This window comes from Phocoena phocoena, chromosome 7, assembly GCF_963924675.1.
Source record: "Phocoena phocoena chromosome 7, mPhoPho1.1, whole genome shotgun sequence".
NCBI classification, from domain to species: Eukaryota; Metazoa; Chordata; class Mammalia; order Artiodactyla; family Phocoenidae; genus Phocoena; species Phocoena phocoena.
Genome location: NC_089225.1, coordinates 100,080,768 through 100,224,946, shown reverse-complemented (window position 1 = coordinate 100,224,946; position 144,179 = coordinate 100,080,768). Strand labels below are relative to the sequence as shown.

At 40.1% G+C, this 144,179-nt stretch overlaps 1 protein-coding gene and 1 pseudogene across 2 annotated transcripts; one reads left to right on the top strand and one right to left on the bottom strand.

Moving 5' to 3' along the window:
* Positions 1-43,959: 43,959 nt before the first annotated feature.
* Positions 43,960-124,235, bottom strand: ACSL3 (acyl-CoA synthetase long chain family member 3). Of its 2 annotated transcripts, none has more exons than XM_065881225.1 (15): positions 123,981-124,235; positions 73,995-74,411; positions 64,605-64,782; positions 63,233-63,342; positions 62,230-62,368; positions 60,112-60,262; positions 58,542-58,665; positions 58,233-58,304; positions 56,813-56,952; positions 55,052-55,224; positions 53,071-53,145; positions 51,835-52,026; positions 50,252-50,366; positions 48,705-48,862; positions 43,960-44,293 (listed from the first exon to the last, which is right to left on the bottom strand). In XM_065881225.1, the coding sequence occupies exons 2-15, from the start codon at positions 74,370-74,372 to the stop codon at positions 44,136-44,138; spliced, it is 2,163 nt and encodes a 720-aa protein (XP_065737297.1). In that variant the 5' UTR covers positions 74,373-74,411; positions 123,981-124,235; the 3' UTR covers positions 43,960-44,135. The 2 variants fall into 2 exon arrangements, with proteins under 2 accessions (XP_065737297.1, XP_065737296.1); XM_065881224.1 differs by lacking the exon at positions 123,981-124,235 and adding an exon at positions 102,749-102,805.
* A 13,877-nt stretch (positions 124,236-138,112) lies between these two features.
* LOC136125440 (dihydrolipoyl dehydrogenase, mitochondrial pseudogene) lies at positions 138,113-139,445 on the top strand (annotated as a pseudogene).
* Positions 139,446-144,179: the final 4,734 nt, after the last annotated feature.

The window sequence follows — 144,179 nt, the reverse complement described above, 5'->3', positions numbered from 1 at the left end:
AAAGGAAATAGTTAATCAAGTCCAGGAAGCACAGAGAGTCCCATAGAGGAAAACTCCAAGGAGAAATACGCCAAGACACATATTAATCAAACTGTCAAAAATTAAGTACAAAGAAAACATATTAAAAGCAGCAAGGGATAAACAACAAATAACACACAAGGGAATCCCCATAAGGTTAACAGCTGATCTTTCAGCAGAAACTCTGCAAGCCAGAAGGGACTGGCAGGACATATTTAAAGTGATGAAGGAGAAAAACCTGCAACCAAGATTACCCAGCAAGGATCTCATTCAGATTTGATGGAGAAATTAAAACCTTTACAAACAAGCAAAAGCTGAGAGAGTTCAGCACCACCAAACCAGCTTTACAACAACTGCTAAGGAACTTCTGTAGGCAAGAAACACAAGAGAAGGAAAAGACCTACAATAATGATCCCAAAACAATTAAGAAAATGGGAATAGGAACATACATATCGATAATTACCTTAAATGTAAGTGGACTAAATGCTCCCACCAAAAGACACAGATTGGCTGAATGGATACAAAAACAAAACCCATATATTTGCTGTCTGCAAGAGACCCACTTCAGACCTAGAGACACATACAGACTGAAAGTAAGGGGATGGAAAAAGATATTTCATGCCAATGGAAATCAAAAGAAAGCTGGAGTAGCAATTCTCATATCAGACAAAACAGACTTTAAAATAAAGACTACTAGAAGAAACAAAGAAGGACACTACATAATGATCAAGGGATCGATCCAAGAAGATATGACAATTGTAAATATTTATGCACCCAACATAGGAGCACCTCAATACATAAGGCAAATACTAACAGCCATAAAAGGGGAAATCGACAGTAACACATTCATAGTAGGGGACTTTAACACCCCACTTTCACCCATGGACAGATCATCCAAAATGAAAATAAATAAGGAAACACAAACTTTAAATGATACATTAAACAAGATGGAATTAATTGATATTTATAGGACATTCCATCCAAAAATACCAGAATACACATTTTTCTCAAGTGCTCATGGAACATTCTCCAGGATAGATCATATCTGGGTCACAAGTCAAGCCTTGGTAAATTTAAGAAAATTGAAATTGTTTCAAGTATCTTTTCTGACCACAACGCTATGTGATTAGATATCAATTACAGGAAAAAAATCTGTAAAAAATACAAACACGTGGAAGTTAAACAATACACTACTTAATAACGAAGTGATCACTGAAGAAATCAATTAGGAAATTAAAAAACACCTAGAAACAAATGACAATGGAGACACGACGACCCACAACCTATGGGATGCAGCAAAAGGAGTTCTAAGAGGGAAGCTTATAGCAATACAATCCTACCTAAAGAAACAGGAAACATCTCGAATAAACAACCTAACCTTGCAACTAAAGCAATTAGAGAAAGAAGAACAAAAAAACCCCAAAGATAGCAGGAGGAAAGAAACCATAAAAATCAGATCAGAAATAAATGAAAAAGAAATGAAGGAAATGACAGCAAAGATCAATAAAACTAAAAGCTGGTTCTTTGAGAAGATAAACAAAATTGATAAACCATTAGCCAGACTCATCAAGAAAAAAAGTGAGAAGACTCAAATCAATAGAATTAGAAATGAAAAAAGAGAAGTAACAACTGACACTGAAGAAATACAGAAGATCATGAGAGATTACTACAAGCAACTCTATGCCAATAAAATGGACAACCTGGAAGAAATGGACAAATTCTTAGAAATGCACAACCTGCCAAGACTGAATTAGGAAGAAATAGAAAATATGAACAGACCAATCACAAGCACTGAAATTGAAACTGTGATTAAAAATCTTCCAACAAACAAAAGCCAAGGACTAGATGGCTTCACAGGCGAATTCTATAAAACATTTACATAAGAGCTAACACCTATCCTTCTCAAACTCTTCCAAAATATAGCAGAGGGAGGAACACTCCCAAACTCATTCTACGAGGCCACCATCACCTTGATACCAAAACGAGACAAGGATGTCACAAAGAAAGAAAACTACAGGCCAATATCACTGATGAACATAGATGCAAAAATCCTCAGCAAAATACTAGCAAACAGAATCCAATAGCACATTAAAAGAATCATGCACCATGATCAAGTGGGGTTTATTCCAGGAATGCAAGGATTCTTCAATATATGCAAAACAATCAATGTGATAAACCATATGATCATCTCAATAGATGCAGAGAAATCTTTCGACAAAATTCAACGCCCATTTATGATAAAAAAACCCTGCAGAAAGTAGGCATAGAGGGAACTTTCCTCAACTTAATAAAGGCCATATATGACAAACTCACAGCCAACATCGTCCTCAATGCTGAAAAACTGAAAGCAATTCCACTACGATTAGGAACAAGACAAGGTTGCCCACTCTCACCACTCTTATTCAACTTAGTTTTGGAAGTTTTAGCCACAGCAATCAGAGAAGAAAAGGAATCCAAATCGGAAAACAAGAAGTAAAGCTGTCACTGTTTGCAGATGACATGATACTATACATAGAGAATCCTAAAGATGCTACCAGAAAACTACTAGAGCTAATCAATGAATTTGGTAAAGTAGCAGGGTACAAAATTAATGCACATGAATCTCTGGCGTTCCTATACACTAATGATGAAAAATCTGAAAGTGAAATCAAGAAAACACTCCCATTTACCATTGCAACAAAGAGAATAAAATATCTAGAAATAAACCTACCTAAGGAGACAAAAGACCTGTATGCAGAAAATTATAAGACACTGATGAAAGAAATTAAAGATGATACAAATAGATGGAGAGATATACCATGTTCTTGGATTGGAAGAATCAACATTGTGAAAATGACTCTACTACCCAAAGCAATCTACAGATTCAATGCAATCCCTATCAAACTACCACTGGTATTTTTCACAGAACTAGAACAAAAAATTTCACAATTTGTATGGAAACACAAAAGACCCCGAATAGCCAAAGCAATCTTGAGAATGAAAAACGGAGCTGGAGGAATCAGGCTTCCTGACTTCAGACTATACTACAAAGCTACAGTAATCAAGACAGTATGATACTGGCACAAAAACAGAAAGATAGATCAATGGAACAGGATAGAAAGCCCAGAGATAAACCCACACACATATGGTCACCTTATCTTTGATAAAGGAGGCAGGAATGTACAGTGGAGAAAGGACAGCCTCTTCAATAAGTGGTGCTGGGAAATCTGGACAGGTCCATGTAAAAGTATGAGATTAGATCACTCCCTAACACCATACACAATAATAAGCTCAAAATGGATTAAAGAACTAAATGTAAGGCCAGAAACTATCAAACTCTTAGAGGAAAACATAGGCAGAACACTCTATGACATAAATCACAGCAAGATCCTTTCTGACCCACCTCCTAGAGAAATGGAAATAAAAACAAAAATAAACAAATGGGACCTAATGAAACTTCAAAGCTTTTGCACAGCAAAGGAAACCATAAACAAGACCAAAAGACAACCCTCAGAATGGGAGAAAATATTTGCAAATGAAACAACTGCCAAAGGATTAATCTCCAAAGTTTATAAGCAGCTCAATAACAAAAAACAAACAACCCAATCCAAAAATGAGCAGAAGACCTAAATAGACATTTCTCCAAAGAAGATATACAGACTGCCAACAAACACATGAAAGAATATTCAACTTCATTAATCATTAGAGAAATGCAAATCAAAACTACAATGAGATATCATCTCACACCAGTCAGAATGGCCATCATCAAAAAATTTAGAAATAATAAATGCTGGAGAGGGTGTGGAGAAAAGGGAACACTCTTGCACTGTTGGTGGGAATATAAATTGATACAGTCACTGTGGAGAACAGTATGGAGGTTCCTTAAAAAACTACAAATAGAACTACCATATGACCCAGCAATCCCACTACTGAGCATATACTCTGAGAAAACCATAATTCAGAAAGAGTCATGTACCAAAATGTTCATTGCAGCTCTATTTACAATAGCCCAGCGATGGATGCAACCTAAGTGTCCATTATCAGATGAATGGATAAAGAAGATGTGGCACATATATACAGTGGAATATTACTCAGCCATAAAAAGACGAAATTGAGCTATTTGTAATGAGGTGGATAGACCTAGAGTCTGTCATACAGATTGAAGTAAGTCAGAAAGAGAAAGACAGATACCATATGCTAACACATATATATGGAATTTAAGGGATAAAATGTCATGAAGAACCTAGGGGTAAGACAGGAATAAAGACACAGACCTACTAGAGAATGGACTTGGGGATATGGGGAGGGGGAAGGGTAAGCTGTGACAAAGCGAGAGGGAGGCATGGACATATATACACTACCAAACGTAAGGTAGATAGCTAGTGGGAAGCAGCTGCATAGCACAGGGAGATCAGCTCGGTGCTTTGTGACCGCCTGGAGGGTTGGGATAGGGAGGGTAGGAAGGAGGGAGACGCAAGAGGGAAGAGATATGGGAACATATGTATATGTATAACTGATTCACTTTGTTATAAAGCAGGAAAAAAAAAAGAAAAAAAGCAAAGGCTGAGAAAAAGCTTTTGGGCTGGCCAAAATAGTGTATTGCTATTTAGAATTTTCTCTGGGATGCTTTCTCTCTAAATATTGCAAGAAAAAACTTAGCTGTTTAACACATGGAGATGTCTAAAACCATTGGCTCAAATTTCACACACAGAAACATTGACAAGCTCCTTCTCTCTGAAAAGAGAAAGGCAGACCAGACTGATGCTTCCCCATTTGCATTTCCCTCTCTGAGCTGCCTTTGTGAGTAAATGCCATGATTTTAAAATGAAGTCTGTTTTTTTTCCGCATCCGAAATATCTTTATTTGCACTCTGGAAATGCTGACGTCAATTGCCTTACAAATCCAGGGGGAAAAAAATACCAGTTAATTGTAGTTGAGAAGACTGTCGAATCTCTAATAATGGTAGGCACAGAGCTTGTCAGCAGAGCATCCGTTGCCATAGTTACCTGTGAGGGATGACAACATCTGCATATCACTTAGCTAAATGATCCCACATGGCACCTTAGTGATTATTAGAGAGGGATCCGATATTCCCCCGGTGAATATGTGAATCAAGTGAAATGACCCCTGTGAGCAGGGTTTTCTCAGGGGGGTTTTCCCTTCCAGATACCAACAGAATGATCGCTTGATAACTCTTAAAAACAACTTTCAACCTTTGCTTTTGGAACAGTTTAGAAATGCAATGTCACAATAATTGACCCGTTGAATCACTTTGGACTATATAATACCAGCTGTGCCCACGGCCAAAGAGGGAAAAGCGTGTTAACGTGCGTTGTTCTATCTTACACGATAGCAGCAACCAACCAAATTGATCTTTTCCCTTAAATGGCTGGTTTCATTCCAAAACAGTTGTGGAGAGAATGAATCCAAGTGTGTAATTTAATAAGTGTATATTTTTCTAACTTAAACGAATGAAACACACTGATGCATTTATTTAAACTGTTTATACATGTAGATGTGCCCACAACTTAAAGATCCTTGGCAGCATTTACTGAGACCCATGCCCCTTCCATCGAAGGAGAGAGCTGAGAATCAGAAATAATCTGCTCAAGGTTGACCCCGCTTGTTCCAGAAGTTTGATGCAGAGCCATTCTCAGCTCCTTAGAGGCTCTTATAAGGGAAACAGGCACGAGAGTCCAATCTCTTTAAATAATGTTAAATTTATTATTTAGCAAGGAGAGAAGGATTTAAAGTTTTGATAAGAAAAATAATGCTTCCGGCATATAAGACTAGATTGCGTTGTTAAATACACCCATACATGCACACACTTTCTGTGGTGAAATATACTAGAAGGCAACAAAATGCACTAGGAGCTTGAGGTATAGTGCCTCAACTAAAATGTTCAGCACTAGACTCTCTACATTTTCCAAGAGGAAGGGTCCCCACAAGTAGCTAGAATATAGGAATAATTTTTTAAAAAGATGGAAAACCTAGATTGCCACAAAACCCTGCTCCAAAAATGTACAGAAGAGAAACTCTTTTTGGCCAAGGGCTGCATGGTGTTTTTGCTTTTCAACCTAAAAAACAAAGATAGTGCAAAGGGGGTATTATTCTTTCTCATTTGTTACAAATTTGGGGGGGAGAAAAATGTGCATACACAAACATGTCTGCAAATCTACAAAGGCATAATGTATTCATAAGCGTTAGTATACTACTGTGATTTGAGTCCTAGGATTTAGTGAGTCTAATATTTTTGTTCCTGTGAATATTTCTCAGCTGCCTGGGATAACCTGAAAGTTACTAGCCTCCTTTTCTTAGTGGCTCCGTGTCAGAGAAAATAATGGAAAATGAAATCAAAAGCCCTTACTTCATCAGCTGACACAGGCAGGACAGCGGAGGGATCACAGGCTAAGGCTGGCAACCAGCCCTTTTTCTCTCAGAGGAAAATTACCAGAACTCTTTGCAGAGCGGACGCAGAGCAGCCAGCAGTGCTGCCTGGTGTTCTCCTCTCAGAGCTCTGAGACTGAGCAGACGGAGATTTATAAACAAGACGGCAGAGAGAAGCCAGGGTTCCACCCCAAAGCAGAGCAGGCCACCTCCGACCAAGTGGTCCTCGCACCACGTATGTGGACATTGAACAGACAGCATGAAACACTAATGGCAAAAGCACCGCCTAGAACAGCCAGCTATTCCTAGCATAGCTGTGACACTGGAAGCCAGCAGAATGGCCCTTGTGGCAAGGGTGGGTACTGGATTTTTCATAATACGGTTGTAGAAATGGAAGCCCCCAAGAAACCCTCTGGCTTATCCAGTCACCCGGTGGACATGAGTCAGTGTCACGGTGCACTCCCCTGACTCTGCCCTCCGTGCATCTGCTCTGGGATTGCAGAGGTGCTGGGGCCCACGGGACTCCCAGGACAGAGAACAGAGAGGAAGAAAGTCAACTGAATATTACATTGTATTGTAGAGATAATAGAGACGTCAATCTATTGCCTGAGGTCATATTAGTTATGAGCCTTATAAGGGTAAAGACTTCTGACTATACCCTGCTATACTCCAGCTCCTAGTAGGAGAACTAGCTCAAAAAGGTGCTCAGAGTATATGACATGAATGAATGAATGAATGAACGAATGAAACATTACCTACTTTTCCTCCATAACCAACCCTAATCATAGAAAAAGCTACATGCATGTGGGGTGTGTGTGTGTGTGTGTGTGTGTGTGTGTGTGTGTATTTCCATTGATTTCCAGCTTCTGAAGTACAGTTGGCCTTCTGTATCCACAGTTCTGTATTTGCAGATTCAACCAACTGGAGATCAAAAATATTCAGGAAAAAATGTTCCAGAAAATTCCAAAAATCAAAACTTGAATTTGCTGCATGGCTGGCAACTATTTACATAGCATAGCATTGTATTAAGTATTATAAGTAACATAGAGATGATTTAAAGTATACAGGAAGGTGGGCATAGATTATATGCAAATACTATGCCATTTTATACAAAGCGACTTGAGCATCCTCGGACCTCAGTGCTCACAGGAATCCTGCAATCAATCCCCTATGGATACTGAAGCAACTGTACTAAAGCCCAGAGGAAAGATATTTTACTAAAGGAAGATACTATACTAAAGCCCAGAGGAAAATATGATCTTTGTCTATGCATATAGTTAGACCATGAAAGTAAAATGTGGTTTGGTGAAAATGTCCTACTAGTTGGAGATTTTGAGTCTAACCACCCCATGGATAAACCATATATATGAATATTTCAGTATTCAACTCTTATCTTCCCTTTGTGTGTAGGAACGTGAACCATCACTAGGAAAGGGCATATGGGGAAAACTGTACCAAGATCAACACTCTGGGGAAAGGACTCTTAAGGCACCACTGGGAGAAGAAAAGCAGGCAGCTAGCTATCATCTGGCAGCTGCAATAGAACTGCTATCTGTTGGTCCCTGAAATGCAACCACAGGTATCCTACCACCATCATCATCCACTGTCTCCTGGTAAACCCCTCAAGTTACTTGTTACCCTCTCTGGTACCTCTTCTCAGAAACACTTCTTCCCACCAGCTACACTTCCTCGTATGAATGCTCTCATTCCACGGATCACATCTACTCTGGACATTCTCTTTAACTAGATTTTGCCCATATTTCAATTTCAGGTGAGGGGTGCACCCCTTCTCTCACCTCTGGCACTTTGGAGCTACTACCCCAAAAGGAGGGCAATTGGTCTGGAAGAGGAACCACTGTAAGCCATTAGCCCATTTCCAAGCAGACTCTACTGAGTGAGGGAGTTTCCACTTTCAGAGCTACCATAGCAGGACAATCTCCTGGGACGATCATTGTCAATGACACTGGCAGCCAGGTTCCACGTGCTCTTGCCTCCACCATGATCTTCTCTTCTTTAGGCTAGAGCATATTTCAAGAGTACCTTTGCCAGGCTGTATTCACATAAAGGGTAAAAAGACACAGCACTAAAGACTCTTCACCTATACTTGCTTTCCCAGTTTAGGTAGGTCAACAGTGCTACTGCCCACTCACCCACATGGAAAAGCCAGCATATTTCCATACATCTACCAGGCACAGCCAAGTACTGTGCTTAGTTCTCTGGAAAAATCTAGCTTTTGGATTTTAATAATGGATGTCTGAATGGGTTCCAAAGGCCCTTTGGGGTTGCCAAGGTTATGTTTTCTTGAAGTCTTCAGCTGAACAGGCTGAAAGGGAAGGTTCCTAAGAGCTGGGAGAGAGTATGAAAAGGAAAATAAACAGAATGGAGAGACAGCTGGAGTGTGGATGCCCGAATTCCTTCTGAACTTTGTACAGGGAGACCTCACATGTTCTCTTCTCTTCCTTTGGAAGCAGGGACAGATGGACATGGCCCTACCTCATGGGCAGACGGGAACCCCAGCTTGCTTTTTGAAAATCCATGGGCATTTTTCTCTCTGGTCCTGAAACTGATACACTAATATCAAGAAGGATAGCCTTCTTTTCACTTCCTTTCTGTCTTGATTATCACTCTCTATGCTTTAATCTCTTCTAATTTCCTTCTTCTCTCTGTTTTTCATAGCTCTGTTCTTAGCCCTCCATCCCATTCTCACCAAAGTAAATGGGAAAAGAATTCGCAGGAGGGGAAAGAAAGTATAACTTCCTCATCACAAAAATAAACTTTGGGTGTTTATCCTTAGAGATTATCTTAAATAACATATGTGTTTTCACTCATTCAATAACTGTCAAACTCAGAGCAACAGTCAGCTCTACCGACCACCAGTCCCTCCCATCAGGAACTTTACACAGGCCTCTTAGATAGCCTCATCCACCAGAGGGCAGACAGCAGAAGCAACAAGAACTACAGTCCTGCAGCCTGTGGAACAAAAACCACATTCACAGAAAGATAGACAAGATGAAAAGGCAGAGTGCTATGTACCAGATGAAGGAACAATATAAAACCCCAGAAAAACAACTAAATGAAGTGGAGATAGGCAATCTTCCAGAAAAAGAATTCAGAATAATGATAGTGAAGATGATCCAGGACCTCAGAAAAAGAATGGAGGCAAAGATCAACGAGATGCAAGAAATGTTTAACAAAGACCTAGAAGAATTAAAGAACAAACAAACAAACAAATTAATGAACAAAGACCTAGAAGAATTAAAGACCTAGAGATGAACCATGCAATAACTGAAATGAAAACTACACTAGAAGGAATCAATAGCAGAATGACTAAGGCAGAAGAACAGATAAGTGACCTGGAAGACAGAATGGTGGAATTCACTGCTGTGGAACAGAATAAAGAAAAAAGAATGAAAAGAAATGAAGACAGCCTAAGGGACCTCTGGGACAACATTAAATGCAACAACATTCACATTATGGGGTCCCAGAAGGAGAAGAGAGAGAGAAAGAACCAGAGAAAATATTTGAAGGGATTATAGTCAAAAACTTCCCTAACATGGGAAAGGAAATAGCCACCCAAGTCCAGGAAGTGCAGCGAGTCTCATACAGGATAAACCCAAGGAGAAACGCGCCAAGACACATAGTAATCAAATTGGCAAAAATTAAAGACAAACAAAAATTATTGAAAGCAGCAAGGAAAAAACGACAAATAACATACAAGGGAACTCCCATAAGCTTAACAGCTGATTTCTCAGCAGAAACTCTATGAGCCAGAGGGAGTGGCATGATATACTTAAAGTGATGAAAGGGAAGAACCTACAACCAAGATTACTCTACCTGGCAAAGATCTCATTCAGATTCGATGGAGAAATCAAAAGCTTTACAGACAAGCAAAAGCTAAGAGAATTCAGCACCACCAAACCAGCTCTACAACAAATGCCAAAGGAACCTCTCTAAGTGGGAGACACAAGACAAGAAAAAGACCTACAAAAACAAACCAAAACAATTCAGAAAATGGTCATAGGAACATACATATCGATAATTACCTTAAATGTGAATGGATTAAATGCTCCACCCAAAAGACACAGGCTTGCTGAATGGATACAAAAACAAGACCCATATATATGCTCTCTACAAGAGACCCACTTCAGACCTCGGGACACATAAAGACTGAAAGTGAGGGGATGGAAAAAGATATTCCATGCAAATGGAAATCAAAAAGCTGGAGTAGCAATACTCATATCAGATAAAATAGATTTTAAAATAAAGAATGTTACATGAGAAAAGGAAGGACCCTACATAATGATCAAGGGATCAATCCAAGAAGAAGATATAAAAATTTTAAATATATATGCACCCAACATAGGAGCACCTCAATACATAAGGCAAATGCTAACATATATAAAAGAGGAAATCGACAGGAACACAATAATAATGGGGGACTTTAACAACTCACTTACACCAATGGACAGATCATCCAAAATGAAAATAAGTAAGGAAAGAGAATCTTTAAATGACACAATAGACCAGATAGATTTAATTGATATTTATAGGACATTCCATCCAAAAACAGCAGATTACACTTTCTTCTCAAGTGCACACAGAACATTCTCCAGGATAGATCACTTCTTGGGTCACAAATCAAGCCTCAGTAAATTTAAGAAAACTGAAATCATAACAAGCATCTTTTCTGACCACAATGCTATGAGATGAGAAATGAATTACAGGGAAAAAAACCATAAAAAACACAAACACATGGAGGCTAAACAATACATTACCAAATAACCAAGAGTTCACTGAAGAAATCAAAGAGGAAATCAAAAAATACCTAGCGACAAATGACAATGAAAACACGACGATCCAAAACCTATGGGATGCAGCAAAAGCAGTTCTAAGAGGGAAGTGTATAGCTATAAAAGCCTACCTCAAAAAACAAGAAAAATCTCAAATAAACCATCTAACCTTACACCTAAAGGAACTAGAGAAAGAAGAACAAACAAAACCCAAAGTTAGCAGAAGGAAAGAAATCATAAAGATCAGAGCAGAAATAAATGAAATAGAAACAAAGAGAACAATAGCAAAGCTCAATAAAACTAAAAGCTGGTTCTTTGAGAAGATAAACAATATTGATAAACCATTAGCCAGACTCATCAAGAAAAAGAGGGAGAGGACTCAAATCAATAAAATTAGAAATGAAAAAGGAGAAATTACAACACACACTGCAGAAATACAAAGCATCCTAAGAGACTACTACAGGCAACTCTATGCCAATAAAATGGACAACCTGGAAGAAATGGACAAATCCTCAGAAAGGTATAACCTTCCAAGACTGAACCAGGAAGAACTAGAACATATGAACAGACCAATCACAAGTAATGAAATTGAGAGTGTTATTAAAAATCTTCCAACAGGGCCTTCCCTGGTGGCGCAGTGGTTGAGAGTCTGCCTGCCGATGCAGGGGACACGGGTTCATGCCCTGGTCTGGGAGGATCCCACATGCTGCGGAGTGGCAGGGCCTGTGAGCCATGGCCACTGAGCCTGCATGTCCAGAGCATGTGTTCTGCAATGGGAGAGGCCACAACACTGAGAGGCCCACATACGGGAAAAAAAAAAAAAATTCTTCCAACAAACAAAAGTCCAGGACCAGATGGCTTCACAGGTGAATTCTAGCAAACATTTAGAGAATAGCTAACACCCATCCTTCTCAAACTCTTCCAAAAATTTGCAGAGGAAGGAACACTCCCAAACTCATTCTATGAGGTCACCATCACCCTGACACCAAAACCAGACAAAGATACTACAAAAAAAGAAAATTACAGACCAATATCACTGATGAATATAGATGCAAAAATCCTCAACAAAATACTAGCAAACAGAATCCAACAACACATTAAAAGGATCATACACCATGATCAAGTGGGATTTATCCCAGGGATGCAAGGATTCTCCAATATACGCAAATCAATCAATGTGGTACACCATATTAACAAACTGAAGAAGAAAAATCATATGATTATCTCAATAGATGCAGAAAAAGCTTTTGAGAAAATTCAACACCCATTTATGATAAAAACTCTCCAGAAAGTGGGCAGAGAGGGAACCTACCTCAACATAATAAAGGCTATATACGACAAACCCACAGCAAACATCATTATCAATGGTGAAAAACTGAAAGCATTTCCTCTAAGATCAGGAACAAGACAAGGTTGTCCGCTCTCACCACTATTATTCAACATAGTTTTGGAAGTCCTAGCCATGGCAATCAGAAAAGAAAGAGAAATAAAAGGAATACAAATTGAAAATGAAGAAGCAAAACTATCACTGTTTGCAGATGACATGCTACTATACATAGAGAATCCTAAAGATGCCACCAGAAAACTACTAGAGCTAATCAATGAATTTGGTAAAGTTGCAGGATACAAAATTAATGCAGAGAAATCTCTTGCATTCCTATACACTAATGATGAAATATCTGAAAGAGAAATTGAGGAAACACTCCCATTTACCACTGCAACAAAAAGAATAAAATGCCTAGGAATAAACCTACCTAGGGAGACAAAAGACCTGTATGCAGAAAACTATAAGACACTGATGAAAGAAATTAAAGATGATACCAACAGATGGAGAGATATACCATGTTCTTGGATTGGAAGAATCAATATTGTGAAAATGACTCTGCTACCCAAAGCAATCTACAGATTCAATGCAATCCCTATCAAATTACCAGTGGCATTTTTTACGGAACTAGAACAAAAAATCTTAAAATTTGTATGGAGACACAAAAGACCCCGAATAGCCAGAGCAGTCTTGAGTGAAAAAACCGAAGCTGGAGGAATCAGACTCCCTGAGTTCAGACTATACTACACAAAGCTACAGTCATCAATACAATATGGTACTGGCACAAAAACAGACACATAGATCAATGGAACAAGATAGAAAGCCCAGAGATAAACCCACACACCTATCTACACAACTAATCTGCAACAAAGGAGGCAAGGATATACAATGGAGAAAAGACAGTTTCTTCAATAAGTGGTGCTGGGAAAACTGGACAGCTACATGTAAAAGAATGAACTTAGAACACTCCCTAACACCATACACAAAAATAAACTCAAAATGGATTAAATGTAAGACCAGACACTATAAAACTCTTACAGGAAAACATAGGAGGAACACTCTTTGACATAAATCACAGCAAGATCTTTTTTGATCCACCTCCTAGAGTAATGGAAATAAAAACAAAAATAAACAAATGGGACCTAATGAAACTTAAAAGCTTTTGCACAGCAAAGGAAACCATAAACAAGACGAAAAGACAACCCTCAGAATGGGAGAAAATATTTGCAAACGAAACAACAGACAAAGGATTGATCTCCAAAATATATAAACAGCTCATGCAGCTCAATATTAAAGAAACAAACAACCCAATCCAAAAATGGGCATAAGACCTAAATAGACATTTCTCCAAAGAAGACATACAGATGGCTAAGAAGCACATGAAAAGCTGCTCAAAATCACTAATTATTAGAGAAATACAAATCAAAACTACAGTGAGGTATCACCTCACACCAGTTAGAATGGGCACCATCAGAAAATCTACAAACAACAAATGCTGGAGAGGGTGTGGAAAAAAGGGAACCCTCTTGCACTGTTGGTGGGAATGTAAATTGATACAGCCACTATGGAGAACAGTATGGAGGTTCCTTAAAAAACTAAAAATAGAATTACGATATGATCCAGCAATCCCACTCTTGGGCATATACCCAGAGAAAACCATAATTCAAAAAGACACATGCACCCCAATGTTCATTGCAGCACTATTTACAATAGTCATGTCATGGAAGCAACCTAAATGCCCATCAACAGATGAATGGATAAAGAAGATGTGGTACATATATACAATGGAATATTACTCAGCCATAAAAAGGAACTAAATTGAGTCATTTGTTGAGACATGGATGGATCTAGAGACTGTCATACAGAGTGAAGTAAGTCAGAAAGGGAAAAACAAATACCACATATTAACGCATGTATGTGGAACCTAGAAAAATGGTATAGATGAAGCGGTTTTCAGGGCAGAAGTTGAGACACAGATGTAGAGAACAAACGTATGGACACCAAGTGGGGAAAGCTGCGGGGGGGTGGGGATGGTGGTGGGATGAATTGGGCAATTGGGATTGACGTATACACTGATGTGTATAAAACTGATGACTAATAAGAACCTGCTGTATAAAAAAATAAAATAAAATAACTGTCAAACTCTCTACCGAGCCCTGTGCAGAGGACATCAAGGGAAACAGAATAAAAATCCTGCTATCCTAGGAATCCCAGTGTTAGAATAATTTTTTTGTGTGCCTTAAGGTTTTCATACCGATAGAAGCAAGGCATTGTTGGGATACAGTGCAATAAAGTCTTAATTGTCTCCAGCAATATAGAGGAAGCTTCTTAGAAGGTGAGACATTTGAGTTTAAAGGATGAATAGTAATTGTCTATGCAGTCAGAAAAAGGAAAGAGCTTATGAGACTAAAGGAAAATCATCTTGAAATATTAGAAGATGAAAAACAACTTGTGTATTCAGGAGACTGCATTCAACATCAGTATTTAGAGATGAGACTATACAAGTAGGTAGTGGCCAGGGCAAGAGGGTCTTACGCTCTGCATTTAAACGTTTAGAGGTTGTCTCATGCAAGTAGGGAAAACTGAAGTGTTTAAGTCACAAAGCATCATGATGAAGTTTGCATATTAAAAAAATCCCTCTGCTATGGTGCTGGAGATAATGCAGCCAGGACAAGATCGAAGGCAGGGAAACTAGTGAAGAGGTACTGAGAAGTCCAAGCCAGAGATGGTGAGGATATGAAGTAAAGCAGTGGCATGGATTTTCACATTTTTTGTCATTCAGTTACCAAGGTAACAGTTTTTTCCTGCCTCATATTGTGATGTGGAATCAGACAAGACAATATCTGCATTCTAAGGCAAGATCGTGTGTTTTTCTTTGCTTATATTTACTAAAAATTATCTTGGCCTAAGCTCTCCCAACATAAGTGAGTGGCAGTGGCGGTGGGTTGTCATTGTTGGTGATGAAGATGTTGATAATGATGATGACATAGATCCACATAGAATGTGAGATCAAGCTTCAAACTCCCCTGAATTAAAATTGAATACCAATTATTCCTTCAAAAGGTTTAAGGTTGTTTCTTCAGAGACAAGAATACCATGATTGAAAGCCATTCTCGCCTTCAACTAGGTCTCCCCCAGACACTGCTGAACATCCAAACCAAAGAACAGAAAGATCTGCTGATTTTATGATGCTGGAACTTAAATATAGAGCTAGAGGCTTCCTTATGTGCATTCTGGTTGATGTCTTCTCTTTACTGCTCCAACAACACCTCCAGGCTCATCTACCACCCTGCTCCTTCTTCTCGAACTTTCACCCAAATTTTCCACACCTCCTGCCCTTGTACATGCAGTTTCATCTGACTAGGACTCTTTCCCCCAATCCATTCTGCCTGAGAGACTTCAGCTCATCTCTCAGTCTTTAGTTCCAAGGACATCACTACCTCTTTGCAACCTTCTCTGATCCCAGAATGGAGTTGGATGATCAATACTTAATGTGCCCATATCATCGTACTCAAGACTGTGTTATAGTACTTAGATATTGCACTGAAAGAAAGAAAACCTGTTTGAATGAACAAATTAATGAGGAAATATAATCATAGGAAGACAGCAATATAACAGTGAAGTACAGACTAGAAAGTTAATACAATCCAGTAATGACCAGTGATTACGAACCAGGACAAAATGGCACGTGTACGTGTATTTTTCTGGAGAGTCAATAGTTTATCAGATTCTCAAGGGGGTCTACAAAACAGTATTTAGAAAAATATTTTTTCTTAAAAAGTGAGAAAAAGTTAACATAAAACATTCTAAAAGAAAATGAAGTATTCTAATGTATTTCTGTTGTCTTGTTATCCAATCACCTTTATGGAATTGATTCATTAAATGTATCAACCAGGAACAGAAATAGCAAATGTAAACACATCAATTAAAAACCATATTTTAACTCAAGCAGGAATAATAATAGAATGATCCAATGAGTTCTGCTCTCAAGTCAGAGAAAGCCACATAAACTATCCAAAATCCAGTAGAATGTAACTTTAGATATCTTTAGGTGTTGTATGGGCCTAAGAATATAAGAGGTTAAAAAGATTCTAAAGTATATAAACTTCCATTTCTTAAAACCCCATCAAATTCAAAGATTTAGACAAAGAAGGGGAAAGATACGTACACATCGTAAGAGCTTATCGGCTTAGCAGGAGCCGTGAGCTTCTCCCAGTACACAGAAAACTTAAAGTAAAATTACGTTAAAGTAAAATTAAATTAAAGTGCATAACTCGCATTCATGAAAGTAGACTAAGTGATCGTTCCCCTCATAAAGTCAAGGAATCTTTGACATTATAACATAAACAAACTTAGCACATACCCTTAAGATTACAAACAAGAATCCAGATATATTCCTGGCCTAAATCTCTGCTGGTAATAATATAAATTGCAAAACAAGGAGCTTCCAGGGCCCAAGGTCCTTCCATTTGTCCTGACGTGGTCTGCAGGATCAAGGACTGTGGGGGCCATCTAAAGGAGGAGTCGATTCTTTTTTTTTTTTTGGCTGTGTTGGGTCTTTGTTTCCGTGAGCGTGCTTTTATCTAGTTGCGGCGAGCGGGGGCTACTGTTTGTTGCAGTGCACGGGCTTCTCATTGAGGTGGCTTCTCGTTGCGGAGCGTGGGCTCTAGGTGTGCGGGCTTCAGTAGTTGCGGCACGTGGGCTCAGTAGTTGTGGCTTGCGGGCTCTAGAGTGCAGTCTCAGTAGTTGTGGCACACGGGCTTTGTTGCTCCACGGCATGTGGGATCTTCCCAGACCAGGGCTCGAACCTGTGTCCCCTGCACTGGCAGGCGGATTCTTAACCACTGTGCCACCAGGGAAGCCCAGGAGTCGATTCTTTTCCAGCTATTTCCTCCAACAGAACGTATCAGAAGACACATTGCTGCCGTTGTCCTTTTACAGCATGAGTGCTGGCTGCCAAGCCAACAGCAAACTTCACATCAGTACATCCAGTCCATCAGGAGAATGTGCCCACCGAGGAGAAATCTGAAGGAAGAGCTGTCTGGCACTCAGACAGACCGGGCCCTGTGAAACTCCCCTGGCCACCCTCACGGGCAGAGTCTCCCGTTTACGTCAATCGTGCGCTATGATCAGAGACCCAGGGACCATAAAATCTACCCACGTGAAAAGTGCCATCAAAGAATGATAAGCTTGACTCTTCTGCAAATCACAGATACCACAAAAATCTAGAAGGGAATGCCTAGGTGTCTTCTCCCTGTAGCAGCTTTAACCTAGAATACAAAGGTGGTGCTCTAAGGCATCCTGATTGATCAAAATTAAACCTCAAAGAGCTGTGAGGAGACACAGAACAAGAAACATCAGATCTGCTAGTATGTTCTGGAAAACCCCTAGGCATAGTGAGTAATGATACTCACTATGAAATAAGAAAGTCTTGACCCTTTCTCCAGTTGTGGTTTGCTTCTGCCCACCAGGAAGGGCCTCCTTCCCATCCTCACCTTGTCCACCTCCCTCAAATCTCTCTTAGGGCCTCCTTCCCATCCTCACCTTGTCCACCTCCCTCAAATCTCGCTTACAGTAACAGTGAAGAATTATAGTCCCTAGAAAGTTATAATATCAGCTAAATTAGAATATCGGTATGAACGTGTGATTCATATATACACAGAATGGGGAATAATGAAGAAAGTTAGCCCCCCGAGTCAAAAGAACTTTATATCATTTTTCCTAAAACTTAGAAATGCTGAAAAAATCTGTGACTTTGGAAGTGTGTATCTGAATCATTTTTCGGAAATATATTTTACCTGTACTTAATGTGCCTTTGCTTTCAAAAATGCATATTTGTGTCCCGTTTTAAATGTTTACTATGACTCCCTTGTTATTATTTTTTTTTTTTCTAAAGAGAGAGAAAGAGACACTGAGATGAAAACAAGATGACCTTGGCCACAGGAATGACTTAATGGCCATTCCAGGACCTTTTTGGCAATAGTCCATCTCTCCATTTCTAGAGTGTGAAAATGCAGGAGCCTGAAACACTGTGCCAAGCCAGAGCAGTTGATCTCCTGGCACCCTTTTTCCAACCAATATTCATCCAGAATAAGCTCCCTCCTGCCGATTGGATTATCGTATAGATACTCGCTACTCAAAATGTGGTCCCCAGACCAGAAGAAGCAATATCACTTGGAAACTCATGAATAAGAGAAATTCAGAAGCTCAGGTCCTCGCCCCAGAGCTACCTGACCATAATCTGTATTTTCCCAAGATTCCCAAGCGATTAATATGTACATTAACATTTGAGACGTCCTGGTGTACAATATACTATCTATCCTGCCATTGGCACCTGGAGGACAAGAAAGGGAGGAAGGCATTCACATGTCTACTTCAACTGATGGAGGAAGGGAGGACGAGCTATGGGCCCTGACGTGTTCTTACTTGGTACAGGAAGAAGGATACTTGGATCACGATGACGGTGTGGCTCTCTTAGACGGACTGGGAGCTTGCAGACTCGAATGATTTCTATAAATGTAATTCAATCTCACTTGACTTCTATTCTGACTACTAGCTAATATTTTTTGACCATTTACTGTATGCCACAAACTATGTTACGGTCTTAATATGTACGATCTCACGTAATCCTTTTAATAATATATCAGTAGGTTCTGTTACCTACCTCCATTTGCAGAGATAAGAGGCCAGCACAGAGTCATTCATTAACTTGCTCAAGGTCACACAGCTAGTTCTCTGTGATTCCCTCCAGGTGTGTCGAACCCAAAGCTCACACTCTTATCCTTAGTGCCAACCTCACTGCTCCTATGTGGGACAAATGTATATGGCATGGTGACGAGCAGAACCTTTATGCACATCCACATTCAGATGACTGCGCTGCAGACGGTCAGCCAAAGAAGATAACGATGAAAGTTCAAGGTTGCAGAGAGTCAGAAGCCCTGAGCGAGGGGCAATCAAAGCTGATGTCCCCCTTGAATGAAGCATTCAGAGCTACTAAGAGTCCCATAAAAGCATGACTGAGATGAGTATTTCTCCACCTCTGCTCTTCCCCTTTAAGAGGACAGTGGGCAAGGTCAAGTTATGAAGGGAGCAGGTAGAGGGAGGGGTGATCAGTGGGGACAATGAATAATGGTGGGAGTATTGTAAGAGGGCAGCTGGGAAGACTGTAACAAGCAGGGGACAGGGGGCAGACATCCAGAGGAAGTGGTTTTCCTGAAGGCTTGCTAAGAGCAACAAAGGTTCTGGGAAAACTGAGGACGCCATGGGAAGGTGAGTGACCCAGAACTTACAATATGTCCTTCTTGGGATCAGAAGATGTCTACTGACTGTCCCATTTTTTAAATTGGAGCCCCAGTGGATAAACAAGGTTTCCAAATCTGAAAAATCTTCATTTTAGTCAAACTACAGCCTGATTTCCCTTGAAGGTCATCCCGTCATGTCTTCAGGACGCCTAGGCTCTCCTGAACTTCGGAGCACAGATGTTAGGTTTCCAAACAGGTGAGTCTACCTTTGAGGATTAGGGAAAAAAAGCAAAAGCAGGAGCAGTTGGTCTGTCGCTAAGGGAAGTTGTTTGTGTGAGACATGGGCTGGGCTCAGTTCTGCCAGATCAGATGTGAAAATCAAAGTGATTATACCCAGTGCAAGAGTTCAAAGTGGCCCCCACTGGCCAAACAGGTGGCCTCTGGATTCCCCACAGCCTTTAGCCTCCCTGAAGAAACAGGACTTGAAAAGATGAGAGTTTTCAGTAGTTGTTCTATCTGAGATCCTGGGGTTCAAAGGCGTCGATGGTGTAGCCAATGAGAGAAAGCTGGCTAGCAATGTTGCTTTCTTTAATCTGAGTTTTTAATTTTATTTTATATGGGAAATTCTCTTTAATCTTACAACAAAGAGATTTATTTTAAGTCTTTAAAAAAAATCCCTTAAATTAATGTTTGAGCCACAGGACCAGAAATAGAAACATGCTACGTCAAGAAATGATCGTAGATTAGTCTTGTATTGTCTTGTTTTCTTTCGTTTGTTTTGTTTTCTCATCCCCCCTTTAAGAATCTCTTTTCTTTTATTTGTAGTCTACTTAATAAAAGAATAAAGCAGACTGAAATGCACCTTCTTGAGCCTGAGGCATTGCCGCTTCTCTGAGAGAAGTGAAAATAAATTGTTTAAATTCAAGAAGATATTTTAGTGAAACAGAGACCAGGTGAAGACAGCCCTCGTGGCAATATAAATAACAGACAACGAAGGATGGAGATGGCGTTTTGAAGGAGAAAGACAAGGTCACCATGCCCTCAGGGCTCATTAGTGGAAATAACACTTCCAGGAAAATAACATCCTTTAAAGATGTTCAGAAGTTTCCTGGGTGATCATGAAATTTCTGGTAGCTGCATGAAGTTTCCAGAATATAGAGAGAATGCCATGTGAGAGCAACTTGATTGGCAATTAGGACAACACAGAATCTTGGGGCTGGTCTCCCCTTCTTCAGCCGATAGTTAAAAAAATCAGTGACATGGCAGGGGCTTGATGTTATCTAATGGGCTAAAGCCCTTGATGGCGATAACTAATAATATTGGTGTATGCAGGATTTAATCTTTAACTTGATTTCCTGTGGTGACTAGATGATGAGCAGGGAGACTGGGCATTTATTCTTTGATAGATCCTTTCTGTGGGTATATGAACAATGCAGTAAAGCAGAAGGAATCACAGATTCTACCCTCTTGTGTTCTCCCTCCACCACCACCCCAACAGCAGCCGTGGTGAGGCCAGCAGCCTTCACGTACAGGTGGTGCTCTTGGTGAGACATGCAGGGAACTGTGTTGGCCAACTGCCTCTGTACCTTTACTGTGCAGAGATTATGTCCAAAGCCCACAAAGCATGGCAAAGACATTCAAAAAACATGAAGTCAAGAGTCAAGCAGACCTGGTTTGATGCCTTCCCCTTACTCCCCTTAGCTCTTTCCCTTCCCAGCCTCGTGCAAGTTTCTTAACCTTTCTGAGCCTCAGTCTTACTTATCTGTAAAATGGCAATAATGCTAATAACTCCCTCATGATTGTTGTAAAAATTAAATGAGATTAGGCTTGGTGGAGTGTCTAGCTGCTGATGAGTACTGACAGAAACAATATTAACATTATGTTTATTAATCTCTGAAAAGGCCTTGTAAGTGAACCACCTTTCTTCACAGAGGATGAGCCATTTTGCAGTCATCACTCCAGCCAGGGAAAGAAGGAGCGGCCCTTACTGATGGTGGAAAACCACAGATCAGCTGGGCACAGGCGCAGATTTCTACCTTCAAGCTTAGAAGAAGACAACTCTTTGATCAAGGCTAGTTAGCACTTTGCAGGGAGCCTTTAAGCTTAGAAGACAACAACTCTGATCAAGGCTAGTTAGCACTTTGCAGGGACCCTTTAAGATCCTACAGAGGAGACACTCCTTAAACATTTCACGTCATTGTATGTTTATGGTTCCAGAGTAAGCAAGATCTTTGAAGACTGGTCTTCCATCAGTCATGTTCTTTCCACTGCTCATGGAGAAAGATCTCTTGGTTTGGTTCTGGGATGTGACCATAAAAATAGGGATGGCAGACACAAAGCAGTGAAGTAACACCCTGCAAGCTGAGTGGGAGTTACAAACTTTGCATCATTATTAATGAAAAAGGGGTGGAGTGACAGTGGCCATCATTAGGAAACTCTTGGCTTTTTCCGTCCCTGATGAATGGAGTTATACAGCCGAGATTGCCAAGGATGTCCTGAAGAGGACAACATGAGGGATGGGCATTTTTTGAGGCTGATAGACCGCAAAAGAGGGAAGGCGTGAAGTTAGTCACTTCGGGTGATTGACAGATGCACATCAGCATGTATAAACTAGCTTGGCCAGCAGAGTCTCAGTGCCTGGGCCTGACCTAGGCACCAGCCTCATTTGACAGGGCATCATGGACCAAAGTACAATAGTGCTAGATGATAGGGGTCATGACCAAGAGGAAGTGGAAGAATTTTTTTTTTTAAAGAGGAGTGAGGGCTTCCCTGGTGGCGCAGTGGTTGAGAGTCCGCCTGCCGATGCAGGGGACACGGGTTCGTGCCCCGGTCCGGGAAGATCCCACATGCCGCGGAGAGGCTGGGCCCGTGAGCCATGGCCACTGAGCCTGCGCGTCCGGAGCCTGTGCTCCGCAACGGGAGAGGCCACAGCAGTGAGAGGCCCGCGTACCGCAAAAAAAAAAAAAAAAAAAAAAAAGAGGAGTGAAAAAGTTTGCCAGATGGTCAACAGGAATCTCCCTAAAACAAAAAGTCAAAAAATCATTTTTCTCAGCTATGTATCTGCTATGATCTTACCATCTTCATTTAGATACCAATTGGTTGACTTTTTTAAAAAATGGAGATATCAGAGTCACAAAGTTATAGAACCCCTTCCTGTGTACGACCTGCCTTCATTTCTCTTAAAATTGGGCAAATAATTGCCAAATGTCAATGTGGAGTCCAGGGCTGGTCAGAACCACCTGGAGAACATTTATAAATTACAGGTGCTGTGAGCTTACCCCACAGAGACCGACCTAGGACTCCAGGGGTGGGCCCCCATTGCTTTAAGCATTCCTGATGATTGTGATGGGTAACCAACTTTGGGAACTGCTGGAATAGGCCATTTCCTGGCCCAGCTTTACAGAGCCTGCACCAGAACGTCACCTCCTCATTATTGGCTGTCCTTGGAACTCGCCATCAGGAAGTTGTCCAGCAAGTTCCAAGAAGATAGCGTGATGCCAGTAGCCCATTCCTTCTACTTATCCAGGGGTTTTCCTGCTCCTCTGCTGCAAAAAGTCCCTCCTGCCAAAGCGCTAACGCTTTCCGCTTAAATTGGTCTTTACCTTGAGCTGTATCTGAACCTCCCTGCTCTCAAAGTGGAATCCAACTTACCCCTTCTCACGCTGAAGACTTTACCTGCTGAGAGTCTTGTAAATGCGACACGAGTTTGTCCTTGAAACATAGTGGCTAAAATGTGACAGTCCAGCAAAAAAATCATGGAAAAATAATCACTCTGACAGGCGCCCAGTAAAAGTCCTAATGTACCCATGGATTTTTTGCTTAAAGAAATAAAAAAAGATTGTTTTATTTCAGTTCAGTGTGCCTGTGTGTGTGTGTGTTTGTGTGTATATGTGTGTGTGTGTGTGCGTTGTAGGGGTGGAGAGATTTTGAGTCAGATTTAAGCAAAGCAATAAATTAGTCATGTATTCCAAAGGGGAAAAACAATCTGACCCGGTACTTGGAAACTGGGGGAAAGACAAGTTTCTCTTTTATCACTTAGGAAAGATGCCAGGGGTGGGGAGGCAGCAGAGGTGAGGAGGGTGGGAGAGTAGTTTTTCTTTTTTAATCACGGTTTGTAAATGGTATAACATGTATTGCCATGACTAAATCTCCCTAAATCATATTTTAGAGAAAAAAAATCCTTTAACCTCCAGTATTCCTTTGTGAGGAAGAAAGATGTCATGGAAACCACGCTTGTGCCGAAAGCAAGAGATGGTGAAAATGATAGGACTGTTTCCATGACTCCAAAAGGAGATGTTGATCTCCATACAGAGACAGTTATCAAGCCTCAGGAACGGTCCCTTGGCTGAGGTGCCCTCGACCACTCTGTCCCAGTTACTCTCTGTCAATATTCTACCCAACCTTTAAAGTCAAATTCAAATTTGCCAGCTTTGGGACTTCCCTGGTGGCGCAGTGGATAAGACTCCATGCTCCCAAGGCAGGGGGCCCGGCTTCAATCCCTGGTCAGGGAACTAGATCCTACATGCATACCACAACGAAGAGTTCACATGCCACAACTAAGGAGCCCAGGAGCCACAACTAAGGAGCCCATATGCTACAACTAAGGAGTCTGCCTGCCGCAACTAAGACCCAGCACAATCAAATAAAAATAAATATTTTTTTAAAATTTTAAAAAAATTACCAGCTTCCCCGGAAGCATCCTCCCCCTTCAGTTAGAGGAGGTCTTCCTTCCCCTGAATGTTAGTTCTTCAGACCTTCAGTTGGAGCAATGGTTCTCAACGGGGGGCGGGGGGGTGACTTTGTGTCTCAGGGGACTTGTGACAATGTCTGTATTCATTTTTTAATTCAAGTATAGTTAATTTACAATGTTGTGTTAGTTTCTAGTGTACAGCAAAGTGATTCAGTTATACATATATGGAGTCTTTTTCATATTCTCTTCCATTATAGGTTATTACAAGATGGTGATAATAGTTCCCTGTGCTCTACAGTAGGTCCTTGTTGGTTATCTAGTTTATATATAGTAGTGTGTATCTGTTAATCCCAAACTCCTAATTTATCCTTCCCCCCACCTTTCCCCTTTGGTAACCATAAGTTTGTTTTCTATGTCTGTGAGTCTGTTTCTGTTTTGCAAATAAGATCATTTGTATCATATTTTAGTTTCCTCATATAAGTGATATCATATGATATTCGTCTTTCTCTGTCTGACTTACTTCATTTATTATGAAAACGTCTAGGTCCATCCATGTTGCTGCAAATGGCATTATTTCATTCTTCTCACGGCTGAGTAGTATTCCACTATATATATGTACCACATCTTCTTTATCCATTCATCTGTCGACGGACATTTAGGTTGCTTTCATGTCATGGCTATTGTAAACAGTGCTTCTGTGTGAAAACCCTAATTCAAAAAGACACATGCACCCCAACGGACATATTTTTGATGGTCACGGCCAGGAGGGAGATGCTACTGGCAACTAGTGGGGGAGAGGCCAGGGGGCTGTGAAACATCCTACAATGCACAGGACAGCCCCACAGCAAACGACTTTCAGCCCCAAACATCAGTAGCGCTGAGGCCGGGAAAGCCTCCCTGATTGAGGGTGACGTGTGCTGGCCCAGCAGCGGCATCTGACACAGCTGAGCTCTCCTTCCTCTTGCCCTTTCTCCTACTTGGCTTCGAGGACATCACACTTTTTGGGTTTCCTCCAACCTCGCTGGTCCCTCCTTAACTCCCCAACTTCTAAACATTGGTGCCAGGCTCGGTTCTTGGACTTCATCCCTCCACCATTCTCACTTCAGTCTATGCCTTTAAATATCTTCAGACCTACCGAGACCTGACTTTGACTCTCAGTCCAGACTCCCCTCTGAATTCCAGGTTCATGGATGTTAAACATCTCCATGTGGACGTCTCCGGGGCATCTCAAACTCAGCACATCCAAAAGTGAGCTCCTGATCTTTCCCCCAAAAAACCTGCTCCTCTGGGCTTCCCTGGTGGCGCAGTGGTTGAGAGTCCGCCTGCCAATGCAGGGGACACGGGTTCGTGCCCCGGTCCGGGAAGATCCCACATGCCGCGGAGCGGCTGGGCCTGTGAGCCATGGCCGCTGAGCCTGTGCGTCTGGAGCCTGTGCTCCGCAACGGGAGAGGCCACGACAGTGAGAGGCCCGTGTACCCCCAGCAGAAAAAAAAAAAAAAACCTGCTCCTCCAACTAACCTCAGTTCATGGAAATTTCACCTGCTCAGTTGCTCAGGAAAATAACCTCACAGTCATCTCCGAGTCCTCTCTTTCTCTCAAACACTCCTTCAATCTACCATCAAATCCTACTGACTCAAAATATATCCAAAATCAATTATCACCCTGGCCCAAGCCACCATCATGTTTCAACCTAGAGCATCACACTCGTCTCCTAAGTGGTCTCCCTGCTCCTGCCTCTGTCCCCTTCTCAATTTGCGAGCCAGGGTGATCCTTTTAAAATATGAATCAGATCATGTCACTTCTATATTCAGAATCTTCAGTGGCTCCAGTCCATGCCAAGATAAAAGCCAAAGTTCGTATAACTCTTACATGTTTTCACATGATCCATCTGCTACAAAATCCCCTATCTACCCCCAGCAGTATCTCTCCGACCCGTATCCTACTGCTTTTCCTCCTTCCCTCTGCAACCCCACTGGCCAGCCTAACACATTCCCACTTCAGGACCTTTGCCTTTGCTGTGCCCTCTGCCTAGAATGCTCTTCCCCTAAAATCCCCACGGCTTGCCCCATCAATCTTTCAGGTCTTATCGAAATGTCACCGTCTCAGAGAGGTCACATGATTTAAAATCGTAGCCCTCCACCTCCCCTCGTCGGTTTTAATACTTTTCCCATAGTGCATATCATATTTTTCTTATCTAACTTGTCTAATCCTCCCAATAGGATGCAAGCTCTCTACAGGCTGGGGATAGTTTTTACTGCTGTCTGCACAGCACCCAGAGTAGTGCTGTCTGCAGTAAATGCCCAGTGTGACAAAGGAACAAATCCCCAGTAAGACTTCAAGATTCTCTGGGAACGTGAGATGCTTTGCATCACCCCACCCAGCATCTTGCCCATGTCTCCTTTTGCTTCTTCCTGACATTGATCCCTCGTATAGGCAGGCACTGTACAAGGAGCTCTTGTACACATTCGTAATTTCATTTACTTTATTAGGAACTCGATCCATTTCTAATTGAATATTCAGTCTGAATGCTTAAAACGTCAAAAGGTATCTTCGCCACAGTGAAGGCTTCATCGTGCCTTCTAACCATTTTATCAATCTACCGGGAATCTGGCTGAGACTACGGATCATGCCTCAGAGGAGAGGCTGAGAGCGGAGTTCCTGCACCATCTTGTTGACAGACTCGGAACTACACCTCCTGAACCGGTCTTCCTGTGTCCCAGCGTGTGTGAAATGCTACTTCTGTTTACCGCTCTCCTGTCCACCCCCAAAGCAATAAAACGCCTCCTCTCCTCACCTTCCTGACGTCCCAAACTCCTCCATGACTGGGAGTGTTTTAGATTGGTGATCTCACTCTTTCAAGAAAAAATCAATTTCCTCCTGGCCCAAAAAGGAGAGAACTGAGGGTGCTTGAGGTTTGGACTTCTCCCAAACTGTTCTTCCACTTAGCAGCTTCACCCAACTCTAGTCCTTAAGTCAGGAAATACTGCAGGTAATGTCAGTGTTTCATATCCAAAGCTGCTCTCCTACGAGGCACGCTTCCCTTGTCATCGTGGAAGACCATCTCAGCCCCAGTTTCCAAAATTCAGCACCCACCAGCCTGTTGGGAGTTCTATAATACGCTTTTATTTCACTATCAGAACTCAGGCTTTAGATGTAAATCGTCCTGGGAGAAGTGCAGCTTGACTTCCAATCACACCAACTTAAATGTCCGATAGACAACCTACAGGCAGGTATTAAAGAGTGAGGACAGAGAAGGAAGGTCACTTGTCACCCAGAAGACAAAGTCTAAAGGTAGACACCAAGAGGCAGAGCCTGTGACAAAGGAAGGTCAGCAGGGCCCCCAAATTCAACTTCACACGCCCTACTCTTTGCTTCATGTTCAGCCTACCTACACACAGAGTGAGCTCACTACTTCCAACCTTTGTGTTTGGGACTAGACAGGGGAAAGGGGCAGATCAATCTGCATTTCTGAAAACTCGACATTGAAATAATTTATAAAGCAATTCTATTACTCTCAAGAACCACAAACTACAAATTAACTACAGTCACCAAAGTCTGAGAAAAGGCTAGGGACACTGATGGGTGGTTTGTAATTAGCACATGAGTTGCTTGAAAGGAGCTGGCACTTCTGAAACATGAGAAGCTTCTTCGAATCACTTTAGCCAAGAGGCAGGCAGGGGTTTGTTTGTTTCTGTGAGATCTGTAAAGAACACGAAAGAGTGTGGAGTCTTAAGTAAATGCAAACGCTAAGGAGAAGGCAAGAGAATATACATTTATGGACAGCCTATTTATGGCAAGTTCTATACATATTACACACTTATTTATCTAAATTATTAACTCTCTTTAGAGGCCAGCTATGTGACCTTGGGCTAGTAAGGCAACCTCTCCAAGCCTCATTTTCCTCATCTGTAAAATGGTGCTGATGCTGTGGAAAACTGCTGATTCCTTAAAGCCTTAAGCACAGAATTACCCTATGGTCCCACAATGCTACTTCTGGGGGTACACCCCAAAGAAATGAAAGCAGGAACTCAGATATTTCTACACCAATATTCAAAGCACCATTAGCCACCATAAACAAAAGGTGGGAACGACCCAAATACCCATAAACAGATGAATGAATAAACAAAATGTGGTCTCTACGTACAGTGGATCCAGCTTTTTAAAGGAATGAAATTCTGACACGTTACATACAACATGGATGAACCTTGAAAGCACTACACTGAGCGAAAAGAGACAAACACTAAAGGACGAATATTGTCAAAGTATTTGTAATTTACTGATTTGTAAATCAGTCTATTTAAATGAGGTGCCTAGAATAGGCAAATTCAATTCATAGAGACAAAAACTTGAACAGTGTTTCCTAGGAGGGGAGGAGGGAGAAATGGGGAATTAGTATTAATGGGCACAGTCTCAGTTTGGGATAATGAAAAACTTCTGTAAATGGAAGGCGGTGATAGTTGCAAAACACTGTGAATGTGTGAACACTTACAAATGGTCAAAATGGTAAATTTAATATGTATTTTACCACAATAGTAAATAAGTAGAAAGATAGAAAGCAAGAAGATGGTGCTGAGTTACTATTCAAAGTCATGTCTTTCTTAGTCCCCAAAAATCAGTGTTCTTTCTTATATTGTCTATTTCCAAATGGGTTGGATTATGGATTTGTTAAATTTTATTCTGTGCAAATAAAATTTTATTCTGTGTTGAATACATGTTGTGAATAAATTGGGGTGGTTTTATTAATTACTGAAGCACAAAAAGAAAAAACATCCCAATGAATTTTTCCAAGTACACAATACATGAATCTCCCAGCTTTCCTCCTGAGCTGGACCAGCCATCTCCCCTGGGAGACCCCAGCAGGGCACCAATTTCTCTTCTATAGTTTGATGAGAAAAGTCTCCATGATGTATATATATATACATTTTTTTTTTAATTTGGCTGTGTTGGGTCTTCGTTGTAGTGCGCGGGCTCCTCATTGCGGTGGCTTCTCTTTCTGCAGAGCAGGGGCTCTAGGCGCGCGGGCTTCAGTGGTTGCAGCACACAGGCTCAGGAGTTGCGGTGAGTAGCTCAGTAATTGTGGCTTGTGGGCTTAGTTGCTCCGCGGCATGTGGGATCTTCCTGGACCAGGGCTCGAACCCGTGTCCCCTGCATTGGCAGGCAGATTCTTCTTGTCCACTGCGCCACCAGGGAAACCCCCATGATGTACTTTTTTTCCATGTACAATGTAGAAGAATGACTTTTTTTCCTCCAATATTAATTGAGATGGAACATTCCAAGATCAAGAAAATGTCATGCATTCGATGATGAGTAAGCTGGACATTATGGGAATGACAGTTACAGTACACAGCTATTTGCCAAAAATATGACCTATGGGATTTAAGGACCATGTCATGCTGCTCCGCTTGATGATTTATACTTGGATGAGAGAGCACCGATTTGGTTTTCTTTTGAGGGGAAAAATGTCCAGCGCGTACTAGGGTATGGGGGGTGGGGGCATGGAAGTGTGCACACCCACGTGTTCAGAGCCGTGGGGAAGGAGGGAAAGGCGCCCCCCAACTCAGAGAACTCTGGCACTTACAAGAGGAAATAACCTACTCTTCCTAGTGAGCCAAAACAAGCAAGCGATAAGGGATAAAATGCCCAGGTTATGCTTTTCCCTGGAAGGAAAGTAAGCCAAGAGGACTATCACTTTGAAGACGAGTTATAGAGTATGAAGCTCTCCACCAAGGGTACTCACCATATTTTCTCATCTCTTTCAAATCCTGCAGAAGTGCACAGTCAGGACAGAAAATAGAAAAGGCCATAAGACGGAGATGCAAATGGCTCTCCAGATGTGAGTCCGTCTTAGGAGAAATTGCACTTGTGAGGACAGATAAAAACGTGAAACAGGAAGTAAAGCGGTGGACCTTACATGTGAAAGCTCAATTGAGAGACATCAGTTGAGCACCCACATAGAAGAAATGGAGCTAGACTTCATGAAGTAAAGAATAAGCATGATCCCTAACAATCCAGTCTCATAAGCAGAAATTTATCTTGATTTGAATAAATAAGTAGTATAGAAAGTTCTAGATGGAAAGTTGAATATGTTTAACTCCTTCCCACTCCTGAGTTCATATTAAAATGGTAGCCAGAAAATTTAAGTGGACATAAACCCAACAACGGTAAAGAAAATTAAAGAGAGGAGGCAGTTAATGGAAATTCAACACATGTCTGGAAGATAGAGGATGGCTGAAGGCAGGTTAAAATGAAAATAACAGGAAATCACAGCCTGGAGTCTGTGTGGAAGGGAATACCTTCCAGAAAAAAAAGCTCGTCTATTCTGCCAAACCCTGGTGAGTTTCAGAACTCAGAAACAACAGGAATGATGAATACAGTGAAATGGAGTTGTGAACAAGAAACAGCTGCATTGCCCCACTGCACTCACTTTAAACACCTGGAAGCCAGACAGCATCCACACCCACCCATTTCTCCAGTCTAATCATCAGAGAGTTCTCCTCAAAACAAATCAAACGGCCCCACTGGAAACATCTCTGCATTCTGGCGTTCAGGATGCTCTCAAACTCCAAAGCCCTCCAGTTAACAGGTCCTGCCCACATACAGGACATTTTTATTGCCTCACACTTTAATTTGAATGAACGCAAGTATGACCAGCCATTCAGCATAGAGACCTTTATTTTTTTAATGACTCCAACAAATTTAAAGAAAAATGAGTTATAGATGAGAACTCAAAAAAAGAAAACTCTAATCAGTAATTGCACCATAAAATAAAAATAGGATGCTAAAGTAAGGAAAATTGTGACAAAAATAAGAACTATTGAAAAATTTTAAATGACTACAAACAGAAAAATTCATCACAAGAATTGGAAAATAAAACTAAGATGACGTCCCAAAAATAAGGTCCAAAACACGAGATAAAAAAAAGATGATAGAAAAGATAACAGAAGACCAATCCATGGATCCAATATCAGACTAACAAGACTTCTAGAAAAAGAGAAACAGAGAACACAGGAGAAGAAGAAATTATCAAAGAAATGATACAAGACAGTGAGAAGTCAGAGGTGGAACTGATCACTATGGGTTCAGCTAGTAAGGAGAGAGGTCACAAAGGAGGGGAGTTTTCAGGTCAACCTAGAAGGATGTGAAGGGTTCTGACTAACGGAGAAGTAGAGATTGCCAGTTACAAAGCCCTGCGAGTAAGAGTTTAGACCAGGAAAGAGGATGGTTTGTGCCCATGGAAACTGCACAGATTCAGATTCAACCACCATTTCTCTAGCATCAGCATCTCCAGGTACTAGTCTAAGCCCATTATACTGTAGCCAGTGGAATCATCACACCCAGTTCACAGCTTTCATTTATGCATCAGAACACTTAGCCTGGGAGAGAGAAGTGATGTACAGTCAGCTCTTTGTATCCATGGGTCCCACATCCACAGATTCAACCAACTACTAATGGAAAATATTCAAAAAAAAATTCCAGAAAGCTCCAAAGGTGAAAACTTGAATCTGCTATGTGCCAGCAACTGTATTAGGTATTATAATTAATTGAGAGATGACGAAGTATACAGGAGGATGTGCATAGGTTATATGAAAATTCCACGCCATTTTATACAAGGGACTTGAACGTCCGTGGATTTTGGTATCTGAGGGGCTCTTGGAACCAATCCCCAAAGATACTGAGGGACAACTGTATCACACACCTGGTTGGTGTTAGAGTAGAATTCACCCACGATATCCTCGGGCCCCAAGTCCATCATTCCTTCATTCAACTGGGGCTGACACATGCTACAACATGGATGAACCTTGAAAACATTACGCTAAGTAAAAGAAGCCAGTCCCAGAACACCACATACTGTATGATTATATTTATAGAAAATGTCCAGAATAGGGAAATCCAGAGAGACAGAAAGTACGGTACTAGTGTTTGCCTAGACCTGGGAATATACGGTAATGGAAGGTCACTGCTAATGGATATGTAGTTTCTTTTTGGGGTGACGGAAATATTCTTAAAACTAGATTGTGGCAATGTTTGCACTACTCTGTGAATATATTAAAAAGCATGAATTTTATACTTGAGATAGGCAAATTGTATGGTATGTGAATTATATCTCAATAAGACTTTCTTTTTAAGGCATGATTAGATTTATGTTTTGGAAAGATCAACCTGGTAGCAGCATGGGAAAAATCAGGAATATAGACAATGAACACAGAAAGACCAGTGAGTAGGCTATTTTCACAATCGAGGTGGGTGTTGATGACAGACTGCACTACAGTGGTGGTGGTAGAGGTGGAGACACGGATCATTCAAGAGAGATTTAGAAGGCATGATACACAGGAGTCGGTGCCTGGTTGGCTACTGGAAATAAGTGCAAGGGAGGAGTCCAAGATGGCACCCAGGTCGTAGCTAGATGGATAAATGATTGCATTCACTAAGACAGAGCATGCTGAAAGGACCAAGCTTGCTTTTACGGACAGGATTATTATGCATTTAATTTAGAGGTGCTTTGGGACATCTAAGGAGAGATGTTCGGCAAACAGAGACACTGGATTGGCACTCAGAGAAGACAGAGCTGGAGACAGCAATGTGTGAGTTACCAGCGTGTTTTGGCTATGAAGCTTTGGGCTTGGACGAGATCACCTGGGGAGAGAAGAGGGCTTGGGGCTGAGCCTGATGAACCTTTCTGTTCAAAGGGCTGGCTAGAGGAGGATACACCCACACAGGAGAAGCCAAAGAAAGACCTAGAAATGTAAGGGGAATGGTGCCCGAGAGGTGTTGTGCTTCACGGAGTCTATATTATGCTTGTCAACAGTACCTTTTTTATTCATTTGCTTTACCCGCATTCTCCTTTTTGTTTGCTTGTGCTCTTATAATGTGCGTCGCTTCGTGGAGTCAGCATGTTACACATCTCACGCTGGGCTTTTCACTCTGCATATTCACAAGCTCCATTTTGTCCATAGCTTGTAACAGCCTCCGTTGCTCGATTAAATATTTTTAAATAGAGGAATTTAAATAACTGCATAATAGTCCATCATAGGACTGTTCCTTCATTTTCATCTATGTCCCTGGTGTTGGGTACAAGATTTCTTCCTTGCACCTTGTTACTCCTCAGTCTGCAGACAGACCTAGTTTGTGTGTATCTCTGCTGTGTGACCATGTCCAGTTTACTTAATGTCTCTGAGCCTCAATTTTTCTCAACCTAAGGATTGTATGTTACATGGAACACTGGTGTGTGAAATACCCAAACGAAAGGTGAAGGGATTGCTGTGGACAAAGCTCCCAGTGACTGCAAAGATTCTATATTCTACGTAGCTCTGCACTTCCTGGTGTGAGGATCTCAGTCCACAGTTCATATGAGGCACATCTCCTTGGCAACTTTTGCAAACAAACAAATACATAAAGTGGGACAGAGGGGAGAGGTCTAGGGTTGCATAGGAGCACAGCACACTGTCACATGGTGAGGTGTGAGATGCAATTACATCTCACCAGCGCTCTGCTCAACGGCAGGACTGGCAAACCACTCCAGCACTGCCGAAACCTGAAGAAGAGCCATGGGAAGATGACGTTGCAACCACATGAGTCAGGAAAAGCGACGGAAACAAACTCACCCACCGCCACCACCGTTTCCCCAAGCAGAGGTGGGTATAGTGGGGAGGTCTGTGCTGACCATGCACCCAGAGAAGGCTGCCCTTAGTACCCAAGGACATGCCAGCTCTCTTTCGTCCCACAGAATCTCCTCATCAAGGTGAAAGAGCCCCATGGAAAGTCTGGGTGGAGGTGGGAGGGATCCTGCTGGGGCTACAGCAGGTGTCTGTGTCCCCATATCGAAAAGCTCTGGGTGAAGTCGCCAGGGGAGAGGCTGCAGATATCTGAGGTCCCCCTGAGGGAGCCAGCATCTGAAGCCACCAGGATTTAGAGAACCAACTAGACTTTTAGCACTGATGCCAGACACCACAGCTCGTGCTAACAGAGAAGGAAATCCCAGAAGGTCCACAGTGCAAGTTCTGACCCCCCTCCTTGAGAAAGTATTTTAAAGTCCAGGATGGGGGCAGGAGGGAGCAAAAGAAGCCCCCAGAGTGGCTGCAAACAGGTGACGCATCTTTATGAGGTTAGAGAAATACTCTATAACTGGATTGTGGTGATGGTTGCCCAACTCTATAAATTGACTAAATATCACTGAATTACATACTTCAAGTGGGTAAATTTTATGGTATATAAAGTATACCTCAATAAAGTTTAAAAAAAAAAAGGAAACCAATGGATGGAAAATTTAAATGGAAAATGTGGCTACAATTATCAAATTCAAACCAAAATAGAAATTACTAGAATGACTTGCGTGTCAGGAACAGGATAACTAGGATGTCCACTCTAAACCGAAGTTAACAAAACTCCATTCTAAGGATATAGCAGTCTTCCTGTTTTCATATAGTCCATGTGTTCATTTATACCTCGTCTACATAAAGCGTCTGGCGCCGTGTGGGGCACACAGCAAGCCATCAGCTGAGTGGTTGTCATTTCACTGACTACTCAGGAAAGATGTCAGTGCCACTCCTGGACACCGGGGCAGGCCTGGAGAAGCAAGGGTGGGAGACTACGTGGGCAGAATATGGTTAGCATCTTGGGTCAACAAGGCTGGGATGAGAGGGTTTGGAGCTATTACAGCCAGTCAACAGGTCAGGACCAGCAGGACAGCTCGGAAAGGTCTGGCAGCATTAACCAAGAGAGTCTGGAGTCTAGGAGACTGGGGTCCACCAAACTAGTTTGCAATGTGTGTCAGACGGACTCAGTGCCTACCCAGCTCTGTCACTTACTCATTTAACTGCTTTAAGTCTCAGCTTCCTCATGTAAAGCAAGATGAATAAGGACACCCATTTTTGTGGCTCTGTCGTGGGGATTAACACACATCAAATACTTGGCTAATTCTCAGTGTTAACTATAATAATTTTCATTCCATTATTATTATTATTCCAGAACCCACAAGCATGAGAATTGTTAGCGTCTCACGGAGCATGGCTGTTCAAGAGGTTTTTCCGATAAAACCGAAATTATTTTTTCCGTATCTTTCAAAGCAAAAAAAAAAAGACAGGACTTGGGGGGAAATAGAGGGACCGATCATAAAGTTCAAAAAGTAATTCTTGTTACCAACACTGCAATCCCAGAACCATCCTTTTCTTCACGTATCCATAATCAGTTTCAACATCAAGGGCATGGAGATGACCAGTGGTCGTGGGTGTCTTGCTATGGTGAGTCTGCATCCATCATCCTCTCTACCTCTGGATATAGCCTTTCCTGCTGCCCAGAGTGCCCTGAGTCTGAGAGAGAGGGGCTCTGTGTCTACGCCACTTTGGGAAGACGGGAAGTGGCAGCTGGTGAACACTCAGCATGTGTGCTGGACAGTGTCACGGGGCTGCTGATTCACGGTACAACAGGTGGTAGACGGTGGCAGACAGCAACATCAGTTACCCCCACGCAGCCCGTGCTGCTTCCCGTAAACGCTGCGGAGGAGGCAAGGCAAGATACACGACAGCAAGGCTGCCTACATTCTACAGAAAATACCTGCATGAGCCTCTGCTTGATTTATGGAACTGGATTCAGTTTTATGTTGCTCATTACTAGTGTGTTCCTGGGAAACAGCAGAACAAAACAATTCCACAAAGGACTCAAAAGGCATATGAAAGTATGCTTTGTAATCAGGGAAAAAAGAAGGAAGAGAGAGAGAGAGGGAGGGAGGAAATATATGACCAAAAAAACCTAACCTGACATGGTGTCCATGGCGGCTCACAGGGATGGGCCTGCCAGGGTCACAGTTGCTCACCATCTTTCACCTTGTTCCCTGCCTTTTAGACTGAATTAAAGGCTAACTGATGAAAGCAAAACTGTAGCACTTATTCAGAATCTTTTAGGAGAAAGTCATATTACACTAGACTAGGAGGATACCAAGAATCACTGAAGGACTGGCATCTTCTGGAATTGAAATTCACCGGAGGAGTTAGGATATATACATTCAAAACGAAATACCAACTGGATAGCTTGCAAAAGGTTTGATCTAGCCAGTCTATCAGGGAGCTATCCTATAGCTGAGTTTCCACTCAGGCACAAAAATGTTAGTAAGGGCTGTCTGTTGTCACACTGATCCTAGTAGTAAGATCTGCAACAACCTAAATGCCCAGCAATAAAATGATCAAATACATTCTACAATACATCCATGCTATGGAATACTATGAGGCCATTAAAAAGATCGCATTATTAATTAATTAGGGAAACCTATGCATACTGACCTGGGAAGATGCCCAGTGTACCCTCAATGAAAAAAAGGCAAGTTCCAGAATATACACCATGGTCCATTTATGTTCTGTACTAGTTTGCTAGGGCTGCTAAAACAAACACCACAGACTGGGGGGCTTGAACAACTAAAATCTTTCTCACAATTCCAGAGGCTGGACATCTGAGGTCAAGGTGTTGGCAGGGTTGTTTCTTCTAAAGCCGCTCTCCTTGGCTTGTCTCAAGTTCTTCCCTCTGTGCGTGTCTGTGTCCTCATCTCTCCTTATAAGGACACCAACCATATTGGATTAAGGCCCACGCTAAAGGCCTCATTTTAATTTAATTACCTCATTAAAGGCCCAGTCTCCAGTCGCATTCTGAGGTACTGGGCGTTAGGGCTTCAACACATGAACTGACGGGAGGGATATAATTCAGCCTTTAATATGCTGTTTAAAAACTCTGTGTGTAGATGGAGAATTTTTATTTTCAGTTTATATTTCTGAATTGCTAGAAATTTTATAATGAGCATAAAGTCATCTATTATGTTAAATCAGCAATTCTTTAAAAACTATTATGATATTTTTGCAATGTTTTATGTCTGGAATTACTTTCAAATGAAACTTTTTAAAAAAGTGTATCACAGTAGGGATGGAGCCACAGGCCTGGTCTTTAAAGGACTGGCAATAACCATCCCACAGGGGTGGCCGCTGGCCTGGGGGCAGAGAGGAAACAAGCCAAGAATACACCAGTGCCATAAAACAGAATCAGCATATCAGCGAAAGACAAAACCAAAAAGCAGAGGAGAACTTTTGCCTTTCAGGAAAAACATAGGAGGAAAGTACCACCTCTCTGATCTTCCATTTCTTGTGGGAGCTGCTTTTAAAGATGAGCAAATTACCTACACTTATTTAAGTGGATGATCTGAAAAACAACATACCACCTGAACTGATACTGATAAAGCTCTACATTAGAGGGGAAGGAGAAGAATGTAACAAATCTACTGGATATACATGAAGGGTTTAGAAAACGTCTGCTTGGAGGACAAAAGTTCCACAGTATTTGGTTATGGTAAAATTCAAATAAAGTAATGAAACAGTAAATAAGGGGAAAAAATCAAACTAAGTATATGAAAATAAAGATATTCAGAACAGGGAAGGAATTACCAAGGGAAAAAATGTTTAATGTAAGAGTAGAAGACTGGGGCAGGTACTCATATATCACATTATACAGGCAGAACAAACAGAACAAGGCTGATAAGCAAGAGTAAAATTGAAGGGCTTCCCAGGGCTTCCCTGGTGGCGCAGTGGTTGAGAGTCCGCCTGCCGATGCGGGGGACGCAGGTTCGTGCCCCGGTCCAGGAAGATTCCACATGCCGCGGAGCGGCTGGGCCCGTGAGCCATGGCCGCTGAGCCTGTGCGTCCGGAGCCTGTGCTCCGCAACGGGAGAGGCCACAGCAGTGAGAGGCCCGTGTACCGCAAAAAAAAAAAAAAAAGTAAAATTGAAGAAAGTTTTCAAAAAATATACAAATTCAGCTATGGGCTGAATTGTGTCTCCCCCCGCTCCAAAAAAAAGAGGTATGTTGTAGTCCTAGCTCCTAAAACTCAGAATGGGACCTTATTTGGAGATACTCATTGCAGATGGTCCAGTTAAAATGAGGTCATTAGGGTGGGCCTTAACCCAATCATGATCAAGTCCTTATAAAAAGGGGAAATTTGGATACAGGGATATTTGCAAAGGGAAGATGAAGACATGGAGAGAATGCCATGTGAAGACAAAGAATTGGAGACATGCATTCTACCCACCAAGGAATACCAAAGATCACGCAAACCTCCAAAAGCAACGAAGAGGCAAGGAAGGATTCTCCTAGAGGTCTCAGAGGGAGCCCGGCCCAGCCGATACCTCGATTTCAGGCTTCTAGCCCACAGAAATGTGAGAGAATAGATTCCTCTTGTTTAAATCACCCAATCTGTGGTACTATTTTATGAAAGCCCTAGGAAACTAATATAAATAAGAGATTAGAAAATATAAGGGTTTCTGGTTATTTCTTTACCAAAACATGAGACAATTTCAAGACTTTTTTTCTCTTAAAAATTATTAATTTTGCCAGAATAAGATATTAATTATTATTATTTTTTTCTCTTAAAAATTATTAATTTTGCCAGAATAAGATAAATAAGAAAAATAAAAAAGGTTTAAACTAGTTGTTCTTATAAGCTTGGATTTTTATGACAAGAGTAAGAAATGCCACTGTAAAAAGCTTTTAATAAAGTATGAAGAGAAAAATAAGTCAGCCACACTTCCTAAACCAACACCATGTTAGCACATTTTCTTCCAGGCTCTTCTCTATGCAGTACACACCGCGCACACACACACACACACACACACACACACACACAGATTTATGACTGGAAGAGCCTGCTGCATTTTTATTCCCACTTTCTTCCCCCCAAAATGATGCATAATATGAAATAATCTTCATGATAAAAGAAGTTGCAGTGACACTTTTCTTGCCTACATAACCAATCAAATGAATCAAATGAATGTTATACAATATCACCTGTTTGGGTATTACTGTAAACAATGTCACAATGAAGGTCGTTGTGCAGGAACTCTCAATCCACATCTCGGTATTTTCTTAGACTCCTAGAAGTGGAATTAATGGGTAAAAAACATAAGAACATTTTCAGCCTCTGCTGCATCTTGCTTTCCAAAGATGAGCTACTGATCAAGTGAACAGATTTAAATCAGATTCCGGTGGCTACTTGTGACGGTGGCTGTAGAACAGCTGTCTTTCCTCCATTTGTGGGCACTTTTTTCTTTTTACTCCCTGAGGTTTTGCCACACTCCTCTTGAGGCAGAAATCATTGGAACCCAGACAGGTAGGTAAGCGATACTGTTGTCAGCACTGCAGCTGAGCAGAGGGCTATTTTGCAGGGCAGGCCAAGCACGTAGCAGAGGAGGGGAACGTGCCCCGGGCTCGCCTGTGGGGGGGGGGGGGGGGGGAGAGGGAGGGGGGAGGCCCGAGTGGGGGCTGGGCAGCTCAGGACCAAGAGGCCCAGCTCTCAGCACCCACACAGGGGGCTTCCAGGGCACACACTGCTGGGCTGTTAGGGCTGGTATTTTATACATCAGCACCTTCTTGCCCTTCTTCCTTTCCAGCCCAACCTGAACCACCACCAAATGGGAGAAGTTGCCCCTGAATGAATCCCACCAAAGTGAACAGTATTCAAAGGCATCAGTAAAGAAAGGCACTGATGCGGAAGGGTTTGCTGAAGAGTGTTTTGAGAAGTCTGAACTGACTAGAAAAATGCACGTAACATTAAATGCGGACACACATATCCCTCGTTATAATTTTAACACTTTAATCCGCTCAGAAAAGTTAAGCAACAGCTACTCAGTCCCATGTCAAGACCCTGGGGTGAAAGGTGGTTTCTAAACAGACGTGCCCTTGTAGCCTGCGTGCCTGCATGTGGGCCAATGAGAAGGGAATCTGAGACAGGAGTGCTGGAGGGGAATCAGATTGAAGGTTAACGTATTTTCATTACTTAAAATCAGGCAACACAGGTACACAGCCTGCTGTTTTTACACGGATATGTCCGAAGAATCTTTCCATGACAACAGAGACCTACCTACCTCATCCTAAAATTACAGGTGTATTTGATATGGCAGAAATCTTAAGCTACCTATGTTTAATAATCTGAGCGACGTTAATGACAGAAATTAGGCACAATAATCTTTTTAAACTGATTCAAACCAAACGCTGAAGCTGCCATATGTTTTGTTACAGTTACAAGACTACACACAAAGACCTACGTTTATAGAAGTTCACGTTAGTATAAAGGTACCCGGTCTTGTCAGAAACCAACATGAACAGCAGCGGAAGGCAGGGAGGGGTCGGTTTCAGAGACAGGAAGCTTCCTCCCGTGACACCAGGACTCCGTGCAGGCACGAAATTTGGATGTTTCATTGCTGCCACCTTGCCTTTGCCCCACAAATTTTAATGCCAAATTCTGATTTATCATCTCTATGCAAGCCTTCAAGCTATGTGAATGTTCTACGCGCAGAAAACCTCTGATCACCACTGACTTGGCGGACAGTGTGGCTCCTGTGCCGTCAAAGCCCAAGGGAGGGAGGGACTCAGGGGGCTCAGGGCAAGTGAGGACAGAATGCTAGCAAAGCAGGCACATCAAGAACAGAGCTTCTCGGGCTTCCCTGGTGGCGCAGTGGTTGAGAGTCCGCCTGCCGATGCGGGGGACGCGGGTTCGTGCCCCGGTCCGGGGAGATCCCACATGCCGCGGAGCGGCTGGGTCCGTGAGCCATGGCCGCTGAGCCTGCGTGTTCAAACAGAGCTCCAGTAAAGTCTCCCTTCAAGTGAATTGCTAGGCCGAGAAATACAATTCTCCTAACTCCTTTTCAGTGAGTATTTCAGGAATGTCAAATCAAGTTTGACTTTTATGGAGAGAGCTTTTCTTTCTTTGGAAAAACAAAATACTGAGTTTTTTTTTATTTATTTATTTTTATTTTTGGTGTGTTGGGTCTTCGTTTCTGTGCGAGGGCTTTCTCCAGTTGCGGCAAGCGGGGACAACTCTTTATCGCGGTGCGCGGGCCTTTCACTATCGCGGCCTCTCTTGTTGCGGGGCACAGGCTCCAGAGGCGCAGGCTCAGTAGTTGTGGCTCATGGGCCCAGTTGCTCCACGGCATGTGGGATCCTCCCAGACCAGGGCTCGAACCCGTATCCCCTGCATTGGCAGGCAAATTCTCAACCACTGTGCCACCAGGGAAGCCCAAAATACTGAGTTTTAATATCAGAAACTTTAGAGGTCATAGATATCAAATCCATTACTTAAAAACAAAGTAGTATTAAAAAGTACCTAACGCTTACAGTTTTGTTCTGTTGTCAGTAAGAACTTTCTAATGAAGTTTAAGCTAAGAAATACCAGCAGGGGGAGTGGGGATGTGGGGCGGGGCGGGGTGGGGGGGAACGACGGGACAGAGGTGGCCACCAATCTACCTGATGTAAACTGCTAGACTTACAGGAGAGATTCAAGAACTCTTCATGTAGCTTACTTCTGGGAAACAACGGTTCTCAGAAGACATCCTTTTAGAATCTATAGTCCTCTTTTCAGACGTGTGTATTAATTAGACTTAGCCATTTACTGTGAAATTCCTGAAAGTTTCCCTCCAAGTATCTTCTGGTTAAACCAGTATTTTTCTTATAATCAAATTACAGTTGTTGGGTGTTTTTTTCCCCCCCCAAATCAACCAACTTTTCCTTTTTTGAAAGGATAACATTAAAACGTACTATTTTTCAAGTCACTAAAGATGGTTTGGATTAGAAAGTAATTGGAAAGGGGATTCTACTTATTTAATTTCATATTCTGCTGTGGCATCTGACACCTGGCATCTGGTATTTTAGGAATGAAAGGAATTATAAAAAAAAAAGAGAGACAGAGAGAAAAATGGGACTATGTACAGATTAAGCCAGTCTTATTAGATGTTTCTGAAAAGAAACAACTTTTATTCTGAATCAGTGATAAGCTACATATTCATATGCCACTATTTCAAGTCACAGTTATACTGACATCTCTCCTTTGAAGCGCTGAATGGTTTTTTCTAAATACTTTCCAAAAGTCATTTGAAAGCAAGTAATAATTCTAAACATAAAGCATCAGAAACAAATTCTGTCCACCCAAGCTAACTTTAATGTTTAGATCACAACATTTTAGAGAGGCTCCATTTAATTTTTCCCTATTTTTACTTCTTCTTGGCAGTTTTTCAAAACTCTGTGAAAACTTAAACTATGACAAGAAAAGCATTCAAAACATAATACAAATATATACATGAATACAAGAAAAGTTTAAAACAAAAAACACCATATTACAGTATCTCCAAATACGATGTGTTCATGATATGGCCAAAAACTACAGGGTTACAGGTCCTCAACACTCCCACTACCCTACGCAGACCTCCATTCACACCTTTTCACATATGTGTATTTTTGTTTTGTTTTGCCTTCTTGGTGCCTAAAGTAACTGAGAATCAAGAAAATGACTAATATGACATGAAGAACATGGTACCTGTGATTTTTTTATATCCTAGTCTAAACACATCTTAATTGGTGGAACATCACTCTTAGTAATAGCCAAACAACAACGGACAAGCAATACATATGAAAAGACGTACTATATATAATACAGTATTTTTAGAATCACAAATAATTTCCACACTGACATTAAAAACCTGCAAATTAAATTTTAACTCACCTCATTATAAAGTTAAATTCTCATGTATCATAGTAAGAATGCTATTCCTAGAAGCATTCTCAATTATTTCATTTTCTAGTGTAGAAAGGTTATGGTAGAAAAGATAAGGTGCTTTTTCAATAAGCTGCCAACAGACACTGACAGTGGCTGACAGACATACCCAGTGCAAACTATCCAAGAAAATAATCCTAATTTGGAAATGAGATATATCACTAAACAGCTAGACTAAAAGTAGAGTGGGATAGAATAATTATCCGTGACTAATATGTCATAAACACAGACAACTCAATGTACATGTAGTCAATGAAATAAAGAATAACGTTCCATCCTCTTTTTTTTTTAATTCTACCTTAACTTTTCAAATTGTGCCCAATTCTAAAACTTTAGTTTCCTAGTTTCCAGAGCTGACTAGAAGACTCTGATATTCTGATGGTAAACTACCAGAGATTAATGATCCACTGGTGCTACCCCTGCTGTGTTTTCTTCTTTACTATGAAACCATAACCCTCTATTGCTATTTTGTTTCATGCAGGACCAACCAAACTTAATTTTTTTTCTAAGATAAAATAAATATATAAAGAAGACACTGTCAGGCATATATTCACAAGGTCTCAATTTCTTAAAACATAAGTACGGGTATATTTATTTCTCTCAAATGCATACAAGACAATAATTACACAGCAACAAATCTTTTGTTCAACAATTTGATTCATAAGCATTTGAATGAAATTTACATAATTTCACATCCATACCCTTGCATGTTTAAATACTGTAAGTAAAAAAGCCCCCCAAATAACCAATTCTTGTATTTCCTATTTATCCCTCTATACATCCAAACTTTAAAAAGTTACAAACTGAACACTATACAGAACATACAAATCATGTTTAAAAACTTGAGGTTTTAAAATCACTGTTCCCCCAAGATGATTCAAAAAAGTCCTCATGCTGACAAGTACAGTCCTAGGTGGTAAAGTAACTTGGAGGAGGGGAAGAAAGAAGAGACAGACACAAGTTTGCTGTCTTAATATTTTACTAATCCTGTTAGTTAAAAATGGTGATGTCATGAGAAATAACAGTTTGGGTTTAATATGAGGAATGGAGTCTGCCTCACAGTTTGAGACATGCATTTCAAGTATTTTCCTATTTGATCTGAGCTCCCTGCAGCAAACTGATGCTGAAAGAGAATAATTATTTTCTTCCATACATTCGCTCAATGTCCGCCTGGTAATGTGTTTTAAGCTCTTTGCGTTTCAGCTTGAAGGCATCTGTCACCAGACCAGTTTCAGGGGTCCACGGTTCAGGGCTCAAACGAATTTTTACTGGAATTTCAAACTTTTCCAGACTTGCTGAGACGGTGAAAAGAAATGTAAATGCAAGGTCATGAAAAATATACAATTAAAATTCTTGGCAAATAATTTAACTTCCTCAGTCTTTGAGCACTCATCAAAATGCAAAGCCAACAGCTCATAAATCTCACTTCTAAACAATCTATCCCTCAGAAATACAAGAAGAAACAGATTATGTATGAGAATTACAACAGCAAAAAACTGCTGAGAAAATCTACATGTCCATCAATAGAAGGAGTTGGATAAATTATGATACAGGCATAAAACGTACAACATTCAGTCACTAAAAATGAGTTAGATCTATCTGGCATGGGTATATTAAGATACCTGCAATATATTGTTAGGTTTAAAAGAAGTTTTGTTTTGTTTTCTAACACTAGATAAACTTATATGCAACTAGATGTGTACGACAAGGGTACACACCAAAATAAACCGCATACTTCTAGGGGGCTAGGATCCAGGATTAAGGAAAAGGAAATGTCACTTTTTACCTTACACCTATTTGTTTTCTTTGAATTTATTTTTAAAAATCACCTTAGAAACTAAGAAATAATAAAGTTTAAACAGAATCTTGTCACTGAGCCACGATATTCGCCATGAGCTCTGAGGAAGAATGTCTCCTCACTACCGTGCTTCTCCCACACTGCTTGATACCAAGTAGGTCCTCAACAGTGGAAAACTGAAAGGGGGCGGTGGGGGGGGGGGGGGGGAAGACAGGGAAAAGAGATGTAGTTTTGAAGAAACACCTTCCCTTAAGAAGACTGATTTACTTTTCCAGCATTCATTTAACAAATATTTACCAGGAAAAAAATACTGTATAAAGTGCTTTACTAAACATTCTTTTAAAATACAAAAATGAATAGTTTCTGCTCTCAACTGGTATACTATCGGAAAACAGGTAAACACCTAGCCATAATAATGTATATACCTTAAAAGAACTGAATTGAAAGGTATAAGTGCCTTGGGAACAAAAATGATATATTAACTCTAGCCTATAAAAAGAAACAGAAATAACAAACTTTTATTCTTCAAAGATGAAAAATATGTCAGGAGTGGTTTCTAAGAGGAAAAACCACTATGAGAAAAAGCAGTAAGGCAGGGACACAGTTCTTAAGGGACAGGAGTCTGACACTACGGAGATGTGGCGAGACTCACAGGCAAGCACTGGAAGCCCACATTCAGCTGTTAAGTGCCCAGTCGGCACCGCACTCTATGCCCTGACTCAACATGACGTTAGTTAAGTACAGTGATATCATCTAGACCAGGTTTTAGAAAAATGAACACAGCTACAACCAAATGAGCAGGTGAAGAAATGGGGACTCTAAGTATAATTATGAGTATTTCTTCCCTATTTTGTTGTGAATATGCTTGTTATATATGTTAAGCAAATATTTTTCTTTTCTTCCCTCCTGTTCTCTTATCACAATATATTAATAAGTTCACTTTATATCACAGTATTTAAGTTACAGGATATCAAAGGAGAAGAGTAAGAAAAAAATCAGTCAAGGGGTCTTCATCCACTTCTGGGGAAAAGGTTAATGTATCTTCAGTTGCACTCAGAACAGGTGTATAATGTTAGGTGTTACTGTCTTTACTTGGAAATTAACTATGGTGTAAGGAAATGTATCTGGGTGCCAAGCTGACAAAGGGTGGGCTGTGACAGTTTTATGCATCATCTGGGGCTAGGCTAGAGTTCCCAGTTATTCAGTTAAACACTAATCTAGGTGTTGCTTTGAAAGTGGTTTTGTAGATATGACTAAGTCAGTTGAAAGGCCTTGAGAGCAGAGCTGAGGCACCCCCAAACAAGAAGCAATTCTGCCTGTGGACAGGGGCTGGCTTGTGCCTAGGAGTTCCAATCCACCTTTTTCTTTTTTTTTTTTAAACAGTCTGCCCTACAGATTTCCAAGTTTGTCTTAGCCAGCCCCCAATAATCATGTAAACCAATTCCCTACAATAAGTTTCTTACTATATTTAACTTACTGATTCTGTTTCTCTGGTGTAAACCTAATATTGATTTTGCTTAAAAATGAAGTTGGATCCCTTCTTTACATCATATATAAAAATTAACCCAAAATGGATTAAGGACCCAAATATAAGGGCTAAAACTATAAAACTCTTAGAAGAAAACAAAGCGCTATTTCTTTGTAACTTGGATTAGGCAACGGTGTCTCAGATGTGATACCAAAAGCACAAGCAACAAAAGAAACAAATAAACTGTATCTTATAAAAATTAAAACTGGGCTTCCCTGGTGGTGCAGTGATTGAGAGTTTGCCTGCCAATGCAGGGGACGTGGGTTCAAGCCCTGGTCTGGGAGGATTCCACATGCCACGGAGCGACCAGGCCCGTGAGCCACAACTACTGAGCCTGCGCGTCTGAAGCCTGTGCTCCGCAAGAAGAGGCCACGACAGTGAGAGGCCCGCGCACTGCGATGAAGAGTGGCCCCCGCTTGCCACAACTAGAGAAAGCCCTCGCACAGAAACGAAGACCCAACATAGCCAAAAATAAATTAAAAGAAGGCTCAACATTAAAAAAAAAAAAAAAAATTAAAACTCTTGTGTTTCAAAAGATACCATCAAGAAAAGTAAAAACACAACCCACAGGATGGGAGAAAATATATCTGATAATGGATTTGCATCTAGAATATATAAAGATCATACAACTCAATAATAAAAAGACAACCTCACTTAAAAAATGGGCAAAGAATCTGAACAGCCACTTCTCCAGAGAAGACATACAATGGCCATTAAGTACATGAAAATATGCTCAACATCATAAACCACCATCTGAAATACAAATCAGAGCCACAAGGAGAGGCCACTTCACACTAACCAGGATGGCTAAAATTGAAAGGATGAACAATAATGAGTGCTGGGAAGGATGTGGGGAAACTGGAACCCTCATACAACATTCGTGGCAATGTAAAATGGTGCCACCATTTTTAAAAACAGTCTGGAAAATATTTAGAAAAATATGTTCTGGAAAATAGCCTGGCAGTTCCTCAAAAGGTTCAACATAAAGTTAGCAGAGGCCCAGCAATTCTCCTCCTAGTTATCTACACAACAGAAATAAATAAGTATATCCACGCAAAAGCTTGCGTACAAATGTTCACAGCAACATTATTCATTAACAGCCAAAACTGGAAACAACCCAGGTGTCAACTGATGAATGGATAACCAAATGTTACTTGACAATAAAAGGGAATGAAGTGTTGATACATGCTACGACAAGAAAACATGGATGAACACTACATGCTAAGTGAAAGAAACCAGTCACAAAACCCTATATATTATATGGTTCTACTTATACAAAATCTTCAGAACAGGCAAATCTATAGAAACAGAAAGATTAGTGGTCCCCAAGGACTAGGAGGTTCGAGGTATGGTGGGGAGTGGCTGCTAACAGACATGCTATTTCTTTCTGAGGTGATGACAGTGTTCTGAAACTGATTATGGTAATTGTACAACTCTGTGGATATACTAAAAAACTATGTAATTGTATATACTAAACGGGCAAGTTGTTTGGTATGTGAATTATAATATATCTCAGAGCTGTTAACATATACATAAAATTTAAAAATAAAGCAAGAAGGCATATAAATTCTGTTATGCTTAATTATTGTTTCAGTATTCTACCTTACTTAGAAATTATGTAGCTTTCTAATTTCATATCCATTAATTAACTCAATTTAGCATCAGACCAAGGATTTCAAGTTACCTAAAAAAGTTGGAAACTATTTTCAAGCTGACATACTACAAAACACAATTACTGTTGAAATAAAGGGTCAGAATGATTTCGTCTGATTAACTATAAATGCAATTTACATTTTTCATAATCTTGAATAACATATCTAAGGAGAATAAAAATGCATACTTGTATTACCCATGACTCAGAAGGTACAGCTGTTTTTATGAAACCAACAACATTAAACGAAGTCTCTCTGCACTCACCCCTCAAACACACACACACACACACACACACACACACACACACACACACACATATATGCACAAGGGGTGGAGGACACATGAGTTCAACCAACTACCAGCACACTAACTGTGTAGCAAAGAGTCCTGGACGGTTCACTACGGGCTGGGGTGTCCAGGAAGCTAAGCAGGGCCTTGGAAACAGCTGAGAAGAGTGGAGAAAGGGCCAACCCAGAAAACAGAAGCTGCTGAGAAGAGGACATTCTGAGACATGTCCATCAGTGGTGGGCGTGGATGATTTGTGTGTCCCTAAAGGGGCTATAGTGGGGGATTGATAAGTACGTTCTTCTCCGTACTAATGGTGGGAAAATATGATTAGTTTCTAAGCAGGAAATGTAACCTAAGCCCTTGTAGCAAAAACAGGATAAGCAAGCTTAAGTAGCCTCTTCCCATCTCAGTTCTCAGAATCAGCTGAACACTCTCTCACCTGAAACAGCAGCTTCAGAGAGCACTTTGAGCACCTCATTCTCCATTTCGCAGCTGTTACACAGCTCCTCCCAGGTCCCTCGAAGTCCCCTCTTTCGTGCTAGTTCCGTTAGCTCCTTTTGATTCGGCACAACAAATCCAATGACATAAGAATGATAACTGAAATAAAGGGCAACTTGGTTAAGGCACCACACGGCGTACACCGCGTTAACTGCGGTTAACTGGCTACGCTGACGTTTAGCGATCAGCTCTTCACCATCCCAAGCGACACGCATGAGGGCGTATCTGGTACCGCCACGCTTGCTGTCTGATTCATAACGCGCTGTGGTGCTCTGGCAGAATTCACTGCTAAAGAAACCTGAACCTGACATTTCATGATAAATTTCAACTATGTATATAACTGCTATGAATTATGCTTTTAAAAAAGAAAATTACAAAATCAGAAAATTCATCCTTAAAAAATCAGTAATTCACATCAACAGATTAAACAAAACTGAAAGCTAATGTAGATATGAAACTTTCTAAAAAAATTTGGCAACAAATCAAAGTAATGTGATTATACATATTTCTTCCTTTGTTATCGTGGGAATATGTGTTCTAGAGGAACTCTTGAGTATGCCCGCTGAAGGCAGCGACCTGAAGAAATGGCAGCGGCATCAGGAGAAGGTCAGTTCTGGTTAATATCACATATGAAAATCCAGAACTGTAGCATCACTAAAGAAAACACTTCATGACTAACAAAGGGCAGAATCATTTATAAACCAATGTAGTAAATCTTTAAAGTGGGCTGTACCTCAAAGCCTATTTCTAAATTGGTTCTCCTAACACCAGATTTTATCTTTTCATAATAAGCATTATGTCAACTGCTGCAGTAAGGGTCCCAGGCTGGCCAGAAAATATCCGATCATTAACCCTGGAGAATGATTGCCACATGCAATACTGTTATGAAAAAATGTAATCAGAGTGTCAATCTGAAATTCCAACACATTTCCCAAGAGTGCATTTCTGGGATTTTAACTTTAAACTCTCCTTCCCAGCTGCCTCTGTATCATCGTGGGCTCGAGATGCTATGTATGAAGCCACAGCTTAACATGGCTTAAGGGGGAACGGAAGCCCACACCTGGCTAGGGTCCCAAGCAGGCTCAAACTGACAGGGGGTAGTAAGAACGGAGCAGAGCACTGCTCTCTGACCCCACCCCCAAATTCCTTCTTTACTCGCCTCTCCTCTGGACTGGCTGTGGGAAGCTTCCCTGTGCAGGGCGACAGGTAGCAAGGCAGCAGGGAGGAGGATTTTATTTCCTTCCCCTTCCTGTCACACAGAACACCGTACTGAGATGTAAAACAGAAAACAGGGACAGAAGATAAGGGGACGAGCATCACAAGGGAAGAATCGCTAAGGGCCGTAATGAGAACAGGCCGTTCCCAGAGACAATGGATAAGAAGGAAGAGTTCTTGGTATCACTTTACAAAGAAGGCCGGCATAGAAAGGAAATGCCAACAGCACACCAAATGTTTTAAGTAAAAGTAGCATAAATTCTACTTTCTTACCTGTTTGCATATGCACAAATGTTATCTATTAGTGAGAGATTCTTCAAAGCTGCCTCCACTTTCCCAAGAGAAACATATTCTCCTGCCTGCAGTTTTACAAGGTCCTTTTTACGATCTGTGCAAAAACAAGGCCGGGAGGGGGGCACATTGGAGGACAATATTATTATACCTTTAATGCATAGAAATATTGGCCATTCCCTAAGTAATTTGCTATCAATTAAGTCCACTATAGTAGTTATGCTAAAATTAAAAACACATAAAATTAGGCCCTTATTTTTGTACTACTAAATATATTCTTTTAAAGAACTAGATTCTGATTAAGGGACCCCATCATCAGGGCTTCAGGCATGTTCTGCTGAACAGGTTCTGTTCCTGGTATACATTAATACCAGAAAGGTCAAGAATATACTCAATGCCATCTGAAAGCTCACATTCTACCTGAAGAGAAGCAGGACGAAAAAACGTTATCACTTTAATACGATACAGTAGTACTAGGTGCTGATTTTCAAAGAATTCCCGCAAGTGAGGCCTGAGCTGAGTCTTGAGGGAAGACTGAGCAGTAGCCAAGTGGAAGAACACTGGCAAAGAAGAGAGCCGTGCCAGCTTGAATTACTGCAGCTATAGGAGGAGGAAAGGTTTTCAGCAGGAAAGCAGCCAGTGAGATGGGGGTTTAGTAATCACGTGGTGGCAGCGAGAGGGTGCATTCAGCAGGGGTAAGCATAGCAACAGAAAGGAATTTCTTGCAATAGGGTGACAGAAGGTGCAGGCCTGACCTACGATCACAGAAGGAGGGACAGACAGAATGATCTTGAGGCATATGTCACAAGGTAAAGCAGTGGGATATGGATTAGATATGGGGAGCTGACTGAAGAGGTTCTCATCTCCTGCCAGTGTCTAGATGGCACGACTGGGATAGAAGTGCCATTAACTGAGAGAAAGAACCTAAAAGGAGAAGCAGGGAAGGTATTTCTCACCCACAGGTCCTAGTACTGAGCTTCCAGGCCTTCCTTAGCTCTCACAGGCAAGGGAAGGACATGGTTCTGACAGGAAAAGAGCCCTAATAACCTCTAGATAGCAAAGAATTCACAAAAATGAATATTCCCTATTAAGAACTGGACTCTTTAAGGATTATCTAGTAGTAATTAAAAATACCACTGCTGGGCTTCCCTGGTGGCGCAGTGGTTGAGAGTCCACCTGCCGATGCAGGGGACACAGGTTTGTGCCCCGGTCTGGGAAGATCCCACATGCCGCAGAGCGGCTAGGCCCGTGAGCCGTGGCCGCTGAGCCTGTGCGTCCGGAGCCTGTGCTCCGCAACGGGAGAGGCCCACGTACCGCAGGGGGGAAAAAAAAAATACCACTGCTGTTGAACAGACCTTGAGACCTCATAATATGTCAAGCCTTGTAAATTCCACACAGTCCCTATTGTACATTTTTATATTCCAGGGATAATGCAGAGACCATACCAACACTCCATAAAGATGAATTCTTACACTATTAAACAGCTTCTCTAAATATATAGTCTCTCTTTTGAAAAGCTATTTTGGAAACATCCACTTAAAGAAAAAAAGTATTACTTCGCTTACCAATAATCTTCAAACAACCATCGGGGTCAAACTCTCCAATATCTCCAGTACAGAGCCACCTCTGTCCATTTTCATCTTCAAAAAAATCAGCTTTTGTTTTTGCTTCATTTTTATAGTATCCCATTGTCACATTTTGGCCACCAATAATAATTTCACCCCTAGGATGTGGTTTGTCAGTATTAAAGTATCCACCTAACAAACATAGAATAATTTAGAGTTAATTCAACATTTTTATCCCTGCGTACATCGTGTGAATATTTGAAAGTATTAGTTTCTAAATAGGGACATCTGATTTTGATCCAGTCAGCGTTTCCCAAAGGAATACGGCGGGCACTACGGACAGAATTCATCAACACGAAACTAGTTGCAAGTTTTCACCTGCTTAACCCTAAGCACTCCTGCTTTCAAACTACTATTCCAAGAAAAATGAAACTCAAAAATCCAACATCTACTGTATAAAATAATTACATATGGTCAGTTCCTTTAAGGATTCTGTAGAGATTCTTAAATATCATACTAGTAACTGATAAAAGTGTTAAATTGTGCATTTTGAGACTAAATCTCCGTATAAAATCAAATTACTATATATTTAGAAGATTTATTCCTTACAGATAATTTCAGAATGGTTCCATGTTTAAGCTTATTAAACATTTTCACTAGCTCTGAAAAATGACACCCAAGCCTTAGACTCTCTGCATAAAAGAAAAGTGCACCCAGACAAATCAGAGATAACATGTACACGCTAATAGGGTCATCTAAAATTTTTAAGAAGTGACTAGTATTTAAATGGCATGAGCGATACATTTTCATGTAATTATAGTAAAAATTTCCTTCTGATAATTTTGGGTTGAAGCCCTCGGAGAAGGGAAAGAAAAAAGAAAAAAGCAGGTAAAAATCTTCAGTTTCATAGAATGAATTATATGATTTTGTTTCTACAAAATATGTTCATTTGTAACTTATGGGCATTATTTATTTAGCACATTTCTCAAGTTTTTCCCATAATTCTTATTTGCATTTATGTAATAAAGCAAATAAAAACAATTATAATTCTTTGAAGTCATCTTTGAAAGAAGCAAAATGCATTCATATAGCTCTAGATAAAATATTTCTATTATAAAGGACAAAAGTGAGCACTTGTGGGTGATTTTACACTCTGAAGTAAGGAAGGAAATGAAGCACAATTCTAAAGTTTAATATTATACAAATTAATGCTCTGTGGTTAAAAGAGGTTATTACCTTCCTCCCAGTTCTTTAATTTGATTTCACAGCAAACTAATGGCGCTCCCACTCTGCCAGTATTGTAGTCCCACACTAAAATGCAAATGAAAAAAAGTATTTGATTATAGTAGTTAATAAATCGCTTCACTTTTTTAAACTACAAAAAACCAGTGATTTATCCCAAACCTTAGATATCCCCAGAGAACCCTTAAATGCAGAAGTAGCACATTGGTGAAGCAAGCTGTGTAGCCCACACTGAAATGTTTTGGTTTTTTTTTTTAATCCGAATTGGTTATAGACATTTAAAAATCAAGACATTTTACAAAAGAGTATGGAATCTCCGAGAACAATGGGCCCACATTTCCAGCACAGCAACAACTGTAGCCCCTATCAGACGGTGCAGGCCTGCTCCAGTTTCCCCAGATCCCTTACCATCACATTCTCTTACACCAGGGCCCACTTCACTCATTTAAGTAGCTGCCTGGTTCATGAGTTTGTCTTCTCTATCTTAAAGGATAAAGGAACACAATGGTTTACACCTATTCTACTTTCTTACTAGACTTAACAGATCTGCAGTACAAATAACCTCTCCAATCTTCTCCCATGTACCACTATTTCAAACTGAGATCTCTGAAGCTTCCCTCACATCAGCTTATACTAGCACACCCTATTTTTTCATAAATTCATATAGTAAGAGTTCAGAGATCACACTGGAGATTAAGATTGTTAACTTTCAAGGATCTGGGAAAGAACCCACCACTATTGTGAACTACTACTGCATTATGTTTCCTCTTCAAAGAGCATTCAAATATCAGAAATGAAAGGCTGATATTTAATACTTTACAGGCTTATTTACACCATAAACCGTAACTGATTAATCACACATCCAATGGAAACCTTAAAAATGGAAGAAATTAAGGCTCTTCAGGAACCGTATATGCATGTTTTTAAGATTGCTTGTCTATTTTGTGCAAAACAAGACTTAGAAGCAGCTTCCCAAAATATATAAAATATAGAGAACGTAACTGAAAACTGGAAAATACAGAAGTAATGCAGGATAAACCTGACATAAGAATGGTACACAAAAGCGCTCAAGGTAAATAGGGGAAAATGAAAAGTTAAGAGGTTTAGTGTCTATCAGTATCTAGAAAATACAAAGGAGGAGCATAGTTTTATCTAGGACTGGAGAACAAAGTACCTTTCTTCCATAAAAGGGCATATAAGGCACTAGGGGAGTCATCTGGGAACCACTCAGGTAATGGACTGCCCCCTCAACCCCGTCACCATGATAAACTCTGGAAATTAGATTCTCTAGACCGGAATCTAGTTTCTCGTTGCACTTAACACAGACCACCCACCCCAATAAACATTTCTGAATTTGAGCCTTAATAAACATACCTAAACAACTAGAAAATACACATTAGTTTTTCTACATAAAAAGAAATTTAAAAACTGATATAAGATGATAAATGTACACAATACAGCCAATGCTTGTGACAAAAACTTCTTCTCTAGAAAGCTAAGTAGTTTGTTTTTTGTTTGTTCGGTTGGTTTTTTTGCGGTACGCAGACCTCTCACTGTTGTGGCCTCTCCCGTTGCAGAGCACAGGCTCCGGACGCGCAGGCTCAGCGGCCAGGGCCCACAGGCCTAACCGCTCCGCGGTATGTGGGATCTTCCCGGACCGGGGCACGAACCCGTGTCCCCTGCATCGGCAGGCAGACTCTCAACCACTGAGCCAGCAGGGAAGCCCAGCTAAGTAGTTTTTAATACTATCATAGTCTTTACCATAGTCTTAATTCGAAAACTCCTCTAGATGAATTATTGACAATGAGATATACCTAATACATTCTAAAAACTTATCAATAATCACACTACTTGGGATTTACACAAATATTTTAACTGCTCTTCTATATATCTGCAAAAAACAACCCATACTAAAAAGTGCCTGGAGTTGCACCCCAGCCTCTGTTGGACACACCACTTTGTAGATAACACTAACCTTCTGTAATTGTTCCAGCCCCACAAGATTCAGTGAGTCCATATCCCTGACCGACAGGACAGCAAAAACAGATGTTCATGAATCTCTGTGTGGTTGCAGAAAGTGGAGCACCCCCACACAAGAGAAGCCGAATATTTCCACCTAGCAAGCTTCGAACTTTCCGGAAAATAAAGCTTAAAAAAAAAAAAAGAAAAATCAATCAGATAATCACAGAATTTTAAAGCTGAATGGGATTTTCCAAATCATTTAGCCTAATCTTCCAATTCTGATACACAGGCACACCGTGAAGATATTTAGAGTTCAGTTCCGGAGCACCGCAATAGAGTGAATATTGCAATAAAGTCACATGCATTTTTTGGTCTCCCGTTGCATACAAAAATTATGTTTATTCTATACTATAGTCTATTTAGTGTACAACAGCATTACGTCTAAAAAGCAATGTACGTACCTTAATTAAAAAACACTTTATGTTAACAAATGCTAACCATCTGACTATACAGGGTTGCCACAAACCTTCCACTTGTCAAAACACAGTATCTATGAAACGCAATAAAGCAAAGTGCAATAAAACGAGGTACGCCTATATGAGATGTTGAGATTAAGTATCTTATCCAAGGCCACAAAGCCAATTTAAGAGACTCTCTTGACCCACTACTTAAATCTAAATGTTTATTCAACCAAGTTTATTCAGCCAAGAACATGTGATTTTTCTCTTGAGAACTTCAAGTAATATTTGAATTCAAAATTGTCAGGTTTAATTTTATATAGTAATGGAAAACCCCTGCTTATGGTCAGAGCAATTAGTTTTATATCATTATATAATACATATTATATTAATACTGAATAATCCTACTGTATCTTCATAAAATTTAGTATGAAAAGTAAATTATTTTTTGCTTTCGCTTACTTCATTAAAGATGTATATGTATTTGTATACAGCAATTTAACTCTTTAAAATTTCACTAATTCAAGTTGAAGTATCTGGTAAATTAAAAAAGAAAACAATTCAAACATCTAATTGATATGTTTCTGAAAACACACTAATTAAAAAGATTGCTTACCACCTAGATGAAAAAGGGGGAAGGGTTTTGTTTTGTATTTTAATAACTTTGAAAAAAGACCAAGAGGCAATCATTAATATATATATATATATATATATATATATATATATATATGTAAATAGGCTTTACAAAGCAATTCTGTATCTCACTGGAGATATGAGTAAAAGGCAGGAAAAAAATTATAAAGTTTTAAATAATGTGAAACACATATGAAAACTACATTAACGTTCCCATAAAAAATAATTTGAATGTCATATTTTTATTTTCTAATTTCTAAACAATATTATAGTTAAATCTACTTATTCTATTAGTGCCATGGCGGGGGTGGGAATGACAGGTGTGTGGTAAAACTCATTTAACACTTTAAACACAAAACATTTAATCATATTTGGTTGCCATTTTATATTCATATTGAAATAAATATAAAAGCAAAGAGAAACTTCTCAAAATAATTAAAATCATATTAAGTGTCCACAGAAGACATAAGCACACATTTAACACAGTAAAATTTTTAGTGAAAAATTTTTTCAAATGACCTTGCAATCTTTTTTAATTGCTCATATTCTTATGCAAGATGGATTTTTTTTAGAGTCCCTTTGACTTTTTAAGATAATTTTTTCTTATAACTATCTCAATTAATTGGGCTATTAATGTGAATAAAATGATCAAGTTATCAAGGAGAGGGAGAGCCTTTACTTACCTATCACACAGCGGAGTACCATGCCCTTTTGAAATCTGTTCCATTTTGTAATTATAGGCGAGAATAAACAGAGTGCGTTGAAAATTACTCATTCCATTCACTTTATTCATGACATTTTTGTAGATCCGATCCATGATTTCCTAGATGTATAAAAATGAGTTAATACAGTCAATAATGCTATCAGCTACCTTATTTAAAATCTTAACATCAGATTACTATTTCCATCAATAGAGGCATTTTAAAAGATACATTCTGTCAAGAATAAACTTTTAAAATAGAGCCACAATTTGTTTAAAAACGAGATTTCTGTAATTTTTAATAGATGCTCATGAGTAGTAAAAAAAAAATGGGGGGCAGGGAGATATTAAAAACCTTAGGGCAGTAATATGCCATTATTGATTCTTTATACTGCTTTGCTCTTATTTATTCTGAACTAAAAACTAAACTCACTAAATAAATGAACAACTATATAAAATTAAAAGAGAATTTTAAAAACCATTCTATCTTATAAAGATATAAAGTACTACATTCTTTGCTCACAACAAGACCATGGGGTTATTTTGGTTGGTTGGTTGACTTTTAATGCTGCATCCATGAAAAATTTCCTTGTCTGCACTGTGTTTTGCTTACCATGCCTATTCCTATGACATATACTTTAATGACTTGAAATAGTTTCTCTCTACAATTTTAAATTATATTTAATATTTATGTGAACCAAAACTTTAAAGAAAGATAGTACTAAGGAAACTACATACCTAATGAAACTTCAAAATTACTGGTCATTTATATTTGACTTTGGAATAACTAAGCAATTATGCTTGAATGTGAACACTCAGTATCCAATTATAATTCCCAACACTCTCAAACAAAATCAGAGAGCCTCGTAAAATTTACATTAGGGGAGCAGAAAATCACTGCTATCCCATTTCTACTGATCTTATTCCCAGGCCCCTCCCTATGCCTGGTATTAAGATGCACAGTGCCGCTAGGGTAATTCAAAGTTGCACCAACTTCTCTGTCCCTTTTTTTTTTGGTGTCTAGGCCAGACTCTCCCCAAGGACTCGGGAGATATGATTTGCTTAGAAGGAGGTGATCTCAAACCTTTTCTCCTATCTCCTGCTGGGCTTCAGGTTTCTACCAATAGCAAACAGATATCACAAAAATGATTTGAGCAAGAAGCTATTTAGGGAAAGGCAATGATAATATCATATCGAAGCTGAAACTAAGTTGATTGTTTAATAAGCAAGAAAAAAAAGATAAAACAAGATCAAATAAATACTGTAGAGCTCAAGGTAACACAGATAATGAATAAGGAATAAATCCTACATAAACTACCTTGTCAACAATATCTTTTCCACTAGCATTTACTTTCTGTAGATGCTTTTTTAGCAGGCAATATTGATTAATGGTCAATTCTTACCGGGACAGCTGCCATCAGTGTTGGTTTCAATATGGATGTATCTCCTTTGCTTCCTTTTTTTATTTTTGAAGACTACAGAGAGAAAAAGTTATCTATATAAAGTGATCTTTATTTTAAAAATTCAATGAAACTCTTAAACACATTACAAACTCATCATTTTAATTCACTTATATTCTAAGTAGCACTTAAAAGGCAAGTTCCTTTAGAATGATTAACTGTCAGCCTTACAATATACTGTCATACTGAATGAAAATTGTGTTAAAGATAATTATGATTTTTTAGTATCTCAAATCACAGAATTTAATTTACCTGATCTGCTAAAGTCTGTGGTGAAGAGTAGCCAATGCAGCATCCATGAGAAAGACAAACAAGCTCAGCACTTAATTCTAAAACATGGGCCAGAGGCAGATACCCGATGTAAACATCCTTCTCCCTAAAAGAAAAGGGAGATACAGGAAGCAACAGTCAGGTGCTGTTTCTGTGAAAACAGGAGCGAGCTTTACCCTCAGGGCTCAATCTGGGCTCTTTGTGTGTGCATGCACGTGCATGCGTGCGTGCGTGCGTGCATGTGTGTGTGTGTGTGAGAAGAGAGAGACAGACAGACAGAGACAGACACTGAGGGTGTCAGGGAAAAGAACTGTAGTACAGCTCAACCTAAAGCTGAGGAGGCAGACACTCTGAGGAAGTGCCTCCTGTTTCCAGGTCCTCCTGGAAGGCACTCACTAACTGTGCGTGCTGCAGAAGCAAAGCGCCAGGACAGAAGAAATATGGGCTTGGAGGGGGGAAAAAGAAATGAAGGTTCTTTGGAAGGACAGAAGAAATTCCCCCAAGGAGGAAATGGTCTTTAAAGCTAATGGGCTATCAAACAGGAGAGTTCAAATAGGATCCACAGCCTTCTGCCAGGAATCTCAGGATGAGATTCATGTTCGGAGAGTTAAATTATACCTTACGTAATAAAATGTATATGTATACATATCCATATATTTCAAGAACTACTCCTATTCCCAGAAGGAATTAGCTGCTCTTACTTTTTTTTTTCTAAAAGTCATGCACACACAAAAATTTCTCTCTCCATCCCCAAATTCAATTCCACAGTAACACGTGTGTGTATGCTTTCTGTGCATCCAACCACTGCACTCGATCAGTCATCACAATATTGATTCCTCCTCTGGGAATGCTAGCTTCACCACCCCTAAAACCCGCTCCCATCTGGTTTCCTCCATTGATCTCTTTCGCATCTCAGTATACCCACTCTCCCCCAATACTACCGGAGTGTGTCTTAAAAAGAAAAATCAGAGACTGAAGAGAGAAGCTCAATAAGCATTTATTGGATATATTATTTGTTCACTTGAAGTATAATATTTAGGTATAAAAATGACTATGAAGGTAACAACACCAACTGATTAAAATAATTTAAGACATTTAAGTCAGTTAAAGTTTGCACTTTTAAAGTAACAAGTAAATATTAACAATGATGTCTATCAGCTATACTTTAAAACCCCCAACTAGGGCTTCCCTGGTGGCGCAGTGGTTCAGAGTCCGCCTGCCGATGCAGGGGACACAGGTTCGTGCCCTGGTCCAGGAGGATCCCACATGCCACGGGGCGGCTGGGCCCGTGAGCCATGGCCGCTGAGCCCGCGTGTCCGGAGCCTGTGCTCCGCAACGGGAGAGACCACAACAGTGAGAGGCCCGCGTATCACGGAAAAAAAAAAAAACAGCCCAACTATTTTGTAATTTTAGTGTCCTTTTCTTGAAGAAATACCTACTGTAAACAGACTCTGAAGGACTAATTTAACCGCGTAGTAATAAATGACACAAACGTTAATGTAACAACAGACATAAATACTGGACTACCCCAAATTTATTTACTATGACATACCCCAGGTCTGGAATCCTTTCCGCCATCCCAGTTATACCAGCAATAAGGTTACTATGGGAGATCATGACCCCCTTTGGAAGTCCTGTGGATCCACTTGTGTACATGATTACTGCAATATCTGAGGGCACTGGTTTGCTATGAGGTTTGTTTTCTGTATTGGAGAAGAAAAGACACACATACTTCTGAGAAATTTAGCTGTATCACCAACTTTTTCATAATCATCTGTTTGTCTAAGTGAGTTAACAACTATTAATTGGGTTCATACAAGCTCAACAAAACAGATCAAGTTCCTGCACATAAGAGATATATGCTATTGGGACAGACATAAACAAATCTATAATGTTATAAGAGCTATGAAGAAAAATAAAGCAGGGCAAGGTGAGAAGATGTTAGGAAAAGTGGCAGGAAATGAAGATGAAGGAGCCACCAGCACCATATCATGCCATCTCAGAGGCCATGTGAAGGACTCTGGATTTCACTCTGGGTGGAAAGCAATGTTACTTTCAACACAGGCTTGTCATCACCTGTGACAAGGATCACTTTAGCTACTGTGTGGTTACCTAACTTAAAAAGGAAAGAAAGGAGGTATAGGGAGAGAAAAGGCCATTCCAGCAACTCAACTAAGAAATAAGGGTGGTCAGACGAGGGTACCTAGACATTTGCTACAAAACGTTCTCTGCTTCAGAGCGGTGAAGTTAACATGGCTATACTCGGAATCCTGGATTAAAAGACACTGTCCCTCATTTGCACAAGCCTAAGAACAGCAGCCAACATCATACAGAGGTGACACAGTAAGAAAGACTAAGAGAAGTAGGTCATGGATAGCACTAGTGATCTGCCTGAATTAATCATGGAACTACCCTAAATGCGGTCTTCTTAAATAAATGAGGAAAACATTTTAAACACGTTCCCAAGTGAACTCTTTCTCTCCTACCTGTCAAGATATATTTCTTGACAATTGTTATCATTCAAGTTCTTGCTTCCTAATCCGCCATTCACTCCTTCATCCCATGGCACCATTCTCCTCTGCCACCAGCACTCAGAAGCTGCTCTCTCTGAAGTGACACTGGCTAAGAAGTCCAACGGTGCTTTTGCAATCCCCGCATCACCGGACTCCTCCAGTGCACCTGGTCCTGCTGAAGACTCCTGCCTCACTGAGGGGCTCCTTTCACTCGGCTCCCACGAACCACACGCTGCGTGTCTTCTTCCTTCTTCTCTGACCAATTCTTGGTGGCCTTTGGAGGTACCATTCTCTGTGGGTGACCTCACCTACTCCCACAGCTTTAATTAAAATCTGTTTCTAGCTTCTCAATCTTTTAACTCCAAATTAAACTCCAGCGTACTAGACTTGTATAGGCCACTCCCCACTACAAAGCTACATTTGAATGTCCCACCAGCAGGTAAATTCAACCTGTCCAAAATTAACCTCAGCATAACCCCATTCCCAAGCTGAGTGAATGTTTACATCTAATTCATCACTAAGTTTCCAACTATAAAGGAAGTACAGTCCCACCATCCTAACAGCTTTTGTGATATCCTTAAACATCCATATATTCTCTAGCATCTTCTGACACTTATTTGAGAGTGGGAATTTCCGGTTACCATGCCTGGGTGTGCTAGCTGGAGGACAGAAAGATGTCCCCTCTGGAAACAACACAGTTGGAGCAGAAAGTAAAAGGAGGGATGCAAGTTTAGACACTTAACATATCTGTTAATACTTACAGATAATTCACACAGGGCAAGTTTAATGGCATTATTTGTTTAAATTTGTTTAAACAAATAATGGCATTATTTGTTATCTGGTTTAAACACTAACTTTAAAGCAAAGAGAAAAAGGGAAACCGGAAAACTGTATAATGGAAAAAGTATTTTAAATTAACTTCAAATAAATACTACTTTTAGAACATTTTAATAAATTAAGGTTCATGTTTTTCCTTAAGCTGCTTCTTTTTTTAAAGGGTAGATGACATTATACCTAGGGTGACCTTTCTTCCCAAAGTGATGGCCTAGGAAACTAGTTTGTCACTTGATCTAACTTCAGAATCAAATATCTGGAGCACTTCTGGAGAACACGGTCACTGTAGAACATGCACGAGGACCTGGGACACCGCCACATACCCACGCTGGCCTTGGCTCCCAGAGCCTGCACTGCTGCCATGGTGTGCACGATGACGCCCTTGGGGAACTCAGACCAGGTCGGTGGTTTACCGTCCACAGTGATGATGTGCCGCAGGCATGGGACTAGAGAAACTATATCCTGGAAAAACACAAGCATCCGTTGTATTCTTCATTACTCTTCTTTAAATAGCTTGACAAATAGCCCAGGACACAAGAAAAGCAGTTTACCATATTCAGCAAATTGTTAATTTCTTGCCTCAAAAAAGCAAGGGTGGGGTGTAGTGGTATGAATAACCCTTTTTTCAGATGGAGAACTACTGGTCTGAAATGTAAGTTACTGTTTTATTACATTAGATTTGCTGTGTGTACCCTTGTTCTTTGGTAAAATCTTAATCAATAAAGTCAGTTCCTTACAAAAATGGGCATGTAAACACACACTGCCTGAACTACAGGGTAGCCAAACACTCCTCATGCTTTTAAGAGGCAAATAAAGATACAGGGGGAGAGGAAGGGAATCCTCTTATAAACTTGTATTTTAAAAAAATCAGATATTATTGTTTTCACAGAGTTGTCTGCAGACGAAAGAAACCCCTTCTCCTGTAGTTTTGTAAAGTCTTTTTCTTCCCTTTAAAAAATTCTGAAACTTGTAACGACTCAAATGCTTCAGAACCAAGTGAATTACTAGTTTAAAAATAATCCTTAAAAATTACAAATTTATTGAAAATAGACTAGAAAACAGATGAGCACAATAAAGTTGTGATCCCTTCACCTCTGACATGGACACATTGACAATTAATTTGTAGCTCTCTGCGCTACTTATACATAAATATATATGAAATCCACTTTTTCTTTTCTAAAGGAGAAGAACAAAGTATGAGAGTCCCACAAAGTTTACAGAGATATTAAGGATTTTAAAGATCATAAAAGAACTAAGTATCAATAATGAGCTCATGACACTGAAAATTCTGAAGTACGGGACAGTTATTAGAAAACTAGTTCTCACCTTCAACTTTGTTTGTAAGAGTTCTTTACTAGTAATGATGTTGGTCACCTCTGTTTCATTTAATCCATGAACAACTGCTGGACCCCCTAGAGTAGCATACAACGTCACAACTACAGGGAAAAAGAAGGGCAAGTCAGACATTTGGACATTTCATGGAAATACTAAAAGGAATTAAATAAAGCCTCTGACCGTGGATGGAACATACTAAACCCTAAACTGTTAGATCCACAGTTTGTGATCTATTCATGCTGTCTTTCTAAATTATTTTAATATATTAACTAACATTATGCCTACTCACCCTTCTGTAACTTCCCCCCAAAATTGCAATATTTTAAAATTTAAAAGTTTTTTATTTTATTTTGTTTTACCTATAGATGCTATTCTGAGACTGTCATGTTGAAAGGAATTACATTTGACTTCTAAAATGTCACAGTCTTAGTTGTTAACTACTTGATACTAAAATATGAAAAATATACCAATAAGATAACACACTGAATGTCATATTTAAGATGTTACTTGTTAAGAATATAGCATGAACAAGTGGTAATACTGCTTATGCTAAAGTAGAAAAATCTAAAGAAAGACATTCTTAGAAATGTCAAAATTAAATAATAATGATGAGGAGGATGAAGAGAATTTTTATTTGCTTTCTCCCTAACTCAAAAAAGGTAGACTTAAAGTCACTGTAAGAGATAATTAAAGCTTCTTAGAAGAAACATACTGTAAACCCAAACCTGTGACAACAAAAAGGTATGCCAGTTTAGAAAGAAACAGCAGAGGCATTTACAGCAAGAAATCTGATAAAAGTAGCTTTTCTGTTTCATCTGAAGGATAAGCAATGTCCATATTTTGCATCATCATATTTGGCACCAAGACCTCTGAACTAAGCCTCCAGGACTACCTCACAGACTGAAGCATCACAACTTCCACAGGTTGTGTTATAGTTACAACATAAAAATTACCATTTAACGGAGCAGCCAGGTTTGAGTACTGGAAGTGTTTTAGAGGCCAGCTGTTAACTGACAGAAGTGGCATAACAAGATGACACTAACTTCAAAAGAAAATTCTGAGAGGGGTGGCAGAGCAATGACCCACAGGTACAGATCTAGCTCCCCAGACCCAGAAAGTCCCCTCTGAACAGGTTCAAGTCCCCTTACTATACATGGTATAATTTGTTCCACAACTGGTTCCTTTTCCAAAATAGATCAACAATTCTAAGTGGTAACAAAGAGTTATCCACTGATTGGATACAAGGTAAAAATTAACATCAGAATTTTAATCTCTTGGGAGTAAATAGTTATAATAAAAAGTGAGTATCATCTCTCCCACAACATTAGGTCCACGCTTTGAGAAGATAAGAAAGTCCACGTACGCTGAAAATTATACATGAAGCAGGCCTGTGCAGCGATCATCCACTCAGCCCTGGTTTCACAGAAGATGGCAATGTTGGTCTTTGGTTTCTGACCCAATATCTGTAAGCCATTTCCGAAATTAAAAGCTCTAACGAAGACATCTTCAAAGGACAGCCAATTATAATTCCCAAGAATAACCTGATAAAACAGAAAGCATACAAAAATGGTTTTCAAATTAACCAAGATATTAATTTCTAGAAAGAAGCCAGGATGTGTTCCACATTTTGACAGACCAGAAAGCTGTGTTTGTATATAAACTATTTTGTTCTAACGAAAAGCTGGAAAGTGAGTTTCAAGTGAAAAGTCTATTTTGAAAATTAGCTCTTTTGTGATATCTTCTATGACAACTCGAATCTTTTGCCAAATCTTTAACTGTAATTTGGGGGTAGGGGGTTGCTTTCCTTTAAAAAAAATATTCAAGGTTTGACAGGATCTTAAATGTCAACTTTCTGGCCAAAGGCACATATATTAAGAATTCATTTATAGACTTCATTTACTTAAACAATGTAGATGCTAGTTTATGATTTAACCTAGTGTCAAGTACTACTGATACCAACATTTTACTTTCCCTCTACTTATGAATTCCTGGATTTCAGTATCAGACAGTACAACATGATTCACAAACAGCAACTGGCAGACCCAAGCTAACAGAAATGCTTACGGCCATTCAGTTGGAACTGCTGTAACTAACTCTGCATAAGCAAAGTAAACAAGTCTCTATTTATACGACCAGGTGGGGAGTTGTCATACTATTTTCCAGAGTCCCTCTGTTGAATGCCCGCTGGCGTGGCAGGGCTTTCGACTTTTATTTGTGCAGGTGACATCAAGGCTCACATTAGTAACAACCCCCTCTTAACTACCTTTAAGAATTTTCTCCAACTTAGATCAGGCCGTAAATCCCCAATTATATACAGATTAGACAGAAAGCTGTTCTTGCTGCAAAAATATATAGACGTTCCCAAACATGGCTGCGTCACTAACATCCGTCTCTCATGCCTTAAAACCATCTAACCATATTTTCAAAAATGCTTATAATATTTAAGAGATTTCTAGAAAACTGAGGTTGGATGAAGATACAAATGGAAAAAGTTAAATACTGCCCTCTAGTGCCCTATTCCAAACTGGACTTGAGAAGTAAATTCTCATTTTGTTGGATAAAGCGGCTGAAATTAAAATGCTCACTTAACTTCAGTGGGTCCCAAACCCTCACCCTGGCTCTGCACCCCCATGAAATGCTCAGCACACAGAGCTCCAATGGCTTCAAAAGGAGCTCTCTGGCGGTGAGAAGGCAGATGAGAATTTGGCCGAAACGTGTAGGAACTGGATTCACCATTATTAAGAATTTCACACTCCAAAGATAGGCACGAGCTACCTCCTAGATTCTAGAATCTAAATGAGTTTTGTAAATTTCAGAGAATATATGTGTTCTGAAAAAGCATTAGCTATATAACCCAAATATGTAAACCCAAATAAATGATGGTGCAAAGAAATCAAGTCATGAGTTTAATTCAAGTGTAACCAAAATCTGAATTTAATTCTTTAAACCACTGAATTTTCTAGGAGTGATCTTTCCCATAAAGATTACATTTAAGGGACCCTACCTACCCCATAATTTTATCTGACTTGTGCTAGAAAAGGTCTCAAATCCTAACTTTGACCCTATGGTTAGCCCACCCTGAGATTAAACTCATGTATCTGTTCCCTGCCTATACTGTGGAACACTGCTGAAGAACACCAACCAGGTGTTTTAAATCCAGGATCACAGATCTCACCACCCAGCAATCCTATTATGCTTCCCTGGTACATTCATTTTCTCACCCTCTGAAATGGCTATCTGAAACCTTCTCCCTACTCAAATATCCTCTACCCTTTCTCTCCCTTCTCCACTTCCATGTGACGATACTATCTCACACTCCACTGAGAAATCAGAAATTAAACAGAAACTCCCTTACCTTCCTACCACCAAGTTTAATAACCTACATACACATACCTGTACCCATACCCTTTGCAGTCCCTCACGGTATCACAGAGGCTGAAGTGTCCCTGACAAAAGCTCGACTCACTGGGACTTTAATTTGAAGAGCTTCCCAAGTTTCCATCTCTAGTCCTGACCACCCATACTTGGATCTCCAACCTGCTTTTTCACTTGATTATGCAACTAAGCTGTCTAACAGGTATTCCCCCAATGCAACCACTGCCCTCCACCTGCACCCTGTCGCCCTAGTCCATCTCTCCCCTGAACTAAGGAATGCTAACCGGCCAACTTCCATTCTTATTCCCCTTTAGCCCCTTCTCCCTACAGTAGTGAGCTTTTGAAAAACATAAATCGGCTTACTCCTCTGCAAGTGTTTTCCCTTTCCAGTAGGAATGGAGTTAGAAAACCTTACCCTGGCCTACAAAGCCTTAAGGGTCCTAGACTTTGCCAGTATCTCTGTGCCCATCTCAAAACCTCTGTCCTGACTCACTTCCTATAAATACAACTTTGTCTTTTCTGTCCTTCAAACAGGCAGCGCAGGACCCAAGATGAGGCAAAACAGGTGCTCAGGGCACGAAATTTAAGGAGGCACTCGGTCTCAGGGTCTGAATGCCGTCATGAACTTTGCTCCCTAAGTGCCTCCCCCAGCTGGGCTCATTCCTGTTAGAGCCACTGCACAATCCTGTCCCACTGCAAAGAGGGCTCGTAACTGGCCTTCAGGCCTCCACTTAGCCGTCACTTACTCAGAGAGGCTATCACTGATCTCCAATCAGCTTTTCTTCACAACAGTTATTAAATCTGTTACCTTATTATTTATTGTCTCTCTTCCTCCCATACAAATACAAGATCCAGAAAAAAGTAATCTGCGTGTCTTGTTCATTATTGTCTCCTAGTGCCTAGGACGGTACTAGCATGTAGCAGGCACTCAGCAATTATTCGCTAAATGTGTGGAACGGACCGGTGTAAGGAAACAACTTCAATTCATTCTGGGCCTCGGGGTCTTCAACCTCTCCTCTAAGCAGCCTCATTTGTTTAAAAGATGGCTTTTTTTTTTTTTTTTGGCTGTGTTGGATCTTCGTTTCTGTGCGAGGGCTTTCTCTAGTTGTGGCGAGCGGGGGCCACTCTTCATTGCGGTGCGCGGGCCTCTCACTGTCACGGCCTCTCGTTGCGGGGCGCAGGCTCCAGATGCGCAGGCTCAGTAATTGTGGCTCACGGGCCCAGTCGCTCCGCGGCATGTGGGATCTTCCCAGACCGGGGCACGAACCCGTGTCCCCTGCATTGGCAGGCGGACTCTCAACCACTGCCCCACCAGGGAAACCGATGGCTTTTTTTTTTAAAGGTCCATATCCACCTGATCATTTAACTCCCTTGGCTTCTTTTGTTCTCATCACCATTCAATCGCATACATCCTTTACCAGCACCTCTTAAATATTCTTACCTGTGACCCATGAGACATAAATATGTTTCACTGTCCTAAGAGTCAGGAAGACGCACGCCTAGTGTGGCTACGTGAACGGCCACCGTGGAGGCTAAATGATCCTTACAGTCGCTTTCCTCTCTCACGTTTAATTGCCTGTATTTTCATTCTATGACAGGTGTGACATACACATATGTAAGTATCAATGTTGTCGCTCAGACTATCACTGCCTGGGACACAGGAACTTAATAATTTACCTTTGTTCAGGAACCTATGAAATTAGATACCTTGATTATGCTGATGAGGAAGGCCTCTTATCTCAAAAGAAAACTATAAAAATAAAATGGAGATACGATACAGAACATTCCATAAAACAAAATCACACAATACTTAACCAGTCAGGGCCCTGAAGAATGAGATATTCTATAAAGGTTAAGTTTTCAGGTAGCTGAGTTTAACCTCTATCAGCACTAAAACTTTTACTTTAACCATTCAGAACAGAGATATCTCAAAAATATATGCTTTCCTACCGTCGACAAAGTACATCTGGCTTCATTTAACCTTTCCCTCTGCAAATGAAGATCTTTACAAACAAATTATTGTGAGGGAGCCAGAGAGTGAAAATATTCAAGAGATCTGGACAGCTGGTAATAACCATGGCGACGATGAGGGCAGCTAACCTTTACTAGTGTTTACTACGTGCTAGGTATGCTGTAAGTAACTCTCACAATAACTAAGATAATTACTATTATTCTATTTTACAGATGAGAATACTGAGGCATAGACAGAATAAACATAACTTGCTCAAATCCCACAGCTATTAAGTGACGGACTAGGATATGAACCCAGGCAGATTCATTCCAGAATCTAAGTACTAAATCACAATGCTCCAACTGCACTACAGAAAGGAGTTGAGATGTTGCTGGGCAAGTGAGCAAGGTGGCCTGATTAACAGCTGTAAAATATCATTTCAACTGCTGTGTTTGAGTGGATTATAGTAGAGGCAAGAGTGGAAGCAGAAGACCTGATTTTTTTTTTTTTTTTTTTAAAGGGAGCAGGGGTGGAGGGAGCTGTAAGGGGAAAATAAAAAAAAAATCAGACTCCTGGTTTTTGACTTGAGCCATCTGGTACACAGCGGTGCCTTTAACAAACAGGGGGATGACAAGGAGAAGAGCAAGTATGGAAAAGAAAACCAAGCGTTCTGGCTGGGGAGAGTATTAACATAATAACCAACCACAAATTCTGGCCAAGAGATGGGCCATTACTTTTTATATAAATTATGTAAATATCCTAATAAGTCAAAAAATAAATATCATACACATATGCAAATAGGATAACAACATGACTCAAGAAAGAAAGAACACAAAAGTAGGCAATGAGGAAGAGGAAAAGAAAGCTAAGTCAACTCCTAAGAACAGAAAGGAGTATTTCTAGTATCTTTTTGCATCAATTTAGAAGGAATGTCAGTCATAGTGAAACTTCTCTTTCTAAGCACTATGACTTCATAATTCCTTCTAGTTTCTTCTCTCTAAGGTGTGTAAAATATATAAGAAAAAGATGTAAAGTATCTCCGGAAGTTAGATCACTAAATGTTTGAGCTGGTCTTGTGTCTTCTGTTTCACTGCAAAGTTATTTTTATTCTTTGCAACTCTGTTCTATTTCAGGTACATGTATTTTTAAAACGTTCTGGAAACTGATCATTTCATTGTTAATTCATTTCAAAAGACATCAGTACAAGCACTTGCTGGGAAGGCTGGAATCAGGAGCTACTGACACATTCCACATGCTTCACTCTGCCACAGTTTTATAAAACCATATGAGACTTAAAATGACAGCATGATATAGTCCTGGAAAAGCTGGCCAAGCCTCAGGAACACAGCCGCCTCTGTTTCTTCGCTGTTTGCTCTTCTGTTTGTGCCCCTCGGGAAACTTGTCTTGGTGAAGCTGATGGCCACAGTATCCTGGGCATAATTACAGCGGAACCATGGCATCTTCACTTACCTTCCCTTGGAAGCTCAAAAGAGACTTTTAGGATAAGACAGAAACAAAGCTTCAGAGTTCATTCATTTGAAATAAAGCTTTGGGCATCTTTGTTTCAACCATGCCAGATACACTCTAGGGTTAATCCCCAAAGCTCAGTCCCCCAAAACAGGGAGAAAACTTTTAGATATTGCTAATCACTAGCTTTATTTTCCAATATAAGATTATCTTCAAATATGGAAACTATTAAATGAAGGTACCCTCCATCAAGATTACGTATGTGTTCCACTCTTAGTAAGCACTCTGGGCAGAGGCCACACTGCCTAAGCAACTCCATTTTTACATCTAAGGGCAGGTTGTGAAAGGTCCCCTTTTCACTCTCCTTCCATAGCAGCAGCTCCTGCTGCAATACAATGGGTGTTAAATAAGAAACCAAGGGCAGGGCAGCCTAGTTTAATACACAGTGGAGATACCCCCTTATCCAGTCTACAGACCACTGCTACAGTAGCAGGGCAGACCAACAGAAACTGAAGTCTTGGCTAACGAGTGGTACAGCACACCTTCTCAAGTAAGGCTAACAAAAAATATTTGCTTTGTTTATGATACACAAAACCTACTTTCCCAATGAGTCTAATTTCAAACAAGAAAAAATATGTGTTTTCTACACCAGAGTTTATATTAAAGACTTCTGAAAAAAGTTTGATGAATCACAAATGCGAAGTTAATGGCAAATGTCAATGGTAGGCACACCCTCTGACAGTGATGTAGTATAGACAGAAAAGGGTGCTAACTGAAAATGGTTTCTCTCATCTTCTAGCTTTTCTACTAGAGTTCAAATATTTCTTTGTTGAATAAACAATGAATACAAAGGCACCACGGTCAAGACAGGGAGGAAAGAGCCACATACTTTCTCTCTCTCTCTCTCTCTCTCTCTCTCTCACACACACACACACACACACACACACACAACCATGCACAGGGCATAAGAACTTTGCTTGTCAGGACTTCCCTGGTCCTGCCATGGTTAAGACTCTGTGCTCCCAATGCAGGGGGCCCAGGTTTGATCCCTGGTCAGGGAACTAGATCCCACAGGCATGGCACAACTAAGAGTTCACATGCCACAACTAGGGAGCCAGTGAGCCAGAGCTACGGAGCCCATGTGCCACAACTAAGACCCAGCACAACCTAATTAATTTTTTTAAAAAAAGAAGAAGAAGAAGAACTTTGCTTGTGTCCATTGCATTACCTGGCCACACGTTTTTTTGTGTGTGTGTGCGGGCCTCTCACCGTCGCGGCCTGCCCCGCTGTGGAGCACAGGCTCCAGACGCGCAGGGTTAGCAGCCGTGGCCCACGGGCCCAGCCGCTCCACGGCATGTGGGATCTTCCCGGACCGGGGCACGAACTCACGTCCCCTGCATTGGCAGGCAGATTCCCAACCACTGCGCCACCAGGGAAGCCCTATCTGGCCATATTTAAGGAACAACTATGATAGCTCTAGAATTTTATTTGTCCTAATTATACTGACACCTGAATTAAGAAAGAATTTCATGTCCACCATATTCTTCTCCTTTTTATATACTTGGGAACCAGTCTGCTGCTATGAGTACTGGATGAAAGTGCTAGCTCCATAAAATGCTAGCTAGTGTGTGTATCCTGCACGCACTGTCCTGTAGTGTGTGCAGGATACTAGAGAAAAAATAAGCTTCCTGCTAAAACAGGATTTCTGTTATATATGCTTTCATTAAAAGTAAGAGAACCCAATCTTTGAATTCCAATAGCAGTAGGAATTGTCAAAGGACAAAAATGAATGTTTATTTTAGATACAAAAAGCACAGAAAAGAAGGCAGAGGAGTGGAAAACTTTAGCACTTAAAAACTGTAGTGTTTTCAGTACCTTTTATAACTACCAGATCTCGCAAAGACAGAATCAAGGAAGGTACACCATAAAAAGTAGCAACTAAATATGACAAAAATCAGACATCATTATGATAAAGTGTCTTGCAACTAAATATGACACATCATTATGATAAAGTGTCTTGCAAATTATAATCTATAGGCTGGAGAAGAGTAATCAAACATGCTTAACTACATGACTTCAATTTCTCGAAATGTGCTATTAACTAACCCCAGCTCGATCTTAATTTAGCAAAAAAAGGGGAAAAAAATTATTTAAGTGAGGCAAAACTAAGTCACCAAAAGAAACAGGGAAAATGCCTTAAAAGTAGAGTGACAACAGGATTTATCCAAATCACGCTGGCGACTGTAGGGGGCACTATTAATGCCAGAACAACCAGTGTAAGTCAGGAGGGTTCCAGGCACAATAGGATAAAACATCACTCCATTTGAAGGTTAGGAACACATACAGGTTCTGTCGTCTAAAGTTAAAATAATGTTTCTGAGTTTCTAGGCGTCACTGATTATTAACTTGCGTGCCATCTCCTTTACATATAGAAGATGACGACTGGAATTTGTGTGGTAAGTGGAAACGTTAATGGACCATTAAGTCAAACAACACCGTTCTCACTCCCCTCCCCACATTCTGCAGTAACAGGAGTAAATCTGAGCATTTCATTCTATAGCTGTGCTTACTTGGACTCTCCTCCAAGATCTGAGAGTCCCTTCATGATTAACAGAAAAAAGACAGCAGGAGTCAGGATGCAGTTGGAAAAAGAGGGTAAGGGAAAAACAACTGTGCCTACACAGGTATTACACCTATAACCTAACCAAATTATCAGCTAACTACAGATCATCTTACTGCCTCTAAAAACACTTTATCTTCAATTCTCACCTACCAGAACTTCAAGAACCATTTATAAGAAACTCACATACCCAAGTTCATAAACAGCATTTTCATGACATTTCTATACTTATTACCCTTCACAGGGCTGCACTACTCCCTGATACAAGTCTTTAGATTCATTCATACAATTTTGCCCAGTGAATTCCCAAGATGATAATAAAATCTAGAGCATTTACACTAGATACCACAAACTGTTCCACACACATACTTGTAGAATGTACACACACAAACACACACACTCTCACTCCCTTTCTCTATCTATTAATCCTCTCAACAACTCTGAGCTGGGATTATTTAAGGAGTATGGAGCTAGACACCCTGGGTTCTGGTCCCAGCTTCACCACCTGCTAGCTATAATGCCCTTGGGTAAGTTACCTAACCTATCTGTGCCTCAGTGCCATCATCTGTAAAGGAGGGATATCCCGATCACACTGACCCGTAGGGCTAGTGTAAGTCTTAAATAAGCTGATGTGTGTGAAGCTCTTAAAACAGCCTGGCTCATAAGAAATGCTAATAAATGTCAGCAATGATCATCACCTCCATGTTAAAGAAACTGAGGCAAATGTGTTATGTAGCTTTTCGGAAGTCACACACAGCTAGTAAGTGGCAAAGCCGAGATTCGAACCCACAGTCTGTATCTGGAGTTCAGGCTCTTAAGCACTGTTACACTGCCTCTAAGGAGGTCTTATCCTCTGTTTCAAATCAACAATGGCAAGTTCTATATCTGTGAAAAGAAATTCTTAGAAAACCAAAGCACTTGCCACAAACCAAAGTACCAAAGTACTTTGTATCCAATGGAACCTACATTATAATCAGAAAAAGCAGGTCACACCCCAAAACCCAGAGCAATCTCGAGCTCACAGGTGCTTCTGGAACTACCAGGGAATATAGTTTCAAACCCCAAACTGCCCTAGACATTCTATTCCAAGTCCTGGTAGCTATTCAGGCTCAGAAGTGCCCCACACCAGTGAGTGATCTCAAGGTCTTCGTGAAAATTCGGAACAAATCCATGCCGGGGGTACAGAAGGAGAAAAAAGCGCGGTCTAGTCCCCTTCTACCCCGTTTCTCCTGCCACATGAGCAAATTCCAACAGAAGCAGGCCGTGCTTGTCCCCTGCCACCATTTCTAGGTGTACATTCTATTCAGAGCGAATTCAACGGCAATAAAAAACCACATTACCTTTTTAAAAATTTTTCCGTTTGGCTGCACTTCATCTTCCTCATTTAAAATTTCACGTGTTCCCAAGAGTCTTTTGTCCTTGAATTTGTTTTTTGCGTGCATAAAAACTTTATCTAGTGTATCACATCCAGGGTATAATACTGAGGCCAAACCATCCAAGCTGTTAACAGACCTGTACGCAGACTCAGGTTTTGAATTTACAGGCTTCGCTTTAATTTGGTTTGATTTTTCTTGTCTTGACTCAGACAAAAAATAGTATGGAATATATGTTAAAATAGTATAAAGTGATATTATAAAATGTATGAAATATAAAAGAATGGGGTTGATGGTATGTTTTAGCTTCATAGTCGATGGCTTTGAAGATATGTGGTTATTCATAGTGCTCAAAAAGTAGAATTAACAGATTTCTGTAAGAATCTAGAAGGAAAAGAAAGAAAGTTATTAGTCAAAAAATCATTCTTAAGTAACTTTAAAGAAAAAGTCTTCATATCAGATAGGCACACGATTTTTTTTCCCAATAAGCAGCAGCTAGTATACTGGCCGCCAGCAATGTCCTGTCCACTCTTGATATAATTTATAGGATACAGATTTATGCCATATCTATTAACAATGGGATTTCTACAGAAAAGTTTCCACATCATTCTGTAAACAGGTGGCTTCTCCAACAACCCCAAGTAACCACAAATACTTCCCAGTGGTGAAGAGGAAGCAAGCCAGAAGACCTACAAGAGAATGGAGACCAACAATGCACCCATTTCCTGTTCTTCAGTGTCTCATTACATTAGAGATGGCAGACACTTAGCACATACGCCACACTCTCCTCTCTCCCGACCCCTGCAGCCACTGCTGAATCATCACTGCTTTCTTTCCCAGGGAGCCCACTTCTCCCATTCTAGGCAGCAACAAGCAATTGGAGTTAGCAAACAGTATGAAATTCACTTCCCACAGTGATTCTAGATATTTTTCAATTTAGGTAGGTTAAATTGTGAAGCAAGAAGACAACAGACTTTGGACATTTTATATGTTGCATTTATCAGATTTATTGAGAATCTACTATGTGTCAGACACTGTTCTAAGTACAGTGAAGGAAACAATCTAAGTCTCTCTTCCCATGGAACCTATACATCCCTTGGGAGAGGTAGACAAATATCACCAGATGGTGAGAAACCCTAAGAGGGAAAAATGAACCCAGTAAGGGAAACAGTAGGTGACCAGGCAAGGCTAAAGAGGTGCTCTAGTATGTGGGTGGTCCACGAGAGCCTCCCTGGCCAGTGATACTTGAGCTGAGACTTAAAGGGAGAGGGAGAGTGGGGAAGAAGAACACGAGGCAGAGGACACAGCCTTTGTTTGGTAGGTAGGTGACAGTATCATTTTTGAAGAAACAAAACTGAAGCTAACTACTAACTGATTACTCCACCCAGCTCTAAATCCAGGATTATGATTTCTAGCATTCTTCATCTCCATGTCGTAGAAATTCTATTCTAGGAAAGTGTGGCCGAGAGATCTGAGGAATCCCTTCTTTCACCCAGTCTCCACTCAGGGCAGAAGTTCTACTGCAGACACAGCAGACCAAGACTACTGGGCACCGTGATTCGTAAGGTGGATGCAGGGAGAGAAGCTCTAGAGACCAGTGGCTACAGCCAAGCCCAGGACTCCACTCACAGAGCAGAGGACAAGCTGCTGCCCCTGCCCCTGCCCCTGGCTCTGGAGCAATGGCACAGAGGTTCTCCCCAGGCCAGAGAAGCAGGCTGAAAGAACACAGAACCACTCAGCAATCCCTAAGAGGACTGACCTTAGTTGGAACAGAGAACAGAGAAGTTCAAGCCTAATAGCACTATGGAAAACAATGGAGACTTTAGTGGTGAGCAACTAAGATGAGGCTGGTAGTTCCACAACAGGAACAAGCAAAAGAAAGGAACCAGAGAAGTTCAATGGAATCATGGAAAGAGATAGCTAGGAAGAGCCCTCCTAGAGTTAGCGCAGCTCAAAGACTGGCCTCAAACACAACCCCTACAAAGACCATCTAATTTAACTGGATCGCCCTGTGGGGCAACTTATAGCCCAGGGCACTGTGCAAAACAATAGAACAATCGACTAGCTATCAGTGGAGAATATTTGCTGGGTGTGGTGCCAAGAGGCACACCAGGGAGGCAGACCGTTAATGGGAGCCCTACAAGAACCACCATGCTGTCACCCCCTGAAAGAAGGTACTTCAAAGTAACTGTGCATGTTCCCAAGGCTGTGCCCTTGAAGGAGCCCCGTCAGAGGATGCACGCTGCAGAAAAAGTAAACTTCACCAAAACCGGTCAGCCAAGTCAGCAAACAAGCAAGCAAACAAGAAAGTGCAGAAACGGGGAAGGCGGAATCAGTATTCAGAACTGCTACAAAAATATCTAAAATGTCCAGTCTACAACAAAAAATTATGAGGCATGCAAACAAACAGGAAAGTATGACCCACACACAGGGAGAAAAGCAAGCAACATAAGTCCTCCTTGAGAGGATCCAAATGTCAGACTTAGCAGACAGCGCACCAAAGCAGCTATTATAAATATGTTCAGAGAACTAAAGGAAACCATTCTTAAAAAATTAAAAGTCAAACTCTGCAACTTTACAAGAAAAGGGACACCTCCGAATTTGCTCATGCACAGCTGGTGAGGAAGAAGCCAGGACTCCCAGCTGATCTCTGGGCTCTGTTCACCATTCCAAGCTCTTTTCTTCAACCACGTATTGTGTAGTACAGTACCCTGAAGAACTGAGTCCAAAGAATCTAGATTTCTGCCAGAAAGGGCATGGGGAGCCACTGAAGGTTTCTGTACAGAAAAGTGGCACAACGAAAACAACGGCCCTAATACTTTCAGAACATCAGAACTGCAAAGAATAGATGCACCTTAATAACCCAGGAGAATGATGTTATCTCACTAAGTACTCTGAAATTTAATTCTGCATGTTTGCATCTTGAATTTAAAAATAACTGTGATTTAAAAAACTCTATCCACAGAGGATATGACTGTAATATAGAAAATCCAAAGGAACCCACTGAAAAACTAATGGAACAAACAAAGAATTCAGCAAAGGTTGCAGGACATAAGATGAATATACAAAAATAAACTGTATGTCTACACACTAGCAATGAATAATGGGAAAATGAAGAAAACAATTATACTTACAACACTTTCAAAGATACTCAGGATTAGATATAACAAGAAGTGCAAACTTTGTACTATGAAAACCACAAAACATTGTTTAAAGATATTAAAGACCTAAATAGAAAACATCCTGTTTATGGATTTTAAAACCTAGTATTGTTAAAATAGCAACATTCCCCAAACTGATGTACAGATTCAACACGATGCTTATCAAAATCTCTGCTGACTTTTAGAGAATTTTGTAAGCTGATCCTAAAATTCACACGGAAATTCAAAGTAGACAGAACAGCCAAAACTTTTGAAAAAGAACAAAGCTGAAGTGCTCACACATCTCAGTTTCAAAGCTTTATACAAAGCAATATTAATCAAGACAGTGTGGTACTAGAAAAAGTACATATGTATAGATTAACAGAATAAAATTGAGAGTCCAGAAATAAACTTTTCTATTATGGACAACTGATTTTCAACAAGATGGCAAAAAAAAACTCAATAGGGAAAGAAGAGTCTTTCCAACAAGATGGCAGAAAAACTCAATAGGGAAAGAACAGTCTTTTCAACAAATGGTGCTGGAACATCTGGACATCTACACCTAAAACAACGAAGACGAACCCCTTTCTTATACCATACAAAAAATTAACTTAAAATGGATCACAGGCCTAAATATAAGAACTAAAACTATGAAACTTTAATAAGTACTAATCATTGAGTATAAAGTGTTTCAAGAAGAGTACAGTAAAAGGTAGAGGCTAGTTCTGGCTTTTTCTGAGACATCCTCTTGAAGCAAACAGCAATTTATTATGATCTTAAAAGTCCAGGGACAGGAAGGGCAGAGGAATGGAGATTTTGAATAGATGATACCACACAGCTTGAACAAGCCCCCAAACCAGCAGGTGTTCAGGAAATAATCAGCCACCCAGTAGAGCAGGGTAGGGATGAGGAGATGAGAGATGAGGGCAGGGTATTAAAGGCCCCAAATTTTAAAGGTCAAATTGTTGTGGCCTTTGATGCTGAGGAAGAAACTTAGTTTGCATTCAAATGTACATAAACACACAGTATTAGAAAATAACTTTATGCAGAGGATAACCTGAAGGCAGCAGAAACTGGAGCGAAGGAAATTACATAAGAGACAACAAGTAATCATTTACTCCTAGGTCACAAGGCTATGGTGGGTGTGACAAGGAGCAGCAGCTAGGATTCCTGGCTCCTAACTGCCCAGAGGGTGGCAAGGGTAGCAGCTGTTCCTCCAGCCTTTCCAACAACTGAAATCTTTCTGCTTAACATAGTGAGGATGGTACTGTATCTGAATCGTCAACAGAATAAAGTTGCAAATCAGAGCAGAGGCAGTGAAAGGAGGGAAAACAGCTAGGGTGCTCAACTGAGACAGAAATACAAGCAGTGAAGAGGTTGGCCAGTGGCTGGATGATTGGTGGAAAGGAAATGAATACAAGTCTTGAAAATAATGGGTTTAAGATGTCTGTGAGTCATCCAAATACACAAACTGTGAAAGTTAAGAGGGGTCAGAGCTGCCCAAAAAGAACACACAGGAGACCTCCAAGATAAGTTCAAGGACAGAAAACTTTGGAGGGAAACTAATGCCAAGACTGAGAGGAGGAAAATCCCATGGAAAAGGCCAATAAAGTAGGAGAACTTGGAAAGGGCAGTGTCATGAAAGTCAAGGGAGGGGAGAGTTAATGGTATCAAGCGTAGCCTAGACGTACCAGTCACATGCAATTAAGACATTTAACTTCTCTAAAATGTTTTAGATAAACTAGGTAAAGTAACAAAACTTTGGTCAATTGCATCTTATTTGCTCAATGGCTACAGAAAATGTAGACTAGTGTCAACTGAAAAAAACGCACATCCAAAAAGTCGAGTGTTTATGTTTTATTCCACAGACATACTGAGGACTTTAAGCCCAGGAGACAGGCTCTCAGATAGCTCTGAAAGACTGTTCCAAAGAGGTAAGGAAGGAGCCAGGGTATATAGGAGTTCTGCAAAAACAAATCACGTAGTTGAATATCAAAAGATTTCTGCTAATTAAAGAAAAAAAAAAACATCAAGGTAATGAACTTAGTGCTTTTCTATATATAGGAAGATGCAAGAGTCTGGGCTCACTGAAATCATTCCTTTGATATGCACCTTAACTGTGTAGGGCCACTATTCTGTTTTTCTCTATCCTGAATGGGCTCATGGCTTGACGGCCACAACATCCTTTGTTTACTAATGTGGCAGGCAACATTCTTCATGCACACTAGGAAACCAGTCACGGCTACTTTATTATGCTGCCACATCTTACAATATGAGTATTGGGCTTCCCTGGTGGCGCAGTGGTTGAGAGTCCGCCTGCCGATGCAGGGGACACGGGTTCGTGCCCCGGTCCAGGAAGATCCCACATGCCGCGGAGCGGCTGGGCCCGTGAGCCATGGCTGGTGAGCCTGCACGTCCGGAGCCTGTGCTCTGCAACAGGAAAGGCCACAACAGTGAGAGGCCCGCGTACCGCAAAAAAAAAAAAAAAAAAGAATATGAGCATCACCTTTCAGAAAGTAAACTTGAACTATTAAATCTATTAATCTTTTCCTTCACAGCTTCTAGGTTTCCAATTTAGTTTCAGAAGGCCTCATCCAACCCCAGGGTTAAACTAATGGTATCCTATATTTTTTTCTAGTATTTGCAAAATCTTTATATTTTGATCTTTAATCAACATGGAATTTATTTTTCTCTATTGTTTAAGGGAAAAAGCTAACTTTTCCTTTCAGGTGAACTGTCTGAACCATTTATGAAATAAACCATCCTTTTCTCAATTAATCAGAATGTCATCTTCCATAATAAGTTATCATTCACACTTGGATTCGTTTCTGGACGCTGTTCTGTTTCTTAGATCCACCTGTCTACTGCTTTGCTAATACCACACTACACCAAAGACAGATCTACAACAATGCTTCTTCAACTGTGATCCATGGACCAATCAGATCAGAATTACCTTAGAGTATATTTTAAATAAAGATTCCTCAGACATACCTTTCCCTTCCTTTCTTTCCCAATACCTATAAGCTGAAAACTACTGGCAGACTCAGTTTTAAAAAGCAACCATGTGATTTTAATGTGCACTTATGTTTGAGAACTACTGCTTTAAATAGCTGGTAGACCCTCACTAGCCATATTTTTCAAAATTTTCTCATCAATTCTTACAGATTAATTCCACATAAATTTTAAAGATTTAACATTTCCTTATGGTGAAACACAACTTAAAAAATCAGAGACTTCCCTGGTGGCGCAGTGGTTAAGAATCCGCCTGCCAATGCAGGGGACATGGGTTCGATCCCTAGTCTGGGAAGATCCCACATGCCGAGGAGCAACTAAGCTCGCGAGCCACAACTACTGAGCCCACGTGCTGCGACTACTGAAGTCTGCGTGCCTAGAGCCCCGTATACTGCAACAAGAGAGGCCACCACAATGAGAAGCCCACGCCCAACAACAAAGAGCAGCCCCCGCTCGCTGCAACTAGAGAAAGCTCACATGCAGCAATGAGGACGCAACACAGCCAAAAAATAATAAAAAGTAAATTAAATTAAAAAATAAAAAAGGAACAAATATCATATATATCACTTATATGTGGAATCTTAAAAAATGATACAAATGAACTTATTTACTAAACAAAAGTAGACTCACAGACAGAAAACAAACTATGGTTACCAAAGGGGAAAGGGCGGGAGAGGATAAATTAGGAATTTGGGATTAACAGATACATACTACTATTGATAGGTATGAAATAGATAAACAACAAAGACCTACTGTATTGCACAAGGAACTATATTCAATATCTTGTAATAACCTATAATGGAAAAGAATCTGAAAAAGAATATATATTAATGAGTCATTATGCTCTTCACCTGAAACGTTGTAAATCAACTATACTTCAATTAAAACAAGGAAAACAAGATTTAGGAAAAAACAAAAAAATGCCATGACAGAATATAGAAAGAACTCCTATAAATTAAAAAAAATTCAAGCAACAAAAAGGAAAACTGGGCAAAGAATATGTACAGAGAAGCCAAAAAAGAGGAAATGCAGATGGTTAATACATACAGACAATATTCTCCTGAACTTGTAATCAAGATTAAAATGAAACCATACTAATTTGCATCCAACAGTTTCACAAATATGTAAAAGACTACCATATATCCAGAGTGCACTGAAGTATTCCAGCAGTACAGTATTAATATTTAAAACACACACAAAACACACCCTTTGCAATCCCACATTCAAACTCTAGTCTACAGAAAAGCAAATGCTTATTAAACATATAAACAAAGATTCAATCATTCATTTGCCAAATAAATATTGAACACAGACTCCATACCCAGGATGAAGCCACAGTCATGAACAAAACATGGGAAGCAAGCAGCCCACGCACAAGTAACTAAATACCGAGAGGTAACAGGAGCTACCGAAACAAATAAAGCAGGTTAAAGGGAATGAACTTGAGGGAGGAGAGGACTGTTGCATTAGAAAGCAGTTAAGAAAAGGGATCTCAGGGGCTTCCCTGGTGGCGCAGTGGTTGAAAGTCCGCCTGCCGATGCAGGGGACACGGGTTCGTGCCCCGGTCCGGGAAGATCCCACATGCCGCGAAGCGGCTGGGCCCATGAGCCATGGCCGCTGAGCCTGCACGTCCGGAGACTGTGCTCCGCAACGGGAGAGGCCACAACAGTGAGAGGCCCGCGTATCGCAAAAAAAAAAAAAAAGAAAGAAAGAAAGAAAAAAAAAGAAAAGGCATCTCAGATGTTACGAGCGGATATCTAGGAGAAGAGCACTCTAGCTGAACCCCGGGAGAGAGGGGGACAGTGAAAGGAGACAAGGTCAGAGAGGATACTGTGAGAAAGGGGCCGGATCCTGAAGGGCCTGTCACTGTGAGAACAGTACTGACACGGAAGACCGCAGCTGCTGCAGGAGATCTGACAGGGATCAGATGGGGAGATGACACTGGCTTAGACCAGGAGGAGGACGGAGGCGGCAGTGAGAAATGACCTGACTCTATTTTGAAGGTATAGCCCTGTATACAGCGAGAGAGAAAGAGGGGTCAAAAGTGACTCTCAGGGTTTTGGCTTGAGACGTTGAAAACTACTGAGCTGCCATTTACTGAGATGGGAAGGCTGCAGGAGGAGATTTTGAAGAAGAGCAGTTCTGTTTTGTGAAAGGTTAACTTTGGGAATTCTCAGCCTATTTGTGGTATTTCAGGCATGAGACTGGCTGAGATGGCCTAGGGAGTGAGAAGAGGTACAAACAGCAGATCCTGGGGCATGTCAATGTTTAGAGGACTCGGGGACGAGAGGGGCCAGCAAACAGAGCATGAGAGGAGGGGTCGGTGTTGACAGAGGAGAAGCAGGAGGGTGGAGTCAAGGAGGACTCATCCGCTTTACACGTGTTGTCAACAAAGATAAATGGAAGCCACGCCTCCAATGAGATGAGACTTCACGCCCATTAGGATGGTCATTACCAAAAAAGAAAAAAACAAAACAGAAAATAAAAAGCATTGGCTGGGAGATGGAGGTGGAGAAACTGCAACCCTTTATTCACTGCTGGTGGGAATGTAAAATGTTACAGCTGCTACTGAAAACAGATTGGCAGTCCCTTAAAAAAATTAAACACAGAATTACCATATGATCCAGCAATTCCACTTTTGGGTATATTTCCCAAAGAACTGAAAGCATGGACTCTAACAGATATCTGCACACCAAAGTTCATAGCAGCGTTATTCATAACAGCCGAAAGACAGAAACAACCCAAATATCCATGACGCATACATGTATAAACAAAATGTGGCAGCCACACAATGGAATTATTCAACCTTAAACGAATGAAGTTCTGAGACATGCTACATGTATGAACCCTGAAAACATTACACTAAGTGAAATAAGGCAGACACAAAAAGACAAATATTTGATTCCACTTACATGACATACCTAAAATAGGCAAATTCATAAGAGACAAAGTAGAATGGTGGTTGCCAGGGGCTGAGGAGGCAGGGGAATGGAAAATTATGTTTTATGGGTACAGAGTTTGGAACGATGGGGAAGTTCTGGGGAATGGCTGATGGTGATGGGTGCAGAACAATGTGAATATACTTAATGCCTACTATACACTCAAAGATGATTACAATGGTACATTTTGTTATGTATATTTTACTACAATTTTTTAAAAATAAAAAAAAAATGAGGACTGGGAATCAGACACTGGATTTAACAACATGAAGGTCACTACTGACCTTGAAAAGAACTGTGGTTAAAGATCAAAGCCCAACTGGAGAGAGTTCGAGAAAGAACAGGAAGAGAGCTCTAGGAAGAGGAGTAGAGAAATAAGTACTAGGACAGGACAAAGCAGTTCCTTTTGTTTCAAAACTAAGAGATAACAGGAATTCCCTGGCAGTCCAGTGGTTAGGACTTGGAGCTTTCACTGCAGGGCCCAGGCTTGATCTCTGGTCAGGGAACTAAGATCCCACAAGCCACACGTGGCAGTCAAAAAAATAAAAATAGGAGATAGTATAGCTTGTCTGCATAGTGATAGCTATGACCCAAAAGAGGAAAGGATTACACTCATTCCTCAGAAACTTCAGAGGACCATTTCATGACCCCATGGGATGCTCCAGCCCCCTACATAAAACGGTACAGTACAGTCAGCTCTCTGTACCCACAGATACAGAACCCACCGATACCAAGAGTCAGCTGTGTGCAGAAGACAGTCACATCCTTGGGTAGGAGAGGGTGAGCATGGTACCCAAGTGGAAGAGGTTGTTGGCCTTAGATAGGAACAGGGAGGCAGATGCATGTGAATGGGTAGAAATGCTAACAGGAGCTGGTAGAAGATCCTCTTCTGGGTGCTTCTATGTTATCAGAGTAACAGGAAGAAAAAAAACACTGGCTGAGAGGGAGGAAAAAAGGAAAGTATTAAAAAATTAAGGAGAAAGATTTGGGGGAGAATGGATACATGTATATGTATGGCTGAGTTGCTTTGCTGTTAATCAGCTATACTCCGATATAAAATTAAAAGTTTAAAAAAATTAAGTATAAAGTAGTCATCTAGGAAAGCAGGAGGGCGCATGGAGCAGGGGACAGAGCAGGATCGCCTGGCAGCTCGAAAGGCCCACCTGAGGTCAGCCGCCGTGGATGTCAAGGGAGACCAATCAAGCCGGCTGTGTGCTTCCCAGCCAAGGTCAAGTGGACAGAGCATAAATATGGATCAGGGAGAGCTAGATTAACCAAGGATGGGATTTCATCAGGCAAGTTCCAGAACAAAGCAGGGGTAAAGAAAGGAAAGATAAGTAAACTAAGTCTGTTTCCAAGGCAGTCAGTATAATGACTGATAAGGCAATTTTAACTTGAGAAAGGAAGGCCACGAGGAGGGAAAGCATTTACGAGGAAACAGATCAGTGGAATTAGTCACAGAACTGTTGGAGGTGAGGCACTAAAAGGGTGTGAGTTGGAACCACAGGAGGTAATGGTCTGTGCAGAATGTCTGAAGTTGAGACTGCTGAGGCCGTACGGTTATCCATCACGGAGAGGTCTAGATTATAGTAACGGAGAAAGGGAAAGCAGAGGCAGACTAGAATATGAGATCATTTAAGGACAGGAGGTTAAGGAAATGAAAGGCTGTGGTACTGGAAGGATTGAAAACGCTAAGAATCATGATAGGATAGCAGTAGAGTCACAGGAAGCCTGAGGTTCTAATATTTAAGGAATAAGGGGATAGATGACTGTAACAAAAAGGAATTACGTATGGTAAGTAGTACAGTCTGAAGGCACAGCTTGGAGGATGTGGTAGTACTGTTTCAAAGGCAAAAAAACTGTTAATCAGATTAGGCCCAAGATGGAGTCGCTCATGCTAAGCCCCACGTCAGCAAAGCAAAACTTAGCTAAGTTTCTATGCTCAGCTCTCCTAGAAAAGGCAGGCGTAGGTCACCCAATCAGTCTGGCCTGCTCAGCACAAGTTACTTGACCCAGCTCCAATACCACCCTTTGCACCATGTAAAGGAAAATAAGCCTGCTTTAACCAATCAGCAAATGCCCAGTATAACTTCCTTTTTCTTGCTCATTGTGATCTACAAAAACCTCTTGCTTTGTACAGCTCTTTGGAGCTCCTTTCTGTCTGCTAGATTGGATGCTGCCTAATTCTTGAATTGCTGAATAAATCCTACTAGATCAGAAAATTGTGGAAAATTTTAACAATTAAAATCAGAAAATCTAAAATCAAACAATGGCTAAAGAACTTATACAGCCATTACAAACAATTATGGACAATTATTTGTGGACAATTATGCAGCCATCACAAACAAGTTATATGTACCTGCAATTAACCTGGAGGGACTTCCACATATCTTGTTAATTGTAAAAAAATTTAAATGCAGCTATAATTGGTCAAAGTACATTAATCTTTGAAGACCATGATAACTTCCACCTTTCCAATGCTCTCAGAACTGTTAATTAAAATAACAAGATGAGTCAAGTTTAACACTAAAAGAAAATGACCCATCATTATTTACACAATGCTAGATCAGCCAACACTAAATCTTTAAATGTGAAACTGTGTGATTACAACTAACTAGGTTCAAACACCTGAAATGTTTTTAAAACGTTTTATGTAAATGGTCAATTGTATTACATCAAAATAAGTTTTCCAGATCTCATATAATTTTATTTAGCTTTTGTTTAAAATCATAATGATGAAGTTTAAGAAAAATCTCTCCAAGTGTGGCCTCTATTATTTGAGAAGAAGAACACGGGAGACTTGGAGAGTGGAGGACGAGGAAGGAGGGCAGACAGGATTGTGGGTAACTGTCAGAACACTGAAGACAGAAGTTGGGGTTATGAAAATGACTGTGCATAAAGTAATGGAGATTAATAACCACCTTCAAATAATATGCTTCAGGAGTATATGAAATTCTGATGTTAAGATAAAATTTTATGTTTTAAATTGCTACCAAGGGGTATCAGTAATATCATAGTCATACAACCTGTATTAAGTCCCCACTTTTCTTTAAATGCTGCCCCCCTGCCTAAAAAAGCTACAAATTCTCATATGAACAGCTTCCAGAGACAACATGTTTTCGTAACAGGGAAAAAAATATAAATGCCTGAATTATTGCGGGGGGGGGGGTCGGGGTATAGGCTGCCAAAGGGATCAAGTTCATACTGTCATATCCATGGTTCTACCTGCTTAGATCTGGTTCATCTACAAGAAGGTCATAGGCTCAGGAGAGATGCAACACAGCAGTATCTCAATCCATCAACCTCCACAAGTTGGAAGACTGAACAATGGAAATGGGAGTCACTCTGAATCTAAGACATCTGCAATATCTACAGGAGGGAAGAGGTCAATTAACACAATTATATTCCCTCTGCCAACAGAGTCTTTTACGCTTCCACACTCACCCCCACCAAGAAAAGCCACCTGAAAGTTCAACTTCCAGAGCAGGGGAAGAACCCCTAAACTTGGAAATTCTCCTACAAATTCACTGAAGGCAGAGGGAGTGACCCAAAGAGAGAGAGGAGGTGACAAAACAATGCTCCAGAGGGGGCATCCTGATGCCTACAGACAATTTATTTCTTGCTTAACCGTACCCACAACCCAGTCCTATTTCCTCCTCTATATTTTCCTTGTAGCCTACACACCCAAACATGCATCAATACTATATAACTACTCACATCTGGAAAAAAATACAGCTTAGCATTTTCTAATGAAGTGTAAGTGGATTGCACAGCGATGAATATCAAGAAATCTGTATTTGCTGGCGTAAAGCATAACTAGAATTTTTCACCAGGCTTGCAATAAATGGGAAGCAATTCTGAGTACCAAGCAATCAAGTACTATGTAGGGAGCTTCATATCATCTCATTTAATTGTCACAAAAACCCACTTTCAAACAGATCGTGCCCAAAGACACATCTAACAGATGAGGTGAAATTTTAACCAACATGTTTGACTCCAAAGCCAACCCAAACTTTTTAATTTCCCACACACCCTAAACTCTTTTTAAAAAAAGGGGTGGAAAAAAGATAAAAAGCCCTTCACTACTTATAGATTCTCCCTTCCACAACTGTCACAGTCATATACATTCTACAGAAACCAAGAGTCCTGATAAATTATACAAATTACTTATTTTGAAATAAGAAACTGGGGTCAAGAAGGGCAGAAAGGAAGACTTCCTTCCCAAAACTAGACTTTACTGAATCGTCATAGAAAATGCAGCCAGCAATTATGATTTGCTATCAGAAAAGAATTTTAGAGGCGGGACCCTGGCTCTGATGAACATGTTTGCTTCTCTGCCTCCCAATGCTAAGATCCTAATATGAAAAATACACATCTGCTTCAGGAGAATGGTTTTAAAACATTCACTGACTGTGTGCACTGCTGCAAAAAAACAAACAAAAAACACCCAGACCCTAACTGTAGGAAAGTTTTTTTTAATTCTTACAAATATCAACATATAAGCTAATTTACTATGTTGACTCAGTACTGCATTGGTTCTCACTCTTCCTTCACTGAAAAAGATTTTGCCTTTATAAAACTTCAAATATTAATACAATCTTTCACAAATTTAAAAATTTGACCTCACAGCTATTACTATTCTATGAATGAAATTAGACTGTACAGCTGAAAATTGAGCCCACTAATCCATGTTAAGTACTTCCTTAATACAACAAATTAAAAAGCTCAAGAAATTCTGGGCCAGAAAGTCTATTAAAGACATTTTTAGAGGGATGAGTCATATTACCATCTGGATTAAATGAACTTTCAATTCACAACTAGGAAATGTGATGAGGAAATAATAGTTTGGTCTCTTCAAGAAAACTATGAGGCTTATATTTATTCTAACCTCAGAAAATAAGATTTTGACTCTAAAGACATATATTGGAAGGGAGGGAGGAAGAAAGGGAAGGAAAGAAGGAGAAAAGGGGAGAAAGGGAGGAAGAAAGGAGGGAGGAAAATTCAAGTCTTTGCCATAAATATAAATTAAAAACTGAAAAGCAGTTAAAAAAAATTTTATTTAAAATTGTGTCAAAAAAAAAACACCTAGGAATAAATTAACCAGTCTCCCAAGGCAAATGAAATAAAAGCAAAAATAAACAAATGGAATCTAGTTAAATACTTTCACACAGCAAAGAAAACCATAAATAAAAAGATAACCTACAGAATGGGAGAAGATATTTGCAACAATGAGACTGACAAGGTGTTACTATCCAAAATATACAAACAGCTATACAAACAGCTCATAAAGCGCAATATCAAAAAACCCCCAAACAACCCAATCAAAAAATGGGCAGAAGACATTTCTCCAAAGGAGACATACAGCTGGCCAACAGGCACATGAAAAGATGCTCAACACCACCAATCAGTAGAGAAATGCAAATCAAAACTACAATGAGGTATCACCTCACACCTGTCAGAATGGCTACCATCAAAGAGTCCACAAATAACAAATGCTGGAGAGGGTGTGAAATATTCCTACACTGTCAGTGGGAATATATCAATAATTTGTTGCAGCCACTATGGAAAACAGTACGGAGGTTCCTTAAAAAACTAAAAATAGAGCTGCAATATGATCCAGCAATTCCACTCCTGGGCATATATCCGGAAAAGATGAAAACTCTAATTCAAAAAGATACATGCACCCCAATGTTCACAGCAGCACGATTTACAACAGCCAAAACACAGAAGCAACCTAAATGTCCACTGACAGAAGAATGGGTAAAGAATATGTCATATATATACACACACACACACACACACACACACACACACACACACACACAATAGAATACTACTCAGCCATAAAAAAGAATGAAATATTGCCATTTGCAGAAACATGGATGGATCTAGAGAATATCTTACTAAGTGGAGTAAGTCAAACAGAGAAAGACAAATATCATAGGTATCACTTATATGTGAAATCTTAAAAAAAAAAAACACACAAATGAGCTTATTTACGAAACAGAAATAGACCTGCAGACACAGAAAACAAATTTATGGTTACCAAAGGGGAGATGGGATAAATTAGGCATTTGGGATTAACATATACACATTACCATATATAAAATAGATAACAAGGACCTACTGTATAGTACAGGAAACTATACTCAATATTTTGTAATAACCTATAAAGGAAAAGAATCTGGAAAAGTATATATATATTCTTTACATGTATAACTGAGTATATATATTCTTTATACATACATAAATGAATTCTTATATATATATATTCTTTATATATATATAAAAACAGAATCACTGTGCTGTACACCTGAAACTAACACAACACTGTAAACCAACTATACTTCAAAAAAAAATGTTCAGCTTTCTCAAAGGGTAAAAATAATAATAATAATACAAATGGATCTATACAAAACAGAAACAGATTCACAGGTGTAGAAAACAAACTTACGGTTACCAAAGGGGAAGTGGGGGGAGAAAAAATTAGGAGTATGGGATTAAAAGCTACAAAGTACTGTATATAAAATAGATAACCAACAAGAATTTACTGTATAGCACAAAGAACTACATTCAATATCTTATAATAACCTATAACAGAAAGTAATCTGAAAATACAGATATATGTCTGAAAACTTTTATTCCATTTTCCTTTTCTAAATAAAGTCCAAGCCAGACGTTCTTTCAAAAAATAAAAAATGCTGTGTCCCGGCATAAAATTAAACAAGAAACAAAGAAATTAGGCAAGGAAATTTATACCTTTTTCTGCTTGTTACAGAACAAGGATTTTAAACAAATTCATGCACAAGAATACACAAATACACACCTACACCAGTCTCAGCTCTGCAACCAATTGCTATGAGTCCTTGTCCAAGTCACTAAATCCTAATTTGCTTACCATTAATGTTGATGGAATTCAACTAGATCTATTTCAAGGCTATATTCTATTGATGTAAAGGACTCCCAGACTGATTTAGAAGCACTGACAACCATCAAACACTGGAGATTTAAATGCCCTGAGGAACCCATTTCTGTCTTCTTTATAAGGTACATCCCTCTCCTTTTGGGGGTGAAGGGAAAAGGGGTAGGGAAAGAGTTCCCTGCTTAAAAACACACACACACAAACACACATGCACACACAAAGAAAAAACACTCAACGAGAAGACTTCTAAAACTCCATTTCAAAAATTCTAACATTTTCCGGACTTCCCTGGTGGTCCAGTGGTTGAGACTTTGCCTTCCAATGCAAGGGGTGCAGGTTCAATCCCTGGTCGGGGAGCTAGGATCGCACATGCCTCCCAGCCATAAAAACAGAAGCAATATTATAACAAATTCAATAAAGACTTTAAAAATGGTCCACTTCAAAAAAAAATTCTAACATTTTCTAATCAGATTGCCTCCACGGTGAGAAAAAGAAGAGTTGCAAGAAAGGGGTAGGGGAAAGCCTTTACTTCCTTTTCATTTTGAATCACGTGAACGTACTATCTTAACAACAACAAAAGTCCTTTTTAACATATATATAGTCTAAAGACGATATGGGTGATCTGTGAGATTGTGCTGGTGGTGGACAGACTGATCCAACAAAGAGGAGAGGGGTTCAGATCTGGGTTAAGTTTCCCACCATGTAAAGGAGAACTAACTGCTCAAACCAAGACACACACACACACACACACACGTTTTAATGCATTGGCAAAATGTGGTTTCATACATTCATCCTGACCTCTCACATCTATGTCCACTTAGCTAAAAGAACGAGTCAAGTACCCCAGAAAAGGAAACTGCCAGATGCTACTCCCTTCCTCAGGTAAATGTATAAACCTGAGGTCCGCACAAAAGAAGCAGTAAAGTGGTCTTTTTACCCATTAGAATGTCCTTTCACTCTTCCTTAGGGTTGCCAGATTTAACAAATAAAAATACAAGATGCCCAGTTAAAGCTGAATTTCAGGTAAACAACAAATTTCAGTGTACCTATGTCCGTGCAATATCTGGGACATACAGTAAACCATTATTCAACATGTATCTGAAATTCAGCTTTAACTAAGTGCCTGGTATTTTATATGGCAACCCTACTCCTATCCCCAATCCACCTCAAAGTGGGAAAATTGGGATGACCAACCACTCTAGTTTGCCGGGGACTTCAGGGTTTCCTGGTACACAGGACTTTTCAGTACTAAAACCAGGGAAGTTCCAGGCAAACCAGAATGAGCTAGTCACCCTAAAATTAATTTCACCAAGTAAGCAAACCAATTATAGCCTGGGCTCCACCACTAGTTAAGTCTGATCTTTTATTAATGAAATAACTTTTCTGTACCTTATTTCCCTATATGTACAAAATGTAAAGTGCGGCAGATATAAGGGACTCTGGAAAAATGCAAAGGCATGTAAATGCTAATTATCAGCATAGCTGGTTTGGGTACAAAGTTCTTTTTCATGTGGAGCTTCAAAGCAGACAGGTACTTGTTTCACTTATATACTTTTTACATGACCTACTGAAGGTTCTATTCCTTGCAACACTGGTTTGATTGCACACAGAAACTGTTCAACAGACCTGCTCCTTTCAGAACCAAGGCTACGCTGTGGGTTTGATGCTGGCCCCCCACGTTCTTGCTGTATAACATGGGACCCCCAAGCTTCAGGTTCACTGTACAACTGGGGTAATAACAAATACCTCACAAAACTCCCTTGGGGAAAAAACAAGAGAAGTGAAAGCATTCTTCATAAATTACAAAATACAGTGTATGTTTTAGTAGCACTTTAAATTTGTTTATACAAAACTATGGATACCAGTATCAATATTTTTATCTTGATAATTTCTTATACCCCCCTGATTCTGAAGGTACTGAAGTCAATTCAGCTGTACTCTGGCTCCACAGCCTAAGCTCTCAGTAAAAGACTGGGGTTTGTTTTTTTGTTTTGGCTGCGTTCTTCGTTGCTGCACGTGGGCTTCCTCTAGTTGTGGCGAGCAGGGGCTACTCTTTGTTGCGGTGCGCGGGCTTCTCATTGCGGTGGCTTCTCTTTGTTGCGGAGCACGGGCTCTAGGCACACAGGCTTCAGTAGTCGTGGCACACGGGCTCAGTAGTTGTGGCTCGTGGGCTCTAGAGTTCAGGCTCAGTAGTTGTGGTGCACGGGCTTAGCTGCTTCACGGCGTGTGGGATCTTCCCGGACCAGGGTTCGAACCCGCGGCCCCTGCATTGGCAGGCGGATTCTTAACCACGGAGCCACCAGGAAAGTCCCAACACACTGGGTTTGACACTTTGCTCCACTACTTACGAAATGTCACCTTAGGTAAATTACCTTTCTAAGCTTTAGTTCCCTCATCTGTAAAATGTGGAGAATAATATCTGTATCACATAAACAGTTAATACATGTAAAGAATATAACAACTGTCTCATAATAAGCACTCAAGTATCAGCTGCTATTATTATTGATTAAATAAAGATTCAAAGGTAAGAAGCAGCTGAAACCATATATACATCCATGAAGTCCCTTATAAAATAGTAAGCAAAAATAATGACGCTTAACACATCTTGTATTTGGAATTGGTACTAGTCCACTGAGCCTCCTTAGCTAGCCAGTCAGTTTTGGGAATTTCTCTCCATGAGCTTTAGTTAGATGATTACAAATTTATGTTTAAGAAAATACATATACTAATATTTTTTTCTCATGTCTAGTACTCCATGCAAAAATTTTAAGTCCTTGGATTTTACAACACAGAACTATTGAATCCCACTCCCTGGATCCCACTCCAGTCCCAAAGGTAGAGAATACATGTGGAACACAACTCGGGACCAACTCTGTTTAACCAATTCAACTTACACAGTCCCTATACACCTAAAGAATATGATCCTCAACAAGTTTCCCTAACTCTCAGGGGTTTAGGTCCACCCTTAACAACCTCATACCTGGACCCAGCAACACAAAGGGAAGTACTAAGAGGTGGCTCTAAAGTCCATTCATCTATCTCATTATCGTGTGGTCGATCACCAAACAGTTCCCACGCAGACAAACAAACACACATACACAAGCCCCAGGTTCAGGGTTCTGAATCATTTTGCCTCAAGTTCCTCATCTATGGGAAAGCCTACCCCTACTCTGCTTTCTACTTACCTTCCCAAGACATATACCCTCCCCTCCTCTTATTATATCCAGAAGAAGTGATAATGAAATTCTCTATACAAAAGTACAGCTTTTTACATTAGAATTTTGTTCAAGGTTGATTCATTGAAGGGGAATGGGGAGAATGGCATGTTAGTCACTATTACATTACCCAAATGGTAGGGCAGAGGAACCAAACTTAGGACACCTACTTACTAGCATTGTTTTGACATTATTAACAATACTTACCAGTAAGTACTAACCGGCCAAGAACTGAATTCCTTGTCTATATTAAAACATATATTAAATAGGACTATTTTCCCCTTTAGGACTATTCCTTATTTATTCCAGTGATCTCACACAAAATGGCTAATGAGGGCCAACTATATAAACATTTCAGGAGAACATGAACTATTAAATTATATAATGACATCAGCTTGGCTGGTTGGTACTTGAGGGTCTTTATAATTCCAACTCAATCCAGCTAAGTGCTATATATAGTATTACATGAACCCATACCTAGGATAGTAAACAGATGGCCTAATGTTTTTTTGGGGGGGCCCCACAACGTGCGGCTTGTGGGATCTTAGTTCCCCGACCAGGGATCGACCCTGGGCCCTCTGCAGTGAAAGCACAGAGTCCTAACCACTGGACCACCAAGGAATTCCCCAGATGGCCTAATTTTTAAGTGAAGGTTGATTTAGCTGTATTAACAATTTCCCTTTTGAACTTACCTATTTTCTTCCCTAGAGTAAAATTTAAAATAAAATTAAAGAAAATTCAAAGGCTTAATAGTTCCAAACATATGAAATATGTCAGCAAACTAAATATGCTTATAATGAGCAAGGTATGCACGTTTGAGAAAAGAAAGCGCTTCAGGTAAGTTTAGCCTTTAGGAATATGAAGAGATTCAAGTGTCTAAATTAAGATTTTCAGGATAATTTAATCTAAGATAATTTTTAAATGCTTCTAGTAAAAAAGAAAAAAATAATAAAATGCTAGAATAATTTTGCAATCTAAATTCTACTGAAAACTATCCAGTCTGACTCTATACCTGTTCTTTCAATTCCAAGTATTTATAAATTGTTCAGTAAGATTCTTTAGATATTTCCTTTTTCACCTCCTTACCCCAAAAGCCCTTCTTACCTAAATTTTGGCGTTATCAGTTAAAATCAAACTTAAGAAAAAGCAAATAACATATATAATTAGACATTATAAGTACACTGTGGATGAATGACCTGTATCACAACATTACATCAACTTCATTATTTATACTATCTGAATGATAGCTAAGAATAAGGTTTAAACATTCAACTACTTCCTTTAGTCAATAGTCTTTTACTTGTATTTTATTCATGATTTTTTCCTTGTTTAATTTACATAAAATATTTTCTTCTTTCCATAAATCCTCAATTATTTTACCATTAATAAAGCTTTATCTAAACAGGTTTCAAAATCAAAGCTACTAAGATAAAGCATTGTCTTCCCACTCCTCTCCACCACTCTCCGATGTGCTCAGTTTTCTGGCCTCTGCAGTTTTTCCATCAATGTTCAAAAACTAGATTGTGTTTTAAAAACAGAAGGTGTTAAAGAAAGGAATCCACCTTCAATACCTATGAGCAGTATTTGGCCTGACTCTAAGAAACCTTTTCGTGTTACACCAAGGGAGTGGCAAAACCGCTGCTGTCCCCATCTCCTTGCAAACTTATAATCTGCATCATTTTCACTGAAATACAAATGAAAATACTCTGAATAATTTCTCTCTACTGCACGACTAAACGCACAAGTAACACTTTCTGCTACCAGCTGAATGTGGACTACTGGATCAAGTAAGTGATGAAATCCTGAAGGCCATCAAAACTTGTCTACTCTATAAAATATTTAAGTATGAATCACTAGAATCATGGATAGAATTTCCCTTTTTTTAATCAGTATAACTGAACATCAAGAAAAAGAGTAATCAACTTGCTGTGAATCTGTAACATAGATTTAAAACACTACTGAATAGCAATGATAATGAATCTAAATTTATTCACATACAATTCTACTTGTTAATATTCTCTTTTAAATTCTACATGTCATTTTTTGGGGGGACTACTAATAAGTAGCATTAAAATAATACCCAAATCAAAATCTGCTTCTCCAAATTTCTTAAGGAGTTTTAAATGCTTCAATCTAACAACTACACAAAGGATATGCACACAAGTGAATCAGATCAATTTTTACATCATATCTTAAGTCACAAAACTTCTGAATATGAGTAGTTCCCAAATGTGAAGAGGTGGAGTTCTAAGTTTTATAATTCAAGACACTGGGTTTCTCAAATAGTCCATGAAATTCTATTTACTTCATAATACAGTTAACCTACATAAAATGATGAATTTCTTTTCCTCTTTTTGGATACCTGATCAAGTCTAGGCAAAATTATGAGAGACAAAGTTACCTTTGTCACTCTGCCACAGCACCTTTTTCTCCATGCACTGTTTCCCTCCCCCACCCTAAACAGATGGACTAAACTTCCAAAACCACTTCTTTCTCTACCCCAATCTAGCTGACCCTCAATAAAGGCAACACTAATTGCAGTCATTTATATAAATGCTTTACTCTTTAATAACTGCTGTTCAGTACACAGTAAATTAACTTTGCGATTTTAATTCCAATGTAAATCTAAACTATGTTGATCTATTCTTAGCTAGAAATTTGAAGTTTGGGGTTTCCAAAGAATTTCCCTTTTATGTTCGCTAAAATAAATTTGTAGAGAAAATAACAGTGTTCCAATATATTTAGTCACTTCAAAGCATTCTTCATTTAGCCAAGTATATCGCTCAAGAAGATGCAGGCAAAGAAATGTCTAAAGTAAAACAAAGGCACACCAATGGGCAAGGTATGTGCCTTTCTCCATCATACCTGCTTCATTAAAAGATGGTAACCTTGGATATGCACGTAAAAAGTCTAGAAGGACACACTCCAAATTGGTAAGGGGTAATCTCTAGCAAAAGAAACAGGGGACAGGGAAGATTCCTTTTACTTACACACTCTTATACTGTTTACAGTTTTTAGTAATAAACATTCTTCATGTAATTTCTTAAAATCAGTAGAAAATGTAAAATCAGTAAACTCAACAGCTGTGGGCAAAGATTCTGAAATGATCTTCTGAAATAGAAGATAAATGTCAACAATCAAGATTCTAAGAGATAAAACGCTTATTGCTATTATATTTGCAAAGCACTTAAACAACACAGACTCTTCCTTATAACGGTTCTAACCAACTTTACCCTCACTTCTCAGAATGCTAAAAACTTCCTGGACACATGATCCTTAAATTCTTGCCCCAAAATTTCACAAACTCTAATTCACTTCAGAAGTCACAGTAAGTAAAGAATAAAACGATGCTATATTTTACCCCATGACAACTAATTAACAGGAAGATCTTGCTACAGGTTAACAAAAACTCCACTGCTGGACACATGCGGATGCAGTGGGCGCAGGCGCGGGCATACGACGTCTATACTCCATGTGAAGCCAGGTCTTCCGGCACTTGAGGATCCACGGAAAGCGAGTTTTTGAACGCCTACAATGCAATGGCATTCATTTCACTTTCTAAACCTGATAACCAGATGGTAGAAGATACGCTTGCTCTTCAGGGCACAGTTCATCCGGGTGGCTGACAGAGTCTTGGTGCTCCAGCTGGGTGCCAAGCCTGAGGCTCTGAGGTGGGAGAGCCGAGTTCAGGACACTGGTCCAGCAGAGACCTCCGAGCTCCACATAACATCAAATAGCGAAAGCTCTGCCAGAGATCTCCATCTCGATGCTAAGACCGAGCTCCGCTCAATGACCAGCAAGCTACACTGCTGGACACTCCATGCCAAACAACTAGCAAGACAGGAACACAGCCCCATCCATTAGCACAGAGGCTACCTAAAATGATAATAAGTTCACAGACACCACAAAACACACCACTGGACATGGTCCTGCCTACCAGAAAGACAAGATCCAGCCTCATCCACCAGAACAAAGGCACCAGTCTCCTCCACCAGGAAGCCTACACAACCCACTGAACCAACCTTACCCATTGGGGACAGACACCAAAAACAACGGGAACTACCAACTTGCAGCCTGCAAAAAGGAGACCCCAAGCGAGGAAAGTTAAGCAAAATGAGAAACAGAGAAATACAAAGCAGATGAAGGAGCAAGGTAAAAACCCACCAGACCAAACAAATGAAGAGAAAATAGGCAGTCTACCTGAAAAAGAATTCAGAGTAATGAGAGTAACGATGATCCAAAATCTTGGAAACACAATGGACAAAATATAAGAAACATTTAACAAGGACCTAGAAGAACCAAAGAGCAAACAAACAATGATGAACAACACAATAAATGAAATTTAAAATTCTCTAGAAGGAATCAATAGCAGAAAAACTAAGGCAGAAGAATGGGTAAGTGACCTGGAAGATAAAATACTGGAAATAACTACTGCAGAGCAGAATAAAGAAAACAGAATGAAAAGAATTGAGGACAGTCTCAGAGACCTCTGGGACAACATTAAACGCACCAACATTCGAATTACAGGAGTCCCAGAAGAAGAAGAAATAAAAAAAGAGACTGAGAAAATATATGAAGAGATTACAGTTGAAATCTTCCCTAATATGGGAAATAATCAAGTCCAAGAAGCACAGAGAGTCCCATATAGGATAAATCCAAGGAGAAACATGCCAAGACCATATTAAATCAAACTATCAAATATTAAATAGCAAGAAAAAATATTAAAAGCAGCAAGAGAAAAGCAACAAATAACATACAAGGGAATCTCCATAACGTTAACAGCTGATCTTTCAGCAGAAAATCTGTAAGCCAGAAGGGAATGGCAGGACATATGTAAACTGATGAAAGAGAAAAACCTACAACCAAGATCACTCTACCACGCAAGAATCTCATTCAGATTCGACAGAGAAATTAAAACCTTTACAGACAAGAAAAAGCTAAGAGAATTCAGCACCACAAAACCAGCTTTACAACAACTGCTAAAATAACTTCTCTAGGCAGGAAACACAAGAGAAGGAAAAGACCTACAATAACAAACCCAAACAATTAAGAAAATGGTAAGAGGAACATACATATCAATAATTACCTTAACTGTAAATGGATTAAATGCTCCAACCAAAAGACACAGACTGACTAAATAGATACAAAAACAAGACCATATATATGCTGTCTACAAGAGACCCATAGCAGACTTAGGGACACGTACAGACTGAAAGTGAGGGGATGGAAAAAGATATTCCATGCAAATGGAAATCAAAAGAAAGGTGGAGTAGCAATTCTCATATCAGACAAAATAGACTTTAAAATAAAGACTATTAGAAGAGACAAAGAAGGACACTACATAACGATCAAGGGATCAATCCAAGAAGAAGATATAACAATTGTAAATATTTATGCGCCCAAACAGGAGGACCTCAATACTTAAGGCAAATGCTAACAGCCATAAAAGGGGAAATCGACAGTAATACAGTCACAGTAGGGGACTTTAACACCCCACTTTCACCAATGGACAGGTGATCCAAAATGAAAATAAGGAAACACAAGCTTTAAATGATACATTAAACACAATGGACTTAATTGATATTTATAAGACATTCCATCTAAAAACAACAGAATACAATTTCTTCTCAAGTGCTCATGGAACATTCTCCAGGACAGATTATATCTTGGGTCACAAATCAAGCACTGGTAAATTTAAGAAAACTGAAATCTTATCAAGTATCTTTTCCAACCACAACGCTATGAGACTAGACATCAATTACAGGGAAAAAATCTGTTAAAAAAAAAAAAAAATACACATGAAGGCTAAACAATACACTAAATAACCAAGAGATCACTGAAGAAATCAAAGAGAAAATCAAAAAATACGTATAAACAAATGACAATGAAAACACGACGAACCAAAACCTATGGGACGCAGCAAAAGCAGTTCTAAGAAGGAAATTTATAGCAATACAATCCTACCTCAAGAAACAAGAAACATCTCAAATAAACAACCTAACCTTACAGCTAAAGCAATTAGAGAAAGAACAAAAAACCCCCAAAGTTAGCACAAGGAAAGAAATCATAAAGATCAGATCAGAAACAAGTGAAAAAGAAACGAAGATAACGATAGCAAAGATCAATAAAACTAAAAGCTGGTTCTTTTGAGATGAACAAAATTGATAAACCGTTAGCCAGACTCATCAAGAAAAAAAGGGAGAAGAGTCAAATCAATAAAATTAGAAATGAAAAAGGAGAAGTAACAACTGGCACTGCAGAAATACAAAGGATCATGAGAGATTACTACAAGCAACTACATGCCAATAAAATGGACAACCTGGCAGAAATGGACAAATTCTTAGAAAAGCACAACCTTCCCAGACTGAACCAGGAAGAAATAGAAAATATGAAAAGACCAATCACAAACACTGAAACTGAGACTATGATTAAAGATCTTCCAACAAACAAAAGCCCAGGACCAGATGACTTCATAGGCGAATTCAATCAAACATTTAGAGAAGAGCTAACATCTATCCTTCTCAAACTCTTCCGAAATATAGCAGAGGGAGGAACACTCCCAAACTCATTCTACGAGGCCACCATCACCCTGATACCCAAACCAGACAAATGTCACAAAAAAAGAAAACTACAGACCAATATCACTGATGAACATAGATGCAAAAATCCTCAACAAAATACTAGCACACAGAATCCAACAGCACATTAAGAGGATCGTACACCATGATCAAGAGGGGTTTATCCCAGGAATGCAAGGATTCTTCAATATGCGCAAATCAATCAGTGTGATAAACCATATTAACAAATTGAAGGAGAAAACCCATACAATCTCAGTAGATGCAGAAAAAGCTTTTAACAAAATTCAACACCCATTTATGATAAAAACTCTCCAGAAAGTAGGCAAAGAGGGAACTTACCTCAACATAATAAAGGCCATATATGACAAACCCACAGCCAACATTGTTCTCAATGGTGAAAAACTGACACCATTTCCACTAAGATCAAGAACAGGACAAGGTTACCTGCTCTCACCACTCTTATTCAACACAGTTTTGGAAGTTTTAGCCACAGCAATCAAAGAAGAAAAAGAAATAAGAGGAATCCAAATCAGAAAAGAAGTAGTAAAGCTGTCACTGTTTGCAGATGACATGATACTACACACAGAGAATCCCAAAGATGCTACCAGAAAACTACTAGAGCTAATCAATGATTTTGGTAAAGTAGCAGCATAAAAAATTAATGCACAGAAATCTCTTGCATTCCTATGCACTAATGATGAAAAATCTGAAACAGAAATTAAGGAAACACTCCCATTTACCACTGCAACAAAAAGAATAAAATACCTAAGAATAAGCCTACCTACGGAGACAAAAAACCTGTATGCAGAACACTATAAGACACTGATAAAAGAAATTAAAGATGATACAAACAGGTGGAGAGATATACCATGTTCTTGGATTGGAAGAATCAACATTGTGAAAATGACTCTACTACCCAAAGCAATCTACAGATTCAATGCAATCCCTATCAAACCACCACTGGCATTTTTCACAGAACTAGAACAAAAAATTTCACAATTTGTATGGAAACACAAAAGACCCCGAATAGCCAAAGCAATCTTGAGAAAGAAAAACGGAGCTGGAAGAAGCAGGCTCCCTGACTTCAGACTATACTACAAAGCTACAGTAATCAAGATAGTATGGTACTGGCACAAAAACAGAAATACTGATCAATGGACCAGGACAGAAAGTCCAGAGATAAACCCACGCACATATGCTTACCTTATCTTTGATAAAGGAGGCAAGAATATAAAGTAGAGAAAAAACAACCTCTTCAATAAGTAGTGCTTGGAAAACTGGACAGCTACATGTAAAAGAATAAAATTAGAACACTCCCTAACTCCATACGCAAAAATAAACTCAAAATGATTAAAGACCTAAATGTAAGGCCAGACACTATAAAAGTCTTAGAGGAAAACATAGGCAGAACATTCTATGACATAAATCAGAGCAAGATCCTTTTTGACCTACCTCCTAGAGAAATGGAAAGAAAAACAAAAATAAACAAATGGGACCTAATGAAACTTAAAAGCTTTTGCACAGCAAAGGAAACCATAAATAAGACCAAAAGACAACCCTCAGAATGGGAGAAAATATTTTCAAATGAAGCAGCTGACAAAGAATTAATCTCCAATATTTACAAGCAGCTCATGCAGCTCAATATCAAAACAGCAAACAACCCAATCCAAAAATGGGCAGAAGACCTAAACAGACATTTCTCCAAAGAAGATATACAGATTGCCAACAAACACATGAAAGAGTGCTCAACTTCATTAATCATTAGAGAAATGCAAATCAAAACTACAATGAGATATCATCTCACACCAGTCAGAATGGCCATCATCAAAAAATCTACAAACAATAAATGCTGGCGAGGGTGTGGAGAAAAGGGAACCCTCTTGCACTGTTGGTTGGAATGTAAATTGATACAGCCACTATGGAGAACAGTATGGAAGTTCCTTAAAAAACTAAAAATAGAGCTATCATATGACCCAGCAATCCCACTACTAGGCATATACCATGAGAAAACCATAATTCAAAAAGAGTCACACACCACAATGTTCACTGCAGCTCTATTTACAATAGCCAGGACATGGAAGCAACCTAAGTGTCCATCGACAGAAGAATGGATAAAGAAGATGCGGCACATATATACAATGGACTATTACTCAGCCATGAACAGAAACGAAATTGAGTTATCTGTAGTGAGGTGGATGGACCTAGAGACTAGAGTGGCGTGGACATATATACACTACCAAACGTAAAACAGATAGCTAGTGCGAAGAAGCCACATAGCACAAGGAGATCAGCTAGATGCTCTGTGTCCACCTAGAGGGGTAGGATAGGGAGGGTGGGAGGGAGATGCAAGAGGGAGAAGATATAGGGATATTGTTTATGTATAGCTGATTCACTTTGTTCTACAGCAGAAACTAACACACCATTGTAAAGCAGTTATACTCCAATAAAGATGTTTAAAAACAAACAAAAAACAACAAAAAATCCACTGTTTTACTGGCCTTCAGCCTACAATTTCTGTTAAAATGTCCAGTTTGAAATTTTAAATAAAACACAAATTTCAAAGGACCATCACGTGTTGACATGGTGCTACCAGTCTAATTAGTGCTAAACTTTGCCAAATAAAGAGGATACTGAGGTTCAAACTTTTGCAGAGATGCTTAGTGATATTCAAATTGAGGAAAGGAAGGTTAAATATCAATAATATTGCTGAATAACATGGCTCAATGTTCCAATGGGCTTACATGGAATTAAAATTAGTGTAAAAGCTACTTTCTCATAACTTTCATAATTCTACAATCACAAAATGGAGAGAAAATAATTTTTTCTTTGACAGTTTACCCACACTTGGTTTTAACTTAATACGTTTTACACCTAATAATAGAAACTTTGTAGTTAAATAAAATTAAACATTTTACCAGCTGACAATGGTAGGAGGTACTAGTGCCTTCAAATATGTGCTTTTGTTTCAATACCTGTCAAAACAAACACATGAAGGCAAGCATTACTACTCCTCATCTGGTTAATCATAGAGCCAAATATCAACCTTTTCCTGGAGATATCTCTATCTCCAAATCTCACAGGAAAATTTCTGTTGAGTTTTTCTGGAAACATCATCTATTATACTAGCAAGTGACATTTTATCATGTAAACTTTTACCAAAAAAGCATGTTGTATATACCACTACACACCTATTAGTATAACCAAAATCCAAAATCCTAACATCACTAAATGCTACAAGAATGCAGAGCAACAGGAACTCTCATTCACTGCTGGTGGGAATGCAGAATGGTACAGCCACTTTGGATGACAGTTTAGCAGTTTCTTACAAAATTAAACATACTCTTACCGTATGATCCGGCAACTGATCTCCTTGGTATTTACTCAAATGAGTTGAAAATGTATGTCTAGACAAAAAAGCTGCACACAACTGTTTACAGCAGCTTTATCTGTAAATGCCAAAATTTGGAAGTAACCAAGATGTCCTTCAGCAAGTGAATGTGTAACTGCTACATCCAGGCAATGGAATGTTATTCAGCACTAAAAAGAAATGAGCCATTAAGCCATGAAAAGATAGAGGAAACTCAAATGCAGATTACTAAGTGAAAGAAGTCAATCTGAAAGGTTCCATACTATATGATTCCAACTATATGACATTCTGGACAAGGCAAAGCTACGGAGACAGGATTGGGACTACTGAGACAGCAAAGTGTTGCCTAGGGTTAAGGAGAAAGAAGGGATGAACAGGCAGAGCAGAGAGGATTTTCAGAGCAGTGGAACTACTCTGTACGATACTATAATGGTAGATATACGACATTACATATTTGTCAAAATCCATGGAACGTACAACACCAAGAGTGACCTCTAATGTAAGCTGAGGACTGTGCGTGATAACAATGCGTCAGTGTAGGTTCATCGATTGTAATAAATGTACCACTCTGGTGCAGGACGCCGAAACCGGGGGAGGCTGTGCATATGGGAGAACAGGGGATACATGGGAAATCTCACTACCTTCTGCTCAATTTTGTTGTGAACTTGAAACTACTCTTAAAAAATAAAGTCTACCTTTTTAAAAAAGGTATATCCAAAACTTTTATAAAGTATGTTGAGTTTTTTCACTCACTGTTATGATGGTCAAGGAGAATTAGTAAGTTTTATAATACTATTTCACTGTATATACCATACTTTTGTATATCATCTCAATGATTTTCTCAATCACTTTCAAAGCAGATAGGTTAGCAATCACTACAGTTACTTTAAAAAATATATTAACATCAGCCCAAACTCACAGAGCTAGTAAGTAATGGTTAAGTATTTTGAGTCAAAGTTCAGCACACCACTGCCTCACTATTAATTTCCTCATTCGCTACAAGGCAGCCAGATGTACTTTAAAAGGGACAGGCCTTAAAACCAGATATATGTGGGTCCAAAATCCCGGCTCTGTTTTTTGATAGCTATGATTCTAGACACATTCATTCGTTTCTTCATTCATCTATCCATCTGTCCATGGGGAGTGAGGGGGGCATCTTATCAATTTACTTATTTCTTGTGCCAGTTTACTCATTATGTAAGTGAGGACAGCAACAACATATATGAACAATACATATCCATATTTGTCGAATTTCTATAAATAGAAGGCAACGCAATAGAAAAAATGGGCTATGTACATTCAGAGAAAAAATCCAAACGCCTATTAACTTTGAAAAAACAGGTCAACATCACTAGTTATCCAGGAAATGCAAATTAAAACAATATAATTTTCCCCTATCAGATTTCTTTTAATGAAAAAAAAATCACAAGTATTGGCAAGGATATAGGAAACAAGATCGCTCTTGGCATTATTAGGGGAAGTGCAGCCACTTTGCAGAGCAATTTGGCAGCAAAAGCTAAAAATGTAAATTCCTATGACTTAGTGAATCCCTTCTGAGTAATTTGCCCTGGAGAAGGTTTGACACAGGTGCATGTTTACTTTACCTTGTTTTGTTTTCTAATATGGCAAGTCCTAGTATTCAATTGACCCTCAATAATTGCTGAATCTCTTCAACAAAGATTTAATGATCCATTCATTTTTGGCCAAGGAGGCAAGAAGAGAAGAAACTGCAGGCAGTAATAGTATTTGGAAAAGCAGAGGTATTCAAGAAAAGGGCAATTTAAGAAAACTCTAAGTATTTGTTGTAGGCTGATTAACGACCTCAAAGGTATCAGGTCCTAATCCCTGGAACCTGTAAATGTTACCTTATTTGGAAAATGGGTCTTTGCAGGTGTTATTAAATTAAGGCTTTTGAGATGGGGAGACAATCGTCGATTACCCAGTGGGCCCTAAATGCCATCACAAGTGTCCCTGTAAGACAGAAGCACTAGATTTGACATACACAGTGAAGATGAAGCAGAGATTTGAAGACGCTGGCCTAGAAGCCTCGAGTGGAGCAACGGACTGCAGCAGTCCCAGAAGCTGAAGAGGCTAGAAGAGCTAGAAGAGGCGGGAACAGCTTCTTCTCTAGAAGGAGGGAGCTCAGCCCTGGCAACACCTTGATTTCAGCCCAGTAATGCTGATTCAAACTTTTAGCTTCTATTAACTATGAGAATAAATTCCTGTTGTTTTAAGCCACCAAGTTTGTGGCATGACAGCAGCTCTAGAAAACACTGTACCTCACTGCCACTGCCCTGTGTGCCACGCTAAGTGGTTTAGACATTACCCAGATCTCTGAAGACCCATTCAGATTTTTATGCAAGTGAATGGGATAATCAGATCTGTTTCATAATGTTAAATCTAGTGCCAATGTTTAGAATGTATTGATGGAAAAAAACTAGAAACAGGAAGATGTATCAGAACCAAAAATCCAGACAGAAGATAAAGCTCTAGATCACCAGATATTTGAGGGAAAAAAATCACAGTGAGAGATGAAAACAAAAAGTGTGTGTGAGGGGGGTATGAAATGGAGACAGACAATGTAGGAAACACTTTAAATATGCGTATGTAATTAATATTCTCAAAGGGATAAAAGAGACCATCTTGTTGATGAAACAAGAATAGTATGGTATACAGAAGGACTGAAAATAAGAAAAAGCTCTTGGAAGTTAATAACACCTGAAAATAAAAGTCAATAGATGTATTAGAAAATGAGGTTGGGAGTACTTTCCCAGAAAGGAAAGCAAAAGCAATGAAGTAGAGAACAGGAGGTTAAAAAGTTTTTGTTTTTCTAATTGGGTGTCAAATTAATCCCAAAGACCAAGTTCCACTAAAAGGAGTTTTAGAAAGAAAGAACAAAGAGAATGAAGAGGCAAAAATTACTGAAGTAGTCTGCGATAAGATATGGCAGAGCTGATGAACACTAGTCTTCATATTGAAAGGGCCTGCTGAGTACTGAGCGGATGAATGGGGGGAAAAAAATTAACTGAACTCTCAACACAGCCTTGTGAATTCTCAGAGCACCAGGTATAAGAATACCCTAAAAGCTTCCAAAAAACAAAAACCAGGTCACTTACAAATAAGGTGGGTCTATAATTAATCAACAAAGAAGGATATTTTTGGGAATAAAAGCATGTACTATTGTAAGATAAATTTGAAGGTATTCCAGACAAACCAGGATGTATAGCCACCCTTCCTATAAAGGAATAAGAATCATACCGGCAGCAGATGTCTCCACAGTACTGGACGCTAGAAGGCTATGAACAATGCCTTCAGACTTTTTTTTTTTTTTTTTTGCGGTACGCGGGCCTCTCACTGTTGTGGCCTCTCCCGTGGCGGAGCACAGGCTCCGGACGCGCAGGCTCAGCGGCCACGGCTCACGGGCCCAGCCGCTCCGCGGCATGTGGGATCCTCCCGGACCGGGGCACGAACCCGTGTCCCTGCATCGGCAGGTGGACTCTCAACCACTGCGCCACCAGGGAAGCCCTGCCTTACAGACTTTTGAGGGAAATTTTAATCCAGAACTCTACTTCCATCTACATTCCTGATCAACTGCAGGTAGAATAAAGACATTTTCAGACACGCACAGACTCAGAAAATTTAATTCCACAAACACACTCTGCCAAGAAATTACTTTAAAAAGTCTTCCACCGTGTGCGTACACTCTTTTGATAAAAGTTAGAGATAATTTTTAAGCCAGAATTGGTCTAAGTTTTGTAATCTATTTCATAAGAGCTATATCCCACAGCTTAAGTAAGGGGTCAGTCCACAAGACTGTTCCCCACTTGGTAGTTACAAGTTTCCGGCCAGCTATAAATAGGGATTCCCACAAACCCCTCCTCAGGCTCAATAACTTACTAGGATGGCTCAAAGAACTCAGGAACACTCTTTACTTATGTTTTCCAGTTCATTATAAAGCATACAACTCAGAAACAGACAAACAAAGAGATGCACAGGGCAAGGGATGGGGAGGAAGGTATGCAGCAGAGCTTCCAAACCCTCTCCAGGTGTGCCGCCTCCCCAGCACCTGGACAGAAATGCTCACCATCCCGGAAGCTTACTGAATATCCCCTTGTTCAAGAGTTTTTATAAAGCTCAGTCTCCAGCCCCCTCACTCCTTGCAGGAGGTCGGTGAGTAGGGCTGAAAGTTCAAACCTCTAATCACTTGGTCTTTCTGGTGACCAGCTCCAGCCTGAGATGCTCTAGGGACGCCATCCTAAGTCACTTCATTAGCGTAAACTAGGGTGTGATCCAAAGGAGCTTTTACAAATAAAAGGTACTCCTAACAATCAGGAAATTCCAAGGGTCTCAGGAGCTCTGTGCCAAGAGTGGGGACAAAAACCTTATATATCTCTTGTATTATACTACAGAACTCTATTATTATCATTATTTATATTAACAGTGTAAGTGGGACAGAAAGGTGTAATCATGTCAGTATATGTTTTTTTTAAGTATTTAAGAAAAATAAATATTATTAACTTTGGCCAAAACAGCTAATTTCTCCCTCCCCCAACCCCTACCTCTGGCCAGCTACCAATCTGTTCTCTGTATCTATGACCTTAGCTTTTGTTTGTTTGTTTGAAGATTCCACATAAAAGAGAGATCATATGGTGCCTATCTTTCTCCGAGTTATTTCACTTGGTATAATGCCCTCAAGGTCCATCCATTTTGTCAAAAATGGCAGGATTTCATTCTTTTTAATGCCTAATATTCCACTGTGTATATATATGTCTTCTTTATCCATTCCTCCACTGATGGACACCTTAAGTTGTTTCCATATCTTGGCTATTATAAATAGTGCTGCAGTGAACATGGGGATGCACATATCTTTTTGAATTAGTGTTTTCATTTTCTTCAGATAAATATCCAGGAGTGGAACTGCTGAATTATATGTTAGTTCTATTCTCAATGTTTTGAGGAACTTCCATACTGTTTTCCATACTGGATGCACTGATTTACATCCCCATCAACAGTGCACAAGGGTTCCCTTTTCTCCACATCCTTGTCAACACTGTTATTTCTTGTCTATTTGATAACTGTCATTCTAGCAGGTATGAGGAGATCTCGCATTGTGGTTTTGATTTGCAATTCCCTGATGAATGATGATGTAGAGCATTTTTTCACTCATCTGTTGACCATCTGTATGTCTTTGGAAAAATATCTACTTGGATCTTCTGTCCATTTTTCAATCGGTTTTTGTGGTTGTGTTGTTTTTTGTTTTGTTTTGTTTCTGCTGTTCAGTTGTATCAGTTCTTTATATATTCTGGATATTAGCCCCTTATCTGATAGATGATTTGCAAATATTTTCTCCCATTAAGTAGGCTGCCTTTTTTGTTGATGTTTCCCTTGCTGTGCAAAAGTTTTTTAGTTTAATGTAGTCCCACCTGTTTATTTCTGCTTTTGGTGGCAGATTCAAAAAATTATCACCAAGACCTGTCAAGGAGTTTACCACCTATGTTTTCTTCTAGGAGCTTTATGGCTTCAGGTCTTACACTCAAGTCTCTAATCCATTTTGAGTTAATTTTTGTTTACGGCATAAGATAGCGGGTCCAGTTTTATTCTTTTGCATGTGGCTGCTCAATTTCCCCATCACCGTCAATTATTAAAAGGAACTTCTTACTCAGAAACAAAAGAAAACTTCAACTTAATAAAAGCATATCAGAAACCAATAGCAAACATCAGACTCAAATTTCCATTAAAGTCAGGAATTAAGACAAGGAGGCCAGTTGTGACTATAATTATTTAACACTGTTAAAAAGGCTCTAGCCCTGTAGTCATTAGCCACATGGAGCTACTTAACACTTGAAGTGTGGCTTGTCCAAATTGAGATGTGCTCTAAATGTAAAATACACATGGACTTGCAAAGACTTAGTATGAAGAAAATGTAAAACATCTCATTAATCATTTTTATATTGATTATATGTTGAATATACTGGATTAAATAAAATATATTAAAGTTACCTGTTTCTTCTTTACTTAAGATACCTACTAGAAATGTAAACTACTACAGATATGGTTCGCATTTGTGGCTCTAGTTGCATTTCTTATGGACAGCACTGCAGTCTAGACAATGCAATGATGAAAAAAAGAAATGAGGAATAGGAATACTGGAAAAGGAGAGACACAATAATCACTGTTTGCAGATAATTAATGTCTGACAAGAAAATCCAAAAGAATCATCTGAAAATTATCCAACCAGAGAGAAAGTTCATTAAGATATCTGGATACTAGGTAGACAACAAAAACCAATCATTTTCCTATACAGTAGTAATAACCAGTTAGAAAATAAAAAGGGAAAAGATTTTATATATGTGTGTGTGTGTGTGTATATATATATATATATATATATATATATATATATATATATATATATAAAATACTACTGATAGACACTAAAAGACTTGCATACATGGAAAGACAGACTAGGTCCCAGGTAGAAAGGATAACTATAACTCCACCAAAATTAACCTATAAACCAAATACAATCCCAATCAAAATCCTACTAGGACTTTGTCAATTTTGTATGGTTAGTTGATGTACTAGTTCCAAGGTTTATCTAGAAGAAACATTTTAAGATTAACTAAGAAAATTTGAAAACAAGAATACTTAGCCCATACCAGCCTATTAGATGCCAAAACTAACACTAACTGTTCTGGTACAGAATTGTAAAAACTAGAAATAGTCATGGGACATTTACACTTAATGATGGTGGCGTTTCAGATCAATTTGTGAAGGACAGATTATTCAATAAATTAAACAGCATCAAAGTAAAACCAGAATTGAGCCAATGGCTGAATGTGAGTCCTAGAAAGATGAGGAACACATCCCTGAAACAATCAATCAGCCTAGCAATACCTCTCTTCCACAGCTCCCATGTCCCAAAAAGGATCTGTTCCTAAGTCTTTTTTCTCATTATAAAACCATCTCCAGTGCTATCACGGTAGCCTACACATCCCACACTGCCTGGCCTACAGCTCTGTTGGGAAGAGAAGCACTGGTTCCGTTTGAACTACGCCACTTCACGCCCATCCCTACCCCAGCTGACTATGGCAAACACAGGCATCCACAGGGATCCAGGAGCCTATGACCAGTGAGTCCTGTAACGAAAGCACTGATGTGTTGGTTCACTAATATTCTCTCTAGAACCCGGAACTGGGAGTGAATTAAAAGAATTTGATAGAATTAAACGAAACTGAAAGGCCTGCCAAAGTAAACTCATTCTTTAAGATTCAGCTGAAGCCTCCATGTGAAGGCCTCCCTGGTCCCACAGACAAGAGCTAACTCAATCCCTCTGTGCCCCATTTCCACCCTCCACTCCTGCCTGACACACAGAGGCATGAAGGGGCAGAGAACAAGGAATCACAAGTAGCTTGAGATCGTTGGAACACAGGAAATTGAGGGAAGGTAGAAATGAAAATGGAATAGAGGAATATGTTGCAGAGACAGGTTTTAATAAGCAAGGCACTTGACCAAATTTGTTTTTTCAGAATGACTACTTGGGTCAACAAACAGAACAAACCACAAAAGATTCCCGGTATGTAGTTATTACAATAGCCCAAGCAAAGGATGATGAGGTCCAGGGTTTAGGGCAGTAGATACAGAAGTAGGAGGACCAACTGGAGAGACTTTTCTGAGGTAAAACCAATAGGATGTGGTGAGATGTGAAGATTAATCTTTGAAGATTAAAGTCAACACTTCTAGAATATTGGATGACTTGCAATAGATATGAGGAATACAGGAAGAAGAACAGATACATATGAGTACGTGAGTACAGAGTAGGATATTAAGTCTGTGGAAATGGCCAGAAAAGATAGTCACAATATTGTCAGAAATACAAGACTGGGGCTCCAGACAGAACTGAAGATGTAGATTTTAGAATCATCACTGACTCTAACCATATTAGAGGTGAAGCCATGGAATCCCTCAAAAATAGTATACTCAGTTATAAGATAACAGGATTAAAGACAGTTATTATAAAAGCCAGCTAGAAGGGTAAAGAAACCAAGAGCATGTCCTAGAAGCCGAAGGCAGACATAAGGGTCAATGAGGGCATGGTCAGGAGTGTCAAAGGCTACAAGTGGTTATGATATTAAAGTACAACAAGCAGCTGGCCTGGCCCGAGACAATCCATCATACTTTCTTGCTTTCTTTATCACATAATTTTTAAATTATATCTATACCTATTACTCAACCAGTGAGCTACTCAAATGCATATCAAAAGCAAGTCTACTCTTTCAGAATTCCTGAGCTCCCACTAAATAAGTATACACTGGTCATTTTGATGTCAGGTTTTTGGCCTTCCAAAATTTTTCTGGTATTATGCTCAAATCTTTCAACTCAATTTAATAAACATTTACTGAGTATCTCATGTTCATTGTTGTGCTAGGTGACAGGGATGCAAAGATGGATTCTAACAACAAATATGAGTATCTTCTATGTGCTGGGAACTGGATGTACATCAGTAAATAACAAGTATCCCCGTCCTCAGAGATGCTTACTACTTTCTACGTTAAACAGCTACTCTCCCTTAAAGGAGCCCAAAAGAAACACATTATGTTTTAGACTTATCTAAAAAGAAAAGATAGCAAATACATTTATTTCATAAAGCAATTTGAAATTGAGAGCATGAAACACAAAACTGTAATTAATCACCTATAGTTAACAAGCCTGTCCTCTGGCATCATACAATATAAACAAACATTAAGTTAGACATACACAGAGCCAGCTCTCAGTTATCTGTGGGTAAACTACCCATGCACATCAAGAGCAATTCCCTAACACTGACTCACTTTTCTGGGTTATGTCCCACCCAAATTTCTACCATGTAATCTTCTAACACTGAGATAATGTAAGAATATACAGTTTAAAACTTTCACAAAGTAACTCAAATCATTACCCATGCCAGATTTACTATGTCTACCATTTTTCAAATGAACTTGCAGAGACATGCTCCCTAAATCTGATACCCTTCATTTCCCAGAGCCAAATAACCCAAGTTCTTCAACCCCATCCCCAATTCATCTATATATAATGCTGCCCCCAAACTAATAAGCCTCCAAGCATGGGCCTAGCTTTTATCTACTAGCTCATGGTCTCTAAACTTTAAGGATCACAACAAGCCCCTTTTGGTAAAACTGCTGGCATTCTAAACATGTGTACCTTTAACACTGTACATATGTGTTATTGTTCTAGCATACTATACACACCACAAATCATGCATAAAATACGGACATTTTTTTTAAATTCTAACGTTTTCTTCCAGCACTGCAGAGATGACTTGCATGCACACCCCAGAGCACACGTAACACTGCAAGACAGAGACCATCCTTATCTTAAAGAAATTGACACTTGGAGGTCATCTGCTGTGGTTGCAAAACTAAAATGAGGTGGAGTCAGATTTGGGAATTCAAGTGCCAGTGTGGTCGTAAAGCTCAAGCCCTGCATCACTCCCCTCTATCACGCCAATCTCACTCCTTATACTTGGGGTCCCATGAGCTCCCCTCTCTGACCTCACACCTCACTCCCAACCAGCTACTACCTCTCACAACCCTCCCACCTCAAGATGTTGGAGAAAACAGGTATTCTTTTTATGCCTCAGAAAGTGATTTACAAATAAACATTTTGAATTTTTAAGGAGACTACTATGTGGGAGAGTCTAAACAGGCATCAGGTTAGAAGTCAGGCCTAGTTTCAGAGTCAATGATGAGTACAAATTCCTAGACTCTAACACACCAGCAATGTGGAAAGTTTCAGTACGAAAGGAAGATGACTTACGGAAGTATTGTGAAGATGTAACAAATAATAATTCCATGTATTATGGTCCATGTGGTATAATTGCAATTAATGTCAAGCACAGTTCTAAGATTAATTCATTCTGGTTCATTCTGGTTTTCCATGGAACTAAAATAAACTCCTTACTTCATTTTAGAAAGAACTCGACTACCCCAAGTTTCCCCCAAACAGGAGGTAATAAGTTCAGAGATCAAGTCAGTTTCCAAAGAGAAGAGAAAGATTTCTGATTGTTTTAATGTTACAGTAAAAAAAAAAAAAAAAAGCCAAAGTCAGGGTCCAGAATGAGGATCACTTCAATCCTGATGAAAGTAAAATAAGTAAAAAATAAGAAACTTCTCTGGTTGAAGTAGGAACTTTTCATAATTCTGGCCAAAGTGATAACTGAGTATTTTATAACCTAGAAACAGCAATGCAGAAAAATGAACTGTTTTATGCCTACAATACCAATTTAGAAGACAACATTCTAAAGGTTACACCTATGCAGCAGCCAGTGCAGTTAGTATCTAATAGAATCCATACAAATACCCCAGTGAATTACAAGTAGTAAACACATAAACACACACAGAGGGGGAAACACACAAAGCTAACTGATAAAGTTTCAAAGAAGCCTAAGAAAGAAACGTGGCAGAAATAGAATAAGTCCTAAACCAAGAAAAAGGAAGAGGTGGAAAGGGAGGTAAAAGAAAAAGAGCACTGATGGAGAAGCAGCTCACAACAGTGTTGAGCAAGGTTTACAGACAAGGAAACTGAGCTCCACAAAGGCTAAACGGCATGGGCAGTGCCACACTGACAGTCAAGCAGCAGGGTTAGAAACAACTCCGGCCAGACCCTGAACGCTCCTCCTGTAACAACTCAGAGCCCACATGGTTCTCTTCACTTGCTGGCTGCCCAGTGTCCCTTCCTATTCCTACTACCTTCCATTCATTCAACAATTACAGCTGACCCTTGAACACGGGGTTTAGGGGCGCCAACCTTCCATACAGTCAAAAATCCGGACATAATTTTATAGTCAGTCCTCTATATCCACAGTTCCACATCCAGGGATTCAACCAACTTTGGATTGTGTAGTGCTGTAGTACACATTTAGTGGGGGGGGGGGTCCACAAGTAAGTGGACCCGCACAGTTCAAACCCATGTTGTTCAGGGGTCAACTGTACTTCCTGAGTAGAAGGAATCAATAAATAAATGAGTCTTAGGCAAGGTCTTTAATTGTCTCTGTCCTCCAAATCTCTGGTGTTTTTGCTTCTCCGCAGGGATGTGACTTATCCTCACAGCTTCTCTAGTCCCCCGGAACAGGTGATTTCTCAATTTTATTTGTCAACCTTGCTCTTCCCCAACTGCCCTGGACATCCCCATTTGAGTTCCTCTACCTCAAACTCAACTATTTTTTCAAATCCAATCTTGCTCAGCTGACTCTTGGCTACCCTGGCCAACATGACCTCTCTGACCTCTGTACTGCTCACTCAACATTAACCACATCCTTTATGTATCTTGAACACTCTCATCCTTAAGGAATTAGTATTCCTTAGTCCCCTTTAAGTGATGTATGCTTTTTACTTATATAGATGGGTTTGGTCACATGCTAGACTCAGAATACCTTGTTACTTCTTACCAAAAAACTGCTTCTGAAGGACAGAAAAAATCAAAAAGCAACAAAAACAAGAAACAAAGAGGCACAAGGAAACTTTTGGAGGTGATCAATATGCCTATTACCTTGATTGTGGTGATGGCTGCACAGGTGTATGCATGTCCAAACTCAAATTGTATACATTAAATATGTGCAGATTTTTATACATCAATGAAAGGACAGAGAAAGGAGGAAAGAGAAAAAAAGGGAGAATAGAGAAGAAAGAAAAGAGGAAAAAAGAGAAGACAGAGGGAGGCAGAGAAATAACTAACAACTAACATATGGGTCAACCGTGTACCCTAAACTACTACCTGTCATCTCCCTCAATCCTTGTGATAGCCCTGCAAAGTAAGAACATCTTTATGTTACAGAAATTGAAATGGAAGGCTGAGAAAGGTTAAGGAATCAGATCAAATTTACACAGCAAGTTTTACCCACATATATGGCAATGATTCCTTCGCCACTCAACACAAAGTTGATGACCTAAAACAGTATATTTAGAAATGCTACCTCAACCATTATCGAGGTCATATTCAAAAGATGTTTAAAACTAATACGGAGATTCTTCAGTTACCCGACTGAGAAGTACACCATGTCAACCTACTTTCAGGGTGCTTTATATACACTTCCAGAAGACTAAAGCACAAGGTAAATCCTAAATTATTGACGTTAAAATATAATAAAATCTACTTAATGTCCCTCAGTTTACAGTTTACTATTTACAATATCTCTTCCCAATCTCCATTAACCAGAGGTTACAATACATTAGACATTTCCTTGAAGTGTATTTGTCTATGTAAGGATGACGCTGCTTCAAAAGGCAATAACAAAAAGTGAGTGGATGAACTTAGAAAATACTGTATATTCTAAAAATAAATAAATTTAAAATAGTTAATATTTACTGAGTGCTGACTATGTGCCAGGAACTTATCTCATATAAATCCTGACAACAATATATAGCAGATTTTCTTATTATCCGTTTTTTACAGAAGAAATTGAGGCACAGAGAGGTTAAATAAGCTGCCCAAGATTACACAACTAATAAGCCAGAATTCAATTCCAAGAAAACGTAACTCCAAGCCCATGTCCCTACCCACCAAAATTACAATGGAAAAAGGCACATTTTACAGGAAAATTCTTAAACAGGCACTCAAATACAGAATTGGCTAAATCAAAAGTAGATTTATAAAAATTTCCCAAAAGGAAGGACACATGTGAATTATCCCTACAGCCATTTATGGAATTTTAAAATGAAACAATATTAGATATATATCTGCAAAATTATCTACTAAGAACAAAAAGGGAAATAAAAATGAAAGTAAAACAATTTTAAAGTAAATTAGCTAAACTGAGATGTACCCAGTCATGAAACTCAACTGATGAAACCACATAGATTAAGTGATACTGATTGAAAAAATAGGATGCTGCATAAGAATACATACAATGCCATCTATATCAAGTTTAAAAATACATAAAATACTGTACACTGTTTAGGGATACATCCATATGTAGTAAAATTGCAGAGCAATGGATATGAATAACGAACACCAAATTCAGATTAGTGGTTAACTGGAGGATTTGGGGGAAGGAAGTGGGTTTCTTTAACTGGATTAAATAGTACGAAATATTTCTCAGACATACAGAAAGCAGATCTCCTTTCTTTTTTTTCTTAAGAAAGAAAAGGAAAAAAATGGAATTACAGAACCCAAAATTGCTTTATATTCCTGATCCAAAAAATGCTAAAAGGGCAATGTTAATGATTCCTATGTAAGAATGTTAAAGGAGAATGTATCCTGATGTATTTACGTTCAAGTTCAAGAAGAAAATTTTAGTTAAATTCTCTCAATTTAGTTCGTTACTCCTCACATTCTCCTCTGTAAAAACAGGGCTTTTATTGGGGGGGGAGGTAAGTTATGTGTAATAAAAATAGATAAACTGTCATCACAGCTCCCTTCCAGGTATAATCATGCCTTCAGAGGTATATATGAACTTCAAACCAATCTGTCACCCAAGAGAGGAGGTGCAGCACCTGGGCCTTGGACTCTGGAACCTAACTACCTGGGATGAGGTACAGCACACACTTGGGCAAATCACTTAAGCTCCCTGTGCCTCAATTTCCTCATGTGTGAAATAAGAATGATTAAAAAAGAAAAAAAACTATCTCATAAAATTGAGAAGAAAATCAGAACAGCACCTGGCCAGAGGAAATACTGTAAAGGTATTGGCTATCATCTTTATTCCAAAGACCATTAGTATAGAAAAAGAAAAACCAGGCTTTGTATCAGAAAAATATTATCTAAGTGTGATTACTTTCCAAATTAAATAAAGGATAGAAAAGCTGACCATGACATGACAAACAAATGGGAAGCTTTTTATAGCAAGATAAGGTTTTTATTTTTCTAACAACATTCCTTAGTATTGTTATACCACCTCCAATGTGTACATATCTGTGTACACACACACCTGGCACAGATTCAAGGTGAAACATTCTATTCCGTCTCCCTTGTTCACTTAGCAAAAAGTCCAGTTTGTTGTAGAAAAATGGGCTACCACCTCCACCGTGAAGTCTCCCCTTTTTCCTGCCCTGTTCTGTCTGAGCTATACCAGACAGGAGCTATGGTATATACCTCCTGCCCTGAGCTATACCACACAGTAATGCATCTATTCTTATACCTTCTTCCCTTACACCATATAATGTTCATGCTTTCCTTTCATGAATTCTGAGTTCTTCGAGAGCAGGGACGATCTCTTTTCTTTTCTTTTTTTAAATTATTTATTTATAAGTGAATTTTTTAATTTATTCTTCATTGCTGCGTGGGCTTTCTCTAGTTGCAGCGAGCGGGGGCTACTCAAGACGTTGCGGTGAGCGGACTTCTCATTGTGGTGGCTCTCTTTGTTGTGGAGCACGGGTTCTAGGTGCACGGGCTCAGTTGTTGTGGCTCGTGGGCTCTACAGCACAGGCTCAGCAGTTGTGGCGCACGGGCTTAGTTGTTCCACGGCATGTGGGATCTTCCCAGACCAGGGCTCGAATCCACGTCCCCTGCACTGGCAGGCGGATTCTTAACCACTGTGCCGCCAGAGAAGCCCAGGGACGATCTCTTAATCATTTTCAAATTCTCAATGTCTTGCAAGATACATACTAAAGAAATACATGAGAAAATAAATCATTGCCCCTATATATCCTCGTAATACCTTCACAAACAGGGAACTATAGTTGGAGGCAATTTATCCAAAACATTGGTTACTTAGGTATCTTCAGTTCAAAATAAAAATTAGCAGATCCATTAAGCCCACTGAATCATCCAATCATTCTTTACTCCTCCAAATGGGAAACATGAGAAGTAAACATATTTCAGTAAAAACAGCAGTTAAGATTTTAAAAAGAATTCAGGCATTTAAAATGTCAGGAAGACAGAAGCAGTGCGAAAACTATTATGAAACTAAAAATAGCACGTAAGGAAGAAATCACAAGATTTAATGTTTATATTGTCCCCTTCTTCAGAAAAGAAATAAACTATAATCAGAAGTCAGATGAAAGTATATACCATATTAAGGTGGATAAAAAAATCTAGATTAAGTCACATGTTAAATCAATTTCACACAATGCTTTGTAGTGAGGTTTTCTAAAAAGACTATGTCATGAGTCAGCAAAACTTGGGCTGATTTTTAGGAATTCAACAGTTCTTGGCAATTTTCTGGAAATTGCTCAGGGCTCCATAATATGGTACTGACTCCTGTCAGGTGGTTACAGGCCCATCTTCTGTTACTATAGAAGAGGTGTCCCTCCTCCCAACTAAGGCACAGGGCTCACGTGCTTTGGATCCCATGCCCTCCCATCTTCTCACGAACTTTGCACAAACAAGTAACACTTTTCTCATCTATTTTTGACCTCCCCCTCTCAACAGACACCCTCCCTTCAGCATTTAAATATGCTAAAAATCAGAACTCGTGGAAGCAGTTTCCGATTCTTGCTGTCTCCATTTTCCCCATCTTCTACTTACTTCTGCTCCCCATCCTACCCCTACCACCACATCAGTATCTCCTGCCAAGGTCACCCACGACCTCCAAGTTGCTAAATACAACCAATGGTACTCAATTTTCCTCACAGGGGCATTCCACAGTATTGACAGCTTCCCCCTTGGCAGCAGGGACACCTGCTTCTGGCGGTCCTCTCACCTCCCTGGCCACTACTCCTGTTTCCTTTGCAAGCTCAGCCTCCTATACCCAGCTCCATCCCTGGCCTCTTCCTGTTCTCTTTCTAGTCTCTCCACTGGCAATCTCTACACTGATAGCGTCAAAATGGTAAATGAGTATCACTCAACATCTCCTCCTCCCAACCCATATACTACTATTAATCATCGGGTCTGGCAATTTTGCCTCTAAATCTCCATTTTCTCAATATTTCTGCTAATGATATAAGGCTCTTAAGAGGATCAAATAAGCTAAAATGACAGTACTTTAAAAAGGAAAACAACTTTAATCTGAGTATTAGTATTCATTAAATTGAAATCTCCTTGAAAGCAACGCCTTTACAAGTTCATCTTTTTATTTATTCCACATTGTACACCTAGCACGGTACTTTGCATGCAGACGGCATTCAGTAAATGTACTGCAATGAACTATTTGTATTGGCTTAATACATGTTCAACTGAAATAGTCACACATTTAATGGCTTATATTTCCCAAATCATGTCATCATTTGTCTCCTAAGAGGTGAGAATTTTAAGTTAAATCACTCTGTAAAATGTAAACTACACCGGATACTTTCGATAATTACAATACTACTTATCTAAAATTAGAAAAAACTGTCAACTTATTTTGGCCTAGCTTTCCTGAACACATCCAAATCCCATCCTCAGGTCCAAATCTCCCATAAGTTTCTTGCTTCCCAACTGTTCATCTGAAACGGGAAAGTTTAAGTATTACAGGAATATTTAAGCTATAAGTACCCTAAAGGCAGGGAGAATGACTTCCTGAAAAAATTCCCTCTCTCACTTTCATATCTTGCAATGTGAGCTGGAGTGACATTCTGAGTAGAAACAGACATTGAAACTAAAAGAATACTGTTGCTTAGAAGTTCTCTAACTCTTGCTTTATGTACATTTAATTACAGCCTCAGAATGCAAGATCGTCATCTAGTAATATCTCACCATATCAATTCAAAAATCTCCCCAGAAGAAAATACAGTCTCTTCAAAAAGTGGTGTTGGGAAAGCTAGACAGCTACATGTAAAACAACAAAATCTGAACATTCCCTCAAACCATATACAAAAACAAACTCCAAATGGTTTAAAGATCTGAATATAAAACACGACACCATAAAACTCCTAGAAGAGAACATAGGCAAAACATTCTTTGACGTAAATCGTAGCAATATTTTCTTAAATCAGTCTCCCAAGGGAAATGAAATAAAAGCAAAAATAAACAAATGAGACCTAATCAAACTTAAAAGTTTTGCACAGCAAAAGAAACCATAAACAAAATGAAAAGACGACCTACGAGAGAAATATCTGCAAATGATGCGATTGACAAAGAGTTAATATTCCAACTATACAAACAGCTCATACAACTCAATATCAAACAAAACTCAAACCACCCAATCAGAAAGTGGGCAGAAGTCCTAAACAGACATTTCTCCAAAGAAGACATACAGATGGCTAACAGGCACATGAAAAGATCCTCAACATCACTAATTATTAAAGAAAATACAAATCCAAACAAACCACAATGAGGTATCACCTCACACCTGTCAGAATGGCTACTATCAAAAGTCTACATATAATAAATGCTGAAGGAGAAAAGGGAACCCTCCTACACTGTTGGTGGGAATGTAATTTGGTGTAGCCACTATGGGAAACAGTATTCAGGTACTTTAAAAGACTAAAAATAGAATCACCATATGATCCAGTAATTCCACTCCAGAAAGGATGAAAAGTCTAATTCAAAATGAACATTTGGGTACATGTATATTAGCAGCACTATTTACAATGGCCAAGACATGGAAGCAACACAAGTGCCCATCAACAGACAATTGGCTTAAGAAGATGTGATGTGTATATGCATGTGTGAGTGTGTGTGTGTTTATAATATTACTCAGCCATAAAAAAGAATGAAATATTGCCATTTGCAGCAACATGGATGGACCTAGAGAATATTAAGCTTAGTGAAAAAAGTCAGACAGAAAAAGACAAATACTATATGATATCACTTGTATGTGGAATCTAAAAAATAATACAAATGAATATATATACAAAACAGAAACAGACTCACAGACACAGAAAACAAACATGGTCACCAAAGGGGAGAGGGAGGAGGGGAGGGACAAATTAGTAGTACGGGATTAACAGATACAAACTACTATATGTAAAACAGATAAGCAACAAGGATGTACTGTATAGCACAGGGAATTATACCCAATATCTTGTAATAACCTATAATGGAATATAATGTCAAAAAAAAAAGAAAGAGAAATAAGTAAAATTAAATAAAAGGAATTTGAGAGGTAAAGAGATGCCAGTGAGGGCTTCCCTGGTGCCGCAGTGGTTGAGAGTCCGCCTGCCGACGCAGGGGACACAGGTTCGTGCCCCGGTCCGGAAGGATCCCACGTGCCACGGAGCGGCCAGGCCCGTGAGCTATGGCCACTGAGCCTGCGCGTCCGGAGTCTGTGCTCCGCAACGGGAGAGGCCACAACAGTGAGAGGCCCGCGTACCACAAAAAAAAAAAAAAACAAAAGAGATGCCAGTGAAAATGTTCCCTTTCCAGATCCTGAATTTTAAGTCTGATCTATTTTCTTTCTACCGTACTGATACTGGGCAATCTTAATTTAAACAAAACTGGACTCGCTGGAAAATGCCATATAATATAGTTTATTTTACATATTCGTATATTTATTTTCTTAGTGTTCCATACCACTCTTACAAATTATTAGAAGTAAACTCATAAAAGGTAAATTTTAAAATTAGTATTTAATATTAGAGAAGACTAAAATAACATGAATGAAAAATGCCAGCTGGTATCATGGACTCAATCCTGGAACGGAAAAAAGGGCATTAGTGGAAAAACTGGTGATATCTGAATAAAGTCTATAGTTAAGAGGATAATATCAGTATTAATTTCCTGTTTTGACAAATGAACCAAGGTTATGTGACATGTTAATGTAAGAGCAAGGGAGCTGGGTTATGGTATACAGGAATATTCCATATTTGCAACTTTTCTGTAAATCTCAAATCATCCCAAAATAAAAAATTTAAAAATATATATATAGTACCCAGTCTAGTCAACAAGCACTACTGGTCACCCACCATCTAAGGGGAAAAACAAAAAAACCTCCCTAGGCTAGGTTTCCATCTAAATCACAATCCTCTACATAATATTCGTTCACACACTACTTGTCCTTCATTACACATTACACATATCATAATTTGTAATTATATATTATTTGTATGAGATTTGCTTCATGTTTGTTTCCTCCGTAAAGGCAAAGCTCACATCAGTTCTGTTCACTGCTGCATTCTTAGCACTTTACGTGGTGCCTGACATAGAATAGGAATTAAAGGCTCTAAGTGAGCAATTAATTGAAAGAGGAATGGTTAATTTAAGCAGAACCAGACAGCAGAGGAGCACAGAAGCAATGAGAAAAATGTTGGGGCTTTAAGATCTGACTTCCCAAACCAGACAGGGATTGCTCCTTCCCATCCCCTCCTTCCTTCCTTCTTTCCTTCAAGGACATGACTCAGAATATTCCAGCTTTAAATCAACCAGTGCAAACATCTTACAAACCCAGTAACTGAGACCCAAAGACACTAGGTGACCCATACATCCAGTGGATCTCTGCTCTACACCCAACACTGCCATTCTACAGAAGCAACTCTTTCTATAGAAAAAGAGAGAAACCAGGAAAAGTCTGAAGGGAAAATGCCAGAGTGACTAAAGAAGCCTTACTCATTCCTAAGGGTGAGAAGTGCATGGGAAGACGCCAGAACACAAAAGAAAAGAATAAAGTCTGTGCGGCACACTCCCGTGTCACACCTCCTCCGCCCTGTAATAACCTACTAATACACTTTCAGGAGCACCTCAGCAGCACCCTTCAACTCTCGGAACTAATCTGGGGAAACAAAAAAGGTTATCATCAAACTACAGCTCTCCTGGCCACTCAAACAAAAATCCACGGTGACAACTATTCAGCCAGCCACCAAGGAGTGGCAGCGTACTATAGTGCTTAGATGTGAACGCTCTGGATTTTCAGACAGGCGGATCTGAATCCCAGCTTCTCCTCTTACTTGCTGTGATCTGGGGGCAAGTTAATATAGCCAAACGGCAGTTTCTCCAGCTGTAAAATGGGAATAACCGCCACCCTAGTGGGTTGTTAACAGTTTCAGAGATACTATACAGAAAGCTCTTAGCACAACGCCTGCAATGTTATAAAGGCTCAATAAGTGTCAGCTGTTTGTCATCTTATTCGGCTATAATCACTTTCACGAGGCCTATTCTCTCTCTAACGTCCATATAATTTCAAAGACGTTGTTCTACCCTATTTTTGAAGGGCCATATACACAATAGCTTCGAGCACATTTTCTAAATCCAGCCTGGACAAACCAGTTCTATGTCTCTGGGCCTCAGGTTCCTCATCTGTGAAACGGGCCGGATCATCCCTACCCCACTGGGCTGCTGGTAGTGAGCACTCTCTCGGTGTTACACATTCCACTACTGCTGTATAATTAAAACGCACCTAGGGAAAATAAACCTTCAACTCCCAACCCCAAAACAACAGTATTCATCCCCGCCCCATCACCACCGGTCGTGGCCTGAACAAATACCAAAGTCGACCCATCTCACACCCCCAATTTCTCCTCACACCCCGCAGCAACCCACCCCCCCAGTGTGGGTTTCCGAAACCGCAGGGCTCAGTTTCCTCCCAGCGACGGCGTCAGAGCCGGGCTAGTGAAAGCTGCCAATTCCCCAGGCCACCCCGCCCCCAAAGCGCCGGGAGAGACCCCGCGCAGCCTTCCTCCCCCGGACAGCGCGGCCGCCCGGGCTGCGGTTCCCCCAGCTCACGTGGGCCCTGCGGCCCGGGCCCCACCTCACCCGCTTCCCGGACCCCACGGGCGCGCCTCCCACACACGGCGCGGGCCGGCCCCAGAGGTCGCACCGCCAGCGCGCACACCCTCGGTGCCGGGCTCGGCGGCCACGTCGAGGAGCCGGGGCCTCCAGGCCGGCCGCGTCCCTCCCCCAGGCCCGGGCCGCCTTCGGGCCCAGCCCGGCCGCACGCGGAGGCCCCGCCGCCAACACGGCCCTGCCGCTCCCACCACAGGCGCTGCACTCACCGCGACGGCGGAGCTCCGGTTCCTCCGGCCCATGCAGGCCTGGCTGTGCCCCCAGAGCATTCACGCCCCGGGCCACCTCCTGGGGACCCTGACGCAGCCTCCGCGGTCGCACTGCGAGAGGGCGGCGGTCGGCTGCCCGGTCAGCGGCCGCGCCGACTCGTCTCAGCCCCAGCACTCGCAACTAGCGCAGCGTGGCGCCCCAGCGCCTGCAGACCAGCGTCTGTTGAGCCGAACCGCCCAGGACGCGCGCCCCCGGCCGGCGCTCGTTGCATATGCAGAGAGGCAGCAGCCCATTGGCCCGCGGGCGGTGGCGCGTGCGGGGCTGGGCCTATCGAATTCCGGCCGGGAGCGCGGCGCGGGCGGCCGGGGGCGGGGCGGGGTTACTATGGGTCATTCTCCCGAGCCGGGGAGGACGGGACCCAGCCGCAGCCGGCGCGGGGCGGGGACAGGTCGGCGGGGAGGGACGGGACCACTGCAGCCGGGGGAGGGGAGGGGAGCCAGTCGGTGCGGCCACGACATGGGCGGAGATGGGGCGGGGCCGGCCGGGTCTGCAGGAGGGCAGTTCCTGGGGTAAAAGACCACCGCCTTGTCTCCCGGAAAAAGAACTAGAAAACGCAGATATTGCTGTAGTGCATAAATCTTAATATAGGTCAGGAAAAAAAATGCGCGTTATTATTTTCATTCTTAATTGGATTACTTGTTTCGTTCTTGCACAAATTTGTCAGATTTTGTAAAATAAAATGATTTTTGGAAATGTCTGAAGCGAGAGGGTCTCAAAAATTCAAAGCATGTTTCTTTATTGTCTCTTGTTTTGGCCTTACCGAACCCAGCAAATAACCCATCTCCCCTCAGTGCACTCACTACTTATACCAGATTGATATTTGTTTTCAAATGATAAAGTTGACCCCAAATTATTGTCTTTGGACGTTCTTTTTATGAAGCTAAAAGAGTTCCTGTATTTTAAAGTTTGCCATTATATTTCACTTTAGACACTACAAAAAGGAAAAAAACATAGAGTGCAGGTAGACTGCCTTACTGCAAGCAAACGAACCAAAACACAAATGACTAAAACAACAAGTACAATACACTGTAAGAAAGATGGCTTTCATTACCCAAGCAGCAGTGGGATTGAGCTTTTTTTTTCTTTAATCCAACATATTATTTAGTTGGTCCGTGGACAAAGTTACAACATTAAGTCAGATTTGATACCACAGGAAATAAAACATTTGGAGGGGTTTACTTTGTTTTGAAGTAATGAAGGAGCTAGAAATAGCTACTTGAATAGTAAACCTCGATGCTATGCAAAACTTGTCTTTAAGTAGGTGAAAGGTGACGTTCATGAGCCAGCCTCAGGCTAAAGCAGGGGCTCACTTCCCAAGAGAATCTCAAAATCCGTGAAGCCGCCTGAACTTGAGCTAGGTGGAGTGATGAGGCTGAGAGCAAAGAAATCTCACTCACCTTGGGCCCCAGGCCAGTTTAACTACCTAAAGGAAAGGATACCTGATTCAGGCAACCTGCTCTTCTGCTAGAAAAATAGGTTAATTTGCTCGCTAATCTTTCGAAGTGCTGTCAAAGGTTAACATCCTGAAGATAAATAGAATGCAGAATTTCTTATCTGAAAAGACTGCCACCATTCTGCATGCTGAGGGAAGTATACCTTAAAAGTGGTAGTTCCAGAACCAGGAAAAGCCTCTAGCAAAATAAGTAATTTACAAGGGAGGAATCTTTTTTCCATCAATAAGCATAAAGCAGACTAGTAGAATTCCAGCAACATCTTAACATCTTCATTATCTCGTTCTGTATTACGTGTGTGTGTGCATGATATATATATTTTAAAGGAAAATACTCCTTGGACTCAAAATTCTAAATTCCCATCTTGTTTGCTTAGGGTAAACAGAAACGTAATGTTTCCAGTCTCTAAGATGTTCTGTTTTTAAAATAAAATAATATATGCACAGTTGCTTTTCTTTTATTCAGGATTTCAGTATATTTTTACTTAGAGCTTTTGAGGGAATTATGGAATTTGGCTGCATTTTCCTTCTTTTTAGAAAAACTCAATTCAGAAACTATAATGGCCAACTGAATGAAAACATCCAACAGTTCCTTTCACAGTTTTGTTATTTCTCCCAATTACAGGGCTATTGAGAGGAGATATCTTTGTAATTTTCATGAATACCTAACGATCTGTCTCATGTGAAGGGTCATAGAAATAGTTTGTGCTTCTATAGCAAACTATATACTACTAGCATTTTCCATAATCATTATAAGGTAAAACCAGGACCAGCTGATGTTTAAAAGTTTAACAGAAACTTTTTGTTCTTTCATTTCTGGTGGATTGGGAAGGGAAGACCGTGATTGAGGTAGCATACTATACTATATTTTTGAGTTAAGATGGAGCTGGCCTCAAGGAGCAGAACATCAAACAAAAACCAACTTAAATTATGTCATTTATTTACCTCACTTAAAGATAACTCAAGAGGCAGGACAAGTCCACGATTGGTCCAGGGACTCTGCTAGGTCACTGAGGACCTCAGCTTTTACATCTTTCACTCTGGCTTTATCCTTAGACCATGATAGTCACAGATGGACGCCACAGTTTCAAGTGTCACATGAAGACACAACAGCATCTGGCCTAAATGCCGCTTCTTATCAAGGAGGAAACCCTTTCTCAGAAAGCTAACAACTGACCGCTCCTCAAGTCCTAGTGGCCAGATTGGGTCACGTCATTTCCTAGCTGCAAGAGAAACCAGGAAATGCCAGCATTTTTGGCCTTTCTAGTGGAAGGTGGACACCATCAACACAGAAGCAGCCATGGGAAGGAATAAATGTGGGAAGCCCAATTCAGAAGTGTCCACCGTGGGTATCACTGGAAATTACTCACCTCTGACTAGAAGTGGCTTAAACAATAAAACCATCTGTTATCTCACTTAAAATGTCCAGAGGAAGGCAGTTCTAGGGTTTCTTCGAAGGGCTCACTGGTGTCATCAGAACCCAGCTCCTTCTATCTCTTTACTCTGCCATTCTCAGTCTTCATGTTCTGTCTCTTCCTGGTTACAGAGTGGCTGCAACTGCTCCAAACATTATCTTTACACAATACTACATCCAAAGCCAGAAGGGAAAATTGGCTTCTCCGACATGTCAGTATGTGTTTATTATGGCACTGCATCTTCCCAAGGTGTATTCAGCCCACTTCCCCTAAACCAATCACTAGCAAATGAAAATACCCTGATAAGCTTAGCTCAATCCTAGATCATCCACTAGGGCTGGGAGAGGATGCTCTAGCAACTGGGGACAGAGCATCATTTGACCTTTGGTTCAAAGCCTATGCCATATTTTGAAGCACAGGGCCCCACCCCAAAAGAGCATCATCTACAAGCTGACTCCTCAGCTGGGCCTTTAAGAGACCTTTAAGAGTTCTATCAGGCGGCATGTATATGGTAATACCCATGGATCCTATAGTCACATGCCCATTGCTGCTACCCTGCAGGAAAATGAGTTTCTTGGTTGCAGGTCAGTGTTACGCAAGACTCCATGAAGGCAAAGCCGATACTCTGTGGGGCCTCAGGTTGTAGTGCTAGCAAGACTTAGTAGGCAGGATTGGCAGAACTGTGCCTGGGTTATGTATCAGCCCCAATAGGGACAAATTACTGCCTTACACTCTGGTAGGGAGAAAGCCCTGAGATGGAGATTCACAGGTGCCATCAGCAAATCCTGGACATGTGAATGCTGAGGGGATATGTTCAGGGCATCAACAGAATCTGTTACAGGTGGACACTCAACAGTGTTTGCCATTATCATTTTGTTTTAAAAAAAAAAAAGAAACTGGAATGTATTTTAAGAAATTTTCCAATTACTGAATTTCAAGGAAAGAATCAGGAGAATTCTAAGAGATCTTGTATATCCAAATCCTGCGGTCCTTCTAGAAAGTTCTTTGCAACACAGGTATCAACTTTAGGAGGGATGCACATGTTGATCATGGGGTGAGACATCACAGTGGGACACCCTCTCATCCACTAAAGATCTCTAGGGACTGAGATTCTCAAACTCAATGTCTTTCAATGACACTGGATCACCCTCTCATCCACTAAAGATCTCTAGGGACTGAGATTCTCAATGTCCTTCAATGACACTGGATTCCATAAACACTCTAGCAATGTGTTCTTTCTTCAATTTAAGGTAATTTAATTTTGTTCCACTTTAGTGATTGAGAACCGACCCGCCTCCTTTTAGTAACCCTTCATATTAATGAAATACTTTAAATTCCACTTTTACTTTTTCTTTTCCAGGCTAGACTATCTTTTTTTTTTTTTAACTCTTTTCCAAATGACCTATCTTCTATCCCTTTAGTCATTTTTATTATTATTCTCCTTTCTTCGTCATCTGGAGGACAAAATAGAATACCTAAACTTTAACAAGGGCCTGACAATTGTAAAACATATTGAAAGAATCCATTCCAAGTCCTTACCTGTCAGAATTCCATTAAAATAGCCTAAAATTAATTGGCTTTTTAAAGTAACCACACATACTTTTTCATTCCTGGTTCATTTTGATTAATGATAACTTCCAATTAAGGCAGTGAACATTAATTAGCTATGCATACTTATGTGTCTAAAAGTCTCTTCAAATCCATTGTTGGGCTTGTTTGCTGTTTTAGTCTCTGAATACTTAGCTTTTTATATTATTTTTATTAAACCTCTGTAATTTATCAATTCATATAACTCTCCTATCCATTTTATATCTGTAAAAAAACTCTGAATTCAGGCAGTTATATTAAACTCTCCAGAATAGTTGGTTTTCTATTATTTTTCAAAGATGTACTGGAACAGAGACTCAATATATTTGATTAAAAAGAGATAACCTAGAGTATCAGCTAGAATTAATTTTGGCTGCATGTACCTGAGAATGCAAAATAATAGCGGATAGACCATGCAAAGGTGTTTATTCCACATAAAAGGAATATGGAACGAGGTAGTCCAAGGCTAGAACAACAACTCCATGAAATCATCAGGGACCCAAGATGCTTCTCTCTTTCTGCTCTGCTATTCTCAGTGTGTGGATTCTTCATATGTGACCATATTCAAGGTCATAAAATAGCTGCTAGAGCTCCAGCCATTACAACCACACGCCGGCATTAAGAAGGAAGAAAGGGGGGCTTCCCTGGTGGCGCAGTGGTTGAGAGTCCGCCTGCCGATGGAGGGGACACGGGTTCGTGCCCCGGTCCGGGAGGATCCCACATGCCGCGGAGCGGCTGGGTCCGTGAGCCATGGCCGCTGAGCCTGCGCGTCCGGAGCCTGTGCTCCGCAACGGGGGAGGCCACAGCAGTAAGAGGCCCGCGTACCGCAAAAATATAAAAAAAAAATAAGAAGGAAGAAAGGGGGCTTCCCTGGTGGTGCAGTGGTTAAGAATCTGCCTGCCAATGCAGGGGACATTGGTTCAAGGCCTGGTCTGGGAAGATCTCACATGCCATGGAGCAACTAAGCCCATGTGCCACAACTACTGAGCCTGAGCTCTAGAGCCTGCGTGCCACAACTACTGAAGCTCACACACCTAGAGCCCGTGCTCTGCAACAAGGGAAGCCTCCACAATGAGAAGTCTGCGCACCACAGTGAAGAGTAGCCCCCACTCACCGCAACTACAGAAAGCCCTCGCACAGCAACGAAGACCCAACACAGCCAAAAATAAATAAATTAAATAAATTTTTTTTAAAACCCTTAAGAACGTCATAAGCTTTAAAAAAAAAAGAAAGAAAGAAAGAAGGATGTAAAAGGCAATAGAGAGTTTTTGGCAATACAAACTGTTCTATATTTTTCTGATAAAGAGCCTTCCTATAATTGTGAAATAAGTAAATAACCCCTAAGACTTCCCTTCTTGGGAACTGTCTTAATTTCTTTTAGCATTCCTTACTGAACTTACTTCTCACTCCCTGCATCCTCTTTGTTTCTTTTCTCTGGACCTGCTATAATTTCTCTCCATCATTGTAAAGTATTTGGAAACCAAACCTGGATTCAACGCTCTAATTAACTGAACATTAATTCAACAGATATTTAAGTGCCACCAGAAGACAGGTACTGTGCTAGATGTCACAAATATAACACTTACTGAGACAGAAATGGTCCTGACCTTCAAGAAGCTTATGCTCTAAATCATTATAATAAATAAATTAAAAGATAGTTCCAGAGTTGGAGGTGCTCTTCGGACATTTAAACAGGATAACTAGGAGAAAAGAAGAACAAAGACAATTTTGGATAGGGAGGTCAGGGGAGACAACTCTGAGAGGTGACATTTAAGCCCTAGTGAGGAACTGGCTGATATTTTTGGCAGGAAAATAATTTTGTGACTCTAGAGAGCCTCTCCCAGAAACTAGAAATATATTCTTGTATCACATGGACTTGACCTGGCATTTTTAGAAATCCTGCCCAGTTTGCAGAATCCATAAATATTATAATAAGGAACACAGTCCTATCACCCAAACGTCCATTATATCTTGCTTTGTCATTTAAGGCATTTAACTCAATGTCAAGTGCTCTGGGAAGATCCCAAGCAAAATTACTTGTCCCATTCTCTCTGCGTTGTTCATGCTATTGTTTTATCAGTTAAGTCTCCTTGAGATACAAGCAATAGAAAATGCAAATTAAACTTGCTTAAGCAATTGGAGTTTAATGGCTTACAGATTAAAGGGTGTACACCGGCCTTCAGGGACAGCTTGATACACAGCTCAAAAGGATCAGAAAGAGTAGTTTTGACTTTCTCCATTCCTCAGATCTACTTCCTTGGTGACAGTGTTTGCTTCATCCTGGCTTCCCCACCCCCAGGGCGTCAAGATAGCTGGAGGTTAGGGCAGACTCCTCTCCCACTGGAAATTCCAACTCTCCTCCCAGAAATTTCATTTCCTCTTGAGGCATTATGTCTCTCCTTGCTCAATTTATGTCCACAACAATATACTCTGTCTGTCCAGACCTGACTCACCGGCTCCAGCCTGGGATCCAAGGATGGAGGTCAGCAATCCACATCTCAGAAGCATGAGGGAAAGTGTTGGGAGGTGGGTGTAGATGTCCCACAGGAAAATCAGAGCGTGTTACTGGTAGAAAGGTGAAAGGAAACAAAAACACCATATTGCACTACCGTGAGCTTAGTGCTTCTTGTGCTGTATTAGGTCAATTGTGTTTCTCTCTTTCTCAAACACCATGATGAGCTGTTTGAGAAGAAGAACCACATCTTCATCTTTTTATTCCATAAGGTCTACCCAATGTGCTGATAGATATAATACCTGCACCAAGTGAGCTCAACACACATTTGCTGAATTCAACTATTGAGTACGGTACACACATGTGTAAGTGTAGAGGAGTACACATACCAGTGATGGTATTTGCAGTACATTTAAATCTCTCACAAGACATCAAACTATTTTTTTAAAGTTTGACTGAGAAACTGTCCTCGCACTACATTTATTTCAGTTCTTGCTTCTGTGACATTTAGTTTATCTTAATAGTCATTCTTTCTGCAGCCAGTTCATTCCTATATATTTTTTCCTCAATCATATATTTCGATCCACATTTAATTTACCATTTTGTAAGTCTTCGAATCTAGTCTACTCAAAGTGTGCTCCATGGAAGGCAGCATCAGTGTCACCTGGTTGCTTGTAAAAAATGCAGACTCTCAGGCCCCACCCCAGACCTACTTGAACCACATCTGCATTTTAACAAGATTTTCCGAGGATTCATAGAAAACCATAAAATTTGAGAATCACGAGTCTCCTGCTCTAGACTAGCACCATCCACTGAGGATGTAATAGGAACCACATATGTAATTTAAAATCTTCTGGTAACCACATTAAAAAGTACAAAGAAAACAAGCCAAATTAATTTTAGTAGTATACTTTATGTAACTCTATCTCAAATATTATCATTTCAACTTGTAATCAATATAAAAAATAATTAATCAGATATTCTTTGGGGTTAGTCTTTCTAACCTGGTGTTTATTCTGTACTTACAGTACATCTCAGTTTGGACTAACCACCTTTCAAGTGCCTTGATAGCCACCTATGGTTAACAGCTACTGCAGTTGGTGAAACCACATAACTCAGATTGGGACTTGGTCTTTTAACTGACATCACACACCTGGTCTCAGGACTTAAGGAAGCTCAGGTTCTTAATGTCTCATGGCAGAAAGAATTCAGTGACAGACAAAGTGATAGGTAAGAAGTAGATTTAGAGAGAAACACATTCCACAGAGTGTAGGCCATCTCAGAGGTGAGAGGCCCTGAAATATGGCATGGTTAGTTTTTATGGGCTGGGTAATTTCATAGGCTAATGAGTGGGAGGGTTACTCCAACTCTTCCAGGGGAAGGGGTGGGGATTTCCAGGACTTGGGCTACCTCCCACTTTTTGTCCTTTTATGGTTAGCCTCAGAACTGTCACTGTGCTGGTGGGTGTGTCATTTAGATGCTAATATGTAACAATGAGCGTACGATGAGGCTCAAGGTCTAGTGGAAGTCGAATCTTCTGCCATCTTGGACCTAGTTGGTTCTAACCAGTTTTTGTCATGTCCTATGGCTACGTCATTCTTTTAAAGGTTGCGCCCTGCCTCCTTCCTTCCTGTTTCATTGGCACAGCACTGGACCGTAAGATGCATGAAAACAACAGACCATGTCATTTCACTCTCCACTGTAACCCAGTGCCCAGTGCAGTGCCTGACGGGTAGCAGACACTCAATAAATGTTTGTTGACTTAATATGTTTGAGTGGAGAGAGATTTAAAATATTTAACCAGCACAGCAAAAGTACTGACCAAACAAAATCAAGACAGACCCAGGATGTAAACTATCAGTAATGCCACATTAGAAAGAAATAGCATTAATATCGGCCTAGAATACAGTCATCCCTCAATATCTGCGGGGATTGGTTCCAGCAGCCCCTGTGGACACCAAAATCCAAGGATACTCAAGTGCCTTATATAAAATGACGTAGCGTAATGAATACAGTCAGTCCTCAGTGTCCGAGATTGGTTGAATCCACAGAAGTGAAACCCACAGATACTGAGGGCCAACTGTATGGGAACTGGTCCAATCCCTTCACATCTCAAATGGAACGTGGGATACAGACAGGTGGGTGACGTATGCTCAGTCACACTTTTTATTACATACACTAGACGATCAGGTTTTAACTTCTAACACAGAGAGGCTTCCACCACATCCATTCATTCATTCAGTGAGCACCTACTGTATGCAAAAGCATCATGCTGGACCCAGTGGGGGAAGAGACATAAAGAAGAATGATATTCATGCACTTCCAAGAAAAACCAATTAAGGTCATTTTCATTTTCAATGGAACAGAAACCCAACTGAAACTAATTGACACGAAGAACAGCATTTATTCAGTCATATCATTGAAATTCTACAGGTAGAGTTGGCTTCTGGTGCAGCTTCCTCCAGACTCATGTGTCCTCAGGTTTTCTGCCTCTCCGGAGCTGTCTTCCTTCATCCTCCACGGCTACCCCAGCCCTAAGCAGCTCTTCCTCAAATCACCAAATCAAGCCCAGAAAGAACGACTATATTTTTCAGAAATCCTGGGAACATCATTTGCATCGCATTGGCCATGATTGGATTAATTGCCATCGCTACCTCTAAAACAGCCCTTACGTGATGGGAGATAAAACATTCTGGCTCAAGTTAGTCATGGCCCATCCCCAGAGCTGAGAGTGTGGTCAGCAATGCTAGGCAGCACGTAGGCTTAGAGTGAGGAAGGGCTTTGAGTAAACATGCTTCAGACCAGGGGAGAGCAAGCTGGTGTGCAAAACACAATAACACCTGCCCCAGGACCTGTGTTTTTTCATTTCACTCTCCCACTTTTGAGAAGGTAAAAATTAATCTGGAGTACCCTCCTCTCCACTCTCTTCCTCCTCTCCACTCTCTTCCTCCTCTCCCCTCCAGTTTTCCATCCTTTCTTTTCCTCTTTTCACTCTCTTAAAGGTAGAAGCATCAGGTGGACTGAATTTAGAATTATGGTCAAAGTCAAAACAGAGAAGTCATTTTGGTTTTTCTCTGTTGTTCCTTCAGCTCTTGAAAACCTTTATCATTTGTATGTATCTTGGTAAACACAGTTTTTAGTCTAGAAATTTTGAATGAAGTAAGGCCATGCCATAACAGCCAATTAAAAAAAAATACTGGGGAAGATTGTTTACTTGCATCTTGCTAGTTTATTTTTATTTAGGCTGAATTTCTAATGATCTTGTAAACACTTCTAGGATTCATACACAAATAAAAAACCTTTTATATGTTTTACATGTTATCTGTTTTATATACTTTCTAGGTAGTTTCTACCTAGAAACTACACCACTCTAGTATCCATTATACGGGCATACCTTGCTTAAGAGCACATTGCTCAAACTAGTATAAATTGTGGAAGTATCAAAGCATTAACTAAAGGTCAAGCGAGTACCTGATTTATCACACCTGGGTACAAACCGCTTTAATTAGAACTGGGGAAAACCAAACTGTGACTTTGGGGAAGGGCCCCTCTCCATTCTGTGTGTTCCTGGCAGAACTACTGGTCACCAGACCTTATCCACTCTGGCCACAGAAGTACAGGACCCAACCTGCCAATCAGAACATCCTATCCCCCCACCCAGTCACTGGGTACTGGGTCAAGGGCAGTCACATGATCCAGGAAGACACAATAGGAGTCTATCCCTGGCATTTTATATCTGTATCTTAAGAAAGAAGCTGAGTTAGGATGATCGAAGCCTAAAGTTTGCTGAGTCCAGATCAACTCTCTCTTAGAAGCCAGCAAGCAGACCAATACAGCTCAGGAAAGAGCCGGTGGGGAGAAACCCCAAATCTAATAGTGCTTGAACCCACCCCCATTCTTTCTAGGAAAATAAGTCAATACGTACGTGTGTGTGTGTGTGTGTGTGTGTGTGTGTGTGTGTGTGTGTGTGTTAGCTTAAGCTAGTTTGGACTTATTCACACCACACACTTCCTGGTATACAAACAGGAAAATGAAAGAAGGATTTCAAAGTGAAATTCACTGAAGCTCAGGAAGGTAGCTTGATGCTATTATGAAATTGTGGTTATGTCTTTAGTAAACAAACAGAATCATTTACCATATATTCTATCATCCCTTGTCTGTGAAGCAGGAATCATATTTCTAGTGCTTCCTTTTCTCCCTGCACTAGGTCAGGCAAACTCAGGTTTCTGAGTGAATAAAAGAGAAATATAATACAGTGTTTCCTTTTAGACAGACCTTCTGCTTGTATCACTCTCTCCTCCCCTGTCCTGGTAAACTGAATGGATGGTGTGAAATTTCTGTTGGACTACTCTCTAAGTCAAAATGTTAGGGTGGAAAAATAGCACTTGTGTATTGAATCAGTGGTTTGCACATATTATTTTATTTAATAAAGGAACTACCCCAGTGAAACATTTTCCTGTTTCATGGAAGAAAACACTGAAACTTTGTCAGGTACCTCTTGGAGATCCTGAAACAAGTGTGGGCAGCACCTGGACACACACCCAGGCCTGTCTGACTCCCAGCCCATGATTTTCCCCACGGCATTACATTGTTTCCCAGGGAAGAGGGCAGTAGTGTCAGTCATCTTGGGGGTATGTTTATATCACACCAAATGTCTATATGCTAAAATATTTTGGAAGTGTGATCAGCATTCTCTAAGCCTCAGGGTAAAAATAGTTAGCACGTTAGATAAGACTGAGCCTGGATTGAATGAGAGTCCGAAATGGAAATAAAGAAAAGTCATCCCCTACCCCCTAAAAAAAAATACAACGTTGAATACTGGAAGAGAAGGAAGACGGATGAAGAAAGAGGAAGGAGAGGATGAGGAAGAGGAAATTTCTACCATTTAAAAAACAAAACTCAAAACAAGAATCATTCGTCAAAGACCAGCCATCTCAAGTTAGCCATACTTGAAATTGGTACATAAAAAAGAAAAAAAAAGATAATCAGCTTGATTTACCTGAGAAAGGAAAGGATAGATATTATGTTTTTAAAAAAATATTGAGCTTTTAGTAGCAATTAAGAATAGAAAAATTGGACTTCCCTGGTGGTGCAGTGGTTAAGAATCTGCCTGCCAATGCAGAGGACACGGGTTCAAGCCCTGGTGTGGGAAGATCCCACATGCCACGGAGCAACTAAGCCCGTGAGCCACAATTACTGAGCCCACGTTCCACAACTAGTGAAGTCCGCACACCTAGAGCCCATGCTCCACAACAAGAAAAGCCACCACAATGAGAAGCCCACGCACTGCAAGGAACGGTAGCCCCCGCTTGCCACAACTAGAGAAAGCCTGCGTGCAGCAACAAAGACCCAACACAACCAAAAATAAATAAATAAAATAAACAAATTTTAAAAAATAAAGAATAGAAAAAATTAAAGTCCGATTATTGCCAGAAATACAACCAACCTCCCAGACCCAAGATTTGAGAAGCAAGGATGGAAAAATTGGGCAGTCAGTCAGGTTTACTTTTGAAACGGCCTCACTAAGTGCTTCATCCTACACAAACTCTCAACACCCCAGCAGCCCAACCTCCCTATACAGGCTTATTGTACTAGATTTCCTGCCTCCCCCTCATCAAAGCTTGTCCATCCTGTGTCTCATTAACTAAAGGCATATTCTCTGTTTTTTATAACTTAACCTTTTAATCTTAAAACACTGACACAGAAAGTTTTCTAAAATACATTGCTGCTCTATGTGTATAAAATGAAAATGCAGAGAAGGACCAGAAAAATACACAATGTAATGAGGGGGGAGGGGAATGGTGAGGCGAGATGGTGAGATAAGGGCAGATTTTCCCTTTTATTCCACTTTCCATTTATTTTATATTTTTAATCTTTTACATTAAGCATGTGTTCGTGTGTAATTTTTACAAAATGGGTGAGAAAAAATGACAAAAAATATAGTTTAACTCATTCTCTTCTTTCCAGAAAAATTTTTAATAGCAGATTAAAAAGAATCTTTTAGAAAAGCTTCTTAAATACATAAAAGGGATTTAAAGGAGGGGGCAGTTTCAGATATTCCTGGGGTCGGATGACAATTAGAGGGAGGTGTTTTCTGTAGGTGGGATTTTTTAACGCAACTTCACTCTTAGTGCATTTGTGAGCAGAACCTACACAATCACAGCCACCATCCCCACATAGCCACCGTGCAAAAGAAACTTCTATGTTCTTATGTGTGTCTATACTGAGTTATACGGTTTAAAGGATATAAGCCGAATACAGGGTAGCCTCTGGAGGGGAGTGGTCAAGTAAAAGTCAGAAGACATTCTGCATTTTCTAAAATATTTTAATTTCTATAAGAAAAATGTATTCATGTTTGCTTAGTAATTAAAAATAAATATAAAACAAAATAAATTTTGAAAAACATTATTTTTTTGACAAGTACAAATGAAAGGGGGAAAAGATGTATCCCGTCTAGTTGGGCCATAGTTTGAGACCCACCACTCCCTCCAGGGTACTCTTTCCTCCGTTACTTGCCTAGAGGGTCACTGGGTAAAATGACTTGGATGAAAGGAAACACATCCTTTTCCCATGACCACAGAGCCAGAGTCGTCTGTATTCACATTTTCTCTCTAGATTTGCTGACTACCCTGATTTCTGTACTAATAAACATCTTTTGGTTGCAAGCGACAGAGACCCAGATTGAATCACCTTACTCAAAAAGGGGAAATTATTTTATCACGTAACCAGAAGAACAAAACAAAACAGGCCTGGCAGCAATTTGGTTTTCTGCCTCTCAACTCTTCCTTCATTATCAAGTCTTTTCCCATATGGAGCCCAAGCTGGCAACCAGTCACTGCAGGCTTATACATCTACCTTATATTTCCACCAAACAACACAAAAAATCTGTCTCTATTTAGCTCCAGAGAAAGTCCTGTGTTTAGTGTCATTGGTCTGGCGCGGGTCACGCACCTATCTCTGAACCAATTGCTCAGGGAAAGGGAATGGGATGTTCTGACTGGACAGGCCCAAGTCATGTGCCGACCAAGGGCGTGGGAGCCTGGGATCAGCCCCACCTATAACACAGGGATTGGGTTGGTGGAATAGGTAGTAATAAGGTACTCTTGTTAAAAGAAAGGGAGGAGACCTTGGCGAGGCGGCAGAGACACTTAGCGGAGGTGAAAGCTTTGGCGGAAAGGAAAGTCCGGCGGCAAGATGCAAAGCTGGAGTCGTGTGTACTGTTCCTTGGCTAAGAGAGGCCATTTCAATCGAACATCTCATGGTCTGCAAGGAGTTTCTGCAGTGCCACTGAGAACTTATGCAGATCAACCAATTGATGCTGATGTTAACAGTGATAGGTTCTTGTCCTGGAGGATATGTTGCTGCTATCAAAGCTGCCCAGTTAGGCTTCATGGCAGTCTGCGTTGAGAAAAATGAAACACTCGGTGGAACATGCTTGAAAGTTGGTTGTATTCCTTCTAAGGCTTTATTGAACAACTCTCATTATTACCATATGGCCCATGGAAAAGATTTTACATCTAGAAGAATTGAAATGTCTGAAGTTCGCTTGAATTTAGAGAAGATGATGGAGCAGAAGAGTAATGCAGTCAAAGCTTTAACAGGTGGAATTGCCCACTTGTTCAAACAGAATAAGGTTGCTCATGTAAATGGATATGGAAAGATAACTGGGAAAAATCAGGTCACAGCTACAAAAGCCGATGGCAGCAGTCAAGTTATTGATACAAAGAACATTCTTATAGCCACAGCTCTACCAGAGATCTCCATCTCTCTCTTTAAATTGAAGGTGCTAGTAAGAAGTCAGATGGAAAAATTGATATTTCTATTGAAGCTGCTTCTGGTGGTAAAGCTGAAGTTATCACTTGTGATGTACTCCTGGTTTGCATTGGCCGACGACGCTTTACTAAGAATTTGGGACTAGAGGAGCTTGGAATTGAGCTGGATCCTAGAGGTAGAATTCCAGTAAATACCAGATTCCAAACTAAAATTCCAAATATCTATGCAATTGGCGATGTGGTTGCTGGTCCAATGCTGGCTCACAAAGCAGTGGATGAAGGCATTATCTGTGTTGAAGGGATGGCTGGTGGCGCTGTGCACATTGACTACAATTGTGTACGATTGGTGATTTACACACACCCTGAAGTTGCTTGGGTTGGCAAATCAGAAGAGCAGTTGAAAGAAGAGGGTTATTGCGTACAAATTTGGGAAATTCCCATTTGCTGCTAAGAGCAGAGCTAAGACAAACGCTGACACAGATGGCATGGTGAAGATACTTGGGCAGAAATCAACAAACAGAGTATTGGGAGCACATATTCTAGGACCAGGTGCTGGTGAAATGATAAAGGAAGCTGCTCTTGCACTGGAATATGGAGCATCCTGTGAAGATATAGCTAGAGTCTGTCATGCACATCCGACCTTACCAGAAGCTTTTAGAGAAGCAAACCTGGCTGCATCATTTGGCAAATCGATCAACTTTTTTTTTTTCGATCAACTTTTAAATTAGAAGATTATATTTTTCTGAAATTTCCTGGGAGCTTTTATAGAGGTAACATTTCTGAACAGGAAATGCTCTCAGCTCCAAGAATTTCTAGGACTGAATTACAAAACTTTTGGAAGGTATTTAATAGGTTTGGACAGAATGGAATAACCTCATACCTATATTTTAAATAAATTTAATATTTTATTTTACTGTGCTAATACTGCAGAAAAAAAGCTACTTATGGTAGCATCCTGGAAAATTTCCTTCAACCCATATTTTCATGCTGTTTATGAAAGGCTCAACTTCACTGAATTTATGCTAAGTAGCTTTTATCTCTGATACAGGATTTACTTACATGGGTGGAGCTGGAGTATGGTATGTGAACAGCTGTGTTTGAAACAAGTTGATCAAGTTATTTTAAACTTGGTTTTCACATTGGAAACAGTCATTAGAATAAATTAAACATGTATAAACTGAACTGATATAAATAAAAAATGATGACCTGTCAGTTATTTTAATCCCCAAAGTCTTGGTGGTTAGAGGTAGAATTAGTGTTTGGATTTTTAAGGTTCTACTGAGGTCTACAGTCTGAAGTATAGTTATATAGTTGACCAAAGTAAGGCAGTATATATACGAAATTCATATATTAAATGGAGAAGCGATGTATTACAGTGGGAAATGAAGCTATGGAAATAAACATGTCTTAAATATTCAAAAAATAAAAATAAAGGAAAAAAAGAAAGGGAAAACATTGCCAGAAGTCACCAACAAGAGATGTCTACCAGTTTCCCTGACAAGTAGCCACACCGAATAATCCAGTTTCATTATCATTACTGTTCTTTTTATATCTCTAATGTCTGTCTAACAGGCTCTGACTTTCAGGTCTCAAACAACTGGTCTTTTCTCTCCAACCCTGGAGTCTCAGGGAGCCCTCAGAGCATTACTGTCAATGCTGGGAGGAGTTATCTATCAACCCCCTATGACTTGGGCTGAGAAAGAATAATTTTCCAGGCAGGGAGCACTCATTCAACATACCTTTTATCCCTCCTATGTATCACACACGTGCTGGACCCAGATCCTACCTACGATAATTAGCCTGGTAAGGGTACCATATGAGAAAATCAATATTGAGACAGGCTGATAAGGGAAGACTATAAAAGAGAAGACTCCAAGTCAGCTCAGGGCAGTCAGGACATGCTTCTAAGGGAAGATGACAGTCTAGCTAAGTCCCTAAGAACACGTAAGGATTATGTCCTCGTGGAGGACGAGGGAGTGGATGGATGTTTTAGGTGGAGAAAACAGTATATACCTGAGCACAAAGGCAAGGTGAACCATGGCACATTTTTGGAATTACAAGTAGGCCAGGTGAACTACAGCTCGGGGTGTGTGTAGGAAAGTGGCCTGAGACAAGGCTGTAAGGAACATAAATGAACTTGTCGGCCATGCCAAGTCTGGATGTTTGAAATTTATTTTGCAAGCAAGCATTAGCCATTGAAAGCTTTTAGGCAGAAGAAAAATATGACCAACTATGGTTTTGTTTGTTTGTTTAATCACTCCCTGGAGGGCAGATTGCAGAGGAATGAGACGGGAATTAGGGAGTCAAATACAGGATGGTCCTGGCAGGTGTTGACAAGGAGGAATTAAGCAAAATACTGTGGGGTGGAGGGGACCTTCAAGATGGCAGAGGAGTAAGACATGGAGATCACCTTCCTCCCCACAAATACATCAAAAATACATCCACATGTGGAACAGCTCCTACAGAACACCTACTGAACACTAGCAGAAGACCTCAGATTTCCCCAAAGGCAAGAAAATCCCTACATACCTGGCCATGTGGCTGACAGGGTCTTGGTGCTGTAGCCTGGTGTCAAGCCTGAGCCCCTGAGCTGGAAGAGCCGAGTTAAGGACATTGGACCACCAGAGACCATCCAGCTCCACGTAATATCAATCAGCTAGAGCTCTCCTAGAGATCTCTGTCTCAACGCTAAGATGCAGCTCCACCCAAAGGCCAGCAAGCTCCAAGGGCTGGACGCCCCATGCCAAACAACTAGGAAGACAGGAACAAAACCCCACCTATTAGCAGGGAGGCTGCCTAAAATCATCCTAATTTCACAGACAACATAAAGCACACCACTGGACACAGCTCTACCCACCAGAAAGGCGAGATCCAGCCCCAACCACCAAAACACAGTCACCAGTCCCCTCCACCAGGGAGCCTACACAACCCACTGAACCAAACTTACCTACTGGGGGCAGACACAAAAAAACAATGGGAAATACAAACCTGCAGCCTGCGAAAAGGAGATCCCAAACACAGTAAGTTAAGCAAAATGAGAAGACAGAGAAATATGCAGCAGATGAAGGACCAAGGTAAAAAGCCACCAGACCAAACAAATAAGAGGAAATAGGCAGTCAACCTGAAAAAGGATTCAGAGTAATGATATTAAAGATGATCCAAAATCTTGGAAATTGAATGGAGAAAATACAAGAAATGTTTAACAAGGACCTAGAAGAACTAAAGAGCAAACAAACAGTGACGAACAACACAATAAATGAAATTTAAAATTCTCTAGAAGGAATCAATAGCAGAATAACTGAGGCAGAAGAATGGATAAGTGACCTGGAAGATAAAATAGTGGAAATAACTACCACAGAGCAGAATAAAGAAAAAAGAATGAAAAGAATTGAAGACAGTCTCAGAGACCTCTGGGACAATATTAAATGCACCAACATTTGAATTATAGGGATCCCAGAAGAAGAAGAGAAAAAGAAAGGGACTGAGAAAATATTTGAAGAGATTAAAGTTGAGAACTTCCCTAACATGAGAAAGGAAATAGTCAATCAAGTCTGGGAAACACAGAGAGTCCCATACAGGATAAATCCAAGGAGAAACACACCAAGACACATATTAATCAAACTATCAAAAATTAAACACCAAGAAAAAATATTAAAAGCAGCAAGGAAGGGCTTCCCTGGTGGCGCAGTGGTTGAGAATCTGCCTGCCAATGCAGGGGACATAGGTTCAAGCCCTGGTCCAGGAAGATCCCACATGCCACGGAGCAACAAAGCCCATGTGCCACAACTACTGAGCCTGCGCTCTAGGGCCCACAAGCCACAACTACTGAGCCCATGTGCCACAACTACTGAAGCCCTCATGCCTAGAGCCCATGCTCCACAACAAGAGAAGCCATGGCAATGAGAGGCCCGCGCACCGCAAAAAATAGTAGCCCCCGCTCGCCGCAACTAGAGAAAAGCCCGCATACAGCAACGAAGACCCAACACAGCCAAAAATAAATACATTTATTATTTTTTTTTAATAAATAAATAAATAATAAAATAAAAGCAGCAAGGGAAAAGCAACAAATAACATACAAGGGAATCCCCATAAGGTTAACAGCTGATCTATCAGCAGAAACTCTGCAAGCCAGAAGGGAGTGGCAGGACATATTTAAAGTGATGAAAGGGAAACAACTACAACTAAGATTACTCTACCAAGCACGGTTCTCATTCAGTTTCAATGGAGAAATTAAAATCTTTACAGACAAGCAAAAGCTAAGAGAATTCAGCACCACAAAACCAGCTATACAACAAATGCTAAAGGAACTTCTCTAGGCAAGAAACACAAGAGAAGGAAAAGACCTACAAAAACAAACCCAAAACAATTAAGAAATGGTAACAGGAACATAATTGTTGATAATTACCTTAAATGTAAATGGATTAAATGCTCCAACCAAAAGACATAGACTGACTGAATGGATACAAAAACAAGACGCATATATATGCTGTCTACAAGAAACCCATAGAAGACCTAGGGACACATACAGACTGAAAGTGAAGGGATGGAAAAAGATATTCCATGCAAATGGAAATCAAAAGAAAGCTGGAGTAGCAATTCTCATATCAGATAAAATAGACTTTAAAATAAAGACTATTAGAAGAGACAAAGAAGGACACTACATAATGATCAAGGGATCAATCCAAGAAGATATAACAATTGTAAATATTTATGCACCCAAACAGGAGCACCTCAATAATTAAGGCAAATGCTAACAGCCATAAAAGGGGAAATCAACAGTAACACAAACATAATAGGGGACGTTAACACCCCATTTTCACCAATGGACAGGTGACCCAAAATGAAAATAAATAAGGAAACACAGGCTTCAATGACACATTAAACAAGATGGACTTAATTGATATTTATAGGACATTCCATCCAAAAATGACAGAATACACTTCCTTCTCAAGTGCTCATGGAACATTCTTCAGAATAGATCATATCTTGGGTCACAAATCAAGCCTTGATAAATTTAAGAAAATTGAAATCTTATCAAGTACCTTTTCCAACCACAACGCTATGAGACTAGATATCAATTACAGGAAAAAAACTGTAAAAAAACACAAACACATGGAAGCTAAACAATACATTACTAAATAACCAAGAGATGACTGAAGAAATCAAAGAGAAAATCAAAAAATACCTACAAATGAATGACAATGAAAACATGATGACCCAAAACCTATGGGATGCAACAAAAGCAGTTCTAAGAGGGAAGTTTATAGCAATACAATCCGACCTCAAGAAACAAGAAACACCTCAAATAAACAACATCAACTTATACCTAAAGCAATTAGAGAAAGAATAACAACAACAACAAAAAATTAGCAGAAGTAAATAAATCATAAAGATCAGATCAGAAATATATGAAAAAGAAATGAATGAAACAATAGCAAAGATCAATAAAACTAAAAGCTGGT

Excerpts from the sequence above, each read along its gene's own strand:
- ACSL3 (XM_065881225.1), bottom strand. The coding sequence starts at position 74,372 with ATGAATAACCACATATCTTCAAAGCCATCGACTATGAAGCTAAAACAT. Across the intron at positions 63,343-64,604 it reads CTTCATGTATAATTTTCAGC|TTGTGACGTTGTATGCTACT; the intron begins GTACGTGGACTT and ends TTTTCCCTGTAG. Across the intron at positions 44,294-48,704 it reads CTCTGAAGCTGCTGTTTCAG|CAAGTCTGGAAAAGTTTGAA; the intron begins GTGAGAGAGTGT and ends TCACCGTCTCAG.